The following is a 144,179-nucleotide window of genomic DNA, read 5'->3' as shown; positions in this document are numbered from 1 at the left end:
TTGAGCAGTGTATCTAATCCTATGCTGTGTGATACTATCTGCTGAGCCGTGTATCTAATCCTATGCTGTGTGATACTGTCTGCTGAGCCATGTATCTAATCCTCTCTTGTATGATACTATCTGCTGAGCTGTGTATCTAATCCTATCCTGTGTGATACTGTCTGCTGAGCCGTGTATCTAATCCTATTCTGTGTGATACTGTCTGCTGAGCCGTGTATCTAATCCTCCCCTGTGTGATACTGTCTGCTGAGCCGTGTATCTAATCCTATGCTGTGAGATACTGTCTGCTGAGCAGGGTATCTAATCCTATGCTGTGTGATACTATCAGCTGAGCCGAGTATCTAATCCTATCCTGTGTGATACTGTCTGCTGAGCCGTGTATCTAATCCTATGCTGTGTGATACTGTCTGCTGAGCAGGGTATCTAATCCTAAACTGTGTGATACTATATGCTGAGCCGTGTATCTAATCCTATGCTGTGTGATACTGTCTGCTGAGCAGGGTATCTAATCCTAAACTGTGTGATACTGTCTGCTGAGCTGTACATCTAATCCTATGCTGTGTCATACTGTCAGCTGAGCCGTGTATCTAATCCTATGCTGTGTGATACTGTCTGCTGAGCAGGGTATCTAATCTTATGCTGTGTGATACTATCTGCTGAGCCGTGTATCTAATCCTATCCTGTGTGATACCATCTGCTGAGCCGTGTATCTAATCCTAACCTGTGTGATACTGTCTGCTGAGCTGTGTATCTAATCCTATCCTGTGTGATACTGTCTGCTGAGCCATGTATCTAATCCTCTCTTGTGTGATACTATCTGCTGAGCTGTGTATCTAATCCTATCCTGTGTGATACTGTCTGCTGAGCCGTGTATCTAATCCTATCCTGTGTGATAACGTCTGCTGAGCCGTGTATCTAATCCTATCCTGTGTGATACTGTCTCCTGAGCCGTGTATCTAATCCTAACCTGTGTGATACTGTCTGCTGAGCCATGTATCTAATCCTCTCTTGTGTGATACTATCTGCTGAGCTGTGTATCTAATCCTATCCTGTGTGATACTGTCTGCTGAGCCGTGTATCTAATCCTATCCTGTGTGATAACGTCTGCTGAGCCGTGTATCTAATCCTATCCTGTGTGATACTGTCTCCTGAGCCGTGTATCTAATCCTATCCTGTGTGATACTGTCTGCTGAGCCGTGTATCTAATCCTATCCTGTGTGATAACGTCTGCTGAGCCGTGTATCTAATCCTATCCTGTGTGATACTGTCTGCTGAGCCGTGTATCTAATCCTATCCTGTGTGATAACGTCTGCTGAGCCGTGTATCTAATCCTATCCTGTGTGATACTGTCTCCTGAGCCGTGTATCTAATCCTCTCCTGTGTGATACCGTCTGGTGAGCCGTGTATCTAATCCTATTCTGTGTGATACTGTCTGCTGAGCTGTGTATCTAATCCTATCCTGTGTGATACCATCTGCTGAGCCGTGTATCTAATCCTCTCCTGTGTGATACTGTGTGCTGAGCCATGTATCTAACTCTCTCCTGTGTGATACCGTCTGCTGAGCCATGTATCTAATCCTCTCCTGTGTGATACTGTCTGCTGAGCTGTGTATCTAATCCTCTCCTGTGTGATACTGTCTGCTGAGCTGTGTATCTAATCCTTCCCTGTGTGATACAGTCTGCCGAGCCGTGTATCTAATCCTATCCTGTGTGATACAGTCTGCTGAGCCGGGTATCTAATCCTATCCTGTGTGATACTCTATGCTGAGCCGTGTATCTAATCCTATCATGTGTGATACTGTCTGCTGAGCTGTGTATCTAATCCTATCCTGTGTGATACTGTCTTCTGAGCTGTGTATCTAATCCTATCCTGTGTGATACTGTCTGCTGAGCCGTGTATCTAATCCTATCCTGTGTGATACTGTCTGCTGAGCCGTGTATCTAATCCTATCCTGTGTGATACTGTCTACTGAGCTGTGTATCTAATCCTATCCTGTGTGATACTGTCTGCTGAATCGTGTTTCTAATCCTATGCTGTGTGATACTATCTGCTGAGCCGTGTATCTAATCCTATGCAGTGTGATACTGTCTGCTGAGCAGTGTATCTAATCCTATGCTGTGTGATACTATCAGCTGAGCGATGTATCTAATCCTCTCGTGTGTCATACTGTCTGCTGAACCGTGTATCTAATCCTATTCTGTGTGATACTATCAGCTGAGCCGTGTACCTAATCCTATCCTGTGTGATACTATCTGCTGTCGATGTATCTAATCCTCTCCTGTGTCATACTGTCTGCTGAACCGTGTATCTAATCCTATGCTGTGTCATACTATCAGCTGAGCCGTGTATCTAATCCTATGCTGTGTGATACTGTCTGATGAGCCATGTATCTAATCCTATCCTGTGTGATACTATCTGCTGAGTCGTGTATCTAACCCTCTCCTGTGTGATACTGTCTGCTGAGCCGTGTATCTAATCCTATCCTGTGTGATACTGTCTGCTGAACCGTGTATCTAATTCTATGCTGTGTGATACTATCTGCTGAGCCGTGTATCTAATCCTATCCTGTGTGATACCATCTGCTGAGCCGTGTATCTAATCCTATCCTGTGTGACACTGTCTGCTGAGCCGTGTATCTAATCCTATCCTGTGTGATACTGTCTGCTGAACCGTGTATCTAATCCTATGCTGTGTGATACTATCTGCTGAGCTGTGTATCTAATCCTATCCTGTGTGATACTGTCTGCTGAGCCGTGTATCTAATCCTATGCTGTGTGATACTGTCTGCTGAGCCATGTATCTAATCCTATCCTGTGTGATACCATCTGCTGAGCTGTGTATCTAATCCTATTCTGTGTGATACTGTCTGCTGAGCTGTGTATCTAATCCTATCCTGTGTGACACTGTCTGCTGAGCCGTGTATCTAATCCTGTCCTGTGTGATACTGTCTGCTGAGCCGTGTATCTAATCCTATGCTGTGTGATACTGTCTGCTGAGCTGTGTATCTAATCCTATCCTGTGTGATACTGTCTGCTGAGCCGTGTATCTAATCCTATCCTGTGTGATACTGTCTGCTGAGCTGTGTATCTAATCCTATCCTGTGTGACACTGTCTGCTGAGCCGTGTATCTAATCCTATCCTGTGTGATACTGTCTGCTGAACCGTGTATCTAATCCTATGCTGTGTGATACTATCTGCTGAGCTGTGTATCTAATCCTATCCTGTGTGATACTGTCTGCTGAGCCGTGTATCTAATCCTATCCTGTGTGATACCGTCTGCTGAACCGTGTATCTAATCCTATCCTATGTGATACTGTCTGCTGAGCCGTGTATCTAATCCTATTCTGTGTGATACTGTCTGCTGAGCCGTGTATCTAATCCTATCCTATGTGATACTGTCTGCTGAGCCGTGTATCTAATCCTATTCTGTGTGATACTGTCTGCTGAGCCGTGTATCTAATCCTATCCTATGTGATACTGTCTGCTGAGCCGTGTATCTAATCCTATCCTATGTGATACTGTCTGCTGAGCCGTGTATCTAATCCTATTCTGTGTGATACTGTCTGCTGAACCGTGTATCTAATTCTATGCTGTGTGATACTATCTGCTGAGCCGTGTATCTAATCCTATCCTGTGTGATACCATCTGCTGAGCCGTGTATCTAATCCTATCCTGTGTGATACTGTCTGCTGAGCTGTGTATCTAATCCTATCCTGTGTGATACTGTCTGCTGAGCCGTGTATCTAATCCTATCCTGTGTGATACTGTCTGCTGAACCGTGTATCTAATCCTATGCTGTGTGATACTATCTGCTGAGCTGTGTATCTAATCCTATCCTGTGTGATACTGTCTGCTGAGCCGTGTATCTAATCCTATGCTGTGTGATACTGTCTGCTGAGCCATGTATATAATCCTATCCTGTGTGATACCATCTGCTGAGCCGTGTATCTAATCCTATTCTGTGTGATACTGTCTGCTGAGCCGTGTATCTAATCCTATCCTATGTGATACTGTCTGCTGAGCCGTGTATCTAATCCTCTCCTGTGTGATACTGTCTGCTGAGCCGTGTATCTAATCCTATCCTGTGTGATACTGTCTGCTGAACCGTGTATCTAATTCTATGCTGTGTGATACTGTCTGCTGAGCCGTGTATCTAATCCTATCCTGTGTGATACCATCTGCTGAGCCGTGTATCTAATCCTATCCTGTGTGATACTGTCTGCTGAGCTGTGTATCTAATCATATCCTGTGTGATACTGTCTGCTGAGCCGTGTATCTAATCCTATCCTGTGTGATACTATCAGCTGAGCCGTGTATCTAATCCTATCCTGTGTGATACTGTCTGCTGAGCTGTGTATCTAATCCTATCCTGTGTGATACTGTCTGCTGAGCCGTGTATCTAATCCTATCCTGTGTGATACTGTCTGCTGAACCGTGTATCTAATCCTATGCTGTGTGATACTATCTGCTGAGCTGTGTATCTAACCCTCTCCTGTGTGATACTGTCTGATGAGCCGTGTATCTAATCCTATCCTGTGTGATACTGTCTGCTGAGCTGTGTATCTAACCCTCTCCTGTGTGATACTGTCTGCTGAGCCGTGTATCTAATCCTGTCCTTTGTGATACCGTCTTCTGAGCCGTGTATCTAATCCTATCCTGTGTGATACTGTCTGCTGAGCCGTGTATCTAATCCTATCCTGTGTGATACTGTCTGCTGAGCCGTGTATCTAATCCTATCCTATGTGATACTGTGTGCTGAGCCGTGTATCTAATCCTATCCTGTGTGATACTGTCTGCTGAGCCGTGTATCTAATCCTTTCCTGTGTGATACTGTCTGCTGAGACGTGTATCTAATCCCATCCTGTGTGATACTGTCTTCTGAGCCGCGTATCTAATCCTCTCCTGTTTGATACTGTCTGCTGAGCTGTGTATCTAATCCTCTCCTGTGTGATACTGTATGCTGAGCCGTGTATCTAATAATATCCTGTGTGATACTATCTGCTGAGCCGTGTATCCAATCCTATCCTGTGTGATACTGTCTGCTGAGACGTGTATCTAATCCCATCCTGTGTGATACTGTCTGCTGAGCTGTATCTAATCCTATCCTGTGTGATACTATCTGCTGAGCCGTGCATCTAATCCTCTCCTGTGTGATACTGTCTGCTGTGCCGTGTATCTAATCCTGTCCTGTGTGATACTGTCTGCTGAGCCGTGTATCTAATCCTCTCCTGTGTGATACTATCTGCTGAGCCGTGTATCTAATCGCTTCCTGTGTGATACTGTCTGCTGAGCCGTGTATCTAATCGCTTCCTGTGTGATACTGTCTGCTGAGCCGTGTATCTAATCCCTTCCTGTGTGATACTGTCTGCTGATCCTTGTATCTAATCCCTTCCTGTGTGATACTGTCTTCTGAGCCTTGTATCTAATCGCTTCCTGTGTGATACTGTCTGCTGAGCCGTGTATCTAATCCCATCCTGTTTGATACTATATGCTGAGCCGTGTATCTAATCCCTTCCTGTGCGATACTGTCTGCTGAGCCGTGTATCTAATCCCTTCCTGTGTGATACTGTATGCTGAGCCGTGTATCTAATCGCTTCCTGTGTGATACTGTCTGCTAAGCCGTGTATCTAATCCCTTCCTGTGTGATACTGTCTGCTGAGCCGTGTATCTAATCCTATCCTGTGTGATACTGTCTGCTGAGCCATGTATCTAATCATATCCTGTGTGATACTGTCTGCTGAGCCGTGTATCTAATTCTATCCTGTGTGATACTGTCTGCTGAGCCGTGTATTTAATCCTATCCTGTGTGATACTGTGTGCTGAGCTGTGTATCTAATCCTCTCCTGTGTGATACTGTCTGCTGAGCTGTGTATCTAATCCTCTCCTGTGTGATACTGTCTGCTGAGCCGTGTATCTAATCCTAACCTGTGTGATACTGTCTGCTGAGCCATGTATCTAATCCTATGCTGTGTGATACTGTCTGCTGAGCCGTGTATCTAATCTTATCCTGTGTGATACTGTCTGCTGAGCTGTGTATCTAATCCTCTCCTGTGTGATACTGTCTGCTGAGCTGTGTATCTAATCCTCTCCTGTGTGATACTGTCTGCTGAGCCGTGTATCTAATCCTAACCTGTGTGATACTGTCTGCTGAGCTGTGTATCTAATCCTATCCTGTGTGAGACTGTCAGCTGAGCCATATATCTAATCCTGTCCTGTGTGATACTGTCTGCTGAGCTGTGTATCTAATCCTATCCTGTGTGATACTGTCTGCTGAGCCAAGTATCTAATCTTATCCTGTGTGATACTGTCTGCTGAGCTGTATCTAATCCTATCCTGTGTGATACTGTTTGCTGAGCCGTGTATCTAATCGTCTCCTGTGTGATACTGTCTGCTGAGCCGTGTATCTAATCCTTTCCTGTGTGATACTGTCTGCTGAGCCGTGTATCTAATCCTTTCCTGTGTGAAACTGTCTGCTGATCCTTGTATCTAATCCCTTCCTGTGTGATACTGTCTGCTGAGCCTTGTATCTAATCGCTTCCTGTGTGATACTGTCTGCTGAGCCGTGTATCTAATCCTATCCTGTGTGATACTGTCTGCTGAGCTGTGTATCTAATCCTCTTCTGTGTGATACTGTCTGCTGAGCCGTGTATCTAATCCTCTCCTGTGTTATACTGTCTGCTGAGCCGTGTATCTAATCCTATCCTGTGTGATACTGTCTGCTGAGCTGTGTATCTAATCCTTTCCTGTGTGATACTGTCTGCTGAGCTGTGTATCTAATCCTGTCCAGTGTGATACTGTCTGCTGAGCTGTGTATCTAATCCTATCCTGTGTGATACTGTCTGCTGAGCCATGTATCTAATCCTGTCCTGTGTGATACTGTCTGCTGAGCCATGTATCTAATCCTGTCCTGTGTGATACTGTCTGCTGAGCCAAGTATCTAATCCTATCCTGTGTGATACTGTCTGCTGAGCCGGGTATCTAGTCCTATCCTGTGTGATACTGTTTGCTGAGCCGTGTATCTAATCGTCTCCTGTGTGATACTGTCTGCTGAGCCGTGTATCTAATCCTCTCCTGTGTGATACTGTCTGCTGAGCCGTGTATCTGATCCTGCCCTGTGTCATACTGTCTGCTGAGCCGTGTATCTAATCTTATCCTGTGTGATACTGTCTGCTGAGCCGGGTATCTAATCCTATCCTGTGTGATACTGTTTGCTGAGCCGTGTATCTAATCGTCTCCTGTGTGATACTGTCTGCTGAGCCGTGTATCTAATCCTCTCCTGTGTGATACTGTCTGCTGAGCCGTGTATCTAATCCTCTCCTGTGTGATACTGTCTGCTGAGCCGTGTATCTGATCCTGCCCTGTGTCATACTGTCTGCTGAGCCGTGTATCTAATCCTTTCCTGTGTGAAACTGTCTGCTGAGCCGTGTATCTAATCCTATCCTGTGTGATACTGTCTGCTGAGCCGTGTATCTAATCCTATGCTGTGTGATATCATCTGCTGAGCTGTGTATCTAATCCTATGCTGTGCGATACTGTCTGCTGAGCTGTGTATCTAATCCTCTCCTGTGTGATACTATCTGCTGAGCTGTGTATCTAATCCTATGCTGTGTAATACCGTCTGCTGAGCTGTGTATCTAATCCTATTCTGTGTGATACTGTCTGCTGAGCCATGTATCTAATACTATCCTGTGCGATACTGTCTGCTGAGCCGTGTATCTAATCCTATGCTGTGTGATACTGTCTGCTGAGCCGTGTATCTAATCCTATCCTGTGTGATACTATCTGCTGGGCCGTGTACCTAATCCTATCCTGTGTGATACTCTCTGCTGAGCCGTGTATCTAATCCTATCCTGTGTGATACTGTCTGCTGAGCCATGTATCTAATCCTCTCCTGTGTGATACCGTCTCCTGAGCCGTGAATCTAATCCTATCCTGTGTGATACTGTCTGCTGAGCCGTGTATCTAATCCTATCCTGTGTGATACTGTCTGCTGAGACATGTATCTAATCCTGTCCTGTGTGATACTGTCTGCTGAGCTGTGTATCTAATCCTATCCTGTGTGATACTGTCTGCTGAGCCATGTATCTAAACCTGTCCTGTGTGATACTGTCTGCTGAGCTGTGTATCTAATCCTGTCCTGTGTGATACTGTCTGCTGAGCCGTGTATCTAATCTTATCCTGTGTGATACTGTCTGCTGAGCCGGGTATCTAATCCTATCCTGTGTGATACTGTCTGCTGAGCCATGTATCTAATCCTCTCCTGTGTGATATTGTCTGCTGAGCCGTGTATCTAATCCTATCCTGTGTGATACTGTCTGCTGAACTGTGTATCTAATCCTATCCTGTGTGATATTGTCTGCTGAGCTGTGTATCTAATCCTATCCTGTGTGATACTGTCTGCTGAGCCGTGTATCTAATCCTATCCTGTGTGATACTGTCTGCTGAGCTGTGTATCTAATCCTATCCTGTGTGATACTGTCTGCTGAGCCGTGTATCTAATCCTATCCTGTGTGATACTGTCTGCTGAGCCGTGTATCTAACCCTCTCCTGTGTGATACTGTCTGCTGAGCCGTGTATCTAACCCTCTCCTGTGTGATACTGTCTGCCGAGCCGTGTATCTAATCCTATCCTGTGTGATACCGTCTGCTGAACCGTGTATCTAATCCTATCCTGTGTGATACCATCTGCTGAGCCGTGTATCTAATCCTCTCCTGTGTGATACTGTCTGCTGAGCTGTGTATCTTATCCTATCCTGTGTGATACCATCTGCTGAGCCGTGTATCTAATCTTCTCCTGTGTGATACTGTTTGCTGAGCCATGTATCTAACTCTCTCCTGTGTGATACCGTCTGCTGAGCTGTGTATCTAATCTTATCCTGTGTGATACTGTCTGCTGAGCTGTGTATCTTATCCTATCCTGTGTGATACCATTTGCTGAGCCGTGTATCTAATCCTCTCCTGTGTGATACTGTCTGCTGAGCTGTGTATCTAATCATATTCTGTCTGATACTGTCTGCTGAGCTGTGTATCTAATCTTATCCTGTGTGATACTGTCTGCTGAGCTGTGTATCTTATCCTATCCTGTGTGATACCATCTGCTGAGCCGTGTATCTAATCCTCTCCTGTGTGATACTGTCTGCTGAGCTGTGTATCTAATCCTTCCCTGTGTGATACTGTCTACTGAGCCGTGTATCTAATCCTATCCTGTGTGATACAGTCTGCTGAGCCGTGTATCTAATCCTGTACTGTGTGATACTGTCTGCTGAGCTGTGTATCTAATCCTATCCTGTGTGATACTGTCTGCTGAATCGTGTATCTAATCCTATGCTGTGTGATACTATCTGCTGAGCCGTGTATCTAATCCTACGCTGTGTGATACTGTCTGTTGAGCAGTGTATCTAATCCTATGCTGTGTGATACTATCTGCTGAGCCGTGTATCTAATCCTATGCTGTGTGATACTGTCTGCTGAGCCATGTATCTAATCCTCTCTTGTATGATACTATCTGCTGAGCCGTGTATCTAATCCTATCCTGTGTGATACTGTCTGCTGAGCCGTGTATCTAATCCTATTCTGTGTGATACTGTCTGCTGAGCCGTGTATCTAATCCTCCCCTGTGTGATACTGTCTGCTGAGCCGTGTATCTAATCCTATGCTGTGAGATACTGTCTGCTGAGCAGGGTATCTAATCCTATGCTGTGTGATACTATCAGCTGAGCCGAGTATCTAATCCTATCCTGTGTGATACTGTCTGCTGAGCCGTGTATCTAATCCTCCCCTGTGTGATACTGTCTGCTGAGCCGTGTATCTAATCCTATGCTGTGTGATACTGTCTGCTGAGCAGGGTATCTAATCCTAAACTGTGTGATACTATATGCTGAGCCGTGTATCTAATCCTATGCTGTGTGATACTGTCTGCTGAGCAGGGTATCTAATCCTAAACTGTGTGATACTGTCTGCTGAGCTGTGTATCTAATCCTATGCTGTGTCATACTGTCAGCTGAGCCGTGTATCTAATCCTATGCTGTGTGATACTGTCTGCTGAGCAGGGTATCTAATCTTATGCTGTGTGATACTATCTGCTGAGCCGTGTATCTAATCCTATCCTGTGTGATACCATCTGCTGAGCCGTGTATCTAATCCTAACCTGTGTGATACTGTCTGCTGAGCTGTGTATCTAATCCTATCCTGTGTGATACTGTCTGCTGAGCCATGTATCTAATCCTCTCTTGTGTGATACTATCTGCTGAGCTGTGTATCTAATCCTATCCTGTGTGATACTGTCTGCTGAGCCGTGTATCTAATCCTATCCTGTGTGATAACGTCTGCTGAGCCGTGTATCTAATCCTATCCTGTGTGATACTGTCTCCTGAGCCGTGTATCTAATCCTAACCTGTGTGATACTGTCTGCTGAGCCATGTATCTAATCCTCTCTTGTGTGATACTATCTGCTGAGCTGTGTATCTAATCCTATCCTGTGTGATACTGTCTGCTGAGCCGTGTATCTAATCCTATCCTGTGTGATAACGTCTGCTGAGCCGTGTATCTAATCCTCTCCTGTGTGATACTGTCTGCTGAACCGTGTATCTAATCCTATGCTGTGTCATACTATCAGCTGAGCCGTGTATCTAATCCTATGCTGTGTGATACTGTCTGATGAGCCATGTATCTAATCCTATCCTGTGTGATACTATCTGCTGAGTCGTGTATCTAACCCTCTCCTGTGTGATACTGTCTGCTGAGCCGTGTATCTAATCCTATCCTGTGTGATACTGTCTGCTGAACCGTGTATCTAATTCTATGCTGTGTGATACTATCTAATCCTATCCTATGTGATACTGTCTGCTGAGCCGTGTATCTAATCCTATCCTATGTGATACTGTCTGCTGAGCCGTGTATCTAATCCTATTCTGTGTGATACTGTCTGCTGAACCGTGTATCTAATTCTATGCTGTGTGATACTATCTGCTGAGCCGTGTATCTAATCCTATCCTGTGTGATACCATCTGCTGAGCCGTGTATCTAATCCTATCCTGTGTGATACTGTCTGCTGAGCTGTGTATCTAATCCTATCCTGTGTGATACTGTCTGCTGAGCCGTGTATCTAATCCTATCCTGTGTGATACTGTCTGCTGAACCGTGTATCTAATCCTATGCTGTGTGATACTATCTGCTGAGCTGTGTATCTAATCCTATCCTGTGTGATACTGTCTGCTGAGCCGTGTATCTAATCCTATGCTGTGTGATACTGTCTGCTGAGCCATGTATATAATCCTATCCTGTGTGATACCATCTGCTGAGCCGTGTATCTAATCCTATTCTGTGTGATACTGTCTGCTGAGCCGTGTATCTAATCCTATCCTATGTGATACTGTCTGCTGAGCCGTGTATCTAATCCTCTCCTGTGTGATACTGTCTGCTGAGCCGTGTATCTAATCCTATCCTGTGTGATACTGTCTGCTGAACCGTGTATCTAATTCTATGCTGTGTGATACTGTCTGCTGAGCCGTGTATCTAATCCTATCCTGTGTGATACCATCTGCTGAGCCGTGTATCTAATCCTATCCTGTGTGATACTGTCTGCTGAGCTGTGTATCTAATCATATCCTGTGTGATACTGTCTGCTGAGCCGTGTATCTAATCCTATCCTGAGTGATACTATCAGCTGAGCCGTGTATCTAATCCTATCCTGTGTGATACTGTCTGCTGAGCTGTGTATCTAATCCTATCCTGTGTGATACTGTCTGCTGAGCCGTGTATCTAATCCTATCCTGTGTGATACTGTCTGCTGAACCGTGTATCTAATCCTATGCTGTGTGATACTATCTGCTGAGCTGTGTATCTAACCCTCTCCTGTGTGATACTGTCTGATGAGCCGTGTATCTAATCCTATCCTGTGTGATACTGTCTGCTGAGCTGTGTATCTAACCCTCTCCTGTGTGATACTGTCTGCTGAGCCGTGTATCTAATCCTGTCCTTTGTGATACCGTCTTCTGAGCCGTGTATCTAATCCTATCCTGTGTGATACTGTCTGCTGAGCCGTGTATCTAATCCTATCCTGTGTGATACTGTCTGCTGAGCCGTGTATCTAATCCTATCCTATGTGATACTGTGTGCTGAGCCGTGTATCTAATCCTATCCTGTGTGATACTGTCTGCTGAGCCGTGTATCTAATCCTTTCCTGTGTGATACTGTCTGCTGAGACGTGTATCTAATCCCATCCTGTGTGATACTGTCTTCTGAGCCGCGTATCTAATCCTCTCCTGTTTGATACTGTCTGCTGAGCTGTGTATCTAATCCTCTCCTGTGTGATACTGTATGCTGAGCCGTGTATCTAATAATATCCTGTGTGATACTATCTGCTGAGCCGTGTATCCAATCCTATCCTGTGTGATACTGTCTGCTGAGACGTGTATCTAATCCCATCCTGTGTGATACTGTCTGCTGAGCTGTATCTAATCCTATCCTGTGTGATACTATCTGCTGAGCCGTGCATCTAATCCTCTCCTGTGTGATACTGTCTGCTGTGCCGTGTATCTAATCCTGTCCTGTGTGATACTGTCTGCTGAGCCGTGTATCTAATCCTCTCCTGTGTGATACTATCTGCTGAGCCGTGTATCTAATCGCTTCCTGTGTGATACTGTCTGCTGAGCCGTGTATCTAATCGCTTCCTGTGTGATACTGTCTGCTGAGCCGTGTATCTAATCCCTTCCTGTGTGATACTGTCTGCTGATCCTTGTATCTAATCCCTTCCTGTGTGATACTGTCTTCTGAGCCGTGTATCTAATCCCTTCCTGTGTGATACTGTCTGCTGAGCCGTGTATCTAATCCCTTCCTGTGTGATACTGTCTGCTGATCCTTGTATCTAATCGCTTCCTGTGTGATACTGTCTGCTGAGCCGTGTATCTAATCCCATCCTGTTTGATACTATATGCTGAGCCGTGTATCTAATCCCTTCCTGTGCGATACTGTCTGCTGAGCCGTGTATCTAATCCCTTCCTGTGTGATACTGTATGCTGAGCCGTGTATCTAATCGCTTCCTGTGTGATACTGTCTGCTAAGCCGTGTATCTAATCCCTTCCTGTGTGATACTGTCTGCTGAGCCGTGTATCTAATCCTATCCTGTGTGATACTGTCTGCTGAGCCATGTATCTAATCATATCCTGTGTGATACTGTCTGCTGAGCCGTGTATCTAATTCTATCCTGTGTGATACTGTCTGCTGAGCCGTGTATCTAATCCTATCCTGTGTGATACTGTGTGCTGAGCTGTGTATCTAATCCTCTCCTGTGTGACACTGTCTGCTGAGCCATGTATCTAATCCTATGCTGTGTGATACTGTCTGCTGAGCCGTGTATCTAATCTTATCCTGTGTGATACTGTCTGCTGAGCTGTGTATCTAATCTTCTCCTGTGTGATACTGTCTGCTGAGCTGTGTATCTAATCCTCTCCTGTGTGATACTGTCTGCTGAGCCGTGTATCTAATCCTAACCTGTGTGATACTGTCTGCTGAGCTGTGTATCTAATCCTATCCTGTGTGATACTGTCTGCTGAGCCATGTATCTAATCCTGTCCTGTGTGAGACTGTCAGCTGAGCCATATATCTAATCCTGTCCTGTGTGATACTGTCTGCTGAGCTGTGTATCTAATCCTATCCTGTGTGATACTGTCTGCTGAGCCAAGTATCTAATCTTATCCTGTGTGATACTGTCTGCTGAGCTGTATCTAATCCTATCCTGTGTGATACTGTTTGCTGAGCCGTGTATCTAATCGTCTCCTGTGTGATACTGTCTGCTGAGCCGTGTATCTAATCCTTTCCTGTGTGATACTGTCTGCTGAGCCGTGTATCTAATCCTTTCCTGTGTGAAACTGTCTGCTGATCCTTGTATCTAATCCCTTCCTGTGTGATACTGTCTGCTGAGCCTTGTATCTAATCGCTTCCTGTGTGATACTGTCTGCTGAGCCGTGTATCTAATCCTATCCTGTGTGATACTGTCTGCTGAGCTGTGTATCTAATCCTCTTCTGTGTGATACTGTCTGTTGAGCCGTGTATCTAATCCTCTCCTGTGTTATACTGTCTGCTGAGCCGTGTATCTAATCCTATCCTGTGTGATACTGTCTGCTGAGCTGTGTATCTAATCCTTTCCTGTGTGATACTGTCTGCTGAGCTGTGTATCTAATCCTGTCCAGTGTGATACTGTCTGCTGAGCTGTGTATCTAATCCTATCCTGTGTGATACTGTCTGCTGAGCCATGTATCTAATCCTGTCCTGTGTGATACTGTCTGCTGAGCCATGTATCTAATCCTGTCCTGTGTGATACTGTCTGCTGAGCCAAGTATCTAATCCTATCCTGTGTGATACTGTCTGCTGAGCCGGGTATCTAGTCCTATCCTGTGTGATACTGTTTGCTGAGCCGTGTATCTAATCGTCTCCTGTGTGATACTGTCTGCTGAGCCGTGTATCTAATCCTCTCCTGTGTGATACTGTCTGCTGAGCCGTGTATCTGATCCTGCCCTGTGTCATACTGTCTGCTGAGCCGTGTATCTAATCTTATCCTGTGTGATACTGTCTGCTGAGCCGGGTATCTAATCCTATCCTGTGTGATACTGTTTGCTGAGCCGTGTATCTAATCGTCTCCTGTGTGATACTGTCTGCTGAGCCGTGTATCTAATCCTCTCCTGTGTGATACTGTCTGCTGAGCCGTGTATCTAATCCTCTCCTGTGTGATACTGTCTGCTGAGCCGTGTATCTGATCCTGCCCTGTGTCATACTGTCTGCTGAGCCGTGTATCTAATCCTTTCCTGTGTGAAACTGTCTGCTGAGCCGTGTATCTAATCCTATCCTGTGTGATACTGTCTGCTGAGCCGTGTATCTAATCCTATGCTGTGTGATATCATCTGCTGAGCTGTGTATCTAATCCTATGCTGTGCGATACTGTCTGCTGAGCTGTGTATCTAATCCTCTCCTGTGTGATACTATCTGCTGAGCTGTGTATCTAATCCTATGCTGTGTAATACCGTCTGCTGAGCTGTGTATCTAATCCTATTCTGTGTGATACTGTCTGCTGAGCCATGTATCTAATACTATCCTGTGCGATACTGTCTGCTGAGCCGTGTATCTAATCCTATGCTGTGTGATACTGTCTGCTGAGCCGTGTATCTAATCCTATCCTGTGTGATACTATCTGCTGGGCCGTGTACCTAATCCTATCCTGTGTGATACTCTCTGCTGAGCCGTGTATCTAATCCTATCCTGTGTGATACTGTCTGCTGAGCCATGTATCTAATCCTCTCCTGTGTGATACCGTCTCCTGAGCCGTGAATCTAATCCTATCCTGTGTGATACTCTCTGCTGAGCAGTGTATCTAATCCTATCCTGTGTCATACTATCTGCTGTGCCGTGTATCCATTCCTGTCCTGTGTGATACTGTCTGCTGAGCCATGTATCTAATCATCTCCTGTGTGATACTGTCTACTAAGCCGTGTATCTAATCGCTTCCTGTGTGATACTGTCTGCTGAGCCGTGTATCTAATCGCTTCCTGTGTGATACTGTCTGCTGAGCCGTGTATCTAAACCTAACCTGTGTGATACTGTCTGCTGAGCCGTGCATCTAATCCTCTCCTGTGTGATACTGTCTTCTGAGCCGTGTATCTATTCTTATCCTGTGTGATACTGTCTGCTGAGCCGGGTATCTAATACTATCCTGTGTGATACTGTTTGCTGAGCCGTGTATCTAATCGTCTCCTGTGTGATACTGTCTGCTGAGCCGTGTATCTAATCGTCTCCTGTGTGATACTGTCTGCTGAGCTGTGTATCTAATCCTATCCTGTGTGATACTGTCTGCTGAGCCGTGTATCTGATCGTCTCCTGTGTGATACTGTCTGCTGAGCCGTGTATCTAATCCTATCCTGTGTGATACTGTCTGCTGAGCTGTGTATCTAATCCTTTCCTGTGTGATACTGTCTGCTGAGCCGTGTATCTAATCCTGTCCTGTGTGATACTGTCTGCTGAGCCGTGTATCTAATCCTATCCTGTGTGATACTGTCTGCTGAGCTGTGTATCTAATCCTATCCTGTGTGATACTGTCTGCTGAGCCATGTATCTAATCCTGTCCTGTGTGATACTGTCTGCTGAGCTGTGTATCTAATCCTATCCTGTGTGATACTGTCTGCTGAGCCAAGTATCTAATCCTATCCTGTGTGATACTGTCTGCTGAGCCATGTATCTAAACCTGTCCTGTGTGATACTGTCTGCTGAGCTGTGTATCTAATCCTGTCCTGTGTGATACTGTCTGCTGAGCCGTGTATCTAATCTTATCCTGTGTGATACTGTCTGCTGAGCCGGGTATCTAATCCTATCCTGTGTGATACTGTCTGCTGAGCCATGTATCTAATCCTCTCCTGTGTGATACTGTCTGCTGAACTGTGTATCTAATCCTATCCTGTGTGATACTGTCTGCTGAGCTGTGTATCTAATCATATCCTGTGTGATACTGTCTGCTGAGCCGTGTATCTAATCCTATCCTGTGTGATACTGTCTGCTGAGCTGTGTATCTAATCCTATGCTGTGTGATACTGTCTGCTGAGCCGTGTATCTAACCCTCTCCTGTGTGATACTGTCTGCCGAGCCGTGTATCTAATCCTATCCTGTGTGATACCGTCTGCTGAACCGTGTATCTAATCCTATCCTGTGTGATACTGTCTGCTGAGCCGTGTATCTAATTCTATCCTGTGTGATACCGTCTGCTGAGCAGTGTATCTAATTATATTCTGTGTGATACTGTCTGCAGAGCTGTGTATCTAATCCTATCCTGTGTGATACTATCTGCTGGGCCGTGTATCTAATCCTATCCTGTGTGATACTCTCTGCTGAGCCGCGTATCTAATCCTCTCCTGTTTGAAACTGTCTGCTGAGCTGTGTATCTAATCCCATCCTGTGTGATACTATCTGCTGAGCCGTGTATCTAATCCTCTCCTGTGTGATACTGTCTGCTGTGCCGTGTATCCATTCCTGTCCTGTGTGATACTGTCTGCTGAGCCGTGTATCTAATCCTCTCCTGTGTGATACTGTCTGCTGTGCCGTGTATCCATTCCTGTCCTGTGTGATACTGTCTGCTGAGCCGTGTATCTAATCATCTCCTGTGTGATACTGTCTACTGAGCCGTGTATCTAATCGCTTCCTGTGTGATACTGTCTGCTGAGCCGTGTATCTAATCCTATCCTGTGTGATACTGTCTGCTGATCCTTGTATCTAATCGCTTCCTGTGTGATACTGTCTGCTGAGCCTTGTATCTAATCGCTTCCTGTGTGATACTGTCTGCTGAGCCGTGTATCTAATCCCTTCCTGTGTGATACTGTCTGCTGAGCCGTGTATCTAATCATCTCCTGTGTGATACTATCTACTGAGCCGTGTATCTAATCACTTCCTGTGTGATACTGTCTGCTGAGCCGTGTATCTAATCGCTTCCTGTGTGATACTGTCTGCTGAGCCGTGTATCTAATCCCTTCCTGTGTGATACTGTCTGCTGATCCTTGTATCTAATCCCTTCCTGTGTGATACTGTCTGCTGAGCCTTGTATCTAATCGCTTCCTGTGTGATACTGTCTGCTGAGCCGTGTATCTAATCCCATCCTGTTTGATACTGTATGCTGAGCCGTGTATCTAATCCTCTTCGGTGTGATACGGTCTGCTGAGCTGTGTATCTAATCCTCTTCTGTGTGATACGGTCTGCTGAGCTGTGTATCTAATCCTCTCCTGTGTTATACTGTCTGCTGAGCCGTGTATCTAATCCTATCCTGTGTGATACTGTCTGCTGAGCTGTGTATCTAATCCTTTCCTGTGTGATACTGTCTGCTGAGCTGTGTATCTAATCATGTCCAGTGTGATACTGTCTGCTGAGCCATGTATCTAATCCTGTCCTGTGTGATACTGTCTGCTGAGCCGTGTATCTAATCCTATCCTGTGTGATACTGTCTGCTGAGGTGTGTATCTAATCCTATCCTGTGTGATACTGTCTGCTGAGCCAAGTATCTAATCCTATCCTGTGTGATACTGTCTGCTGAGCCATGTATCTAATCCTGTCCTGTGTGATACTGTCTGCTGAGCTGTGTATCTAATCCTATCCTGTGTGATACTGTCTGCTGAGCCAAGTATCTAATCCTATCCTGTGTGATACTGTCTGCTGAGCCATGTATCTAAACCTGTCCTGTGTGATACTGTCTGCTGAGCTGTGTATCTAATCCTGTCCTGTGTGATACTGTCTGCTGAGCCGTGTATCTAATCTTATCCTGTGTGATACTGTCTGCTGAGCCGGGTATCTAATCCTATCCTGTGTGATACTGTCTGCTGAGCCGTGTATCTAATCGCTTAATGTGTGAAACTGTCTGCTGATCCTTGTATCTAATCGCTTCCTGTGTGATACTGTCTGCTGAGCCGTATATCTAATCCTCTTCTGTGTGATACTGTCTGCTGAGCCGTGTATCTAATCCTATCCTTTGTGATACCGTCTGCTGAGCCGTGTATCTAATCCTCTCCTGTTTGAAACTGTCTGTGGAGCTGTGTATCTAATCCCATCCTGTGTGATACTGTCTGCTGAGCCGTGTATCTAATCCTATCCTGTGTGATACTGTCTGTTGAGCCGTGTATCTAACCCTCTCCTGTGTGATACTGTCTGCTGAGCCGTGTATCTAATCCTATCCTGTGTGATACTGTCTGCTGAGCCGTGTATCTAATCCTATCCTGTGTGATACTGTATGCTGAGCTGTATCTAATCCTATCCTGTGTGATACTGTCTGCTGAGCCATGTATCTAATCCTATCCTGTGTGATACTGTCTGCTGAGCCGTGTATCTAACCCTCTCATGTGTGATACTGTCTGCTGAGCCGTGTATCTAATCCTATCCTGTGTGATACTGTCTGATGAGCCGTGTATCTAATCCTATCCTGTGTGATACTGTCTGCTGAGCCGTGTATCTAAACCTAACCTGTGTGATACTGTCTGCTGAGCCGTGCATCTAATCCTCTCCTGTGTGATACTGTCTGCTGAGCCGTGTATCTAATCCTATCCTGTGTGATACTGTTTGCTGAGCCGTGTATCTAATCGTCTCCTGTGTGATACTGTCTGCTGAGCCGTGTATCTAATCCTATCCTGTGTGATACTGTCTGCTGAGCCGTGTATCTGATCGTCTCCTGTGTGATACTGTCTGCTGAGCCGTGTATCTAATCCTCTCCTGTGTCATACTGTCTGCTGAGCCGTGTATCTAATCCTTTCCTGTGTGAAACTGTCTGCTGAGCCGTGTAACTGATCCTCTCCTGTGTGATACTGTCTGCTGAGCCGTGTATCTAATCCTATCCTGTGTGATACTGTCTGCTGAGCCGTGTATCTAATCGTCTCCTGTGTGATACTGTCTGCTGAGCCGTGTATCTAATCCTATCCTGTGTGATACTGTCTGCTGAGCCGTGTATCTGATCGTCTCCTGTGTGATACTGTCTGCTGAGCCATGTATCTAATCCTATCCTGTGTGATACCATCTGCTGAGCTGTGTATCTAATCCTATTCTGTGTGATACTGTCTGCTGAGCTGTGTATCTAATCCTATCCTGTGTGATACTGTCTGCTGAGCCGTGTATCTAATCCTATCCTGTGTGATACTGTCTGCTGAGCTGTGTATCTAATCCTATCCTGTGTGACACTGTCTGCTGAGCCGTGTATCTAATCCTATCCTGTGTGATACTGTCTGCTGAACCGTGTATCTAATCCTATGCTGTGTGATACTATCTGCTGAGCTGTGTATCTAATCCTATCCTGTGTGATACTGTCTGCTGAGCCGTGTATCTAATCCTATCCTGTGTGATACCGTCTGCTGAACCGTGTATCTAATCCTATCCTGTGCGATACTGTCTGCTGAGCCGTGTATCTAATCCTATCCTGTGCGATACTGTCTGCTGAGCCGTGTATCTAAGCCTATGCTGTGTGACACTGTCTGCTGAGCCGTGTATCTAATCCTATCCTGTGTGATACTCTCTGCTGAGCCGTGTATCTAATCCTATCCTGTGTGATACTTTCTGCTGAGCCATGTATCTAATCCTATCCTGTGTGATACTGTCTGCTGAGCCATGTATCTAATCCTATCCTGTGTGATACTGTATGCTGAGCTGTATCTAATCCTATCATGTGTGATACTGTCTGCTGAGCCGTGTATCTAAACCTATCCTGTGTGATACTGTCTGCTGAGCCGTGTATCTAACCCTCTCCTGTGTGATACTTTCTGCTGAGCCGTGTATCTAATCCTATCCTGTGTGATACTGTATGCTGAGCTGTATCTAATCCTATCCTGTGTGATACTGTCTGCTGAGCCGTGTATCTAAACCTATCCTGTGTGATACTGTCTGCTGAGCCGTGTATCTAACCCTCTCCTGTGTGATACTTTCTGCTGAGCCGTGTATCTAATCCTATCCTGTGTGATACTGTATGCTGAGCTGTATCTAATCCTATCCTGTGTGATACTGTCTGCTGAGCCGTGTATCTAAACCTATCCTGTGTGATACTGTCTGCTGAGCCGTGTATCTAATCCTATCCTGTGTGATACTTTCTGCTGAGCCGTGTATCTAATCCTATCCTGTGTGATACTGTATGCTGAGCTGTATCTAATCCTATCCTGTGTGATACTGTCTGCTGAGCCATGTATCTAATCCTATCCTGTGTGATACTGTCTGCTGAGCCGTGTATCTAAACCTATCCTGTTTGATACTGTCTGCTGAGCCTGTATCTAATCCTATCCTGTGTGATACTGTCTGCTGAGCCGTGTATCTAACCCTCTCCTGTGTGATACTGTCTGCTGAGCCGTGTATCTAATCCTTTCCTGTGTGATACTGTCTGATGAGCCGTGTATCTAATCCTATCCTGTGTGATACTGTCTGCTGAGCCGTGTATCTAACCCTCTCCTGTGTGATACTGTCTGCTGAGCCGTGTATCTAACCCTCTCCTGTTTGATACTGTCTGCTGAGCCGTGTATCTATTCCTATCCTGTGTGATACTGTCTGCTGAGCTGTGTATGTAATCCTATCCTGTGTGATACCGTCTGCTGAGCTGTGTATCTAATCCTCTCCTGTGTGATATTGTCTTCTGAGCCATGTATCTAATCCTATCCAGTGTGATACCGTCTGCTGAGCCGTGTATCTAATCCTATCCTGTGTGATACTGTCTACTGAGCCGTGTATCTAATTCTATCCTGTGTGATACTGTCTGCTGAGCCGTGTATCTAATCCTATCCTGTGTGATACTGTCTGTTGAGCCGTGTATCTAACCCTCTCCTGTGTGATACTGTCTGCTGAGCCGTGTATCTAATCCTATCCTGTGTGATACTGTCTGCTGAGCCGTGTATCTAATCCTATCCTGTGTGATACTGTATGCTGAGCTGTATCTAATCCTATCCTGTGTGATACTGTCTGCTGAGCCATGTATCTAATCCTATCCTGTGTGATACTGTCTGCTGAGCCGTGTATCTAACCCTCTCCTGTGTGATACTGTCTGCTGAGCCGTGTATCTAATCCTATCCTGTGTGATACTGTCTGCTGAGCCGTGTATCTAATCCTATCCTGTGTGATACTGTATGCTGAGCTGTATCTAATCCTATCCTGTGTGATACTGTCTGCTGAGCCATGTATCTAATCCTATCCTGTGTGATACTGTCTGCTGAGCCGTGTATCTAAACCTAACCTGTGTGATACTGTCTGCTGAGCCGTGCATCTAATCCTCTCCTGTGTGATACTGTCTGCTGAGCCGTGTATCTAACCCTCTACTGTATGATACTGTCTGCTGAGCCGTGCATCTAATCCTCTCCTGTGTGATACTGTCTGCTGAGCTGTGTATCTAACCCTCTCCTGTGTGATACTGTCTGCTGAGCCGTGTATCTAATCCTATCCTGTGTGATACTGTCTGCTGAGCCGTGTATCTAATCCTATCCTGTGTGATACTGTCTGCTGAGCCATGTATCTAATCCTGTCCTGTGTGATACGTCTGCTGAGCCGTGTATCTAATCCTATCCTGTGTGATACTGTCTGCTGAGCCGTGTATCTAATCCTCTCCTGTATGATACTGTCTGCTGAGCCGTGTATCTAATCCTATACTGTGTGATACTGTGTGCTGAGCCGAGCATCTAATCCTATACTGTGTGATACTGTGTGCTGAGCCGGGTATCTAATCCTATCCTGTGTGATACTGTCTGCTGAGCCGTGTATCTAATCCTATCCTGTGTGATACCGTCTGCTGAGCCGGGTATCTAATCCTACCCTGTGTGATACCGTCTGCTGAGCCGTGTATCTAATCCTATCCTGTGTGATACTGTCTGTTGAGCCGTGTATCTAATCCTATACTGTGTGATACTGTGTGCTGAACCGTGTATCTAATCCTATCCTGTGTGATACTGTGTGCTGAGCTGGGTATCTAATCCTATCCTGTGTGATACTATCTGCTGAGCTGTGTATCTAATCCTCTCCTGTGTGATACTGTCTGCTGAGCCGTGTTTCTATTCCTATCCTGTGTGATATTGTCTGCTGAGCCGTGTATCTAATCCTATCCTGTGTGATACCGTATGCTGAGCTGTGTATCTAATCCTATCCTGTGTGATACTGTCTGCTGATCAGTGTATCTAATCCTATCCTGTGTGATACTGTCTGCTGAGCCATGTATCTAATCCTATCCTGTGTGATACTGTCTGCTGAGCCATGTATCTAATCCTATTCTGTGTGATACTGTCTGCTGAGCCGTGTATCTAATCCTATCCTGTGTGATACTGTCTGCTGAGCCGTGTATCTAATCCTATGCTGTGTGATACTGTCTGCTGAGCCGTGTATCTAATCCTATCCTGTGTGATACTGTCTGCTGAGCCGTGTATCTAATCCTATCCTGTGTGATACTGTCTGCTAAGCCGTGTATCTAACCCTCTCCTGTGTGATACTGTCTGCTGAGCCGTGTATCTAACCCTCTCCTGTGTGATACTGTCTGCTGAGCCGTGTATCTAATCCTATCCAGTGTGATACCGTCTGCTGAGCCGTGTATCTAATCCTATCCTGAGTGATACTGTCTGCTGAGCCATGTATCTAATCATATCCTGTGTGATACCGTCTACTGAGCCGTGTATCTAATTCTATCCTGTGTGATACTGTCTGCTGAGCCATGTATCTAATCCTATCCTGTGTGATACTGTCTGTTGAGCAGTGTATCTAATTCTATCCTGTGTGATACTGTCTGCTGAGCCATGTATCTAAACCTCTCCTGTGTGATACTGTCTGCTGAGCCAAGTATCTAATCCTATCCTGTGTGATACTGTCTGCTGAGCCATGTATCTAATCCTGTCCTGTGTGATACTGTCTGCTGAGCTGTGTATCTAATCCTATCCTGTGTGATACTGTCTGCTGAGCCAAGTATCTAATCCTATCCTGTGTGATACTGTCTGCTGAACCATGTATCTAAACCTGTCCTGTGTGATACTGTCTGCTGAGCTGTGTATCTAATCCTGTCCTGTGTGATACTGTCTGCTGAGCCGTGTATCTAATCTTATCCTGTGTGATACTGTCTGCTGAGCCGGGTATCTAATCCTATCCTGTGTGATACTGTTTGCTGAGCCGTGTATCTAATCCTATCCTGTGTGATACTGTCTGCTGAGCCATGTATCTGATCCTGCCCTGTGTCATACTGTCTGCTGAGCCGTGTATCTAATCCTTTCCTGTGTGAAACTGTCTGCTGATCCTTGTATCTAATCGCTTCCTGTGTGATACTGTCTGCTGAGCCGTGTATCTAATCCCATCCTGTGTGATACTGTGTGCTGAGCTGTGTAACTAATCCTCTTCTGTGTGATACTGTCTGCTGAGCCGTGTATCTAATCCTCTCCTGTGTTATACTGTCTGCTGAGCCGTGTATCTAATCCTATCCTTTGTGATACCGTCTGCTGAGCCGTGTATCTAATCCTCTCCTGTTTGAAACTGTCTGCAGAGCTGTGTATCTAATCCCATCCTGTGTGATACTGTCTGCTGAGCCGTGTATCTAATCCTTTCCTGTGTGATACTGTCTGCTGAGCCGTGTATCTAATCCTATCCTGTGTGATACTGTCTGTTGGGCCGTGTATCTAACCCTCTCCTGTGTGATACTGTCTGCTGAGCCGTGTATCTAATCCTATCCTGTGTGATACTGTCTGCTGAGCCGTGTATCTAATCCTATCCTGTGTGATACTGTATGCTGAGCTGTATCTAATCCTATCCTGTGTGATACTGTCTGCTGAGCCATGTATCTAATCCTATCCTGTGTGATACTGTCTGCTGAGCCGTGTATCTAACCCTCTCATGTGTGATACTGTCTGCTGAGCCGTGTACCTAATCCTATCCTGTGTGATACTGTCTGCTGAGCCGTGTATCTAATCCTATCCTGTGTGATACTGTATGCTGAGGTGTATCTAATCATATCCTGTGTGATACTGTCTGCTGAGCCATGTATCTAATCCTATCCTGTGTGATACTGTCTGCTGAGCCGTGTATCTAAACCTAACCTGTGTGATACTGTCTGCTGAGCCGTGCATCTAATCCTCTCCTGTGTGATACTGTCTTCTGAGCCGTGTATCTATTCTTATCCTGTGTGATACTGTCTGCTGAGCCGGGTATCTAATCCTATCCTGTGTGATACTGTTTGCTGAGCCGTGTATCTAATCGTCTCCTGTGTGATACTGTCTGCTGAGCCGTGTATCTAATCCTATCCTGTGTGATACTGTCTGCTGAGCCGTGTATCTGATCGTCTCCTGTGTGATACTGTCTGCTGAGCCGTGTATCTAATCCTATCCTGTGTGATACTGTCTGCTGAGCTCTGTATCTAATCCTTTCCTGTGTGATACTGTCTGCTGAGCTGTGTATCTAATCCTGTCCAGTGTGATACTGTCTGCTGAGCCATGTATCTAATCCTGTCCTGTGTGATACTGTCTGCTGAGCCGTGTATCTAATCCTATCCTGTGTGATACTGTCTGCTGAGCCAAGTATCTAATATTATCCTGTGTGATACTGTCTGCTGAGCCATGTATCTAATCCTGTCCTGTGTGATACTGTCTGCTGAGCTGTGTATCTAATCCTATCCTGTGTGATACTGTCTGCTGAGCCAAGTATCTAATCCTATCCTGTGTGATACTGTCTGCTGAGCCATGTATCTAAACATGTCCTGTGTGATACTGTCTGCTGAGCTGTGTATCTAATCCTGTCCTGTGTGATACTGTCTGCTGAGCCGTGTATCTAATCTTATCCTGTGTGATACTGTCTGCTGAGCCGGGTATCTAATCCTATCCTGTGTGATACTGTTTGCTGAGCCGTGTATCTAATCCTATCCTGTGTGATACTGTCTGCTGAGCCATGTATCTGATCCTGCCCTGTGTCATACTGTCTGCTGAGCCGTGTATCTAATCCTTTCCTGTGTGAAACTGTCTGCTGATCCTTGTATCTAATCGCTTCCTGTGTGATACTGTCTGCTGAGCCGTGTATCTAATCCCATCCTGTTTGATACTGTATGCTGAGCCGTATATCTAATCCTCTTCTGTGTGATACTGTCTGCTGAGCCGTGTATCTAATCCTCTCCTGTGTTATACTGTCTGCTGAGCCGTGTATCTAATCCTATCCTTTGTGATACCGTCTGCTGAGCCGTGTATCTAATCCTCTCCTGTTTGAAACTGTCTGCAGAGCTGTGTATCTAATCCCATCCTGTGTGATACTGTCTGCTCAGCCGTGTATCTAATCCTTTCCTGTGTGATACTGTCTGCTGAGCCGTGTATCTAATCCTATCCTGTGTGATACTGTCTGTTGAGCCGTGTATCTAACCCTCTCCTGTGTGATACTGTCTGCTGAGCCGTGTATCTAATCCTATCCTGTGTGATACTGTCTGCTGAGCCGTGTATCTAATCCTATCCTGTGTGATACTGTATGCTGAGCTGTATCTAATCCTATCCTGTGTGATACTGTCTGCTGAGCCATGTATCTAATCCTATCCTGTGTGATACTGTCTGCTGAGCCGTGTATCTAACCCTCTCATGTGTGATACTGTCTGCTGAGCCGTGTACCTAATCCTATCCTGTGTGATACTGTCTGCTGAGCCGTGTATCTAATCCTATCCTGTGTGATACTGTATGCTGAGCTGTATCTAATCCTATCCTGTGTGATACTGTCTGCTGAGCCATGTATCTAATCCTATCCTGTGTGATACTGTCTGCTGAGCCGTGTATCTAAACCTAACCTGTGTGATACTGTCTGCTGAGCCGTGCATCTAATCCTCTCCTGTGTGATACTGTCTGCTGAGCCTTGTATCTAATCGCTTCCTGTGTGATACTGTCTGCTGAGCCTTGTATCTAATCGCTTCCTGTGTGATACTGTCTGCTGAGCCGTGTATCTAATCCCTTCCTGTGTGATACTGTCTGCTGAGCCGTGTATCTAATCATCTCCTGTGTGATACTATCTACTGAGCCGTGTATCTAATCACTTCCTGTGTGATACTGTCTGCTGAGCCGTGTATCTAATCGCTTCCTGTGTGATACTGTCTGCTGAGCCGTGTATCTAATCCCTTCCTGTGTGATACTGTCTGCTGATCCTTGTATCTAATCCCTTCCTGTGTGATACTGTCTGCTGAGCCTTGTATCTAATCGCTTCCTGTGTGATACTGTCTGCTGAGCCGTGTATCTAATCCCATCCTGTTTGATACTGTATGCTGAGCCGTGTATCTAATCCTCTTCGGTGTGATACGGTCTGCTGAGCTGTGTATCTAATCCTCTTCTGTGTGATACGGTCTGCTGAGCTGTGTATCTAATCCTCTCCTGTGTTATACTGTCTGCTGAGCCGTGTATCTAATCCTATCCTGTGTGATACTGTCTGCTGAGCTGTGTATCTAATCCTTTCCTGTGTGATACTGTCTGCTGAGCTGTGTATCTAATCATGTCCAGTGTGATACTGTCTGCTGAGCCATGTATCTAATCCTGTCCTGTGTGATACTGTCTGCTGAGCCGTGTATCTAATCCTATCCTGTGTGATACTGTCTGCTGAGCTGTGTATCTAATCCTATCCTGTGTGATACTGTCTGCTGAGCCAAGTATCTAATCCTATCCTGTGTGATACTGTCTGCTGAGCCATGTATCTAATCCTGTCCTGTGTGATACTGTCTGCTGAGCTGTGTATCTAATCCTATCCTGTGTGATACTGTCTGCTGAGCCAAGTATCTAATCCTATCCTGTGTGATACTGTCTGCTGAGCCATGTATCTAAACCTGTCCTGTGTGATACTGTCTGCTGAGCTGTGTATCTAATCCTGTCCTGTGTGATACTGTCTGCTGAGCCGTGTATCTAATCTTATCCTGTGTGATACTGTCTGCTGAGCCGGGTATCTAATCCTATCCTGTGTGATACTGTTTGCTGAGCCGTGTATCTAATCCTATCCTGTGTGATACTGTCTGCTGAGCCGTGTATCTAATCCTTTCCTGTGTGATACTGTCTGCTGAGCCGTGTATCTAATCCCATCCTGTTTGATACTGTATGCTGAGCCGTATATCTAATCCTCTTCGGTGTGATACTGTCTGCTGAGCTGTGTAACTAATCCTCTTCTGTGTGATACTGTCTGCTGAGCCGTGTATCTAATCCTCTCCTGTGTTATACTGTCTGCTGAGCCGTGTATCTAATCCTATCCTTTGTGATACCGTCTGCTGAGCCGTGTATCTAATCCTCTCCTGTTTGAAACTGTCTGCAGAGCTGTGTATCTAATCCCATCCTGTGTGATACTGTCTGCTGAGCCGTGTATCTAATCCTATCCTTTGTGATACCGTCTGCTGAGCCGTGTATCTAATCCTTTCCTGTGTGATACTGTCTGCTGAGCCGTGTATCTAATCCTATCCTGTGTGATACTGTCTGTTGAGCCGTGTATCTAACCCTCTCCTGTGTGATACTGTCTGCTGAGCCGTGTATCTAATCCTATCCTGTGTGATACTGTATGCTGAGCTGTATCTAATCCTATCCTGTGTGATACTGTCTGCTGAGCCGTGTATCTAACCCTCTCATGTGTGATACTGTCTGCTGAGCCGTGTACCTAATCCTATCCTGTGTGATACTGTCTGCTGAGCCGTGTATCTAATCCTATCCTGTGTGATACTGTATGCTGAGCTGTATCTAATCATATCCTGTGTGATACTGTCTGCTGAGCCATGTATCTAATCCTATCCTGTGTGATACTGTCTGCTGAGCCGTGTATCTAAACCTAACCTGTGTGATACTGTCTGCTGAGCCGTGCATCTAATCCTCTCCTGTGTGATACTGTCTTCTGAGCCGTGTATCTATTCTTATCCTGTGTGATACTGTCTGCTGAGCCGGGTATCTAATCCTATCCTGTGTGATACTGTTTGCTGAGTCGTGTATCTAATCGTCTCCTGTGTGATACTGTCTGCTGAGCCGTGTATCTAATCCTATCCTGTGTGATACTGTCTGCTGAGCCGTGTATCTGATCGTCTCCTGTGTGATACTGTCTGCTGAGCCGTGTATCTAATCCTATCCTGTGTGATACTGTCTGCTGAGCTGTGTATCTAATCCTTTCCTGTGTGATACTGTCTGCTGAGCTGTGTATCTAATCCTGTCCAGTGTGATACTGTCTGCTGAGCCATGTATCTAATCCTGTCCTGTGTGATACTGTCTGCTGAGCCGTGTATCTAATCCTATCCTGTGTGATACTGTCTGCTGAGCCAAGTATCTAATCCTATCCTGTGTGATACTGTCTGCTGAGCCATGTATCTAATCCTGTCCTGTGTGATACTGTCTGCTGAGCTGTGTATCTAATCCTATCCTGTGTGATACTGTCTGCTGAGCTGTGTATCTAAACCTGTCCTGTGTGATACTGTCTGCTGAGCTGTGTATCTAATCCTGTCCTGTGTGATACTGTCTGCTGAGCCGTGTATCTAATCTTATCCTGTGTGATACTGTCTGCTGAGCCGGGTATCTAATCCTATCCTGTGTGATACTGTTTGCTGAGCCGTGTATCTAATCCTATCCTGTGTGATACTGTCTGCTGAGCCATGTATCTGATCCTGCCCTGTGTCATACTGTCTGCTGAGCCGTGTATCTAATCCTTTCCTGTGTGAAACTGTCTGCTGATCCTTGTATCTAATCGCTTCCTGTGTGATACTGTCTGCTGAGCCGTGTATCTAATCCCATCCTGTTTGATACTGTCTGCTGAGCCGTGTATCTAATCCTCTCCTGTGTTATACTGTCTGCTGAGCCGTGTATCTAATCCTATCCTTTGTGATACCGTCTGCTGAGCCGTGTATCTAATCCTCTCCTGTTTGAAACTGTCTGCAGAGCTGTGTATCTAATCCCATCCTGTGTGATACTGTCTGCTGAGCCGTGTATCTAATCCTTTCCTGTGTGATACTGTCTGCTGAGCCGTGTATCTAATCCTATCCTGTGTGATACTGTCTGTTGAGCCGTGTATCTAACCCTCTCCTGTGTGATACTGTCTGCTGAGCCGTGTATCTAATCCTATCCTGTGTGATACTGTATGCTGAGCTGTATCTAATCCTATCCTGTGTGATACTGTCTGCTGAGCCATGTATCTAATCCTATCCTGTGTGATACTGTCTGCTGAGCCGTGTATCTAACCCTCTCATGTGTGATACTGTCTGCTGAGCCGTGTACCTAATCCTATCCTGTGTGATACTGTCTGCTGAGCCGTGTATCTAATCCTATCCTGTGTGATACTGTATGCTGAGCTGTATCTAATCCTATCCTGTGTGATACTGTCTGCTGAGCCATGTATCTAATCCTATCCTGTGTGATACTGTCTGCTGAGCCGTGTATCTAAACCTAACCTGTGTGATACTGTCTGCTGAGCCGTGCATCTAATCCTCTCCTGTGTGATACTGTCTTCTGAGCCGTGTATCTATTCTTATCCTGTGTGATACTGTCTGCTGAGCCGGGTATCTAATACTATCCTGTGTGATACTGTTTGCTGAGCCGTGTATCTAATCGTCTCCTGTGTGATACTGTCTGCTGAGCCGTGTATCTAATCGTCTCCTGTGTGATACTGTCTGCTGAGCTGTGTATCTAATCCTATCCTGTGTGATACTGTCTGCTGAGCCGTGTATCTGATCGTCTCCTGTGTGATACTGTCTGCTGAGCCGTGTATCTAATCCTATCCTGTGTGATACTGTCTGCTGAGCTGTGTATCTAATCCTTTCCTGTGTGATACTGTCTGCTGAGCTGTGTATCTAATCCTGTCCAGTGTGATACTGTCTGCTGAGCCATGTATCTAATCCTGTCCTGTGTGATACTGTCTGCTGAGCTGTGTATCTAATCCTATCCTGTGTGATACTGTCTGCTGAGCTGTGTATCTAATCCTATCCTGTGTGATACTGTCTGCTGAGCCATGTATCTAATCCTGTCCTGTGTGATACTGTCTGCTGAGCTGTGTATCTAATCCTATCCTGTGTGATACTGTCTGCTGAGCCAAGTATCTAATCCTATCCTGTGTGATACTGTCTGCTGAGCCATGTATCTAAACCTGTCCTGTGTGATACTGTCTGCTGAGCTGTGTATCTAATCCTGTCCTGTGTGATACTGTCTGCTGAGCCGTGTATCTAATCTTATCCTGTGTGATACTGTCTGCTGAGCCGGGTATCTAATCCTATCCTGTGTGATACTGTCTGCTGAGCCATGTATCTAATCCTCTCCTGTGTGATACTGTCTGCTGAACTGTGTATCTAATCCTATCCTGTGTGATACTGTCTGCTGAGCTGTGTATCTAATCATATCCTGTGTGATACTGTCTGCTGAGCCGTGTATCTAATCCTATCCTGTGTGATACTGTCTGCTGAGCTGTGTATCTAATCCTATGCTGTGTGATACTGTCTGCTGAGCCGTGTATCTAACCCTCTCCTGTGTGATACTGTCTGCCGAGCCGTGTATCTAATCCTATCCTGTGTGATACCGTCTGCTGAACCGTGTATCTAATCCTATCCTGTGTGATACTGTGTGCTGAGCCGTGTATCTAATCCTATCCTGTGTGATACCGTCTGCTGAGCAGTGTATCTAATTATATTCTGTGTGATACTGTCTGCAGAGCTGTGTATCTAATCCTATCCTGTGTGATACTATCTGCTGGGCCGTGTATCTAATCCTATCCTGTGTGATACTCTCTGCTGAGCCGCGTATCTAATCCTCTCCTGTTTGAAACTGTCTGCTGAGCCGTGTATCTAATCCTCTCCTGTGTGATACTGTCTGCTGTGCCGTGTATCCATTCCTGTCCTGTGTGATACTGTCTGCTGAGCCGTGTATCTAATTATATTCTGTGTGATACTGTCTGCAGAGCTGTGTATCTAATCCTATCCTGTGTGATACTATCTGCTGGGCCGTGTATCTAATCCTATCCTGTGTGATACTGTCTGCTGAGCCGTGTATCTAATCCCATCCTGTGTGATACTATCTGCTGAGCCGTGTATCTAATCCTCTCCTGTGTGATACTGTCTGCTGTGCCGTGTATCCATTCCTGTCCTGTGTGATACTGTCTGCTGAGCCGTGTATCTAATCCTCTCCTGTGTGATACTGTCTGCTGTGCCGTGTATCCATTCCTGTCCTGTGTGATACTGTCTGCTGAGCCGTGTATCTAATCATCTCCTGTGTGATACTGTCTACTGAGCCGTGTATCTAATCGCTTCCTGTGTGATACTGTCTGCTGAGCCGTGTATCTAATCGCTTCCTGTGTGATACTGTCTGCTGAGCCGTGTATATAATCCCTTCCTGTGTGATACTGTCTGCTGATCCTTGTATCTAATCGCTTCCTGTGTGATACTGTCTGCTGAGCCTTGTATCTAATCGCTTCCTGTGTGATACTGTCTGCTGAGCCGTGTATCTAATCCCTTCCTGTGTGATACTGTCTGCTGAGCCGTGTATCTAATCATCTCCTGTGTGATACTATCTACTGAGCCGTGTATCTAATCACTTCCTGTGTGATACTGTCTGCTGAGCCGTGTATCTAATCGCTTCCTGTGTGATACTGTCTGCTGAGCCGTGTATCTAATCCCTTCCTGTGTGATACTGTCTGCTGATCCTTGTATCTAATCCCTTCCTGTGTGATACTGTCTGCTGAGCCTTGTATCTAATCGCTTCCTGTGTGATACTGTCTGCTGAGCCGTGTATCTAATCCCATCCTGTTTGATACTGTATGCTGAGCCGTGTATCTAATCCTCTTCGGTGTGATACGGTCTGCTGAGCTGTGTATCTAATCCTCTTCTGTGTGATACGGTCTGCTGAGCTGTGTATCTAATCCTCTCCTGTGTTATACTGTCTGCTGAGCCGTGTATCTAATCCTATCCTGTGTGATACTGTCTGCTGAGCTGTGTATCTAATCCTTTCCTGTGTGATACTGTCTGCTGAGCTGTGTATCTAATCATGTCCAGTGTGATACTGTCTGCTGAGCCATGTATCTAATCCTGTCCTGTGTGATACTGTCTGCTGAGCCGTGTATCTAATCCTATCCTGTGTGATACTGTCTGCTGAGCTGTGTATCTAATCCTATCCTGTGTGATACTGTCTGCTGAGCCAAGTATCTAATCCTATCCTGTGTGATACTGTCTGCTGAGCCATGTATCTAATCCTGTCCTGTGTGATACTGTCTGCTGAGCTGTGTATCTAATCCTATCCTGTGTGATACTGTCTGCTGAGCCAAGTATCTAATCCTATCCTGTGTGATACTGTCTGCTGAGCCATGTATCTAAACCTGTCCTGTGTGATACTGTCTGCTGAGCCGTGTATCTAATCTTATCCTGTGTGATACTGTCTGCTGAGCCGGGTATCTAATCCTATCCTGTGTGATACTGTCTGCTGAGCCGTGTATCTAATCGCTTCCTGTGTGAAACTGTCTGCTGATCCTTGTATCTAATCGCTTCCTGTGTGATACTGTCTGCTGAGCCGTGTATCTAATCCCATCCTGTTTGATACTGTATGCTGAGCCGTATATCTAATCCTCTTCTGTGTGATACTGTCTGCTGAGCCGTGTATCTAATCCTATCCTTTGTGATACCGTCTGCTGAGCTCTGTATCTAATCCCATCCTGTGTGATACTGTCTGCTGAGCCGTGTATCTAATCCTATCCTGTGTGATACTGTCTGTTGAGCCGTGTATCTAACCCTCTCCTGTGTGATACTGTCTGCTTAGCCGTGTATCTAATCCTATCCTGTGTGATACTGTCTGCTGAGCCGTGTATCTAATCCTATCCTGTGTGATACTGTATGCTGAGCTGTATCTAATCCTATCCTGTGTGATACTGTCTGCTGAGCCATGTATCTAATCCTATCCTGTGTGATACTGTCTGCTGAGCCGTGTATCTAACCCTCTCATGTGTGATACTGTCTGCTGAGCCGTGTATCTAATCCTATCCTGTGTGATACTGTCTGATGAGCCGTGTATCTAATCCTATCCTGTGTGATACTGTATGCTGAGCTGTATCAAATCCTATCCTGTGTGATACTGTCTGCTGAGCCATGTATCTAATCCTATCCTGTGTGATACTGTCTGCTGAGCCGTGTATCTAAACCTAACCTGTGTGATACTGTCTGCTGAGCCGTGCATCTAATCCTCTCCTGTGTGATACTGTCTGCTGAGCCGTGTATCTAATCCTATCCTGTGTGATACTGTTTGCTGAGCCGTGTATCTAATCGTCTCCTGTGTGATACTGTCTGCTGAGCCGTGTATCTAATCCTATCCTGTGTGATACTGTCTGCTGAGCCGTGTATCTGATCGTCTCCTGTGTGATACTGTCTGCTGAGCCGTGTATCTAATCCTCTCCTGTGTCATACTGTCTGCTGAGCCGTGTATCTAATCCTTTCCTGTGTGAAACTGTCTGCTGAGCCGTGTAACTGATCCTCTCCTGTGTGATACTGTCTGCTGAGCCGTGTATCTAATCCTATCCTGTGTGATACTGTCTGCTGAGCCGTGTATCTAATCGTCTCCTGTGTGATACTGTCTGCTGAGCCGTGTATCTAATCCTATCCTGTGTGATACTGTCTGCTGAGCCGTGTATCTGATCGTCTCCTGTGTGATACTGTCTGCTGAGCCGTGTATCTAATCCTCTCCTGTGTGATACTGTCTGCTGAGCCGTGTATCTAATCCTCTCCTGTGTCATACTGTCTGCTGAGCCGTGTATCTAATCCTCTCCTGTGTGATACTATCTGCTGAGCTGTGTATCTAATCCTATGCTGTGTGATATCGTCTGCTGAGCTGTGTATCTAATCCTATGCTGTGCGATACTATCTGCTGAGCCGTGTATCTAATCATATCCTGTGCGATACTGTCTACTGAGCTGTGTATCTAATCCTATGCTGTGTGATACTGTCTGCTGAGCCGTGTATCTAATCCTCTCCTGTGTGATACTATCTGCTGAGCTGTGTATCTAATCCTATGCTGTGTGATACCGTCTGCTGAGCTGTGTATCTAATCCTATCCTGTGCGATACTGTCTGCTGAGCCGTGTATCTAATCCTATCCTGTGCGATACTGTCTGCTGAGCCGTGTATCTAAGCCTATGCTGTGTGACACTGTCTGCTGAGCCGTGTATCTAATCCTATCCTGTGTGATACTCTCTGCTGAGCCGTGTATCTAACCCTCTACTGTGTGATACTGTCTGCTGAGCCATGTATCTAATCCTATCCTGTGTGATACTGTCTGCTGAGCCATGTATCTAATCCTATCCTGTGTGATACTGTATGCTGAGCTGTATCTAATCCTATCATGTGTGATACTGTCTGCTGAGCCATGTATCTAATCCTATCCTGTGTGATACTGTCTGCTGAGCCGTGTATCTAAACCTATCCTGTGTGATACTGTCTGCTGAGCCGTGTATCTAACCCTCTCCTGTGTGATACTTTCTGCTGAGCCGTGTATCTAATCCTATCCTGTGTGATACTGTATGCTGAGCTGTATCTAATCCTATCCTGTGTGATACTGTCTGCTGAGCCGTGTATCTAAACCTATCCTGTGTGATACTGTCTGCTGAGCCGTGTATCTAATCCTATCCTGTGTGATACTTTCTGCTGAGCCGTGTATCTAATCCTATCCTGTGTGATACTGTATGCTGAGCTGTATCTAATCCTATCCTGTGTGATACTGTCTGCTGAGCCATGTATCTAATCCTATCCTGTGTGATACTGTCTGCTGAGCCGTGTATCTAAACCTATCCTGTTTGATACTGTCTGCTGAGCCTGTATCTAATCCTATCCTGTGTGATACTGTCTGCTGAGCTGTGTATCTAACCCTCTCCTGTGTGATACTGTCTGCTGAGCCGTGTATCTAATCCTTTCCTGTGTGATACTGTCTGATGAGCCGTGTATCTAATCCTATCCTGTGTGATACTGTCTGCTGAGCCGTGTATCTAACCCTCTCCTGTGTGATACTGTCTGCTGAGCCGTGTATCTAACCCTCTCCTGTGTGATACTGTCTGCTGAGCCGTGTATCTAATCCTTTCCTGTGTGATACTGTCTGCTGAGCCGTGTATCTAACCCTCTCCTGTGTGATACTGTCTGCTGAGCCGTGTATCTAACCCTCTCCTGTGTGATACTGTCTGCTGAGCTGTGTATGTAATCCTATCCTGTGTGATACCGTCTGCTGAGCTGTGTATCTAATCCTCTCCTGTGTGATATTGTCTTCTGAGCCATGTATCTAATCCTATCCAGTGTGATACCGTCTGCTGAGCCGTGTATCTAATCCTATCCTGTGTGATACTGTCTACTGAGCCGTGTATCTAATTCTATCCTGTGTGATACTGTCTGCTGAGCCGTGTATCTAATCCTATCCTGTGTGATACTGTCTGTTGAGCCGTGTATCTAACCCTCTCCTGTGTGATACTGTCTGCTGAGCCGTGTATCTAATCCTATCCTGTGTGATACTGTCTGCTGAGCCGTGTATCTAATCCTATCCTGTGTGATACTGTATGCTGAGCTGTATCTAATCCTATCCTGTGTGATACTGTCTGCTGAGCCATGTATCTAATCCTATCCTGTGTGATACTGTCTGCTGAGCCGTGTATCTAACCCTCTCCTGTGTGATACTGTCTGCTGAGCCGTGTATCTAATCCTATCCTGTGTGATACTGTCTGCTGAGCCGTGTATCTAATCCTATCCTGTGTGATACTGTATGCTGAGCTGTATCTAATCCTATCCTGTGTGATACTGTCTGCTGAGCCATGTATCTAATCCTATCCTGTGTGATACTGTCTGCTGAGCCGTGTATCTAAACCTAACCTGTGTGATACTGTCTGCTGAGCCGTGCATCTAATCCTCTCCTGTGTGATACTGTCTGCTGAGCCGTGTATCTAACCCTCTACTGTGTGATACTGTCTGCTGAGCCGTGCATCTAATCCTCTCCTGTGTGATACTGTCTGCTGAGCTGTGTATCTAACCCTCTCCTGTGTGATACTGTCTGCTGAGCCGTGTATCTAATCCTATCCTGTGTGATACTGTCTGCTGAGCCGTGTATCTAATCCTATCCTGTGTGATACTGTCTGCTGAGCCATGTATCTAATCCTGTCCTGTGTGATACGTCTGCTGAGCCGTGTATCTAATCCTATCCTGTGTGATACTGTCTGCTGAGCCGTGTATCTAATCCTCTCCTGTATGATACTGTCTGCTGAGCCGTGTATCTAATCCTATACTGTGTGATACTGTGTGCTGAGCCGAGCATCTAATCCTATACTGTGTGATACTGTGTGCTGAGCCGGGTATCTAATCCTATCCTGTGTGATACTGTCTGCTGAGCCGTGTATCTAATCCTATCCTGTGTGATACCGTCTGCTGAGCCGGGTATCTAATCCTACCCTGTGTGATACCGTCTGCTGAGCCGTGTATCTAATCCTATCCTGTGTGATACTGTCTGTTGAGCCGTGTATCTAATCCTATACTGTGTGATACTGTGTGCTGAACCGTGTATCTAATCCTATCCTGTGTGATACTGTGTGCTGAGCCGGGTATCTAATCCTATCCTGTGTGATACTATCTGCTGAGCTGTGTATCTAATCCTCTCCTGTGTGATACTGTCTGCTGAGCCGTGTTTCTATTCCTATCCTGTGTGATATTGTCTGCTGAGCCGTGTATCTAATCCTATCCTGTGTGATACCGTATGCTGAGCTGTGTATCTAATCCTATCCTGTGTGATACTGTCTGCTGATCAGTGTATCTAATCCTATCCTGTGTGATACCGTCTGCTGAGCCATGTATCTAATCCTATTCTGTGTGATACTGTCTGCTGAGCCGTGTATCTAATCCTATCCTGTGTGATACTGTCTGCTGAGCCGTGTATCTAATCCTATGCTGTGTGATACTGTCTGCTGAGCCGTGTATCTAATCCTATCCTGTGTGATACTGTCTGCTGAGCCGTGTATCTAATCCTATCCTGTGTGATACTGTCTGCTGAGCCGTGTATCTAACCCTCTCCTGTGTGATACTGTCTGCTGAGCCGTGTATCTAACCCTCTCCTGTGTGATACTGTCTGCTGAGCCGTGTATCTAATCCTATCCAGTGTGATACCGTCTGCTGAGCCGTGTATCTAATCCTATCCTGAGTGATACTGTCTGCTGAGCCATGTATCTAATCATATCCTGTGTGATACCGTCTACTGAGCCGTGTATCTAATTCTATCCTGTGTGATACTGTCTGCTGAGCCATGTATCTAATCCTATCCTGTGTGATACTGTCTGTTGAGCAGTGTATCTAATTCTATCCTGTGTGATACTGTCTGCTGAGCCATGTATCTAAACCTCTCCTGTGTGATACTGTCTGCTGAGCCATGTATCTAATTCTATCCTGTGTGATACTGTCTGCTGAGCCGTGTATCTAATCCTATCCTGTGTGATACTGTGTGCTGAGCCGTGTATCTAACCCTCTCCTGTGTGATACTGTCTGCTGAGCCGTGTATCTAACCCTCTCCTGTGTGATACTGTCTGCTGAGCCGTGTATCTAACCCTCTCCTGTGTGATACTGTCTGCTGAGCCGTGTATCTAATCCTATCCAGTGTGATACCGTCTGCTGAGCCGTGTATCTAATCCTATCCTGAGTGATACTGTCTGCTGAGCCATGTATCTAATCATATCCTGTGTGATACCGTCTACTGAGCCGTGTATCTAATTCTATCCTGTGCGATACTGTCTGCTGAGCCATGTATCTAATCCTATCCTGTGTGATACTGTCTGTTGAGCCGTGTATCTAATTCTATCCTGTGTGATACTGTCTGCTGAGCCGTGTATCTAACCCTCTCCTGTGTGATACTGTCTGCTGAGCCATGTATCTAATTCTATCCTGTGTGATACTGTCTGCTGAGCCGTGTATCTAATCCTATCCTGTGTGATACTGTCTGTTGAGCCGTGTATCTAATTCTATCCTGTGTGATACTGTCTGCTGAGCCATGTATCTAACCCTCTCCTGTGTGATACTGTCTGCTGAGCCATGTATCTAATTCTATCCTGTGTGATACTGTCTGCTGAGCCGTGTATCTAATCCTATCCTGTGTGATACTGTGTGCTGAGCTGTGTATCAAATCCTCTCCTGTGTGATACTGTCTGCTGAGCCATGTATCTAATCCTATGCTGTGTGATACTGTCTGCTGAGCCGTGTATCTAATCCTATCCTGTGTGATACTGTCTGCTGAGCCGTGTATCTAATCCTATACTGTGTGATACTGTCTGCTGAGCCGTGTATCTAATCCTTTCCTGTGTGATACTGTCTGCTGAGCCGTGTATCTAATCCCATCCTGTTTGATACTGTATGCTGAGCCGTATATCTAATCCTCTTCGGTGTGATACTGTCTGCTGAGCTGTGTAACTAATCCTCTTCTGTGTGATACTGTCTGCTGAGCCGTGTATCTAATCCTCTCCTGTGTTATACTGTCTGCTGAGCCGTGTATCTAATCCTATCCTTTGTGATACCGTCTGCTGAGCCGTGTATCTAATCCTCTCCTGTTTGAAACTGTCTGCAGAGCTGTGTATCTAATCCCATCCTGTGTGATACTGTCTGCTGAGCCGTGTATCTAATCCTATCCTTTGTGATACCGTCTGCTGAGCCGTGTATCTAATCCTTTCCTGTGTGATACTGTCTGCTGAGCCGTGTATCTAATCCTATCCTGTGTGATACTGTCTGTTGAGCCGTGTATCTAACCCTCTCCTGTGTGATACTGTCTGCTGAGCCGTGTATCTAATCCTATCCTGTGTGATACTGTATGCTGAGCTGTATCTAATCCTATCCTGTGTGATACTGTCTGCTGAGCCATGTATCTAATCCTATCCTGTGTGATACTGTCTGCTGAGCCGTGTATCTAACCCTCTCATGTGTGATACTGTCTGCTGAGCCGTGTACCTAATCCTATCCTGTGTGATACTGTCTGCTGAGCCGTGTATCTAATCCTATCCTGTGTGATACTGTATGCTGAGCTGTATCTAATCATATCCTGTGTGATACTGTCTGCTGAGCCATGTATCTAATCCTATCCTGTGTGATACTGTCTGCTGAGCCGTGTATCTAAACCTAACCTGTGTGATACTGTCTGCTGAGCCGTGCATCTAATCCTCTCCTGTGTGATACTGTCTTCTGAGCCGTGTATCTATTCTTATCCTGTGTGATACTGTCTGCTGAGCCGGGTATCTAATCCTATCCTGTGTGATACTGTTTGCTGAGTCGTGTATCTAATCGTCTCCTGTGTGATACTGTCTGCTGAGCCGTGTATCTAATCCTATCCTGTGTGATACTGTCTGCTGAGCCGTGTATCTGATCGTCTCCTGTGTGATACTGTCTGCTGAGCCGTGTATCTAATCCTATCCTGTGTGATACTGTCTGCTGAGCTGTGTATCTAATCCTTTCCTGTGTGATACTGTCTGCTGAGCTGTGTATCTAATCCTGTCCAGTGTGATACTGTCTGCTGAGCCATGTATCTAATCCTGTCCTGTGTGATACTGTCTGCTGAGCCGTGTATCTAATCCTATCCTGTGTGATACTGTCTGCTGAGCCAAGTATCTAATCCTATCCTGTGTGATACTGTCTGCTGAGCCATGTATCTAATCCTGTCCTGTGTGATACTGTCTGCTGAGCTGTGTATCTAATCCTATCCTGTGTGATACTGTCTGCTGAGCCAAGTATCTAATCCTATCCTGTGTGATACTGTCTGCTGAGCCATGTATCTAAACCTGTCCTGTGTGATACTGTCTGCTGAGCTGTGTATCTAATCCTGTCCTGTGTGATACTGTCTGCTGAGCCGTGTATCTAATCTTATCCTGTGTGATACTGTCTGCTGAGCCGGGTATCTAATCCTATCCTGTGTGATACTGTTTGCTGAGCCGTGTATCTGATCCTATCCTGTGTGATACTGTCTGCTGAGCCGTGTATCTAATCCTTTCCTGTGTGAAACTGTCTGCTGATCCTTGTATCTAATCGCTTCCTGTGTGATACTGTCTGCTGAGCCGTGTATCTAATCCCATCCTGTTTGATACTGTATGCTGAGCCGTATATCTAATCCTCTTCTGTGTGATACTGTCTGCTGAGCCGTGTATCTAATCCTCTCCTGTGTTATACTGTCTGCTGAGCCGTGTATCTAATCCTATCCTTTGTGATACCGTCTGCTGAGCCGTGTATCTAATCCTCTCCTGTTTGAAACTGTCTGCAGAGCTGTGTATCTAATCCCATCCTGTGTGATACTGTCTGCTGAGCCGTGTATCTAATCCTTTCCTGTGTGATACTGTCTGCTGAGCCGTGTATCTAATCCTATCCTGTGTGATACTGTCTGTTGAGCCGTGTATCTAACCCTCTCCTGTGTGATACTGTCTGCTGAGCCGTGTATCTAATCCTATCCTGTGTGATACTGTATGCTGAGCTGTATCTAATCCTATCCTGTGTGATACTGTCTGCTGAGCCATGTATCTAATCCTATCCTGTGTGATACTGTCTGCTGAGCCGTGTATCTAACCCTCTCATGTGTGATACTGTCTGCTGAGCCGTGTACCTAATCCTATCCTGTGTGATACTGTCTGCTGAGCCGTGTATCTAATCCTATCCTGTGTGATACTGTATGCTGAGCTGTATCTAATCCTATCCTGTGTGATACTGTCTGCTGAGCCATGTATCTAATCCTATCCTGTGTGATACTGTCTGCTGAGCCGTGTATCTAAACCTAACCTGTGTGATACTGTCTGCTGAGCCGTGCATCTAATCCTCTCCTGTGTGATACTGTCTTCTGAGCCGTGTATCTAATCCTCTCCTGTGTGATACTGTCTGCTGAGCTGTGTATCTAATCCTATCCTGTGTGATACTGTCTGCTGAGCCGTGTATCTGATCGTCTCCTGTGTGATACTGTCTGCTGAGCCGTGTATCTAATCCTATCCTGTGTGATACTGTCTGCTGAGCTGTGTATCTAATCCTTTCCTGTGTGATACTGTCTGCTGAGCTGTGTATCTAATCCTGTCCAGTGTGATACTGTCTGCTGAGCCATGTATCTAATCCTGTCCTGTGTGATACTGTCTGCTGAGCCGTGTATCTAATCCTATCCTGTGTGATACTGTCTGCTGAGCTGTGTATCTAATCCTATCCTGTGTGATACTGTCTGCTGAGCCATGTATCTAATCCTGTCCTGTGTGATACTGTCTGCTGAGCTGTGTATCTAATCCTATCCTGTGTGATACTGTCTGCTGAGCCAAGTATCTAATCCTATCCTGTGTGATACTGTCTGCTGAGCCATGTATCTAAACCTGTCCTGTGTGATACTGTCTGCTGAGCTGTGTATCTAATCCTGTCCTGTGTGATACTGTCTGCTGAGCCGTGTATCTAATCTTATCCTGTGTGATACTGTCTGCTGAGCCGGGTATCTAATCCTATCCTGTGTGATACTGTCTGCTGAGCCATGTATCTAATCCTCTCCTGTGTGATACTGTCTGCTGAACTGTGTATCTAATCCTATCCTGTGTGATACTGTCTGCTGAGCTGTGTATCTAATCATATCCTGTGTGATACTGTCTGCTGAGCCGTGTATCTAATCCTATCCTGTGTGATACTGTCTGCTGAGCTGTGTATCTAATCCTATGCTGTGTGATACTGTCTGCTGAGCCGTGTATCTAACCCTCTCCTGTGTGATACTGTCTGCCGAGCCGTGTATCTAATCCTATCCTGTGTGATACCGTCTGCTGAACCGTGTATCTAATCCTATCCTGTGTGATACTGTGTGCTGAGCCGTGTATCTAATTCTATCCTGTGTGATACCGTCTGCTGAGCAGTGTATCTAATTATATTCTGTGTGATACTGTCTGCAGAGCTGTGTATCTAATCCTATCCTGTGTGATACTATCTGCTGGGCCGTGTATCTAATCCTATCCTGTGTGATACTCTCTGCTGAGCCGCGTATCTAATCCTCTCCTGTTTGAAACTGTCTGCTGAGCCGTGTATCTAATCCTCTCCTGTGTGATACTGTCTGCTGTGCCGTGTATCCATTCCTGTCCTGTGTGATACTGTCTGCTGAGCCGTGTATCTAATTATATTCTGTGTGATACTGTCTGCAGAGCTGTGTATCTAATCCTATCCTGTGTGATACTATCTGCTGGGCCGTGTATCTAATCCTATCCTGTGTGATACTGTCTGCTGAGCCGTGTATCTAATCCCATCCTGTGTGATACTATCTGCTGAGCCGTGTATCTAATCCTCTCCTGTGTGATACTGTCTGCTGTGCCGTGTATCCATTCCTGTCCTGTGTGATACTGTCTGCTGAGCCGTGTATCTAATCCTCTCCTGTGTGATACTGTCTGCTGTGCCGTGTATCCATTCCTGTCCTGTGTGATACTGTCTGCTGAGCCGTGTATCTAATCATCTCCTGTGTGATACTGTCTACTGAGCCGTGTATCTAATCGCTTCCTGTGTGATACTGTCTGCTGAGCCGTGTATCTAATCGCTTCCTGTGTGATACTGTCTGCTGAGCCGTGTATATAATCCCTTCCTGTGTGATACTGTCTGCTGATCCTTGTATCTAATCGCTTCCTGTGTGATACTGTCTGCTGAGCCTTGTATCTAATCGCTTCCTGTGTGATACTGTCTGCTGAGCCGTGTATCTAATCCCTTCCTGTGTGATACTGTCTGCTGAGCCGTGTATCTAATCATCTCCTGTGTGATACTATCTACTGAGCCGTGTATCTAATCACTTCCTGTGTGATACTGTCTGCTGAGCCGTGTATCTAATCGCTTCCTGTGTGATACTGTCTGCTGAGCCGTGTATCTAATCCCTTCCTGTGTGATACTGTCTGCTGATCCTTGTATCTAATCCCTTCCTGTGTGATACTGTCTGCTGAGCCTTGTATCTAATCGCTTCCTGTGTGATACTGTCTGCTGAGCCGTGTATCTAATCCCATCCTGTTTGATACTGTATGCTGAGCCGTGTATCTAATCCTCTTCGGTGTGATACGGTCTGCTGAGCTGTGTATCTAATCCTCTTCTGTGTGATACGGTCTGCTGAGCTGTGTATCTAATCCTCTCCTGTGTTATACTGTCTGCTGAGCCGTGTATCTAATCCTATCCTGTGTGATACTGTCTGCTGAGCTGTGTATCTAATCCTTTCCTGTGTGATACTGTCTGCTGAGCTGTGTATCTAATCATGTCCAGTGTGATACTGTCTGCTGAGCCATGTATCTAATCCTGTCCTGTGTGATACTGTCTGCTGAGCCGTGTATCTAATCCTATCCTGTGTGATACTGTCTGCTGAGCTGTGTATCTAATCCTATCCTGTGTGATACTGTCTGCTGAGCCAAGTATCTAATCCTATCCTGTGTGATACTGTCTGCTGAGCCATGTATCTAATCCTGTCCTGTGTGATACTGTCTGCTGAGCTGTGTATCTAATCCTATCCTGTGTGATACTGTCTGCTGAGCCAAGTATCTAATCCTATCCTGTGTGATACTGTCTGCTGAGCCATGTATCTAAACCTGTCCTGTGTGATACTGTCTGCTGAGCCGTGTATCTAATCTTATCCTGTGTGATACTGTCTGCTGAGCCGGGTATCTAATCCTATCCTGTGTGATACTGTCTGCTGAGCCGTGTATCTAATCGCTTCCTGTGTGAAACTGTCTGCTGATCCTTGTATCTAATCGCTTCCTGTGTGATACTGTCTGCTGAGCCGTGTATCTAATCCCATCCTGTTTGATACTGTATGCTGAGCCGTATATCTAATCCTCTTCTGTGTGATACTGTCTGCTGAGCCGTGTATCTAATCCTATCCTTTGTGATACCGTCTGCTGAGCTCTGTATCTAATCCCATCCTGTGTGATACTGTCTGCTGAGCCGTGTATCTAATCCTATCCTGTGTGATACTGTCTGTTGAGCCGTGTATCTAACCCTCTCCTGTGTGATACTGTCTGCTTAGCCGTGTATCTAATCCTATCCTGTGTGATACTGTCTGCTGAGCCGTGTATCTAATCCTATCCTGTGTGATACTGTATGCTGAGCTGTATCTAATCCTATCCTGTGTGATACTGTCTGCTGAGCCATGTATCTAATCCTATCCTGTGTGATACTGTCTGCTGAGCCGTGTATCTAACCCTCTCATGTGTGATACTGTCTGCTGAGCCGTGTATCTAATCCTATCCTGTGTGATACTGTCTGATGAGCCGTGTATCTAATCCTATCCTGTGTGATACTGTATGCTGAGCTGTATCAAATCCTATCCTGTGTGATACTGTCTGCTGAGCCATGTATCTAATCCTATCCTGTGTGATACTGTCTGCTGAGCCGTGTATCTAAACCTAACCTGTGTGATACTGTCTGCTGAGCCGTGCATCTAATCCTCTCCTGTGTGATACTGTCTGCTGAGCCGTGTATCTAATCCTATCCTGTGTGATACTGTTTGCTGAGCCGTGTATCTAATCGTCTCCTGTGTGATACTGTCTGCTGAGCCGTGTATCTAATCCTATCCTGTGTGATACTGTCTGCTGAGCCGTGTATCTGATCGTCTCCTGTGTGATACTGTCTGCTGAGCCGTGTATCTAATCCTCTCCTGTGTCATACTGTCTGCTGAGCCGTGTATCTAATCCTTTCCTGTGTGAAACTGTCTGCTGAGCCGTGTAACTGATCCTCTCCTGTGTGATACTGTCTGCTGAGCCGTGTATCTAATCCTATCCTGTGTGATACTGTCTGCTGAGCCGTGTATCTGATCGTCTCCTGTGTGATACTGTCTGCTGAGCCGTGTATCTAATCCTCTCCTGTGTGATACTGTCTGCTGAGCCGTGTATCTAATCCTCTCCTGTGTCATACTGTCTGCTGAGCCGTGTATCTAATCCTCTCCTGTGTGATACTATCTGCTGAGCTGTGTATCTAATCCTATGCTGTGTGATATCGTCTGCTGAGCTGTGTATCTAATCCTATGCTGTGCGATACTATCTGCTGAGCCGTGTATCTAATCATATCCTGTGCGATACTGTCTACTGAGCTGTGTATCTAATCCTATGCTGTGTGATACTGTCTGCTGAGCCGTGTATCTAATCCTCTCCTGTGTGATACTATCTGCTGAGCTGTGTATCTAATCCTATGCTGTGTGATACCGTCTGCTGAGCTGTGTATCTAATCCTATCCTGTGCGATACTGTCTGCTGAGCCGTGTATCTAATCCTATCCTGTGCGATACTGTCTGCTGAGCCGTGTATCTAAGCCTATGCTGTGTGACACTGTCTGCTGAGCCGTGTATCTAATCCTATCCTGTGTGATACTCTCTGCTGAGCCGTGTATCTAACCCTCTACTGTGTGATACTGTCTGCTGAGCCATGTATCTAATCCTATCCTGTGTGATACTGTCTGCTGAGCCATGTATCTAATCCTATCCTGTGTGATACTGTATGCTGAGCTGTATCTAATCCTATCATGTGTGATACTGTCTGCTGAGCCATGTATCTAATCCTATCCTGTGTGATACTGTCTGCTGAGCCGTGTATCTAAACCTATCCTGTGTGATACTGTCTGCTGAGCCGTGTATCTAACCCTCTCCTGTGTGATACTTTCTGCTGAGCCGTGTATCTAATCCTATCCTGTGTGATACTGTATGCTGAGCTGTATCTAATCCTATCCTGTGTGATACTGTCTGCTGAGCCGTGTATCTAAACCTATCCTGTGTGATACTGTCTGCTGAGCCGTGTATCTAATCCTATCCTGTGTGATACTTTCTGCTGAGCCGTGTATCTAATCCTATCCTGTGTGATACTGTATGCTGAGCTGTATCTAATCCTATCCTGTGTGATACTGTCTGCTGAGCCATGTATCTAATCCTATCCTGTGTGATACTGTCTGCTGAGCCGTGTATCTAAACCTATCCTGTTTGATACTGTCTGCTGAGCCTGTATCTAATCCTATCCTGTGTGATACTGTCTGCTGAGCTGTGTATCTAACCCTCTCCTGTGTGATACTGTCTGCTGAGCCGTGTATCTAATCCTTTCCTGTGTGATACTGTCTGATGAGCCGTGTATCTAATCCTATCCTGTGTGATACTGTCTGCTGAGCCGTGTATCTAACCCTCTCCTGTGTGATACTGTCTGCTGAGCCGTGTATCTAACCCTCTCCTGTGTGATACTGTCTGCTGAGCCGTGTATCTAATCCTTTCCTGTGTGATACTGTCTGCTGAGCCGTGTATCTAACCCTCTCCTGTGTGATACTGTCTGCTGAGCCGTGTATCTAACCCTCTCCTGTGTGATACTGTCTGCTGAGCTGTGTATGTAATCCTATCCTGTGTGATACCGTCTGCTGAGCTGTGTATCTAATCCTCTCCTGTGTGATATTGTCTTCTGAGCCATGTATCTAATCCTATCCAGTGTGATACCGTCTGCTGAGCCGTGTATCTAATCCTATCCTGTGTGATACTGTCTACTGAGCCGTGTATCTAATTCTATCCTGTGTGATACTGTCTGCTGAGCCGTGTATCTAATCCTATCCTGTGTGATACTGTCTGTTGAGCCGTGTATCTAACCCTCTCCTGTGTGATACTGTCTGCTGAGCCGTGTATCTAATCCTATCCTGTGTGATACTGTCTGCTGAGCCGTGTATCTAATCCTATCCTGTGTGATACTGTATGCTGAGCTGTATCTAATCCTATCCTGTGTGATACTGTCTGCTGAGCCATGTATCTAATCCTATCCTGTGTGATACTGTCTGCTGAGCCGTGTATCTAACCCTCTCCTGTGTGATACTGTCTGCTGAGCCGTGTATCTAATCCTATCCTGTGTGATACTGTCTGCTGAGCCGTGTATCTAATCCTATCCTGTGTGATACTGTATGCTGAGCTGTATCTAATCCTATCCTGTGTGATACTGTCTGCTGAGCCATGTATCTAATCCTATCCTGTGTGATACTGTCTGCTGAGCCGTGTATCTAAACCTAACCTGTGTGATACTGTCTGCTGAGCCGTGCATCTAATCCTCTCCTGTGTGATACTGTCTGCTGAGCCGTGTATCTAACCCTCTACTGTGTGATACTGTCTGCTGAGCCGTGCATCTAATCCTCTCCTGTGTGATACTGTCTGCTGAGCTGTGTATCTAACCCTCTCCTGTGTGATACTGTCTGCTGAGCCGTGTATCTAATCCTATCCTGTGTGATACTGTCTGCTGAGCCGTGTATCTAATCCTATCCTGTGTGATACTGTCTGCTGAGCCATGTATCTAATCCTGTCCTGTGTGATACGTCTGCTGAGCCGTGTATCTAATCCTATCCTGTGTGATACTGTCTGCTGAGCCGTGTATCTAATCCTCTCCTGTATGATACTGTCTGCTGAGCCGTGTATCTAATCCTATACTGTGTGATACTGTGTGCTGAGCCGAGCATCTAATCCTATACTGTGTGATACTGTGTGCTGAGCCGGGTATCTAATCCTATCCTGTGTGATACTGTCTGCTGAGCCGTGTATCTAATCCTATCCTGTGTGATACCGTCTGCTGAGCCGGGTATCTAATCCTACCCTGTGTGATACCGTCTGCTGAGCCGTGTATCTAATCCTATCCTGTGTGATACTGTCTGTTGAGCCGTGTATCTAATCCTATACTGTGTGATACTGTGTGCTGAACCGTGTATCTAATCCTATCCTGTGTGATACTGTGTGCTGAGCCGGGTATCTAATCCTATCCTGTGTGATACTATCTGCTGAGCTGTGTATCTAATCCTCTCCTGTGTGATACTGTCTGCTGAGCCGTGTTTCTATTCCTATCCTGTGTGATATTGTCTGCTGAGCCGTGTATCTAATCCTATCCTGTGTGATACCGTATGCTGAGCTGTGTATCTAATCCTATCCTGTGTGATACTGTCTGCTGATCAGTGTATCTAATCCTATCCTGTGTGATACCGTCTGCTGAGCCATGTATCTAATCCTATTCTGTGTGATACTGTCTGCTGAGCCGTGTATCTAATCCTATCCTGTGTGATACTGTCTGCTGAGCCGTGTATCTAATCCTATGCTGTGTGATACTGTCTGCTGAGCCGTGTATCTAATCCTATCCTGTGTGATACTGTCTGCTGAGCCGTGTATCTAATCCTATCCTGTGTGATACTGTCTGCTGAGCCGTGTATCTAACCCTCTCCTGTGTGATACTGTCTGCTGAGCCGTGTATCTAACCCTCTCCTGTGTGATACTGTCTGCTGAGCCGTGTATCTAATCCTATCCAGTGTGATACCGTCTGCTGAGCCGTGTATCTAATCCTATCCTGAGTGATACTGTCTGCTGAGCCATGTATCTAATCATATCCTGTGTGATACCGTCTACTGAGCCGTGTATCTAATTCTATCCTGTGTGATACTGTCTGCTGAGCCATGTATCTAATCCTATCCTGTGTGATACTGTCTGTTGAGCAGTGTATCTAATTCTATCCTGTGTGATACTGTCTGCTGAGCCATGTATCTAAACCTCTCCTGTGTGATACTGTCTGCTGAGCCATGTATCTAATTCTATCCTGTGTGATACTGTCTGCTGAGCCGTGTATCTAATCCTATCCTGTGTGATACTGTGTGCTGAGCCGTGTATCTAACCCTCTCCTGTGTGATACTGTCTGCTGAGCCGTGTATCTAACCCTCTCCTGTGTGATACTGTCTGCTGAGCCGTGTATCTAACCCTCTCCTGTGTGATACTGTCTGCTGAGCCGTGTATCTAATCCTATCCAGTGTGATACCGTCTGCTGAGCCGTGTATCTAATCCTATCCTGAGTGATACTGTCTGCTGAGCCATGTATCTAATCATATCCTGTGTGATACCGTCTACTGAGCCGTGTATCTAATTCTATCCTGTGCGATACTGTCTGCTGAGCCATGTATCTAATCCTATCCTGTGTGATACTGTCTGTTGAGCCGTGTATCTAATTCTATCCTGTGTGATACTGTCTGCTGAGCCGTGTATCTAACCCTCTCCTGTGTGATACTGTCTGCTGAGCCATGTATCTAATTCTATCCTGTGTGATACTGTCTGCTGAGCCGTGTATCTAATCCTATCCTGTGTGATACTGTCTGTTGAGCCGTGTATCTAATTCTATCCTGTGTGATACTGTCTGCTGAGCCATGTATCTAACCCTCTCCTGTGTGATACTGTCTGCTGAGCCATGTATCTAATTCTATCCTGTGTGATACTGTCTGCTGAGCCGTGTATCTAATCCTATCCTGTGTGATACTGTGTGCTGAGCTGTGTATCAAATCCTCTCCTGTGTGATACTGTCTGCTGAGCCATGTATCTAATCCTATGCTGTGTGATACTGTCTGCTGAGCCGTGTATCTAATCCTATCCTGTGTGATACTGTCTGCTGAGCCGTGTATCTAATCCTATACTGTGTGATACTGTCTGCTGAGCCGTGTATCTAATCCTATCCTGTGTGATACTGTCTGCTGAGCCGTGTATCTAACCCTCTCCTGTGTGATACTGTCTGCTGAGCCGTGTATCTAATCCTATCCAGTGTGATACCGTCTGCTGAGCCGTGTATCTAATCCTATCCTGAGTGATACTGTCTGCTGAGCCATGTATCTAATCATATCCTGTGTGATACCGTCTACTGAGCCGTGTATCTAATTCTATCCTGTGTGAAACTGTCTGCTGAGCCGTGTATCTAATCCTATCCTGTGTGATACTGTGTGCTGAGCTGTGTATCAAATCCTCTCCTGTGTGATACTGTCTGCTGAGCCATGTATCTAATCCTATGCTGTGTGATACTGTCTGCTGAGCCGTGTATCTAATCATATGCTGTGTGATACTATCTGCTGAGCCGTGTATCTAATCCTATCCTGTGTGATACTGTCTGCTGAGCTGTGTATCTAATCCTCTCCTGTGTGATACTGTCTGCTGAGCCGTGTATCTAATCCTCTCCTGTGTGATACTGTCTGCTGAGCCATGTATCTAATTCTATCCTGTGTGATACTGTCTGCTGAGCCGTGTATCTAATCCTATCCTGTGTGATACTGTGTGCTGAGCCGTGTATCTAACCCTCTCCTGTGTGATACTGTCTGCTGAGCCGTGTATCTAACCCTCTCCTGTGTGATACTGTCTGCTGAGCCGTGTATCTAACCCTCTCCTGTGTGATACTGTCTGCTGAGCCGTGTATCTAATCCTATCCAGTGTGATACCGTCTGCTGAGCCGTGTATCTAATCCTATCCTGTGTGATACTTTCTGCTGAGCCGTGTATCTAATCCTCTCCTGTGTGATACTGTCTGCTGAGCCGTGTATCTAATCCTCTCCTGTGTGATACCGTCTGCTGAGCCGTGTATCTAATCCTCTCCTGTGTGATACTGTCTGCTGAGCCGTGTATCTAATCCTATCCTGTGTGATACCGTCTGCTGAGCCGTGTATCTAATCCTCTCCTGTGTGATACCGTCTGCTGAGCCGTGTATCTAATCCTCTCCTGTGTGATACTGTCTTCTGAGCCGTGTATCTAATAATATCCTGTGTGATACTGTCTACTGAGCCGTGTATCTAATCCTATCCTGTGTGATACTGTCTGCTGAGCTGAGTATCTAATCCTATCCTGTGTGATACTGTCTGCTGAGCTGTGTATCTAATCCTATGCTGTGTGATACCATCTGCTGAGCTGTATCTAATCCTCTCCTGTGTGATACTATCTGCTGAGCTGTATCTAATCCTATGCTGTGTGATACCATATGATAATTCCTGTTAATTATGAGTTGTCATTTATATATTATTCAGTGTTTTTTGTAGGAGGTGAGAAATCTTACAATCATCTTTATGATACAGAAATATTCTCCACAATTTCAATGTCTTTTTGTTATTTTATTGTGGTTATATATTCTTTTTACCCTCGATAATATTTTTACATTTTTTTATTAATTCTTTTTATATTTTTTATGTTTATTTTATTGTGGTGTTTTTGGGATTTTTTTTTTTTTTTTACAGAAATATAGAAACACATCTCGTCTGATAAAATGATCACAGGACCCCAGAGTTTTGCTCCTTAGATTTAATGACTGATGTCTCCGGCCGCATTATGTTGGATTCACTATGGTTTTCGTCCATCTGAAAGCGTTGAGGGGCTTGAGTAGTGGCGTGGATGCGGGGGGACATCGTCTTCACTCCTTGCGTCCTCTGACTTTACTCTGCATGCCGGCGACGTCTGCGTCCGTGACCTGAGAGGAGAATAAGGTGAGCACACGACTGTCCGCGCCTCTGCCTTATCGTGAGTACATACTATTACCTGTCCTGCAGCCGGCATGGTGTTTCAGGGGGCTCACTTTACATTGGATGCCGGCGACGTCTGCGTCTGTGACCTGAGAGGAGAATAAGGTGAGCACACGACTGTCCGCGCCTCTGCCTTATCGCGAATACATACTATTACCTGTCCTGAGGCCGGCATGAAGTTTCAGGGGGCTCACTTTACTCTGCATGCCGGCGACGTCTGAGTCTGTGACCTGAGAGGAGAATAAGGTGAGCACACGACTGTCCGCGCCTCTGCCTTATCGCGAATACATACTATTACCTGTCCTGAGGCCGGCATGATGTTTCAGGGGGCTCACCTTACACTGCATGCCGGCGACATCTGCGTCTGTGACCTGAGAGGAGAATAAGGTGAGCACACGACTGTCCGCACCTCTGCCTTATCGCGAATACATACTATTACCTGTCCTGCGGCCGGCATGGTGTTTCAGGGGGCTCACTTTACTCTGCATGCCGGCGACGTCTGCTTCTGTGACCTGAGAGGAGAATAAGGTGAGCACACGACTGTCCGCGCCTCTGCCTTATCGTGAATACATACTATTACCTGTCCTGAGGCCGGCATGGTGTTTCAGGGGGCTCACTTTACACTGCATGCCGGCGACGTCTGCATCTGTGACCTGAGAGGAGAATAAGGTGAGCACACGACTGTCCGCGCCTCTGCCTTACGTGAATACATACTATTACCTGTCCTGCCGCCGGCATGGTGTTTCAGGGGGCTCACTTTACTCTGCATGCCGGCGACGTCTGCGTCTGTGGCCTGAGAGGAGAATAAGGTGAGCACATGACTGTCCGCGCCTCTGTCTTATCGTGAATACATACTATTACCTGTCCTGCCGCCATGGTTTTTCAGGGGGCTCACTTTACACTGCATGATGGCGACGTCTGCGTCCATGACCTGAGAGGAGAATAAGGTGAGCAGACGACTGTCCGCGCCTCTGCCTTATCGTGAATACATACTATTACTTGTCCTGCGGCCGGCATGGTGTTTCAGGGGGCTCACTTTACACTGCATGACGGTGACGTCTGCGTCTGTGACCTGAGAGGAGAATAAGGTGAGCACACGACTGTTCTCGCCTCTGTCTTATCGTGAATACATAATATTACCTGTCCTGAGGCCGGCATGGTGTTTCAGGGGGCTCACTTTACTCTGCATGCCGGCGACGTCTGCGTCTGTGACCTGAGAGGAGAATAAGGTGAGCACATCAATGTCCGCGCCTCTGCCTTATCATGAATACATACTATTACCTGTCCTGAGGCCGGCATGGTGTTTCAGGGGGCTCACTTTACTCTGCATGCCGGCGACGTCTGCGTCTGTGACCTGAGAGGAGAATAAGGTGAGCACACGACTGTCCGTGCCTCAGCCTTATCGTGAATACATACTATTACCTGTCCTGCGGCCGGCATGCTGTTTCAGGGGGCTCACTTTATACTGCATGCCGGCGATGTCTGCGTCCGTGACCTGAGAGGAGAATAAGGCGAGCACATGACTGTCCGCGCCTCTGTCTTATCGCGAATACATACTATTACCTGTCCTGAGGCCGGCATGGTCTTTCAGGGGGCTCACTTTACTCTGCATGCCAGCGACGTCTGCGTCTGTGACCTGAGAGGAGAATAAGGTGAGCACACGACTGTCCGCGCCTCTGCCTTATCGTGAATACATACTATTACCTGTCCTGCGGCCGGCATGGTGTTTCAGGGGGCTCACTTTACACTGCATGCCGGCGACGTCTGCGTCCGTGACCTGAGAGGAGAATAAGGTGAGCAGACGACTGTCCGCGCCTCTGCCTTATCGCGAATACATACTATTACCTGTCCTGCCGCCGGCATGGTGTTTCAGGCGGCTCCTACTTGTTCTGCGTCGCCTCCTGCAGTACAGACCAAAAGTTTGGACACACCTTCTCATTTAAAGATTTTTCTGTAATAACATGACTATGAAAATTGTATATTCACACTGAAGGCATCAAAACTATGAATTACCACATGTGGAATTATATACTTAACAAAAAAGTGTGAAACAACTGAAAATATGTCTTATATTCTAGGTTCTTCAAAGTAGCCACCTTTTGCTTTGATGACTGCTTTGCACACTCTTGGCATTCTCTTGATGAGCTTCAAGAGGCAGTCACCGGAAATGGTCTTCACTTCACAGGTGTGCCCTGTCAAGTTTAATAAGTGGGATTTCTTGCCTTATAAATGGGTTTGGGACCATCAGTTGTGTTGTGCAAAAGTCAGGTGGATACACAGCTGATAGTCCTACTGAATAGACTGTTAGAATTTGTATTATGGCAAGAAAAAAGCAGCTAAGTAAAGAAAAATGAGTGGCCATCATTACTTTAAGAAATGAAGGTCAGTCAGTCCGAAAAATTGGGAAAATGTTGAAAGTGTCCCCAAGTGCAGTTGCAAAAACCATCAAGCGCTACAAAGAAACTGGCTCACATGAGGACCGCCCCAGGAAAGGAAGTCCAAGAGTCACCTCTGCTTCTGAGGATAAGTTTATCCGAGTCACCAGCCTCAGAAATTGCAGGTTAACAGCAGCTCAGATTAGAGACTGTTACGGGTCCGGGAAGTGGAACCTCTGAGCTGCAATACAAGGGGGAAGTCCTTGTAAGGAAGCGGGTGACTCCCAGGGAGGGCAAGCAGGTAGTCACAGCAAGTGACGGGGACAGTCTCTGTGTAGACAGGCAGGTGGTCACGGCAAGTGATGGGGGCAGTCTCTGGGTAGATAGGCAGGAGGTCACGGCAAGTGACCGGGGCAGTCTCTGGGTAGATAGGCAGGTGGTCACGGCAAGTGACCGGGGCAGTCTCTGGGTAGATAGGCAGGTGGTCACGGCAAGTGACCGGGGCAGTCTCTGGGTAGATAGGCAGGTGGTCACGGCAAGTGACCGGGGCAGTCTCGGGGTAGACAGGCGAGGCGGGTACCTGACAGGTAGCTGGCGGGCGCTCCCAGGTGAGCGGGCAGACTGAGACAGCAGGAAACAGTCAGGTAACTGGTGGACGCTCCCAGGTGAGCAGTCTGACAGACGAGGCAGGAGACAGGCAGGTGACTGGTGGGCGCTCCCAGGTGAGCAGTCAGCAGACAAGGCAGATAACAGGCAAGTAACTGGTGTACGCTCCCAGGTGAGTGGTCTGACAGACGAGGCAGGTAACAGGCAGGTAACTGAAGGACGCTCCCAGGTGAGCGGACTGGCAGACAAGGCAGGTAAGTAGAAGATGCTCCCAGGTGAGCGGTCTGACGGACTAGGCAAGTAACAGGCTGGCATGCAGGACGGGAAGTCAGGCTAGCAGCGGAACCTGAGGGCTGAAGCACAGGTGAGACACAGTGCAAACAACATAGCTCGGGCACCTCCATTTTGGAGGAGGTGCCTTATAAATGGGAGGTCCTCCGGCAATTGGCCGGGGACTCCTTAGGACGGCGCGCTCGGTCCCTTTAAGAGCGGGGGAGCGCGCGTGCGCGTGCCCTAAGCACACTGCCGGGGAAGGAGCGCGTGCCGGAAGCAGCGGGGAGAGAAGCGCTGGAGGACGCCGCGCCAGGAGTGGGGAGGTGAGAGGGACGGCGTCTCTGCCTAACACAGGGCAGAGACGCCGATGCTACAGAGACCAGGTCAATGCCACACAGAGTTCTAGCAGCAGACACATCTCTACAGTCATGGCCAAAAGTATTGAGAATGAGACAAATAGTAATTTTTCCAAAGTTTACTACTTCATTTTTTGTAATGGCAATTTGCATATACTCCGGAATGTCAAAGAGTGATCAGCTTAACAGCAATTACTGTACTTGCAAAGTCAATATTTGCCCAGAAAATGAACTTTAACCCCCAAAACACATTTCAACATCATTGCAGTCCTGCCTTAAAAGGAGCAGCTAACATCGTTTTAGTGATTGATCCATTAACACAGGTGTGGGTGTTGATGAGGACAGGACTGGCGATCAATCAGCCATGATTAAGTAAGAATGACATCACTGGACACTTTAAAAGGAGGCTGGTTCTTGGTATCATTGTTTCTCTTCAGTTAACCATGGTTATCTCTAAAGAAACACGTGCAGCCATCATTGCACTGCACAAAAATGGCCTAACAGGGAAGAGTATCGCAGCTACAAAGATTGCACCTCAGTCAACAATCTATCGCATCATCAAGAACTTCAAGGAGAGAGCTTCCATTGTTGTCAAAAAGGCTCCAGGGCACCCAAGAAAGACCAGCAAACGCCAGGACCGTATCTTAAAACTGTTTCAGCTGCGGGATGGGACTACCAGCAGTGCCGAGCTTGCTCAGGAATGGCAGCAAGCTGGTGTGAGTGCTTCTGCACGCACTGTGAGGCGGAGACTCTTTGAGCAAGGGCTGGTTTCAAGGAGGGCAGCAAAGAAGCCATTTCTCTCCAGAAAAAACATCAGGGACCGACTGATATTCTGCAAAAGGTACAGGGAGTGGACTGCTGAGGACTGGGGCAAAGTCATTTTCTCTGATGAATCCCCTTTTCGATTGTTTGGGACATCTGGAAAACAGCTTATTCGGAGAAGAAGAGGTGAGCGCTACCACCAGTCTTGTCTCATGCCAACTGTAAAGCATGCTGAAACCATTCATGTGTGGGGTTGCTTCTCAGCCAAGGGAATCGGCTCACTCACAGTCTTGCCTAAAAACACAACCATGAATAAAGAATGGTACCAGAATGTCCTCCAAGAGCAACTTCTCCCAACCGTCCAAGAGCAGTTTGGCGCCCAACAATGCCTTTTCCAGCATGATGGAGCACCTTGCCATAAAGCAAAGGTGATAACTAAATGGCTCATGGAACAAAACATAGAGATTTTGGGTCCATGGCCTGGAAACTGCCCAGATCTTAATCCCATTGAGAACTTGTGGTCAATCATCAAGAGACGGGTGGACAAACAAAAACCAACAAATTCTGGCAAAATGCAAGCATTGATTATGCAAGAATGGACTGCTATCAGTAAGGATTTGGTCCAAAAGTTGATTGAGAGCATGCCAGGGAGAATTACAGAGGTCTTGAAGAAGAAGGGGCAACACTGCAAATATTGACTTGCTGCATTAACTCATTCTAACTGTCAATATAACCTATTGGTCCTCTTAATATGATTGCAATTATATTTCTGTATGTGATATAAACATCAGACAAACACTAATAAAAACCAGAGGCCAGCAGATCATGTGAAAATATAATTTTGGTGTCATTCTCAAAACTTTTGGCCATGACTGTACAACAACTGCTAAGAGGAGACTTTGTGCAGCAGGCCTTCATGTTAAAATACCAAGCAATGTGAACTGAGGTCTAAGATGGTACACATGCAAGAAATAGGAGCATGTTCACACTAGCAAAAAAAAGCAAAACCTACAAAAGACAAAAAATATATCTCATACCCTACCATCATTATATATAAATGTAAAGCAAAGTTGCATATTAAATATAGGGTACTTAGTGAACTATTTTTGATCAAAAAAAGTATACAAGCCGTCCCACCAGCGGCAAGGTGACCCTAAATTGGGAAAATGTTGAAAGTGTCCCCAAGTGCAGTTGCAAAAACCATCAAGCGCTACAAAGAAACTGGCTCACATGAGGACCTCCCCAGGAAAGGAAGACCAAGAGTCACCTCTGCTTCTGAGGATAAGTTTATCCGAGTCACCAGCCTCAGAAATCGCAGGTTAACAGCAGCTCAGATTAGAGACCAGGTCAATGCCACACAGAGTTCTAGCAGCAGACACATCTCTACAACAACTGTTAAGAGGAGACTTTGTGCCGCAGGCCTTCATGGTAAAATAGCTGCTAGGAAACCACTGCTAAGGACAGGCAACAAGCAGAAGAGACTTGTTTGGGCTAAAGAACACAAGGAATGGACATTAGACCAGTGGAAATCTGTGCTTTGGTCTGATGAGTCCAAATTTGAGATCTTTGGTTCCAACCACCGTGTCTTTGTGCGACGCAGAAAAGGTGAACGGATGGACTCTACATGCCTGGTTCCCACCGTGAAGCATGGAGGAGGAGGTGTGATGGTGTGGGGGGCTTTGCTGGTGACACTGTTGGGGATTTATTCAAAATTGAAGGCATACTGAACCAGCATGGCTACCACAGCATCTTGCAGCGGCATGCTATTCCATCCGGTTTACGTTTAGTTGGACCATCATTTATTTTTCAACAGGACAATGACCCCAAATACACCTCCAGGCTGTGTAAGGGCTATTTGACCAATGAGGAGAGTGATGGGGGGCTACGCCAGATGACCTGGCCTCCACAGTCACCAGACCTGAACCCAATCGAGATGGTTTGGGGTGAGCTGGACTGCAGAGTGAAGGCAAAAGGGCCAACAAGTGCTAAGCATCTCTGGGAACTCCTTCAAGATTGTTGGAAGACCATTTCCGGTGACTACCTCTTGAAGCTCATCAAGAGAATGCCAAGAGTGTGCAAAGCAGTCATCAAAGCTAAAGGGGGCTACTGTGAAGAACCTAGAATATAAGACATATTTTCCGTTGTTTCACACTTTTTTGTTAAGTATATAATTCCACATGTGGTAATTCATAGTTTTGATGCCTTCAGTGTGAATGTACAATTTTCATAGTCAAGAAAATACAGAAAAATCTTTAAATGAGAAGGTGTGTCCAAACTTTTGGTCGGTACTGTACGTCCGCTGTGTTCCGTCTTTCATGATGGCAATACTTACATCTGGTCCAGGAGCAGGATAAGTGATGGCCCAGGGCTCCAGGGGGGATTTTTATAGCCCCTTACTGTTGTCATGCCATAATTCAATGACATAGCGAGTGGGTTTGGCCCCTTTGTTTAGTCAGAGGGTGTGGTCGGGTGTGGTCTAAGCGATTTGCATATTCCGCTCCGGATTTCGGAAAAGGAACATTGTGATATCAACATGGCGTCTAGAAGGAGATACAGACGCGCCCAGACGTCACCGCAGACTTATGCCATAAACAGAATGGTCTTGTTGCCCATAGCAACCAGCCACAATGCAGCATTCCGAGCCACTTTAGAAGTAAAAGCTGAGCTGTGATTGGTTGCTACGGGCAACAAGTTTATCTTAGTGAACCCACTTTGTCCTGTGTGGAGTCGCCTTTAAGAGACGGCTGAACAGAATGTGTAACATTTCAGGATATTTCTAGATTTTGAGTGGAAATGATCCAGAGGCAGAACCTGATCTCATGTTTATCTGTTCACAGACGCAGGCAGCGCCATTATTAAAGCCGACCGGTGAGAAGGGGACGTCTCCCGCTAGCGATGGCTCCGTACTAACGTCCAGACGTGCACGAGCGTCACCATAAAAAAATAAAACCGTTACAGATAACTAGAGCAGAATCCGGTGTCCTGTGATTACTTGATGACGTGGCGTTTGCTACCTTATATTCAGGCTGAATCCCCCTTATATAATCCTCAGTGACGGACGTGCACCCACCATACACAAGCAGCAATGGATGCCGGGATTAGGGCTCGTACCACGCTGGACATCGCGCCAGAGCTCATGATACCATCAGATCTAGCGCCTAATGCAAGAGTTAAATGTCGCTGTCAGAAATATTTTATGCCACTTGGGATTTCTTTTAGTTTTTCACTTCATTACGTGGTAAAATTAATGGCGTCACAGAAAAAAAATTACAATAAAAATTAAATGCTCGGTCCTTAAGGCGATGGTCACACGTTCAGTATTTTACATCACTTATTTGGAAGCCAAAACCAGGAGTGGGTGAAAAATACAGATGTAAAATACGGACCATGTGCACATGGCCTGAGGCTTCATTCACACAATGAATTTTCGATGCTGCGTTTTTTCCCCCAAAAAATTCAGGTAACCTGTTTTACTTATTGGGTGCAGAAAATCTGCAACATCAAAAAGCCACCAAAAAACTCATCATGGGAACTTAACCTAAGACGGTTAGGGTCTGTGCACACATTGCAGATTGGTCACAAAACCTGCAGGGTTTCCTGATGCCAGCAAAGTGAATGAGGATTCTGAAGTCTCATGCACACGTTGCATATTTCTGACCTCCAGATTTAAATCTGCAGCATGTCAATCGTTTCAGCACTTTTGATGCAAAAAATATGCACCAAAAACACATAAAAAAAGTATTGTACGCTGCGTTTTTCCTGCCAAGAGATGCAGAAATGGTGCAGAAATTTCTGCACCCAACACTTAACGTGTGCACATACCCTTAAGAAGATGACAATACACTATACAGTTGTGAATGCAGTATAATTAATGTACAAATGATCACATGCTCCAAGGGGAACAATTAAGCAGTTTAAAACTTTTTTAATTAAAAAATATATATAATTAATCCTCCCCCTGTATTGGACCAGACCTCCTCCTGTACTGTGCACCCCCCCTGTACTGGACCAGACCTCCTCCTGTACTGTGCACCCCCCCTGTACTGGACCAGACCTCCCCCTGTACTGTGCACCCCCTGTACTGGACCAGACCTCCTCCTGTACTGTGCACCCCCCCTGTACTGGACCAGACCTCCTCCTGTACTGTGCACCCCCCTGTACTGGACCAGACCTCCCACTGTACTGTGCACCCCCCTGTACTGGACCAGACCTCCTCCTGTACTGTGCACCCCCCTGTACTGGACCAGACCTCCTCCTGTACTGTGCACCCCCCCTGTACTGGACCAGACCTCCTCCTGTACTATGCACCCCCCTGTACTGGACCAGACCTCCTCCTGTACTGTGAAACCCCCTGTACTGGATCAGACCTCCTCCTGTACTGTGCACCCCCCCTGTACTGGACCAGACCTCCTCCTGTACTGTGCACCCCCCTGTACTGGACCAGACCTCCCCCTGTACTGTGCACCCCCCTGTACTATGCACCCCCTGTACTGGACCAGACCTCCCCCTGTACTGTGCACCCCCCTGTACTGGACCAGACCTCCCCCTGTACCGTGCACCCCCCTGTACTGGACAAGACCTTCTCCTGTACTGTGCACCCCCCTGTACTGGACCAGACCTCCTCCTGTACTATGCACCCCCCTGTACTGGACCAGACCTCCTCCTGTACTGTGCACCCCCTGTACTGGACCAGACCTCCTCCTGTACTGTGCACCCCCCCTGTACTGGACCAGACCTCCTCCTGTACTGTGAACCCCCCTGTACTGGACCAGACCTCCCCCTGTACTGGACAAGACCTCCCCCTGTACTGTGCACCCCCCTGTACTATGCACCCCCTGTACTGGACCAGACCTCCCCCTGTACTGTGCACCCCCCTGTACTATGCACCCCCTGTACTGGACCAGACCTCCCCCTGTACTGTGCACCCCCCCTGTACTGGACCAGACCTCCTCCTGTACTATGCACCCCCCTGTACTGGACCAGACCTCCTCCTGCACTGTGCACCCCCCTGTACTGGACCAGACCTCCTCCTGTACTATGCACCCCCCTGTACTGGACCAGACCTCCTCCTGTACTGTGCACCCCCCTGTACTGGACCAGACCTCCTCCTGTACTGTGCACCCCCCCTGTACTGGACCAGACCTCCTCCTGTACTGTGCACCCCCCTGTACTGGACCAGACCTCCCACTGTACTGTGCACCCCCCTGTACTGGACCAGACCTCCCCCTGTACTGTGCACCCCCCTGTACTATGCACCCCCTGTACTGGACCAGACCTCCCCCTGTACTGTGCACCCCCCTGTACTGGACCAGACCTCCCCCTGTACCGTGCACCCCCCTGTACTGGACAAGACCTTCTCCTGTACTGTGCACCCCCCTGTACTGGACCAGACCTCCTCCTGTACTATGCACCCCCCTGTACTGGACCAGACCTCCTCCTGTACTGTGCATCCCCTGTACTGGACCAGACCTCCTCCTGTACTGTGCACCCCCCCTGTACTGGACCAGACCTCCTCCTGTACTGTGAACCCCCCTGTACTGGACCAGACCTCCCCCTGTACTGGACAAGACCTCCCCCTGTACTGTGCACCCCCCTGTACTATGCACCCCCTGTACTGGACCAGACCTCCCCCTGTACTGTGCACCCCCCTGTACTGGACCAGACCTCCCCCTGTACTGTGCACCCCCCTGTACTGGACCAGACCTCCCCCTGTACTGTGCACCCCCCTGTACTGGACCAGACCTTCTCCTGTACTGTGCACCCCCCTGTACTGGACCAGACCTCCCCCTGTACTGTGCACCCCCCCTGTACTGGACCAGACCTCCCCCTGTACTGTGCACCCCCCTGTACTGGACCAGACCTACTCCTGTACTGTGCACCCCCCTGTAGTGGACCAGACCCCCCACTGTACTGTGCACCCCCTGTACTGGACCAGATCTCCCCCTGTACTGGACCAGACCTCCCCCTGTACTGTGCACCCCCTGTACTGGACCAGACCTCCCCCTGTTCTGTGCACCCCCTGTACTGGACCAGACCTCCCCCTGTACTGGACAAGACCTCCCCCTGTACTGTGCACCCCCCTGTACTATGCACCCCCTGTACTGGACCAGACCTCCCCCTGTACTGTGCACCCCCCTGTACTATGCACCCCCTGTACTGGACCAGACCTCCCCCTGTACTGTGCACCCCCCTGTACTGGACCAGACCTACTCCTGTACTGTGCACCCCCCTGTAGTGGACCAGACCCCCCACTGTACTGTGCACCCCCTGTACTGTGCACCCCCTGTACTGGACCAGATCTCCCCCTGTACTGGACCAGACCTCCCCCTGTACTGTGCACCCCCCCACCCTGTACTGGACCAGACCTACTCCTGTACTGTGCACCCCCCTGTAGTGGACCAGACCCCCCACTGTACTGTGCACCCCCTGTACTGTGCACCCCCTGTACTGGACCAGACCTCCCCCTGTACTGGACCAGACCTCCCCCTGTACTGTGCACCCCCCTGTACTGGACCAGATCTCCCCCTGTACTGTGCACCCCCTGTACTGGACCAGACCTCCCCCTGTTCTGTGCACCCCCCTAATCACTGGAATTCTAACACAAAGTAGAAGTCATTGTACTTTACATTGTCTCAGCTTTATTAGCTCCCTGGTTCATCCTTTTAACAGTCACTGCAGAGATTTAAAGGGGCAGCACATTGTAGATAAAGGAAAAGTTTCATCATTCACAAAAATCTGTAGACTGTGCGGTGTCACATGCACTGAGGTAATGGAAACATAGGGCACTGAAGGGAGCAGAGGAGTCTGGAGGAGGACAGAGGAGTCTGGATACGACCACGGCTGTATTCTGTGTGTAGAGGTCGTACTCGCTCATTACTGCTACACTAACAGACAATATTTAGGATGGTCTGAACTATTTTGGATAATGAGCTGCAGAAAGTAATCACAAAACAATTACTACTCGGGAAAAAGAGATTTACAGAAGAGAAATGTCATAAAAAAATGTATCAACAAACAAAACAAAAGATAAGAAGAAACAGATGAAAAACACATAAAAAGCAGAATGGAGGCAGCTGCACGGCCCGGAGGGTGAGGAGGTGCAGGGCAGAGACGGCTCTGGAGGGTGAGGAGGTACAGGGCAGAGACGGCTCTGGAGGGTGAGGAGGTGCAGGGCAGAGACGACTCCGGAGGGTGAGGAGGTGCAGGGCAGAGACGGCTTCGGAGGGTGAGGAGGTGCAGGGCAGAGACGGCTCCGGAGGGTGAGGAGGTGCAGGGCAGAGACGGCTCCAGAGCGTGAGGAGGTGCGGGGCAGAGACGGCTCTGGAGGGTGAGGAGGTGCAGGGCAGAGACGGCTCTGGAGGGTGAGGAGGTGCAGGGCAGAGACGACTCCGGAGGGTGAGGAGGTGCAGGACAGAGACGGCTCTGGAGGGTGAGGAGGTGCAGGGCAGAGACGGCTCTGGAGGGTGAGGAGGTGCAGGGCAGAGACGACTCCGGAGGGTGAGGAGGTGCAGGGCAGAGACGACTCCGGAGGGTGAGGAGGTGCAGGGCAGAGACGGCTCTGGACGGTGAGGAGGTGCAGGGCAGAGACGGCTTCGGAGGGTGAGGAGGTGCAGCGCAGAGACGGCTCCAGAGGGTGAGGAGGTGCGGGGCAGAGACAGCTCTGGAGGGTGAGGAGGTGCAGGGCAGAGACGGCTTCGGAGGGTGAGGAGGTGCAGGGCAGAGACGACTCCGGAGGGTGAGGAGGTGTAGGGCAGAGACGACTCCGGAGGGTGAGGAGGTGCACGGCAGAGACGACTCCGGAGGGTGAGGAGGTGCAGGGCAGAGACAACTCCGGAGGGTGAGGAGGTGCAGGGCAGAGACGACTCCGGAGGGTGAGGAGGTGCACGGCAGAGACGACTCCGGAGGGTGAGGAGGTGCAGGGCAGAGACGGCCCGGAGGGTGAGGAGGTGCAGGGCAGAGACGGCTTCGGAGGGTGACGAGGTGCAGGGCAGAGACGGCTCCAGAGGGTGAGGAGGTGCAGGGCAGAGACGGCTCTGGAGGGTGAGGAGGTGCAGGGCAGAGACGGCCCGGAGGGTGAGGAGGTGCAGGGCAGAGACGGCTTCGGAGGGTGAGGAGGTGCAGGGCAGAGATGGCTCCAGAGGGTGATTAGGTGCAGGGCAGAGACAGCTCCAGAGGGTGAGGAGGTGCAGGGCAGAGACGGCTTCGGAGGGTGACGAGGTGCAGGGCAGAGACGGCTCCAGAGGGTGAGGAGGTGCAGGGCAGAGACGACTCCGGAGGGTGAGGAGGTGCAGGGCAGAGACGGCTTCGGAGGGTGAGGAGGTGCAGGGCAGAGACGACTCCAGAGGGTGAGGAAGTGCAGGGCAGAGACGGCTTCAGAGGGTGAGGAGGTGCAGGGCAGAGAGGGCTTCAGAGGGTGAGGAGGTGCAGGGCAGTGACGGCTCCGGAGGGTGAGGAGGTGCAGGGCAGAGACGGCTTCGGAGGGTGAGGAGGTGCAGGGCAGAGACGGCTCCGGAGGGTGAGGAGGTGCAGGGCAGAAACGGCTCCAGAGGGTGAGGAGGTGCAGGGCAGAAACGGCTCCAGAGGGTGAGGAGGTGCAGGGCAGAGAAGGCTTCAGAGGGTGAGGAGGTGCAGGGCAGAGACGGCTTCAGAGGGTGAGGAGGTGCAGGGCAGAGACGGCTCCGGAGGGTGAGGAGGTGCAGGGCAGAGACGGCTCCGGAGGGTGAGGAGGTGCAGGGCAGAGACGGCTTCGGAGGGTGAGGAGGTGCAGGGCAGATACGGCTCCAGAGGGTGAGGAGGTGCAGGGCAGAGACGGCTTCAGAGGGTGAGGAGGTGCAGGGCAGAGACGGCTTCAGAGGGTGAGGAGGTGCAGGGCAGAGACGGCTCCGGAGGGTGAGGAGGTGCAGGGCAGAGACGGCTCCGGAGGGTGAGGAGGTGCAGGGCAGAGACGGCTCCGGAGGGTGAGGAGGTGCAGGGCAGAGACGGCTTCGGAGGGTGAGGAGGTGCAGGGCAGAGATGGCTCCAGAGGGTGATTAGGTGCAGGGCAGAGACGGCTCCAGAGGGTGAGGAGGTGCAGGGCAGAGACGGCTTCGGAGGGTGACGAGGTGCAGGGCAGAGACGGCTCCAGAGGGTGAGGAGGTGCAGGGCAGAGACGACTCCGGAGGGTGAGGAGGTGCAGGGCAGAGACGGCTTCGGAGGGTGAGGAGGTGCAGGGCAGAGACGACTCCAGAGGGTGAGGAAGTGCAGGGCAGAGACGGCTTCAGAGGGTGAGGAGGTGCAGGGCAGAGAGGGCTTCAGAGGGTGAGGAGGTGCAGGGCAGTGACGGCTCCGGAGGGTGAGGAGGTGCAGGGCAGAGACGGCTTCGGAGGGTGAGGAGGTGCAGGGCAGAGACGGCTCCGGAGGGTGAGGAGGTGCAGGGCAGAAACGGCTCCAGAGGGTGAGGAGGTGCAGGGCAGTGACGGCTCCGGAGGGTGAGGAGGTGCAGGGCAGAGACGGCTTCGGAGGGTGAGGAGGTGCAGGGCAGAGACGGCTCCGGAGGGTGAGGAGGTGCAGGGCAGAGACGGCTCCGGAGGGTGAGGAGGTGCAGGGCAGAGACGGCTCCGGAGGGTGAGGAGGTGCAGGGCAGAGACGGCTTCGGAGGGTGAGGAGGTGCAGGGCAGAGACGGCTCCAGAGGGTGAGGAGGTGCAGGGCAGAGACGGCTCCAGAGGGTGAGGAGGTGCAGGGCAGAGACGGCTTCGGAGGGTGACGAGGTGCAGGGCAGAGACGGCTCCAGAGGGTGAGGAGGTGCAGGGCAGAGACGACTCCGGAGGGTGAGGAGGTGCAGGGCAGAGACGGCTTCGGAGGGTGAGGAGGTGCAGGGCAGAGACGACTCCAGAGGGTGAGGAAGTGCAGGGCAGAGACGGCTTCAGAGGGTGAGGAGGTGCAGGGCAGAGAGGGCTTCAGAGGGTGAGGAGGTGCAGGGCAGTGACGGCTCCGGAGGGTGAGGAGGTGCAGGGCAGAGACGGCTTCGGAGGGTGAGGAGGTGCAGGGCAGAGACGGCTCCGGAGGGTGAGGAGGTGCAGGGCAGAAACGGCTCCAGAGGGTGAGGAGGTGCAGGGCAGAGACGGCTTCAGAGGGTGAGGAGGTGCAGGGCAGAGACGGCTTCAGAGGGTGAGGAGGTGCAGGGCAGAGACGGCTCCGGAGGGTGAGGAGGTGCAGGGCAGAGACGGCTCCGGAGGCTGAGGAGGTGCAGGGCAGAGACGGCTCCGGAGGGTGAGGAGGTGCAGGGCAGAAACGGCTCCAGAGGGTGAGGAGGTGCAGGGCAGAAACGGCTCCAGAGGGTGAGGAGGTGCAGGGCAGAGAAGGCTTCAGAGGGTGAGGAGGTGCAGGGCAGAGACGGCTTCAGAGGGTGAGGAGGTGCAGGGCAGAGACGGCTCCGGAGGGTGAGGAGGTGCAGGGCAGAGACGGCTCCGGAGGGTGAGGAGGTGCAGGGCAGAGACGGCTTCGGAGGGTGAGGAGGTGCAGGGCAGATACGGCTCCAGAGGGTGAGGAGGTGCAGGGCAGAGACGGCTTCAGAGGGTGAGGAGGTGCAGGGCAGAGACGGCTTCAGAGGGTGAGGAGGTGCAGGGCAGAGACGGCTCCGGAGGGTGAGGAGGTGCAGGGCAGAGACGGCTCCGGAGGGTGAGGAGGTGCAGGGCAGAGACGGCTCCGGAGGGTGAGGAGGTGCAGGGCAGAGACGGCTTCGGAGGGTGAGGAGGTGCAGGGCAGAGATGGCTCCAGAGGGTGATTAGGTGCAGGGCAGAGACGGCTCCAGAGGGTGAGGAGGTGCAGGGCAGAGACGGCTTCGGAGGGTGACGAGGTGCAGGGCAGAGACGGCTCCAGAGGGTGAGGAGGTGCAGGGCAGAGACGACTCCGGAGGGTGAGGAGGTGCAGGGCAGAGACGGCTTCGGAGGGTGAGGAGGTGCAGGGCAGAGACGACTCCAGAGGGTGAGGAAGTGCAGGGCAGAGACGGCTTCAGAGGGTGAGGAGGTGCAGGGCAGAGAGGGCTTCAGAGGGTGAGGAGGTGCAGGGCAGTGACGGCTCCGGAGGGTGAGGAGGTGCAGGGCAGAGACGGCTTCGGAGGGTGAGGAGGTGCAGGGCAGAGACGGCTCCGGAGGGTGAGGAGGTGCAGGGCAGAAACGGCTCCAGAGGGTGAGGAGGTGCAGGGCAGTGACGGCTCCGGAGGGTGAGGAGGTGCAGGGCAGAGACGGCTTCGGAGGGTGAGGAGGTGCAGGGCAGAGACGGCTCCGGAGGGTGAGGAGGTGCAGGGCAGAGACGGCTCCGGAGGGTGAGGAGGTGCAGGGCAGAGACGGCTCCGGAGGGTGAGGAGGTGCAGGGCAGAGACGGCTTCGGAGGGTGAGGAGGTGCAGGGCAGAGACGGCTCCAGAGGGTGAGGAGGTGCAGGGCAGAGACGGCTCCAGAGGGTGAGGAGGTGCAGGGCAGAGACGGCTTCGGAGGGTGACGAGGTGCAGGGCAGAGACGGCTCCAGAGGGTGAGGAGGTGCAGGGCAGAGACGACTCCGGAGGGTGAGGAGGTGCAGGGCAGAGACGGCTTCGGAGGGTGAGGAGGTGCAGGGCAGAGACGACTCCAGAGGGTGAGGAAGTGCAGGGCAGAGACGGCTTCAGAGGGTGAGGAGGTGCAGGGCAGAGAGGGCTTCAGAGGGTGAGGAGGTGCAGGGCAGTGACGGCTCCGGAGGGTGAGGAGGTGCAGGGCAGAGACGGCTTCGGAGGGTGAGGAGGTGCAGGGCAGAGACGGCTCCGGAGGGTGAGGAGGTGCAGGGCAGAAACGGCTCCAGAGGGTGAGGAGGTGCAGGGCAGAGACGGCTTCAGAGGGTGAGGAGGTGCAGGGCAGAGACGGCTTCAGAGGGTGAGGAGGTGCAGGGCAGAGACGGCTCCGGAGGGTGAGGAGGTGCAGGGCAGAGACGGCTCCGGAGGCTGAGGAGGTGCAGGGCAGAGACGGCTCCGGAGGGTGAGGAGGTGCAGGGCAGAGACGGCTCCGGAGGGTGAGGAGGTGCAGGGCAGAGACGGCTCCGGAGGGTGAGGAGGTGCAGGGCAGAGACGGCTCCGGAGGGTGAGGAGGTGCAGGGCAGAGACGGCTCCGGAGGGTGAGGAGGTGCAGGGCAGAGACGGCTCCAGAGGGTGATACTGTGATACTGTCTGCTGAGCCGTGTATCTAACCCTCTCCTGTGTGATACTGTCTGCTGAGCTGTGTATCTAATCCTCTCCTGTGTGATACTGTCTGCTGAGCTGTGTATCTAATCCTCTCCTGTGTGATACTGTCTGCTGGGCTGTGTATCTAATCCTATGCTGTGTGATACTGTCTGCTGAGCTGTGTATCTAATCCTCTAACACTCTGTATGATGTATCTAAGCCCCTGCTGTGATACTCTGCAGCCCCCTCTATGTGGTATATACACAGCTGTTGGCTCCTCACCTTCTTCCCTACAGTTCCAATCTGTACAAAGTACACGATGAATTAGATGTTCAGCAGTGTCTCATCATCAGCAGCTGGCGGCCATGTTTCCGGAGACCATGGGACATTGGATATTATGTACAGACGCAGCAAACATGGCGCCCGCAGTGAGCGGCAGACAGCGAGGAGCAGCGGCGCCTCTGGTGGTGAGACCATTACGATGTCACGTGGCTCAGCGCCGTCTGTATATAGGATGCAGCTGCTGTCACATTGGGGACAGGAGTGTACTCACATCGCCATCTGGTGGTCGCAGCCGGGACAGCAATCATTTCCATTATAGATAGCGCTGTCATATTCTGCAGCCTTCTACACAAGATGCTTCAGGGCTTTTTATCATTTATGCTGCAATTTGCCAATTTCTAGTTGTAAATATTGGAAATTTTACCAGCACATGTGACCACACCCCATTGGCTAAACACAGCATATATTTTTTTTAACTGCTGTGAACAGTGGGAAAAACCATAAATGATCCCATAGTCTCCGTGTGCGAGAAGCCGCGGCCGGGGTGAGGTTAATGTCTCCCTAGCTTTCTCACAGCGTTCTCGCCTTTCTTATAATTGTGACATTGTTTTACGATTGTTTTTTGTGCTCAGAAAAATTTAATGGCGGCGACACAATAAAAGCTCAAAAAAATCCCCGAAAATGACCCAATTCATGACGGACGCGGCGTCCCCGGATCTGGATTTAGCATTTTTCGTGTCATTTTAATCACTTTTTTGTTTGGCCGTTGTGGAGGGAGTTTGGGGTTTCCAGACGGCTGCGCCTGATTCCCCCTGTGTGAACGCGCTCCGACTCGCCCTCCGGGATGATTTTATGAACAAGGGAAAAAAAAAAAAAAATTATTGATTTTCCAAAACCTGTAATTTCCTGCAAGAAAAAAAGAGGCAAAAATAAAGATATTCTTAATTATTCACAAGAATTCACAAACCTCAGGACGACATTGGGGGAAATTTGGTTCCAAAAACGTCAAATGCAGCAAAAAAATAAGTGAATAAAAAATAAATCGCTGAATCTGGACGGTGGGTCCCCGCCGCCTCCTTTATACAGAAGATTATTTTTATTTCACCATCAAAATATTTATATTATTTTTTGCTCCTGTAGTTCTGACAGAAACTGTTCATTTTACCCATATAACGTCCTGAAAAATAACAAGAAAAATACATTATATGCTGAGCCGTGTATCTAATCCTATCCTGTGTGATACCGTCTGCTGAGCCGTGTATCTAATCCTATCCTGTGTGATACCGTCTGCTGAGCTGTGTATCTAATCCTATGCTGTGTGATACTGTCTGCTGAGCCGTGTATCTAATCCTATGCTGTGTGATACCGTCTGCTGAGCCGTGTATCTAATCCTATGCTGTGTGATACCGTCTGCTGAGCCGTGTATCTAATCCTATCCTGTGTAATACTGTCTGCTGAGCCGTGTATCTAATCCTATCCTGTGTGATACTGTCTGCTGAGCCGTGTATCTAATCCTATGCTGTGTGATACTGTCTGCTGAGCAGTGTATCTAATCCTATCCTGTGTGATACCGTCTGCTGAGCCGTGTATCTAATCCTATCCTGTGTGATACTGTCTGCTGAGCCGTGTATCTAATCCTCTCCTGTGTGATACTGTCTGCTGAGCCGTGTATCTAATCCTATCCTGTGTGATACCGTCTGCTGAGCCGTGTATCTAATCCTATCCTGTGTGATACCGTCTGCTGAGCCGTGTATCTAATCCTATCCTGTGTAATACTGTATGCTGAGCTGTATCTAATCCTATGCTGTGTGATACTGTCTGCTGAGCCGTGTATCTAATCCTATCCTGTGTGATACCGTCTGCTGAGCCGTGTATCTAATCCTATCCTGTGTGATACTGTCTGCTGAGCTGTGTATCTAATCCTATCCGTGTGATACTGTCTGCTGAGCCGTGTATCTAATCCTATCCGTGTGATACCGTCTGCTGAGCCGTGTATCTAAACCTATCCTGTGTGATACTGTCTGCTGAGCCGTGTATCTAAACCTATCCTGTGTGATACTGTCTGCTGAGCCGTGTATCTAATCCTATGCTGTGTGATACTGTCTGCTGAGCTGTGTATCTAAACCTATCCTGTGTGATACTCTCTGCTGAGCCGTGTATCTAATCCTCTCCTGTGTGATACTGTCTGCTGAGCCGTGTATCTAATCCTATCCTGTGTGATACTGTCTGCTGAGCCGTGTATCTAATCCTATCTTGTGTGATACTGTCTGCTGAGCCGTGTATCTAATCCTATCCTGTGTGATACCGTCTGTTGAGCTGTGTATCTAATCCTCTCCTGTGTGATACTGTCTGCTGAGCCGTGTATCTAATCCTATCCTGTGTGATACTGTGTGCTGAGCCGTGTATCTAATCCTATTCTGTGTGATAATGTCTGCTGAGCCGTGTATCTAATCCTATCCTGTGTGATACTGTCTGCTCAGCTGTGTATCTAATCCTATCCTGTGTGATACCGTATGTTGAGCTGTGTATCTAATCCTATCCTGTGTGATACTGTCTGATAAGCCGTGTATCTAATCCTCTCCTGTGTGATACTGTCTGCTGAGCCGTGTATCTAATCCTATTCTGTGTGATACTGTCTGCTGAGCCATGTATCTAATCCTGTCCTGTGTGATACTGTCTGCTGAGCCGTGTATCTAATCCTATTCTGTGTGATACTGTCTGCTGAGCTGTGTATCTAATCCTATCCTGTGTGATACTGTATGCTGAGCCGGGTATCTAATCCTATCCTGTGTGATACCGTCTGCTGAGCCGGGTATCTAATCCTATCCTGTGTGATACCGTCTGCTGAGCCGTGTATCTAATCCCATCCTGTGTGATACTGTCTGCTGAGCGTGTATCTAATCCATCCTGTGTGATACTGTCTGCTGAGCCGTGTATCTAATCCTATCCTGTGTGATACCGTCTGCTGAGCCGTGTATCTAATCCTATGCTGTGTGATACTGTCTGCTGAGCCGTGTATCTAATCCTCTCACATGTGATACTGTCTGCTGAGCCGTGTATCTAATCCTCTCCTGTGTGATACTGTCTGCTGAGCCGTGTATCTAATCCTCTCACATGTGATACTGTCTGCTGAGCCGTGTATCTAATCCTCTACTGTGTGATAGTGTCTGCTGATCCATGTATCTAATCCTCTCCTGTGTGATACTGTCTGCTGAGCCGTGTATCTAATCCTATCCTGTGTGATCCTGTCTACTGAGCCGTGTATCTAATCCTTTCACGTGTGATACTGTCTGCTGAGCCGTGTATCTAATCCTCTCCTGTGTGATACTGTCTGCTGAGCCGTGTATCTAATCCTCTCCTGTGTGATACTGTCTGCTGAGCCGTGTATCTAATCCTATCCTGTGTGATACTGTCTGCTGAGCTGTGTAGCTAATCCTATCCTGTGTGATACTGTCTGCTGAGCCGTGTATCTAATCCTATGCTGTGTGATACTGTCTGCTGAGCGGTATCTAATCCTATCCTGTGTGATACTGTCTGCTGAGCTGTGTAGCTAATCCTATCCTGTGTGATACTGTCTGCTGAGCCGTGTATCTAATCCTATGCTGTGTGATACTGTCTGCTGAGCGGTATCTAATCCTATCCTGTGTGATACTGTCTGCTGAGCCGTGTATCTAATCCTATCCTGTGTGATACTGTCTGCTGAGCTGTATAGCTAATCCTATCCTGTGTGATACTGTCTGCTGAGCCGTGTATCTAATCCTATGCTGTGTGATACTGTCTGCTGAGCGGTATCTAATCCTATCCTGTGTGATACTGTCTGCTGAGCTGTGTATCTAATCCTATCCTGTGTGATACTGTCTGCTGAGCTGTATCTAATCCTATCCTGTGTAATACTGTCTGCTGAGCCGTGTATCTAATCCTATCCTGTGTGATACTGTCTGCTGAGCCGTGTATCTAATCCTATTCTGTGTGATACTGTCTGCTGAGCCATGTATCTAATCCTGTCCTGTGTGATACTGTCTGCTGAGCCGTGTATCTAATCCTATTCTGTGTGATACTGTCTGCTGAGCTGTGTATCTAATCCTATCCTGTGTGATACTGTATGCTGAGCCGGGTATCTAATCCTATCCTGTGTGATACCGTCTGCTGAGCCGGGTATCTAATCCTATCCTGTGTGATACCGTCTGCTGAGCCGTGTATCTAATCCCATCCTGTGTGATACTGTCTGCTGAGCGTGTATCTAATCCATCCTGTGTGATACTGTCTGCTGAGCCGTGTATCTAATCCTATCCTGTGTGATACCGTCTGCTGAGCCGTGTATCTAATCCTATCCTGTGGGATACTGTGTGCTGAGCCGTGTATCTAATCCTATGCTGTGTGATACTGTCTGCTGAGCCGTGTATCTAATCCTCTCACATGTGATACTGTCTGCTGAGCCGTGTATCTAATCCTCTCCTGTGTGATACTGTCTGCTGAGCCGTGTATCTAATCCTCTCACATGTGATACTGTCTGCTGAGCCGTGTATCTAATCCTCTACTGTGTGATAGTGTCTGCTGAGCCGTGTATCTAATCCTATCCTGTGTGATCCTGTCTACTGAGCCGTGTATCTAACCCTCTCCTGTGTGATACTGTCTGCTGAGCCGTGTATCTAATCCTATCCTGTGTGACACTGTCTGCTGAGCCGTGTATCTAATCCTATCCTGTGTGATACTGTCTGCTGAGCCGTGTATCTAACCCTCTCCTGTGTGATACTGTCTGCTGAGCTGTGTATCTAACCCTCTCCTGTGTGATACTGTCTGCTGAGCCGTGTATCTAATCCTCTCCTGTGTGATGCTGTCTGCTGAGCCGTGTATCTAATCCTATCCTGTGTGATACTGTCTGCTGAACCGTGTATCTAAACCTATCCTGTGTGATACTGTCTGCTGAGCCGTGTATCTAACCCTCTCCTGTGTGATACTGTCTGCTGAGCCGGGTATCTAACACTCTCCTGTGTGATACTGTCTGCTGAGCTGTGTATCTAATCCTATCCTGTGTGATACCGTCTGCTGAGCTGTGTATCTAATCCTATCCTGTGTGATACTGTCTGCTGAGCCGTGTATCTAATCCTATTCTGTGTGATGCCGTCTGCTGAGCTGTGTATCTAATCCTATCCTGTGTGATACTGTCTGCTGAGCCGTGTATCTAATCCTATTCTGTGTGATGCCGTCTGCTGAGCTGTATATCTAATCCCATCCTGTGTGATACTGTCTGCTGAGCCGTGTATCTAATCCATCCTGTGTGATACTGTCTGCTGAGCCGTGTATCTAATCCTATCCTGTGGGATACTGTGTGCTGAGCCGTGTATCTAATCCTATGCTGTGTGATACTGTCTGCTGAGCCGTGTATCTAATCCATCCTGTGTGATACTGTCTGCTGAGCCGTGTATCTAATCCTATCCTGTGGGATACTGTGTGCTGAGCCGTGTATCTAATCCTATCCTGTGTGATACTGTCTGCTGAGCTGTGTATCTAATCCTATCCTGTGTGATACTGTCTGCTGAACCGTGTATCTAATCCTCTCACATGTGATACTGTCTGCTGAGCCGGGTATCTAATCCTCTCCTGTGTGATACTGTCTGCTGAGCCGTGTATCTAATCCTATGCTGTGTGATACTGTCTGCTGAGCCGGGTATCTAATCCTCTCCTGTGTGATACTGTCTGCTGAGCCGTGTATCTAATCCTATCCTGTGTGATACTGTCTGCTGAACCGTGTATCTAATCCTATCCTGTGTGATAATGTCTGCTGAGCTGTATCTAATCCTATCCTGTGTGATCCTGTCTGCTGAGCCGTGTATCTAATCCTCTCCTGTGTGATACTGTCTGCTGAGACGTGTATCTAATCCTCTCCTGTGTGATACTGTCTGCTGAGCTGTGTATCTAATCCTATCCTGTGTGATACTGTCTGCTGAGCCATGTATCTAATCCTATGCTGTGTGATACTGTCTGATGAGCAGTGTATCTAATCCTATCCTGCGTGATACTGTCTTCTGAGCCATGTATCTAATCCTATGCTGTGTGATACTGTCTGCTGAGCCGCGTATCTAATCCTATCCTGTGTGATACTGTCTGATGAGCCGTGTATCTAATCCTCTCCTGTGTGATACTGTCTGATGAGCAGTGTATCTAATCCTCTCCTGTGTGATACTGTCTGCTGAGCCGTGTATCTAATCATATCCTGTGTGATAATGTCTGCTGAGCCGTGTATCTAATCCTCTCCTGTGTGATACTGTCTGCTGAGCCGTGTATCTAAAACTATCCTGTGTGATACTGTGTGCTGAGCCGTGTATCTAATCCTATCCTGTGTGGTACTGTCTGCTGAGCAATGTATCTAATCCTATCCTGTGTGATAACGTCTGCTGAGCCGTGTATCTAATCCTATCCTGTGTGATACTGTCTGCTGAGCCGTGTATCTAATCCTATTCTGTGTGATACTGTCTGCTGAGCTGTGTATCTAATCCTATCCTGTGTGATACTGTCTGCTGAGCCGTGTATCTAATCCTATCCTGTGTGATACTGTCTGCTGTGCCGTGTATCTAATCCTATCCTGTGTGATACTGTCTGCTGAGCCGTGTATCTAATCCTATTCTGTGTGATACCGTCTGCTGAGCCGTGTATCTAAAACTATCCTGTGTGATACCGTCTGCTGAGCCGTGTATCTAATCCTATCCTGTGTGATACTGTCTGATGAGCCGTGTATCTAATCCTATCCTGTGTGATATTTTCTGTTGAGCCATGTATCTAACTCTCTCCTGTGTGATACCGTCTGCTGAGCCATGTATCTAATCCTCTCCTGTGTGATACTGTCTGCTGAGCTGTGTATCTAATCCTCTCCTGTGTGATACTGTCTGCTGAGCTGTGTATCTAATCCTTCCCTGTGTGATACTGTCTACTGAGCTGTGTATCTAATCCTATCCTGTGTGATACAGTCTGCTGAGCCGGGTATCTAATCCTATCCTGTGTGATACTCTCTGCTGAGCCGTGTATCTAATCCTATCCTGTGTGATACTGTCTGCTGAGCCGGGTATCTAATCCTATCCTGTGTGATACTCTCTGCTGAGCCGTGTATCTAATCCTATCCTGTGTGATACTGTCTGCTGAGCTGTGTATCTAATCCTCTCCTGTGTGATACTGTCTACTGAGCTGTGTATCTAATCCTATCCTGTGTGATACTGTCTGCTGAGCCGTGTATCTAATCCTCTCCTGTGTGATACTGTCTGCTGAATCGTGTATCTAATCCTATGCTGTGTGATACTATCTGCTGAGCCGTGTATCTAATCCTATGCTGTGTGATGCTGTCTGCTGAGCAGTGTATCTAATCCTATGCTGTGTGATACTATCTGCTGAGCCGTGTATCTAATCCTATGCTGTGTGATACTGTCTGCTGAGCTGTGTATCTAACCTCTCCTGTGTGATACTGTCTGCTGAGCCGTGTATCTAATCCTCTCTTGTGTGATACTATCTGCTGAGCTGTGTATCTAATCCTCTCCTGTGTGATACTGTCTGCTGAGCCGTGTATCTAATCCTATGCTGTGTGATACTATCTGCTGAGCCGTGTATCTAATCCTATGCTGTGTGATGCTGTCTGCTGAGCAGTGTATCTAATCCTATGCTGTGTGATACTATCTGCTGAGCCGTGTATCTAATCCTATGCTGTGTGATACTGTCTGCTGAGCTGTGTATCTAACCTCTCCTGTGTGATACTGTCTGCTGAGCCGTGTATCTAATCCTCTCTTGTGTGATACTATCTGCTGAGCTGTGTATCTAATCCTCTCCTGTGTGATACTGTCTGCTGAGCCGTGTATCTAATCCTATCCTGTGTGATACTGTCTGCTGAGCCGTGTATCTAATGCTATTCTGTGTGATACAGTCTGCTGAGCCATGTATCTAATCCTCTCCTGTGTGATACTGTCTGCTGAGCTGTGTATCTAATCCTCTCCTGTGTGATACTGTCTACTTAACTGTGTATCTAATCCTATCCTGTGTGATACTGTATGCTGAGCCATGTATCTAATCCTCTCCTGTGTGATACTGTCTGCTGAATCGTGTATCTAATCCTATGCTGTGTGATACTATCTGTTGAGCCGTGTATCTAATCAAATGCTGTGTGATACTGTCTGCTGAGCAGTGTATCTAATCCTATGCTGTGTGATACTATCTGCTGAGCCGTGTATCTAATCCTATGCTGTGTGATACTATCTGCTGAGCCATGTATCTAATCCTATCCTGTGTGATACTGTCTGCTGAGCCGTGTATCTAATCCTCTCCTGTGTGATACTGTCTGATGAACCGTGTATCTAATCCTCTCCTGTGTCATACTATCAGCTGAGCCGTGTATCTAATCCTCTCCTGTGTGATACCGTCTGCTGAACCGTGTATCTAATCCTATGCTGTGTCATACTATCAGCTGAGCCATGTATCTAATCCTATGCTGTGTGATACTGTCTGCTGAGCCGTGTATCTAATCCTATGCTGTGTGATACCATCTGCTGAGCGATGTATCTAATCCTCTCCTGTGTCATACTGTCTGCTGAACCGTGTATCTAATCCTATGCTGTGTGATACTATCTGCTGAGCGATGTATCTAATCCTCTCCTGTGTCATACTATCAGCTGAGCCATGTATCTAATCCTATGCTGTGTGATACTGTCTGCTGAGCCGTGTATCTAATCCTCTCCTGTGTGATACTGTCTGCTGAGCCGTGTATCTAATCCTATGCTATGTGATACCGTCTGCTGAGCCTTGTATCTAATCCTATCCTGTGTGATACTATCTGTTGAGCCGTGTATCGAATCCTATCCTGTGTGATACCATCTGCTGAGCCGTGTATCTAATCCTATCCTGTGTGATACTGTCTGCTGAGCTGTGTATCTAATCCTATCCTGTGTGATACTGTCTGCTGAACCGTGTATCTAATCCTATGCTGTGTGATACTATCTGCTGAGCCGTGTATCTAATCCTATCCTGTGTGATACTGTCTGCTGAGCCGTGTATCTAATCCTATGCTGTGTCATACTATCAGCTGAGCCGTGTATCTAATCCTATGCTGTGTGATACTGTCTGCTGAGCAGGGTATCTAATCCTATGCTGTGTGATACTATCTGCTGAGCCGTGTATCTAATCCTATCCTGTGTGATACCATCTGCTGAGCCGTGTATCTAATCCTATCCTGTGTGATACTGTCTGCTGAGCTGTGTATCTAATCCTATCCTGTGTGATACTGTCTGCTGAGCCGTGTATCTAATCCTATCCTGTGTGATACTGTCTGCTGAGCCGTGTATCTAATCCTCTCCTGTGTGATACCATCTGCTGAGCCGTGTATCTAATCCTATCCTGTGTGATACTGTCTGCTGAGACGTGTATCTAATCCTATCCTGTGTGATACTGTCTGCTGAGCCGTGTATCTAATCCTGTCCTGTGTGATACTGTCTGCTGAGCCATGTATCTAATCCTATCCTGTGTGATACTGTCTGCTGAGCCGTGTATCTAATCCTCTCCTGTGTGATACCATCTGCTGAGCCGTGTATCTAATCCTATCCTGTGTGATACTATCTGCTGAGCTGTGTATCTAATCCTCTACTGTGTGATACCATCTGCTGAGCCGTGTATCTAATCCTAGCCTGTGTGATACTATCTGCTGAGCTGTGTATCTAATCCTATCCTGTGTGATACTGTCTGCGGAGCCGTATATCTAATCCTATCCTGTGTGATACCGTCTGCTGAGCCGTGTATCTAATCCTATCCTGTGTGATACTGTCTGCTGAGCCGTGAATCTAATCCTCTCCTGTGTGATACTGTCTGCTGAGCCGTGTATCTAATCCTATTCTGTCTGATACTGTCTGCTGAGCCGTGTATCTAATCCTCTCCTGTGTGATACTGTCTGCTGAGCTGTGTATCTTATCCTATCCTGTGTGATACCATCTGCTGAGCCGTGTATCTAATCTTCTCCTGTGTGATACTGTTTGCTGAGCCATGTATCTAACTCTCTCCTGTGTGATACCGTCTGCTGAGCCATGTATCTAATCCTCTCCTGTGTGATACTGTCTGCTGAGCTGTGTATCTAATCATATTCTGTCTGATACTGTCTGCTGAGCTGTGTATCTAATCTTATCCTGTGTGATACTGTCTGCTGAGCTGTGTATCTTATCCTATCCTGTGTGATACCATCTGCTGAGCCGTGTATCTAATCCTCTCCTGTGTGATACTGTCTGCTGAGCTGTGTATCTAATCCTTCCCTGTGTGATACTGTCTACTGAGCCGTGTATCTAATCCTATCCTGTGTGATACAGTCTGCTGAGCCGTGTATCTAATCCTGTACTGTGTGATACTGTCTGCTGAGCTGTGTATCTAATCCTATCCTGTGTGATACTGTCTGCTGAATCGTGTATCTAATCCTATGCTGTGTGATACTATCTGCTGAGCTGTGTATCTAATCCTACGCTGTGTGATACTGTCTGTTGAGCAGTGTATCTAATCCTATGCTGTGTGATACTATCTGCTGAGCCGTGTATCTAATCCTATGCTGTGTGATACTGTCTGCTGAGCCATGTATCTAATCCTCTCTTGTATGATACTATCTGCTGAGCTGTGTATCTAATCCTATCCTGTGTGATACTGTCTGCTGAGCCGTGTATCTAATCCTATTCTGTGTGATACTGTCTGCTGAGCCGTGTATCTAATCCTCCCCTGTGTGATACTGTCTGCTGAGCCGTGTATCTAATCCTATGCTGTGAGATACTGTCTGCTGAGCAGGGTATCTAATCCTATGCTGTGTGATACTATCAGCTGAGCCGAGTATCTAATCCTATCCTGTGTGATACTGTCTGCTGAGCCGTGTATCTAATCCTCCCCTGTGTGATACTGTCTGCTGAGCCGTGTATCTAATCCTATGCTGTGTGATACTGTCTGCTGAGCAGGGTATCTAATCCTAAACTGTGTGATACTATATGCTGAGCCGTGTATCTAATCCTATGCTGTGTGATACTGTCTGCTGAGCAGGGTATCTAATCCTAAACTGTGTGATACTGTCTGCTGATCTGTGTATCTAATCCTATGCTGTGTCATACTGTCAGCTGAGCCGTGTATCTAATCCTATGCTGTGTGATACTGTCTGCTGAGCAGGGTATCTAATCTTATGCTGTGTGATACTATCTGCTGAGCCGTGTATCTAATCCTATCCTGTGTGATACCATCTGCTGAGCCGTGTATCTAATCCTAACCTGTGTGATTCTGTCTGCTGAGCTGTGTATCTAATCCTATCCTGTGTGATACTGTCTGCTGAGCCATGTATCTAATCCTCTCTTGTGTGATACTATCTGCTGAGCTGTGTATCTAATCCTATCCTGTGTGATACTGTCTGCTGAGCCGTGTATCTAATCCTATCCTGTGTGATAACGTCTGCTGAGCCGTGTATCTAATCCTATCCTGTGTGATACTGTCTCCTGAGCCGTGTATCTAATCCTATCCTGTGTGATACTGTCTGCTGAGCCGTGTATCTATTCCTATTCTGTGTGATACTGTCTGCTGAGCTGTGTATCTAATCCTCTCCTGTGTGATACCGTCTGGTGAGCCGTGTATCTAATCCTATTCTGTGTGATACTGTCTGCTGAGCTGTGTATCTAATCCTATCCTGTGTGATACCATCTGCTGAGCCGTGTATCTAATCCTCTCCTGTGTGATACTGTGTGCTGAGCCATGTATCTAACTCTCTCCTGTGTGATACCGTCTGCTAAGCCGTGTATCTAATCCTCTCCTGTGTGATACTGTCTGCTGAGCTGTGTATCTAATCCTCTCCTGTGTGATACTGTCTGCTGAGCTGTGTATCTAATCCTTCCCTGTGTGATACAGTCTGCCGAGCCGTGTATCTAATCCTATCCTGTGTGATACAGTCTGCTGAGCCGGGTATCTAATCCTATCCTGTGTGATACTCTATGCTGAGCCGTGTATCTAATCCTATCATGTGTGATACTGTCTGCTGAGCTGTGTATCTAATCCTATCCTGTGTGATACTGTCTACTGAGCTGTGTATCTAATCCTATCCTGTGTGATACTGTCTGCTGAGCCGTGTATCTAATCCTATCCTGTGTGATACTGTCTGCTGAGCCGTGTATCTAATCCTATCCTGTGTGATACTGTCTACTGAGCTGTGTATCTAATCCTATCCTGTGTGATACTGTCTGCTGAATCGTGTATCTAATCCTATGCTGTGTGATACTATCTGCTGAGCCGTGTATCTAATCCTATGCAGTGTGATACTGTCTGCTGAGCAGTGTATCTAATCCTATGCTGTGTGATACTATCAGCTGAGCGATGTATCTAATCCTCTCGTGTGTCATACTGTCTGCTGAACCGTGTATCTAATCCTATTCTGTGTGATACTATCAGCTGAGCTGTGTACCTAATCCTATCCTGTGTGATACTGTCTGCTGAGCTGTGTACCTAATCCTATCCTGTGTGATACTGTCTGCTGAGCCGTGTATCTAATCCTATCCTGTGTGATACTGTCTACTGAGCTGTGTATCTAATCCTATCCTGTGTGATACTGTCTGCTGAATCGTGTATCTAATCCTATGCTGTGTGATACTATCTGCTGAGCCGTGTATCTAATCCTATGCAGTGTGATACTGTCTGCTGAGCAGTGTATCTAATCCTATGCTGTGTGATACTATCAGCTGAGCGATGTATCTAATCCTCTCGTGTGTCATACTGTCTGCTGAACCGTGTATCTAATCCTATCCTGTGTGATACCATCTGCTGAGCCGTGTATCTAATCCTCTCCTGTGTGATACTGTGTGCTGAGCCATGTATCTAACTCTCTCCTGTGTGATACCGTCTGCTAAGCCGTGTATCTAATCCTCTCCTGTGTGATACTGTCTGCTGAGCTGTGTATCTAATCCTCTCCTGTGTGATACTGTCTGCTGAGCTGTGTATCTAATCCTTCCCTGTGTGATACAGTCTGCCGAGCCGTGTATCTAATCCTATCCTGTGTGATACAGTCTGCTGAGCCGGGTATCTAATCCTATCCTGTGTGATACTCTATGCTGAGCCGTGTATCTAATCCTATCATGTGTGATACTGTCTGCTGAGCTGTGTATCTAATCCTATCCTGTGTGATACTGTCTACTGAGCTGTGTATCTAATCCTATCCTGTGTGATACTGTCTGCTGAGCCGTGTATCTAATCCTATCCTGTGTGATACTGTCTGCTGAGCCGTGTATCTAATCCTATCCTGTGTGATACTGTCTACTGAGCTGTGTACCTAATCCTATCCTGTGTGATACTATCTGCTGGCGATGTATCTAATCCTCTCCTGTGTCATACTGTCTGCTGAACCGTGTATCTAATCCTATGCTGTGTGATACTGTCTGATGAGCCATGTATCTAATCCTATCCTGTGTGATACTATCTGCTGAGTCGTGTATCTAACCCTCTCCTGTGTGATACTGTCTGCTGAGCCGTGTATCTAATCCTATCCTGTGTGATAATGTCTGCTGAACCGTGTATCTAATTCTATGCTGTGTGATACTATCTGCTGAGCCGTGTATCTAATCCTATCCTGTGTGATACCATCTGCTGAGCCGTGTATCTAATCCTATCCTGTGTGACACTGTCTGCTGAGCCGTGTATCTAATCCTATCCTGTGTGATACTGTCTGCTGAACCGTGTATCTAATCCTATGCTGTGTGATACTATCTGCTGAGCTGTGTATCTAATCCTATCCTGTGTGATACTGTCTGCTGAGCCGTGTATCTAATCCTATGCTGTGTGATACTGTCTGCTGAGCCATGTATCTAATCCTATCCTGTGTGATACCATCTGCTGAGCTGTGTATCTAATCCTATTCTGTGTGATACTGTCTGCTGAGCTGTGTATCTAATCCTATCCTGTGTGATACTGTCTGCTGAGCCGTGTATCTAATCCTATCCTGTGTGATACTGTCTGCTGAGCTGTGTATCTAATCCTATCCTGTGTGACACTGTCTGCTGAGCCGTGTATCTAATCCTATCCTGTGTGATACTGTCTGCTGAACCGTGTATCTAATCCTATGCTGTGTGATACTATCTGCTGAGCTATGTATCTAATCCTATCCTGTGTGATACTGTCTGCTGAGCCGTGTATCTAATCCTATCCTGTGTGATACCGTCTGCTGAACCGTGTATCTAATCCTATCCTATGTGATACTGTCTGCTGAGCCGTGTATCTAATCCTATTCTGTGTGATACTGTCTGCTGAGCCGTGTATCTAATCCTATCCTATGTGATACTGTCTGCTGAGCCGTGTATCTAATCCTATTCTGTGTGATACTGTCTGCTGAGCCATGTATCTAATCCTATCCTATGTGATACTGTCTGCTGAGCCGTGTATCTAATCCTATTCTGTGTGATACTGTCTGCTGAGCCGTGTATCTAATCCTATCCTATGTGATACTGTCTGCTGAGCCGTGTATCTAATCCTATCCTATGTGATACTGTCTGCTGAGCCGTGTATCTAATCCTATTCTGTGTGATACTGTCTGCTGAACCGTGTATCTAATTCTATGCTGTGTGATACTATCTGCTGAGCCGTGTATCTAATCCTATCCTGTGTGATACCATCTGCTGAGCCGTGTATCTAATCCTATCCTGTGTGATACTGTCTGCTGAGCTGTGTATCTAATCCTATCCTGTGTGATACTGTCTGCTGAGCCGTGTATCTAATCCTATCCTGTGTGATACTGTCTGCTGAACCGTGTATCTAATCCTATGCTGTGTGATACTATCTGCTGAGCTGTGTATCTAATCCTATCCTGTGTGATACTGTCTGCTGAGCCATGTATCTAATCCTATCCTGTGTGATACTGTCTGCTGAACCGTGTATCTAATCCTATCCTGTGTGATACTGTCTGCTGAGCCATGTATCTAATCCTATCCTGTGTGATACTGTCTGCTGAGCCGTGTATCTAATCCTATCCTATGTGATACTGTCTGCTGAGCCGTGTATCTAATCCTCTCCTGTGTGATACTGTCTGCTGAGCCGTGTATCTAATCCTATCCTGTGTGATACTGTCTGCTGAACCGTGTATCTAATTCTATGCTGTGTGATACTGTCTGCTGAGCCGTGTATCTAATCCTATCCTGTGTGATACCATCTGCTGAGCCGTGTATCTAATCCTATCCTGTGTGATACTGTCTGCTGAGCTGTGTATCTAATCATATCCTGTGTGATACTGTCTGCTGAGCCGTGTATCTAATCCTATCCTGTGTGATACTATCAGCTGAGCCGTGTATCTAATCCTATCCTGTGTGATACTGTCTGCTGAGCTGTGTATCTAATCCTATCCTGTGTGATACTGTCTGCTGAGCCGTGTATCTAATCCTATCCTGTGTGATACTGTCTGCTGAACCGTGTATCTAATCCTATGCTGTGTGATACTATCTGCTGAGCTGTGTATCTAACCCTCTCCTGTGTGATACTGTCTGATGAGCCCTGTATCTAATCCTATCCTGTGTGATACTGTCTGCTGAGCTGTGTATCTAACCCTCTCCTGTGTGATACTGTCTGCTGAGCCGTGTATCTAATCCTGTCCTTTGTGATACCGTCTTCTGAGCCGTGTATCTAATCCTATCCTGTGTGATACTGTCTGCTGAGCCGTGTATCTAATCCTATCCTGTGTGATACTGTCTGCTGAGCCGTGTATCTAATCCTATCCTATGTGATACTGTGTGCTGAGCCGTGTATCTAATCCTATCCTGTGTGATACTGTCTGCTGAGCCGTGTATCTAATCCTTTCCTGTGTGATACTGTCTGCTGAGACGTGTATCTAATCCCATCCTGTGTGATACTGTCTTCTGAGCCGCGTATCTAATCCTCTCCTGTTTGATACTGTCTGCTGAGCTGTGTATCTAATCCTCTCCTGTGTGATACTGTATGCTGAGCCGTGTATCTAATAATATCCTGTGTGATACTGTATGCTGAGCCGTGTATCCAATCCTATCCTGTGTGATACTGTCTGCTGAGACGTGTATCTAATCCCATCCTGTGTGATACTGTCTGCTGAGCTGTATCTAATCCTATCCTGTGTGATACTATCTGCTGAGCCGTGCATCTAATCCTCTCCTGTGTGATACTGTCTGCTGTGCCGTGTATCTAATCCTGTCGTGTGTGATACTGTCTGCTGAGCCGTGTATCTAATCCTCTCCTGTGTGATACTATCTGCTGAGCCGTGTATCTAATCGCTTCCTGTGTGATACTGTCTGCTGAGCCGTGTATCTAATCGCTTCCTGTGTGATACTGTCTGCTGAGCCGTGTATCTAATCCCTTCCTGTGTGATACTGTCTGCTGATCCTTGTATCTAATCCCTTCCTGTGTGATACTGTCTTCTGAGCCTTGTATCTAATCGCTTCCTGTGTGATACTGTCTGCTGAGCCGTGTATCTAATCCCATCCTGTTTGATACTATATGCTGAGCCGTGTATCTAATCCCTTCCTGTGCGATACTGTCTGCTGAGCCGTGTATCTAATCCCTTCCTGTGTGATACTGTATGCTGAGCCGTGTATCTAATCGCTTCCTGTGTGATACTGTCTGCTAAGCCGTGTATCTAATCCCTTCCTGTGTGATACTGTCTGCTGAGCCGTGTATCTAATCCTATCCTGTGTGATACTGTCTGCTGAGCCATGTATCTAATCATATCCTGTGTGATACTGTCTGCTGAGCCGTGTATCTAATTCTATCCTGTGTGATACTGTCTGCTGAGCCGTGTATCTAATCCTATCCTGTGTGATACTGTGTGCTGAGCTGTGTATCTAATCCTCTCCTGTGTGACACTGTCTGCTGAGCCATGTATCTAATCCTATGCTGTGTGATACTGTCTGCTGAGCCGTGTATCTAATCTTATCCTGTGTGATACTGTCTGCTGAGCTGTGTATCTAATCCTCTCCTGTGTGATACTGTCTGCTGAGCTGTGTATCTAATCCTCTCCTGTGTGATACTGTCTGCTGAGCCGTGTATCTAATCCTAACCTGTGTGATACTGTCTGCTGAGCTGTGTATCTAATCCTATCCTGTGTGATACTGTCTGCTGAGCCATGTATCTAATCCTGTCCTGTGTGAGACTGTCAGCTGAGCCATATATCTAATCCTGTCCTGTGTGATACTGTCTGCTGAGCTGTGTATCTAATCCTATCCTGTGTGATACTGTCTGCTGAGCCAAGTATCTAATCTTATCCTGTGTGATACTGTCTGCTGAGCTGTATCTAATCCTATCCTGTGTGATACTGTTTGCTGAGCCGTGTATCTAATCGTCTCCTGTGTGATACTGTCTGCTGAGCCGTGTATCTAATCCTTTCCTGTGTGATACTGTCTGCTGAGCCGTGTATCTAATCCTTTCCTGTGTGAAACTGTCTGCTGATCCTTGTATCTAATCCCTTCCTGTGTGATACTGTCTGCTGAGCCTTGTATCTAATCGCTTCCTGTGTGATACTGTCTGCTGAGCCGTGTATCTAATCCTATCCTGTGTGATACTGTCTGCTGAGCTGTGTATCTAATCCTCTTCTGTGTGATACTGTCTGCTGAGCCGTGTATCTAATCCTCTCCTGTGTTATACTGTCTGCTGAGCCGTGTATCTAATCCTATCCTGTGTGATACTGTCTGCTGAGCTGTGTATCTAATCCTTTCCTGTGTGATACTGTCTGCTGAGCTGTGTATCTAATCCTGTCCAGTGTGATACTGTCTGCTGAGCTGTGTATCTAATCCTATCCTGTGTGATACTGTCTGCTGAGCCATGTATCTAATCCTGTCCTGTGTGATACTGTCTGCTGAGCCATGTATCTAATCCTGTCCTGTGTGATACTGTCTGCTGAGCCAAGTATCTAATCCTATCCTGTGTGATACTGTCTGCTGAGCCGGGTATCTAGTCCTATCCTGTGTGATACTGTTTGCTGAGCCGTGTATCTAATCGTCTCCTGTGTGATACTGTCTGCTGAGCCGTGTATCTAATCCTCTCCTGTGTGATACTGTCTGCTGAGCCGTGTATCTGATCCTGCCCTGTGTCATACTGTCTGCTGAGCCGTGTATCTAATCTTATCCTGTGTGATACTGTCTGCTGAGCCGGGTATCTAATCCTATCCTGTGTGATACTGTTTGCTGAGCCGTGTATCTAATCGTCTCCTGTGTGATACTGTCTGCTGAGCCGTGTATCTAATCCTCTCCTGTGTGATACTGTCTGCTGAGCCGTGTATCTAATCCTCTCCTGTGTGATACTGTCTGCTGAGCCGTGTATCTGATCCTGCCCTGTGTCATACTGTCTGCTGAGCCGTGTATCTAATCCTTTCCTGTGTGAAACTGTCTGCTGAGCCGTGTATCTAATCCTATCCTGTGTGATACTGTCTGCTGAGCCGTGTATCTAATCCTATGCTGTGTGATATCATCTGCTGAGCTGTGTATCTAATCCTATGCTGTGCGATACTGTCTGCTGAGCTGTGTATCTAATCCTCTCCTGTGTGATACTATCTGCTGAGCTGTGTATCTAATCCTATGCTGTGTAATACCGTCTGCTGAGCTGTGTATCTAATCCTATTCTGTGTGATACTGTCTGCTGAGCCATGTATCTAATACTATCCTGTGCGATACTGTCTGCTGAGCCGTGTATCTAATCCTATGCTGTGTGATACTGTCTGCTGAGCCGTGTATCTAATCCTATCCTGTGTGATACTATCTGCTGGGCCGTGTACCTAATCCTATCCTGTGTGATACTCTCTGCTGAGCCGTGTATCTAATCCTATCCTGTGTGATACTGTCTGCTGAGCCATGTATCTAATCCTCTCCTGTGTGATACCGTCTCCTGAGCCGTGAATCTAATCCTATCCTGTGTGATACTGTCTGCTGAGCCGTGTATCTAATCCTATCCTGTGTGATACTGTCTGCTGAGACATGTATCTAATCCTGTCCTGTGTGATACTGTCTGCTGAGCTGTGTATCTAATCCTATCCTGTGTGATACTGTCTGCTGAGCCATGTATCTAAACCTGTCCTGTGTGATACTGTCTGCTGAGCTGTGTATCTAATCCTGTCCTGTGTGATACTGTCTGCTGAGCCGTGTATCTAATCTTATCCTGTGTGATACTGTCTGCTGAGCCGGGTATCTAATCCTATCCTGTGTGATACTGTCTGCTGAGCTGTGTATCTAATCCTGTCCTGTGTGATACTGTCTGCTGAGCCGTGTATCTAATCTTATCCTGTGTGATACTGTCTGCTGAGCCGGGTATCTAATCCTATCCTGTGTGATACTGTCTGCTGAGCTGTGTATCTAATCCTCTCCTGTGTGATATTGTCTGCTGAGCCGTGTATCTAATCCTATCCTGTGTGATACTGTCTGCTGAACTGTGTATCTAATCCTATCCTGTGTGATATTGTCTGCTGAGCTGTGTATCTAATCCTATCCTGTGTGATACTGTCTGCTGAGCCGTGTATCTAATCCTATCCTGTGTGATACTGTCTGCTGAGCTGTGTATCTAATCCTATCCTGTGTGATACTGTCTGCTGAGCCGTGTATCTAATCCTATCCTGTGTGATACTGTCTGCTGAGCCGTGTATCTAACCCTCTCCTGTGTGATACTGTCTGCTGAGCCGTGTGTCTAACCCTCTCCTGTGTGATACTGTCTGCCGAGCCGTGTATCTAATCCTATCCTGTGTGATACCGTCTGCTGAACCGTGTATCTAATCCTATCCTGTGTGATACCATCTGCTGAGCCGTGTATCTAATCCTCTCCTGTGTGATACTGTCTGCTGAGCTGTGTATCTTATCCTATCCTGTGTGATACCATCTGCTGAGCCGTGTATCTAATCCTCTCCTGTGTGATACTGTCTGCTGAGCTGTGTATCTTATCCTATCCTGTGTGATACCATCTGCTGAGCCGTGTATCTAATCTTCTCCTGTGTGATACTGTTTGCTGAGCCATGTATCTAACTCTCTCCTGTGTGATACCGTCTGCTGAGCCGTGTATCTAATCATATTCTGTCTGATACTGTCTGCTGAGCTGTGTATCTAATCTTATCCTGTGTGATACTGTCTGCTGAGCTGTGTATCTTATCCTATCCTGTGTGATACCATCTGCTGAGCCGTGTATCTAATCCTCTCCTGTGTGATACTGTCTGCTGAGCTGTGTATCTAATCATATTCTGTCTGATACTGTCTGCTGAGCTGTGTATCTAATCTTATCCTGTGTGATACTGTCTGCTGAGCTGTGTATCTTATCCTATCCTGTGTGATACCATCTGCTGAGCCGTGTATCTAATCCTCTCCTGTGTGATACTGTCTGCTGAGCTGTGTATCTAATCCTTCCCTGTGTGATACTGTCTACTGAGCCGTGTATCTAATCCTATCCTGTGTGATACAGTCTGCTGAGCCGTGTATCTAATCCTGTACTGTGTGATACTGTCTGCTGAGCTGTGTATCTAATCCTATCCTGTGTGATACTGTCTGCTGAATCGTGTATCTAATCCTATGCTGTGTGATACTATCTGCTGAGCCGTGTATCTAATCCTACGCTGTGTGATACTGTCTGTTGAGCAGTGTATCTAATCCTATGCTGTGTGATACTATCTGCTGAGCCGTGTATCTAATCCTATGCTGTGTGATACTGTCTGCTGAGCCATGTATCTAATCCTCTCTTGTATGATACTATCTGCTGAGCTGTGTATCTAATCCTATCCTGTGTGATACTGTCTGCTGAGCCGTGTATCTAATCCTATTCTGTGTGATACTGTCTGCTGAGCCGTGTATCTAATCCTCCCCTGTGTGATACTGTCTGCTGAGCCGTGTATCTAATCCTATGCTGTGAGATACTGTCTGCTGAGCAGGGTATCTAATCCTATGCTGTGTGATACTATCAGCTGAGCCGAGTATCTAATCCTATCCTGTGTGATACTGTCTGCTGAGCCGTGTATCTAATCCTCCCCTGTGTGATACTGTCTGCTGAGCCGTGTATCTAATCCTATGCTGTGTGATACTGTCTGCTGAGCAGGGTATCTAATCCTAAACTGTGTGATACTATATGCTGAGCCGTGTATCTAATCCTATGCTGTGTGATACTGTCTGCTGAGCAGGGTATCTAATCCTAAACTGTGTGATACTGTCTGCTGAGCTGTGTATCTAATCCTATGCTGTGTCATACTGTCAGCTGAGCCGTGTATCTAATCCTATGCTGTGTGATACTGTCTGCTGAGCAGGGTATCTAATCTTATGCTGTGTGATACTATCTGCTGAGCCGTGTATCTAATCCTATCCTGTGTGATACCATCTGCTGAGCCGTGTATCTAATCCTAACCTGTGTGATACTGTCTGCTGAGCTGTGTATCTAATCCTATCCTGTGTGATACTGTCTGCTGAGCCATGTATCTAATCCTCTCTTGTGTGATACTATCTGCTGAGCTGTGTATCTAATCCTATCCTGTGTGATACTGTCTGCTGAGCCGTGTATCTAATCCTATCCTGTGTGATAACGTCTGCTGAGCCGTGTATCTAATCATATCCTGTGTGATACTGTCTCCTGAGCCGTGTATCTAATCCTAACCTGTGTGATACTGTCTGCTGAGCCATGTATCTAATCCTCTCTTGTGTGATACTATCTGCTGAGCTGTGTATCTAATCCTATCCTGTGTGATAACGTCTGCTGAGCCGTGTATCTAATCCTATCCTGTGTGATACTGTCTCCTGAGCCGTGTATCTAATCCTATCCTGTGTGATACTGTCTGCTGAGCCGTGTATCTATTCCTATTCTGTGTGATACTGTCTGCTGAGCTGTGTATCTAATCCTCTCCTGTGTGATACCGTCTGGTGAGCCGTGTATCTAATCCTATTCTGTGTGATACTGTCTGCTGAGCTGTGTATCTAATCCTATCCTGTGTGATACCATCTGCTGAGCCGTGTATCTAATCCTCTCCTGTGTGATACTGTGTGCTGAGCCATGTATCTAACTCTCTCCTGTGTGATACCGTCTGCTGAGCCATGTATCTAATCCTCTCCTGTGTGATACTGTCTGCTGAGCTGTGTATCTAATCCTCTCCTGTGTGATACTGTCTGCTGAGCTGTGTATCTAATCCTTCCCTGTGTGATACAGTCTGCCGAGCCGTGTATCTAATCCTATCCTGTGTGATACAGTCTGCTGAGCCGGGTATCTAATCCTATCCTGTGTGATACTCTATGCTGAGCCGTGTATCTAATCCTATCATGTGTGATACTGTCTGCTGAGCTGTGTATCTAATCCTATCCTGTGTGATACTGTCTACTGAGCTGTGTATCTAATCCTATCCTGTGTGATACTGTCTGCTGAGCCGTGTATCTAATCCTATCCTGTGTGATACTGTCTGCTGAGCCGTGTATCTAATCCTATCCTGTGTGATACTGTCTACTGAGCTGTGTATCTAATCCTATCCTGTGTGATACTGTCTGCTGAATCGTGTATCTAATCCTATGCTGTGTGATACTATCTGCTGAGCCGTGTATCTAATCCTATGCAGTGTGATACTGTCTGCTGAGCAGTGTATCTAATCCTATGCTGTGTGATACTATCAGCTGAGCGATGTATCTAATCCTCTCGTGTGTCATACTGTCTGCTGAACCGTGTATCTAATCCTATTCTGTGTGATACTATCAGCTGAGCCGTGTATCTAATCCTATGCTGTGTGATACTGTCTGATGAGCCATGTATCTAATCCTATCCTGTGTGATACTATCTGCTGAGTCGTGTAGCTAACCCTCTCCTGTGTGATACTGTCTGCTGAGCCGTGTATCTAACCCTATCCTGTGTGATACTGTCTGCTGAACCGTGTATCTAATTCTATGCTGTGTGATACTATCTAATCCTATCCTATGTGATACTGTCTGCTGAGCCGTGTATCTAATCCTATCCTATGTGATACTGTCTGCTGAGCCGTGTATCTAATCCTATTCTGTGTGATACTGTCTGCTGAACCGTGTATCTAATTCTATGCTGTGTGATACTATCTGCTGAGCCGTGTATCTAATCCTATCCTGTGTGATACCATCTGCTGAGCCGTGTATCTAATCCTATCCTGTGTGATACTGTCTGCTGAGCTGTGTATCTAATCCTATCCTGTGTGATACTGTCTGCTGAGCCGTGTATCTAATCCTATCCTGTGTGATACTGTCTGCTGAACCGTGTATCTAATCCTGTGCTGTGTGATACTATCTGCTGAGCTGTGTATCTAATCCTATCCTGTGTGATACTGTCTGCTGAGCCGTGTATCTAATCCTATGCTGTGTGATACTGTCTGCTGAGCCGTGTATCTAATCCTATGCTGTGTGATACTGTCTGCTGAGCCATGTATATAATCCTATCCTGTGTGATACCATCTGCTGAGCCGTGTATCTAATCCTATTCTGTGTGATACTGTCTGCTGAGCCGTGTATCTAATCCTATCCTATGTGATACTGTCTGCTGAGCCGTGTATCTAATCCTCTCCTGTGTGATACTGTCTGCTGAGCCGTGTATCTAATCCTATCCTGTGTGATACTGTCTGCTGAACCGTGTATCTAATTCTATGCTGTGTGATACCGTCTGCTGAGCCGTGTATCTAATCCTATCCTGTGTGATACCATCTGCTGAGCCGTGTATCTAATCCTATCCTGTGTGATACTGTCTGCTGAGCTGTGTATCTAATCATATCCTGTGTGATACTGTCTGCTGAGCCGTGTATCTAATCCTATCCTGTGTGATACTATCAGCTGAGCCGTGTATCTAATCCTATCCTGTGTGATACTGTCTGCTGAGCTGTGTATCTAATCCTATCCTGTGTGATACTGTCTGCTGAGCCGTGTATCTAATCCTATCCTGTGTGATACTGTCTGCTGAACCGTGTATCTAATCCTATGCTGTGTGATACTATCTGCTGAGCTGTGTATCTAACCCTCTCCTGTGTGATACTGTCTGATGAGCCGTGTATCTAATCCTATCCTGTGTGATACTGTCTGCTGAGCTGTGTATCTAACCCTGTCCTGTGTGATACTGTCTGCTGAGCCGTGTATCTAATCCTGTCCTTTGTGATACCGTCTTCTGAGCCGTGTATCTAATCCTATCCTGTGTGATACTGTCTGCTGAGCCGTGTATCTAATCCTATCCTGTGTGATACTGTCTGCTGAGCCGTGTATCTAATCCTATCCTATGTGATACTGTGTGCTGAGCCGTGTATCTAATCCTATCCTGTGTGATACTGTCTGCTGAGCCGTGTATCTAATCCTTTCCTGTGTGATACTGTCTGCTGAGACGTGTATCTAATCCCATCCTGTGTGATACTGTCTTCTGAGCCGCGTATCTAATCCTCTCCTGTTTGATACTGTCTGCTGAGCTGTGTATCTAATCCTCTCCTGTGTGATACTGTATGCTGAGCCGTGTATCTAATAATATCCTGTGTGATACTATCTGCTGAGCCGTGTATCCAATCCTATCCTGTGTGATACTGTCTGCTGAGACGTGTATCTAATCCCATCCTGTGTGATACTGTCTGCTGAGCTGTATCTAATCCTATCCTGTGTGATACTATCTGCTGAGCCGTGCATCTAATCCTCTCCTGTGTGATACTGTCTGCTGTGCCGTGTATCTAATCCTGTCCTGTGTGATACTGTCTGCTGAGCCGTGTATCTAATCCTCTCCTGTGTGATACTATCTGCTGAGCCGTGTATCTAATCGCTTCCTGTGTGATACTGTCTGCTGAGCCGTGTATCTAATCCCTTCCTGTGTGATACTGTCTGCTGATCCTTGTATCTAATCCCTTCCTGTGTGATACTGTCTTCTGAGCCTTGTATCTAATCGCTTCCTGTGTGATACTGTCTGCTGAGCCGTGTATCTAATCCCATCCTGTTTGATACTATATGCTGAGCCGTGTATCTAATCCCTTCCTGTGCGATACTGTCTGCTGAGCCGTGTATCTAATCCCTTCCTGTGTGATACTGTATGCTGAGCCGTGTATCTAATCGCTTCCTGTGTGATACTGTCTGCTAAGCCGTGTATCTAATCCCTTCCTGTGTGATACTGTCTGCTGAGCCGTGTATCTAATCCTATCCTGTGTGATACTGTCTGCTGAGCCATGTATCTAATTCTATCCTGTGTGATACTGTCTGCTGAGCCGTGTATCTAATCCTATCCTGTGTGATACTGTCTGCTGAGCTGTGTATCTAATCATATCCTGTGTGATACTGTCTGCTGAGCCGTGTATCTAATCCTATCCTGTGTGATACTATCAGCTGAGCCGTGTATCTAATCCTATCCTGTGTGATACTGTCTGCTGAGCTGTGTATCTAATCCTATCCTGTGTGATACTGTCTGCTGAGCCGTGTATCTAATCCTATCCTGTGTGATACTGTCTGCTGAACCGTGTATCTAATCCTATCCTGTGTGATACCATCTGCTGAGCCGTGTATCTAATCCTATCCTGTGTGATACTGTCTGCTGAGCTGTGTATCTAATCATATCCTGTGTGATACTGTCTGCTGAGCCGTGTATCTAATCCTATCCTGTGTGATACTATCAGCTGAGCCGTGTATCTAATCCTATCCTGTGTGATACTGTCTGCTGAGCTGTGTATCTAATCCTATCCTGTGTGATACTGTCTGCTGAGCCGTGTATCTAATCCTATCCTGTGTGATACTGTCTGCTGAACCGTGTATCTAATCCTATCCTGTGTGATACCATCTGCTGAGCCGTGTATCTAATCCTATCCTGTGTGATACTGTCTGCTGAGCTGTGTATCTAATCATATCCTGTGTGATACTGTCTGCTGAGCCGTGTATCTAATCCTATCCTGTGTGATACTATCAGCTGAGCCGTGTATCTAATCCTATCCTGTGTGATACTGTCTGCTGAGCTGTGTATCTAATCCTATCCTGTGTGATACTGTCTGCTGAGCCGTGTATCTAATCCTATCCTGTGTGATACTGTCTGCTGAACCGTGTATCTAATCCTATGCTGTGTGATACTATCTGCTGAGCTGTGTATCTAACCCTCTCCTGTGTGATACTGTCTGATGAGCCGTGTATCTAATCCTATCCTGTGTGATACTGTCTGCTGAGCTGTGTATCTAACCCTGTCCTGTGTGATACTGTCTGCTGAGCCGTGTATCTAATCCTGTCCTTTGTGATACCGTCTTCTGAGCCGTGTATCTAATCCTATCCTGTGTGATACTGTCTGCTGAGCCGTGTATCTAATCCTATCCTGTGTGATACTGTCTGCTGAGCCGTGTATCTAATCCTATCCTATGTGATACTGTGTGCTGAGCCGTGTATCTAATCCTATCCTGTGTGATACTGTCTGCTGAGCCGTGTATCTAATCCTTTCCTGTGTGATACTGTCTGCTGAGACGTGTATCTAATCCCATCCTGTGTGATACTGTCTTCTGAGCCGCGTATCTAATCCTCTCCTGTTTGATACTGTCTGCTGAGCTGTGTATCTAATCCTCTCCTGTGTGATACTGTATGCTGAGCCGTGTATCTAATAATATCCTGTGTGATACTATCTGCTGAGCCGTGTATCCAATCCTATCCTGTGTGATACTGTCTGCTGAGACGTGTATCTAATCCCATCCTGTGTGATACTGTCTGCTGAGCTGTATCTAATCCTATCCTGTGTGATACTATCTGCTGAGCCGTGCATCTAATCCTCTCCTGTGTGATACTGTCTGCTGTGCCGTGTATCTAATCCTGTCCTGTGTGATACTGTCTGCTGAGCCGTGTATCTAATCCTCTCCTGTGTGATACTATCTGCTGAGCCGTGTATCTAATCGCTTCCTGTGTGATACTGTCTGCTGAGCCGTGTATCTAATCCCTTCCTGTGTGATACTGTCTGCTGATCCTTGTATCTAATCCCTTCCTGTGTGATACTGTCTTCTGAGCCTTGTATCTAATCGCTTCCTGTGTGATACTGTCTGCTGAGCCGTGTATCTAATCCCATCCTGTTTGATACTATATGCTGAGCCGTGTATCTAATCCCTTCCTGTGCGATACTGTCTGCTGAGCCGTGTATCTAATCCCTTCCTGTGTGATACTGTATGCTGAGCCGTGTATCTAATCGCTTCCTGTGTGATACTGTCTGCTAAGCCGTGTATCTAATCCCTTCCTGTGTGATACTGTCTGCTGAGCCGTGTATCTAATCCTATCCTGTGTGATACTGTCTGCTGAGCCATGTATCTAATTCTATCCTGTGTGATACTGTCTGCTGAGCCGTGTATCTAATCCTATCCTGTGTGATACTGTGTGCTGAGCTGTGTATCTAATCCTCTCCTGTGTGATACTGTCTGCTGAGCTGTGTATCTAATCCTATGCTGTGTGATACTGTCTGCTGAGCCGTGTATCTAATCTTATCCTGTGTGATACTGTCTGCTGAGCTGTGTATCTAATCCTCTCCTGTGTGATACTGTCTGCTGAGCTGTGTATCTAATCCTCTCCTGTGTGATACTGTCTGCTGAGCCGTGTATCTAATCCTAACCTGTGTGATACTGTCTGCTGAGCTGTGTATCTAATCCTATCCTGTGTGATACTGTCTGCTGAGCCATGTATCTAATCCTGTCCTGTGTGAGACTGTCAGCTGAGCCATATATCTAATCCTGTCCTGTGTGATACTGTTTGCTGAGCTGTGTATCTAATCCTATCCTGTGTGATACTGTCTGCTGAGCCAAGTATCTAATCTTATCCTGTGTGATACTGTCTGCTGAGCTGTATCTAATCCTATCCTGTGTGATACTGTTTGCTGAGCCGTGTATCTAATCGTCTCCTGTGTGATACTGTCTGCTGAGCCGTGTATCTAATCCTTTCCTGTGTGATACTGTCTGCTGAGCCGTGTATCTAATCCTTTCCTGTGTGAAACTGTCTGCTGATCCTTGTATCTAATCCCTTCCTGTGTGATACTGTCTGCTGAGCCTTGTATCTAATCGCTTCCTGTGTGATACTGTCTGCTGAGCCGTGTATCTAATCCTATCCTGTGTGATACTGTCTGCTGAGCTGTGTATCTAATCCTCTTCTGTGTGATACTGTCTGCTGAGCCGTGTATCTAATCCTCTCCTGTGTTATACTGTCTGCTGAGCCGTGTATCTAATCCTATCCTGTGTGATACTGTCTGCTGAGCTGTGTATCTAATCCTTTCCTGTGTGATACTGTCTGCTGAGCTGTGTATCTAATCCTGTCCAGTGTGATACTGTCTGCTGAGCTGTGTATCTAATCCTATCCTGTGTGATACTGTCTGCTGAGCCATGTATCTAATCCTGTCCTGTGTGATACTGTCTGCTGAGCCATGTATCTAATCCTGTCCTGTGTGATACTGTCTGCTGAGCCAAGTATCTAATCCTATCCTGTGTGATACTGTCTGCTGAGCCGGGTATCTAGTCCTATCCTGTGTGATACTGTTTGCTGAGCCGTGTATCTAATCGTCTCCTGTGTGATACTGTCTGCTGAGCCGTGTATCTAATCCTCTCCTGTGTGATACTGTCTGCTGAGCCGTGTATCTGATCCTGCCCTGTGTCATACTGTCTGCTGAGCCGTGTATCTAATCTTATCCTGTGTGATACTGTCTGCTGAGCCGAGTATCTAATCCTATCCTGTGTGATACTGTTTGCTGAGCCGTGTATCTAATCGTCTCCTGTGTGATACTGTCTGCTGAGCCGTGTATCTAATCCTCTCCTGTGTGATACTGTCTGCTGAGCCGTGTATCTAATCCTCTCCTGTGTGATACTGTCTGCTGAGCCGTGTATCTGATCCTGCCCTGTGTCATACTGTCTGCTGAGCCGTGTATCTAATCCTTTCCTGTGTGAAACTGTCTGCTGAGCCGTGTATCTAATCCTATCCTGTGTGATACTGTCTGCTGAGCCGTGTATCTAATCCTATGCTGTGTGATATCATCTGCTGAGCTGTGTATCTAATCCTATGCTGTGCGATACTGTCTGCTGAGCTGTGTATCTAATCCTCTCCTGTGTGATACTATCTGCTGAGCTGTGTATCTAATCCTATTCTGTGTAATACCGTCTGCTGAGCTGTGTATCTAATCCTATTCTGTGTGATACTGTCTGCTGAGCCATGTATCTAATACTATCCTGTGCGATACTGTCTGCTGAGCCGTGTATCTAATCCTATGCTGTGTGATACTGTCTGCTGAGCCGTGTATCTAATCCTATCCTGTGTGATACTATCTGCTGGGCCGTGTACCTAATCCTATCCTGTGTGATACTCTCTGCTGAGCCGTGTATCTAATCCTATCCTGTGTGATACTGTCTGCTGAGCCATGTATCTAATCCTCTCCTGTGTGATACCGTCTCCTGAGCCGTGAATCTAATCCTATCCTGTGTGATACTGTCTGCTGAGCCGTGTATCTAATCCTATCCTGTGTGATACTGTCTGCTGAGACATGTATCTAATCCTGTCCTGTGTGATACTGTCTGCTGAGCTGTGTATCTAATCCTATCCTGTGTGATACTGTCTGCTGAGCCATGTATCTAAACCTGTCCTGTGTGATACTGTCTGCTGAGCTGTGTATCTAATCCTGTCCTGTGTGATACTGTCTGCTGAGCCGTGTATCTAATCTTATCCTGTGTGATACTGTCTGCTGAGCCGGGTATCTAATCCTATCCTGTGTGATACTGTCTGCTGAGCCATGTATCTAATCCTCTCCTGTGTGATATTGTCTGCTGAGCCGTGTATCTAATCCTATCCTGTGTGATACTGTCTGCTGAGCCGTGTATCTAATCCTATCCTGTGTGATACTGTCTGCTGAGCTGTGTATCTAATCCTATCCTGTGTGATATTGTCTGCTGAGCTGTGTATCTAATCCTATCCTGTGTGATACTGTCTGCTGAGCGGTGTATCTAATCCTATCCTGTGTGATACTGTCTGCTGAGCTGTGTATCTAATCCTATCCTGTGTGATACTGTCTGCTGAGCCGTGTATCTAACCCTCTCCTGTGTGATACTGTCTGCCGAGCCGTGTATCTAATCCTATCCTGTGTGATACCGTCTGCTGAACCGTGTATCTAATCCTATCCTGTGTGATACTGTCTGCTGAGCTGTGTATCTAATCCTATCCTGTGTGATATTGTCTGCTGAGCTGTGTATCTAATCCTATCCTGTGTGATACTGTCTGCTGAGCCGTGTATCTAATCCTATCCTGTGTGATACTGTCTGCTGAGCTGTGTATCTAATCCTATCCTGTGTGATACTGTCTGCTGAGCCGTGTATCTAATCCTATCCTGTGTGATACTGTCTGCTGAGCCGTGTATCTAACCCTCTCCTGTGTGATACTGTCTGCTGAGCCGTGTATCTAACCCTCTCCTGTGTGATACTGTCTGCCGAGCCGTGTATCTAATCCTATCCTGTGTGATACCGTCTGCTGAACCGTGTATCTAATCCTATCCTGTGTGATACTGTGTGCTGAGCCGTGTATCTAATTCTATCTTGTGTGATACCGTCTGCTGAGCAGTGTATCTAATCCTATCCTGTGTCATACTATCTGCTGGGCCGTGTATCTAATCCTATCCTGTGTGATACTCTCTGCTGAGCCGCGTATCTAATCCTCTCCTGTTTGAAACTGTCTGCTGAGCCATGTATCTAATCCTATCCTGTGTGATACTATCTGCTGAGCCGTGTATCTAATCCTCTCCTGTGTGATACTGTCTGCTGTGCCGTGTATCCATTCCTGTCCTGTGTGATACTGTCTGCTGAGCCATGTATCTAATCATCTCCTGTGTGATACTGTCTACTGAGCCGTGTATCTAATCGCTTCCTGTGTGATACTGTCTGCTGAGCCGTGTATCTAATCGCTTCCTGTGTGATACTGTCTGCTGAGCCGTGTATCTAAACCTAACCTGTGTGATACTGTCTGCTGAGCTGTGTATCTATTCTTATCCTGTGTGATACTGTCTGCTGAGCCGGGTATCTAATACTATCCTGTGTGATACTGTTTGCTGAGCCGTGTATCTAATCGTCTCCTGTGTGATACTGTCTGCTGAGCCGTGTATCTAATCGTCTCCTGTGTGATACTGTCTGCTGAGCTGTGTATCTAATCCTATCCTGTGTGATACTGTCTGCTGAGCCGTGTATCTGATCGTCTCCTGTGTGATACTGTCTGCTGAGCCGTGTATCTAATCCTATCCTGTGTGATACTGTCTGCTGAGCTGTGTATCTAATCCTATCCTGTGTGATACTGTCTGCTGAGCTGTGTATCTAATCCTATCCTGTGTGATACTGTCTGCTGAGCCGTGTATCTAATCCTATCCTGTGTGATACTGTCTGCTGAGCCGTGTATCTAACCCTCTCCTGTGTGATACTGTCTGCTGAGCCGTGTATCTAACCCTCTCCTGTGTGATACTGTCTGCCGAGCCGTGTATCTAATCCTATCCTGTGTGATACCGTCTGCTGAACCGTGTATCTAATCCTATCCTGTGTGATACTGTGTGCTGAGCCGTGTATCTAATTCTATCCTGTGTGATACCGTCTGCTGAGCAGTGTATCTAATCCTATCCTGTGTCATACTATCTGCTGGGCCGTGTATCTAATCCTATCCTGTGTGATACTCTCTGCTGAGCCGCGTATCTAATCCTCTCCTGTTTGAAACTGTCTGCTGAGCCATGTATCTAATCCTATCCTGTGTGATACTATCTGCTGAGCCGTGTATCTAATCCTCTCCTGTGTGATACTGTCTGCTGTGCCGTGTATCCATTCCTGTCCTGTGTGATACTGTCTGCTGAGCCATGTATCTAATCATCTCCTGTGTGATACTGTCTACTGAGCCGTGTATCTAATCGCTTCCTGTGTGATACTGTCTGCTGAGCCGTGTATCTAATCGCTTCCTGTGTGATACTGTCTGCTGAGCCGTGTATCTAAACCTAACCTGTGTGATACTGTCTGCTGAGCCGTGCATCTAATCCTCTCCTGTGTGATACTGTCTTCTGAGCTGTGTATCTATTCTTATCCTGTGTGATACTGTCTGCTGAGCCGGGTATCTAATACTATCCTGTGTGATACTGTTTGCTGAGCCGTGTATCTAATCGTCTCCTGTGTGATACTGTCTGCTGAGCCGTGTATCTAATCGTCTCCTGTGTGATACTGTCTGCTGAGCTGTGTATCTAATCCTATCCTGTGTGATACTGTCTGCTGAGCCGTGTATCTGATCGTCTCCTGTGTGATACTGTCTGCTGAGCCGTGTATCTAATCCTATCCTGTGTGATACTGTCTGCTGAGCTGTGTATCTAATCCTTTCCTGTGTGATACTGTCTGCTGAGCTGTGTATCTAATCCTGTCCAGTGTGATACTGTCTGCTGAGCCATGTATCTAATCCTGTCCTGTGTGATACTGTCTGCTGAGCCGTGTATCTAATCCTATCCTGTGTGATACTGTCTGCTGAGCTGTGTATCTAATCCTATCCTGTGTGATACTGTCTGCTGAGCCATGTATCTAATCCTGTCCTGTGTGATACTGTCTGCTGAGCTGTGTATCTAATCCTATCCTGTGTGATACTGTCTGCTGAGCCAAGTATCTAATCCTATCCTGTGTGATACTGTCTGCTGAGCCATGTATCTAAACCTATCCTGTGTGATACTGTCTGCTGAGCTGTGTATCTAATCCTGTCCTGTGTGATACTGTCTGCTGAGCCGTGTATCTAATCTTATCCTGTGTGATACTGTCTGCTGAGCCGGGTATCTAATCCTATCCTGTGTGATACTGTCTGCTGAGCCATGTATCTAATCCTCTCCTGTGTGATACTGTCTGCTGAACTGTGTATCTAATCCTATCCTGTGTGATACTGTCTGCTGAGCTGTGTATCTAATCATATCCTGTGTGATACTGTCTGCTGAGCCGTGTATCTAATCCTATCCTGTGTGATACTGTCTGCTGAGCTGTGTATCTAATCCTATGCTGTGTGATACTGTCTGCTGAGCCGTGTATCTAACCCTCTCCTGTGTGATACTGTCTGCCGAGCCGTGTATCTAATCCTATCCTGTGTGATACCGTCTGCTGAACCGTGTATCTAATCCTATCCTGTGTGATACTGTGTGCTGAGCCGTGTATCTAATCCTATCCTGTGTGATACTCTCTGCTGAGCCGTGTATCTAATTATATTCTGTGTGATACTGTCTGCAGAGCTGTGTATCTAATCCTATCCTGTGTGATACTATCTGCTGGGCCGTGTATCTAATCCTATCCTGTGTGATACTCTCTGCTGAGCCGCGTATCTAATCCTCTCCTGTTTGAAACTGTCTGCTGAGCTGTGTATCTAATCCCATCCTGTGTGATACTATCTGCTGAGCCGTGTATCTAATCCTCTCCTGTGTGATACTGTCTGCTGTGCCGTGTATCCATTCCTGTCCTGTGTGATACTGTCTGCTGAGCCGTGTATCTAATCCTCTCCTGTGTGATACTGTCTGCTGTGCCGTGTATCCATTCCTGTCCTGTGTGATACTGTCTGCTGAGCCGTGTATCTAATCATCTCCTGTGTGATACTGTCTACTGAGCCGTGTATCTAATCGCTTCCTGTGTGATACTGTCTGCTGAGCCTTGTATCTAATCGCTTCCTGTGTGATACTGTCTGCTGAGCCGTGTATCTAATCCCTTCCTGTGTGATACTGTCTGCTGAGCCGTGTATCTAATCATCTCCTGTGTGATACTATCTACTGAGCCGTGTATCTAATCACTTCCTGTGTGATACTGTCTGCTGAGCCGTGTATCTAATCGCTTCCTGTGTGATACTGTCTGCTGAGCCGTGTATCTAATCCCTTCCTGTGTGATACTGTCTGCTGATCCTTGTATCTAATCCCTTCCTGTGTGATACTGTCTGCTGAGCCTTGTATCTAATCGCTTCCTGTGTGATACTGTCTGCTGAGCCGTGTATCTAATCCCATCCTGTTTGATACTGTATGCTGAGCCGTGTATCTAATCCTCTTCGGTGTGATACGGTCTGCTGAGCTGTGTATCTAATCCTCTTCTGTGTGATACGGTCTGCTGAGCTGTGTATCTAATCCTCTCCTGTGTTATACTGTCTGCTGAGCCGTGTATCTAATCCTATCCTGTGTGATACTGTCTGCTGAGCTGTGTATCTAATCCTTTCCTGTGTGATACTGTCTGCTGAGCTGTGTATCTAATCATGTCCAGTGTGATACTGTCTGCTGAGCCATGTATCTAATCCTGTCCTGTGTGATACTGTCTGCTGAGCCGTGTATCTAATCCTATCCTGTGTGATACTGTCTGCTGAGCTGTGTATCTAATCCTATCCTGTGTGATACTGTCTGCTGAGCCATGTATCTAATCCTGTCCTGTGTGATACTGTCTGCTGAGCTGTGTATCTAATCCTATCCTGTGTGATACTGTCTGCTGAGCCAAGTATCTAATCCTATCCTGTGTGATACTGTCTGCTGAGCCATGTATCTAAACCTGTCCTGTGTGATACTGTCTGCTGAGCTGTGTATCTAATCCTGTCCTGTGTGATACTGTCTGCTGAGCCGTGTATCTAATCTTATCCTGTGTGATACTGTCTGCTGAGCCGGGTATCTAATCCTATCCTGTGTGATACTGTCTGCTGAGCCGTGTATCTAATCGCTTCCTGTGTGAAACTGTCTGCTGATCCTTGTATCTAATCGCTTCCTGTGTGATACTGTCTGCTGAGCCGTGTATCTAATCCCATCCTGTTTGATACTGTATGCTGAGCCGTATATCTAATCCTCTTCTGTGTGATACTGTCTGCTGAGCCGTGTATCTAATCCTATCCTTTGTGATACCGTCTGCTGAGCCGTGTATCTAATCCTCTCCTGTTTGAAACTGTCTGCAGAGCTGTGTATCTAATCCCATCCTGTGTGATACTGTCTGCTGAGCCGTGTATCTAATCCTATCCTGTGTGATACTGTCTGTTGAGCCGTGTATCTAACCCTCTCCTGTGTGATACTGTCTGCTGAGCCGTGTATCTAATCCTATCCTGTGTGATACTGTCTGCTGAGCCGTGTATCTAATCCTATCCTGTGTGATACTGTATGCTGAGCTGTATCTAATCCTATCCTGTGTGATACTGTCTGCTGAGCCATGTATCTAATCCTATCCTGTGTGATACTGTCTGCTGAGCCGTGTATCTAACCCTCTCATGTGTGATACTGTCTGCTGAGCCGTGTATCTAATCCTATCCTGTGTGATACTGTCTGATGAGCCGTGTATCTAATCCTATCCTGTGTGATACTGTATGCTGAGCTGTATCAAATCCTATCCTGTGTGATACTGTCTGCTGAGCCATGTATCTAATCCTATCCTGTGTGATACTGTCTGCTGAGCCGTGTATCTAAACCTAACCTGTGTGATACTGTCTGCTGAGCCGTGCATCTAATCCTCTCCTGTGTGATACTGTCTGCTGAGCCGTGTATCTAATCCTATCCTGTGTGATACTGTTTGCTGAGCCGTGTATCTAATCGTCTCCTGTGTGATACTGTCTGCTGAGCCGTGTATCTAATCCTATCCTGTGTGATACTGTCTGCTGAGCCGTGTATCTGATCGTCTCCTGTGTGATACTGTCTGCTGAGCCGTGTATCTAATCCTCTCCTGTGTCATACTGTCTGCTGAGCCGTGTATCTAATCCTTTCCTGTGTGAAACTGTCTGCTGAGCCGTGTAACTGATCCTCTCCTGTGTGATACTGTCTGCTGAGCCGTGTATCTAATCCTATCCTGTGTGATACTGTCTGCTGAGCCGTGTATCTAATCGTCTCCTGTGTGATACTGTCTGCTGAGCCGTGTATCTAATCCTATCCTGTGTGATACTGTCTGCTGAGCCGTGTATCTAATCCTATCCTGTGTGATACCATCTGCTGAGCTGTGTATCTAATCCTATTCTGTGTGATACTGTCTGCTGAGCTGTGTATCTAATCCTATCCTGTGTGATACTGTCTGCTGAGCCGTGTATCTAATCCTATCCTGTGTGATACTGTCTGCTGAGCTGTGTATCTAATCCTATCCTGTGTGACACTGTCTGCTGAGCCGTGTATCTAATCCTATCCTGTGTGATACTGTCTGCTGAACTGTGTATCTAATCCTATGCTGTGTGATACTATCTGCTGAGCTGTGTATCTAATCCTATCCTGTGTGATACTGTCTGCTGAGCCGTGTATCTAATCCTATCCTGTGTGATACCGTCTGCTGAACCGTGTATCTAATCCTATCCTGTGCGATACTGTCTGCTGAGCCGTGTATCTAATCCTATCCTGTGCGATACTGTCTGCTGAGCCGTGTATCTAAGCCTATGCTGTGTGACACTGTCTGCTGAGCCGTGTATCTAATCCTATCCTGTGTGATACTCTCTGCTGAGCCGTGTATCTAACCCTCTACTGTGTGATACTGTCTGCTGAGCCATGTATCTAATCCTATCCTGTGTGATACTGTCTGCTGAGCCATGTATCTAATCCTATCCTGTGTGATACTGTATGCTGAGCTGTATCTAATCCTATCATGTGTGATACTGTCTGCTGAGCCATGTATCTAATCCTATCCTGTGTGATACTGTCTGCTGAGCCGTGTATCTAAACCTATCCTGTGTGATACTGTCTGCTGAGCCGTGTATCTAACCCTCTCCTGTGTGATACTTTCTGCTGAGCCGTGTATCTAATCCTATCCTGTGTGATACTGTATGCTGAGCTGTATCTAATCCTATCCTGTGTGATACTGTCTGCTGAGCCGTGTATCTAAACCTATCCTGTGTGATACTGTCTGCTGAGCCGTGTATCTAATCCTATCCTGTGTGATACTTTCTGCTGAGCCGTGTATCTAATCCTATCCTGTGTGATACTGTATGCTGAGCTGTATCTAATCCTATCCTGTGTGATACTGTCTGCTGAGCCATGTATCTAATCCTATCCTGTGTGATACTGTCTGCTGAGCCGTGTATCTAAACCTATCCTGTTTGATACTGTCTGCTGAGCCTGTATCTAATCCTATCCTGTGTGATACTGTCTGCTGAGCCGTGTATCTAACCCTCTCCTGTGTGATACTGTCTGCTGAGCCGTGTATCTAATCCTTTCCTGTGTGATACTGTCTGATGAGCCGTGTATCTAATCCTATCCTGTGTGATACTGTCTGCTGAGCCGTGTATCTAACCCTCTCTTGTGTGATACTGTCTGCTGAGCCGTGTATCTAACCCTCTCCTGTTTGATACTGTCTGCTGAGCCGTGTATCTAATCCTCTCCTGTGTGATATTGTCTTCTGAGCCATGTATCTAATCCTATCCAGTGTGATACCGTCTGCTGAGCCGTGTATCTAATCCTATCCTGTGTGATACTGTCTACTGAGCCGTGTATCTAATTCTATCCTGTGTGATACTGTCTGCTGAGCCGTGTATCTAATCCTATCCTGTGTGATACTGTCTGTTGAGCCGTGTATCTAACCCTCTCCTGTGTGATACTGTCTGCTGAGCCGTGTATCTAATCCTATCCTGTGTGATACTGTCTGCTGAGCCGTGTATCTAATCCTATCCTGTGTGATACTGTATGCTGAGCTGTATCTAATCCTATCCTGTGTGATACTGTCTGCTGAGCCATGTATCTAATCCTATCCTGTGTGATACTGTCTGCTGAGCCGTGTATCTAACCCTCTCCTGTGTGATACTGTCTGCTGAGCCGTGTATCTAATCCTATCCTGTGTGATACTGTCTGCTGAGCCGTGTATCTAATCCTATCCTGTGTGATACTGTATGCTGAGCTGTATCTAATCCTATCCTGTGTGATACTGTCTGCTGAGCCATGTATCTAATCCTATCCTGTGTGATACTGTCTGCTGAGCCGTGTATCTAAACCTAACCTGTGTGATACTGTCTGCTGAGCCGTGCATCTAATCCTCTCCCGTGTGATACTGTCTGCTGAGCCGTGTATCTAACCCTCTACTGTGTGATACTGTCTGCTGAGCCGTGCATCTAATCCTCTCCTGTGTGATACTGTCTGCTGAGCTGTGTATCTAACCCTCTCCTGTGTGATACTGTCTGCTGAGCCGTGTATCTAATCCTATCCTGTGTGATACTGTCTGCTGAGCCGTGTATCTAATCCTATCCTGTGTGATACTGTCTGCTGAGCCATGTATCTAATCCTGTCCTGTGTGATACGTCTGCTGAGCCGTGTATCTAATCCTATCCTGTGTGATACTGTCTGCTGAGCCGTGTATCTAATCCTCTCCTGTATGATACTGTCTGCTGAGCCGTGTATCTAATCCTATACTGTGTGATACTGTGTGCTGAGCCGAGCATCTAATCCTATACTGTGTGATACTGTGTGCTGAGCCGGGTATCTAATCCTATCCTGTGTGATACTGTCTGCTGAGCCGTGTATCTAATCCTATCCTGTGTGATACCGTCTGCTGAGCCGGGTATCTAATCCTACCCTGTGTGATACCGTCTGCTGAGCCGTGTATCTAATCCTATCCTGTGTGATACTGTCTGTTGAGCCGTGTATCTAATCCTATACTGTGTGATACTGTGTGCTGAACCGTGTATCTAATCCTATCCTGTGTGATACTGTGTGCTGAGCCGGGTATCTAATCCTATCCTGTGTGATACTATCTGCTGAGCTGTGTATCTAATCCTCTCCTGTGTGATACTGTCTGCTGAGCCGTGTTTCTATTCCTATCCTGTGTGATATTGTCTGCTGAGCCGTGTATCTAATCCTATCCTGTGTGATACCGTATGCTGAGCTGTGTATCTAATCCTATCCTGTGTGATACTGTCTGCTGATCAGTGTATCTAATCCTATCCTGTGTGATACCGTCTGCTGAGCCATGTATCTAATCCTATTCTGTGTGATACTGTCTGCTGAGCCGTGTATCTAATCCTATCCTGTGTGATACTGTCTGCTGAGCCGTGTATCTAATCCTATGCTGTGTGATACTGTCTGCTGAGCCGTGTATCTAATCCTATCCTGTGTGATACTGTCTGCTGAGCCGTGTATCTAATCCTATCCTGTGTGATACTGTCTGCTGAGCCGTGTATCTAACCCTCTCCTGTGTGATACTGTCTGCTGAGCCGTGTATCTAACCCTCTCCTGTGTGATACTGTCTGCTGAGCCGTGTATCTAATCCTATCCAGTGTGATACCGTCTGCTGAGCCGTGTATCTAATCCTATCCTGAGTGATACTGTCTGCTGAGCCATGTATCTAATCATATCCTGTGTGATACCGTCTACTGAGCCGTGTATCTAATTCTATCCTGTGTGATACTGTCTGCTGAGCCATGTATCTAATCCTATCCTGTGTGATACTGTCTGTTGAGCAGTGTATCTAATTCTATCCTGTGTGATACTGTCTGCTGAGCCATGTATCTAAACCTCTCCTGTGTGATACTGTCTGCTGAGCCAAGTATCTAATCCTATCCTGTGTGATACTGTCTGCTGAGCCATGTATCTAATCCTGTCCTGTGTGATACTGTCTGCTGAGCTGTGTATCTAATCCTATCCTGTGTGATACTGTCTGCTGAGCCAAGTATCTAATCCTATCCTGTGTGATACTGTCTGCTGAGCCATGTATCTAAACCTGTCCTGTGTGATACTGTCTGCTGAGCTGTGTATCTAATCCTGTCCTGTGTGATACTGTCTGCTGAGCCGTGTATCTAATCTTATCCTGTGTGATACTGTCTGCTGAGCCGGGTATCTAATCCTATCCTGTGTGATACTGTTTGCTGAGCCGTGTATCTAATCCTATCCTGTGTGATACTGTCTGCTGAGCCGTGTATCTAATCCTTTCCTGTGTGAAACTGTCTGCTGATCCTTGTATCTAATCGCTTCCTGTGTGATACTGTCTGCTGAGCCGTGTATCTAATCCCATCCTGTGTGATACTGTGTGCTGAGCTGTGTAACTAATCCTCTTCTGTGTGATACTGTCTGCTGAGCCGTGTATCTAATCCTCTCCTGTGTTATACTGTCTGCTGAGCCGTGTATCTAATCCTATCCTTTGTGATACCGTCTGCTGAGCCGTGTATCTAATCCTCTCCTGTTTGAAACTGTCTGCAGAGCTGTGTATCTAATCCCATCCTGTGTGATACTGTCTGCTGAGCCGTGTATCTAATCCTTTCCTGTGTGATACTGTCTGCTGAGCCGTGTATCTAATCCTATCCTGTGTGATACTGTCTGTTGGGCCGTGTATCTAACCCTCTCCTGTGTGATACTGTCTGCTGAGCCGTGTATCTAATCCTATCCTGTGTGATACTGTCTGCTGAGCCGTGTATCTAATCCTATCCTGTGTGATACTGTATGCTGAGCTGTATCTAATCCTATCCTGTGTGATACTGTCTGCTGAGCCATGTATCTAATCCTATCCTGTGTGATACTGTCTGCTGAGCCGTGTATCTAACCCTCTCATGTGTGATACTGTCTGCTGAGCCGTGTACCTAATCCTATCCTGTGTGATACTGTCTGCTGAGCCGTGTATCTAATCCTATCCTGTGTGATACTGTATGCTGAGGTGTATCTAATCATATCCTGTGTGATACTGTCTGCTGAGCCATGTATCTAATCCTATCCTGTGTGATACTGTCTGCTGAGCCGTGTATCTAAACCTAACCTGTGTGATACTGTCTGCTGAGCCGTGCATCTAATCCTCTCCTGTGTGATACTGTCTTCTGAGCCGTGTATCTATTCTTATCCTGTGTGATACTGTCTGCTGAGCCGGGTATCTAATCCTATCCTGTGTGATACTGTTTGCTGAGCCGTGTATCTAATCGTCTCCTGTGTGATACTGTCTGCTGAGCCGTGTATCTAATCCTATCCTGTGTGATACTGTCTGCTGAGCCGTGTATCTGATCGTCTCCTGTGTGATACTGTCTGCTGAGCCGTGTATCTAATCCTATCCTGTGTGATACTGTCTGCTGAGCTGTGTATCTAATCCTTTCCTGTGTGATACTGTCTGCTGAGCTGTGTATCTAATCCTGTCCAGTGTGATACTGTCTGCTGAGCCATGTATCTAATCCTGTCCTGTGTGATACTGTCTGCTGAGCCGTGTATCTAATCCTATCCTGTGTGATACTGTCTGCTGAGCCAAGTATCTAATCCTATCCTGTGTGATACTGTCTGCTGAGCCATGTATCTAATCCTGTCCTGTGTGATACTGTCTGCTGAGCTGTGTATCTAATCCTATCCTGTGTGATACTGTCTGCTGAGCCAAGTATCTAATCCTATCCTGTGTGATACTGTCTGCTGAGCCATGTATCTAAACCTGTCCTGTGTGATACTGTCTGCTGAGCTGTGTATCTAATCCTGTCCTGTGTGATACTGTCTGCTGAGCCGTGTATCTAATCTTATCCTGTGTGATACTGTCTGCTGAGCCGGGTATCTAATCCTATCCTGTGTGATACTGTTTGCTGAGCCGTGTATCTAATCCTATCCTGTGTGATACTGTCTGCTGAGCCATGTATCTGATCCTGCCCTGTGTCATACTGTCTGCTGAGCCGTGTATCTAATCCTTTCCTGTGTGAAACTGTCTGCTGATCCTTGTATCTAATCGCTTCCTGTGTGATACTGTCTGCTGAGCCGTGTATCTAATCCCATCCTGTTTGATACTGTATGCTGAGCCGTATATCTAATCCTCTTCTGTGTGATACTGTCTGCTGAGCCGTGTATCTAATCCTCTCCTGTGTTATACTGTCTGCTGAGCCGTGTATCTAATCCTATCCTTTGTGATACCGTCTGCTGAGCCGTGTATCTAATCCTCTCCTGTTTGAAACTGTCTGCAGAGCTGTGTATCTAATCCCATCCTGTGTGATACTGTCTGCTCAGCCGTGTATCTAATCCTTTCCTGTGTGATACTGTCTGCTGAGCCGTGTATCTAATCCTATCCTGTGTGATACTGTCTGTTGAGCCGTGTATCTAACCCTCTCCTGTGTGATACTGTCTGCTGAGCCGTGTATCTAATCCTATCCTGTGTGATACTGTCTGCTGAGCCGTGTATCTAATCCTATCCTGTGTGATACTGTATGCTGAGCTGTATCTAATCCTATCCTGTGTGATACTGTCTGCTGAGCCATGTATCTAATCCTATCCTGTGTGATACTGTCTGCTGAGCCGTGTATCTAACCCTCTCATGTGTGATACTGTCTGCTGAGCCGTGTACCTAATCCTATCCTGTGTGATACTGTCTGCTGAGCCGTGTATCTAATCCTATCCTGTGTGATACTGTATGCTGAGCTGTATCTAATCCTATCCTGTGTGATACTGTCTGCTGAGCCATGTATCTAATCCTATCCTGTGTGATACTGTCTGCTGAGCCGTGTATCTAAACCTAACCTGTGTGATACTGTCTGCTGAGCCGTGCATCTAATCCTCTCCTGTGTGATACTGTCTTCTGAGCCGTGTATCTATTCTTATCCTGTGTGATACTGTCTGCTGAGCCGTGTATCTAATCCTATCCTGTGTGATACTGTCTGCTGAGCTGTGTATCTAATCCTTTCCTGTGTGATACTGTCTGCTGAGCTGTGTATCTAATCCTGTCCAGTGTGATACTGTCTGCTGAGCCATGTATCTAATCCTGTCCTGTGTGATACTGTCTGCTGAGCCGTGTATCTAATCCTATCCTGTGTGATACTATCTGCTGAGCTGTGTATCTAATCCTATCCTGTGTGATACTGTCTGCTGAGCCATGTATCTAATCCTGTCCTGTGTGATACTGTCTGCTGAGCTGTGTATCTAATCCTATCCTGTGTGATACTGTCTGCTGAGCCAAGTATCTAATCCTATCCTGTGTGATACTGTCTGCTGAGCCATGTATCTAAACCTGTCCTGTGTGATACTGTCTGCTGAGCCGTGTATCTAATCTTATCCTGTGTGATACTGTCTGCTGAGCCGGGTATCTAATCCTATCCTGTGTGATACTGTCTGCTGAGCCATGTATCTAATCCTCTCCTGTGTGATACTGTCTGCTGAACTGTGTATCTAATCCTATCCTGTGTGATACTGTCTGCTGAGCTGTGTATCTAATCATATCCTGTGTGATACTGTCTGCTGAGCCGTGTATCTAATCCTATCCTGTGTGATACTGTCTGCTGAGCTGTGTATCTAATCCTATGCTGTGTGATACTGTCTGCTGAGCCGTGTATCTAACCCTCTCCTGTGTGATACTGTCTGCCGAGCCGTGTATCTAATCCTATCCTGTGTGATACCGTCTGCTGAACCGTGTATCTAATCCTATCCTGTGTGATACTGTGTGCTGAGCCGTGTATCTAATTCTATCCTGTGTGATACCGTCTGCTGAGCAGTGTATCTAATTATATTCTGTGTGATACTGTCTGCAGAGCTGTGTATCTAATCCTATCCTGTGTGATACTATCTGCTGGGCCGTGTATCTAATCCTACCCTGTGTGATACTCTCTGCTGAGCCGCGTATCTAATCCTCTCCTGTTTGAAACTGTCTGCTGAGCTGTGTATCTAATCCCATCCTGTGTGATACTATCTGCTGAGCCGTGTATCTAATCCTCTCCTGTGTGATACTGTCTGCTGTGCCGTGTATCCATTCCTGTCCTGTGTGATACTGTCTGCTGAGCCGTGTATCTAATCATCTCCTGTGTGATACTGTCTACTGAGCCGTGTATCTAATCGCTTCCTGTGTGATACTGTCTGCTGAGCCGTGTATCTAATCGCTTCCTGTGTGATACTGTCTGCTGAGCCGTGTATATAATCCCTTCCTGTGTGATACTGTCTGCTGATCCTTGTATCTAATCGCTTCCTGTGTGATACTGTCTGCTGAGCCTTGTATCTAATCGCTTCCTGTGTGATACTGTCTGCTGAGCCGTGTATCTAATCCCTTCCTGTGTGATACTGTCTGCTGAGCCGTGTATCTAATCATCTCCTGTGTGATACTATCTACTGAGCCGTGTATCTAATCACTTCCTGTGTGATACTGTCTGCTGAGCCGTGTATCTAATCGCTTCCTGTGTGATACTGTCTGCTGAGCCGTGTATCTAATCCCTTCCTGTGTGATACTGTCTGCTGATCCTTGTATCTAATCCCTTCCTGTGTGATACTGTCTGTTGGGCCGTGTATCTAACCCTCTCCTGTGTGATACTGTCTGCTGAGCCGTGTATCTAATCCTCTCCTGTTTGAAACTGTCTGCAGAGCTGTGTATCTAATCCCATCCTGTGTGATACTGTCTGCTGAGCCGTGTATCTAATCCTTTCCTGTGTGATACTGTCTGCTGAGCCGTGTATCTAATCCTATCCTGTGTGATACTGTCTGTTGGGCCGTGTATCTAACCCTCTCCTGTGTGATACTGTCTGCTGAGCCGTGTATCTAATCCTATCCTGTGTGATACTGTCTGCTGAGCCGTGTATCTAATCCTATCCTGTGTGATACTGTATGCTGAGCTGTATCTAATCCTATCCTGTGTGATACTGTCTGCTGAGCCATGTATCTAATCCTATCCTGTGTGATACTGTCTGCTGAGCCGTGTATCTAACCCTCTCATGTGTGATACTGTCTGCTGAGCCGTGTACCTAATCCTATCCTGTGTGATACTGTCTGCTGAGCCGTGTATCTAATCCTATCCTGTGTGATACTGTATGCTGAGGTGTATCTAATCATATCCTGTGTGATACTGTCTGCTGAGCCATGTATCTAATCCTATCCTGTGTGATACTGTCTGCTGAGCCGTGTATCTAAACCTAACCTGTGTGATACTGTCTGCTGAGCCGTGCATCTAATCCTCTCCTGTGTGATACTGTCTTCTGAGCCGTGTATCTATTCTTATCCTGTGTGATACTGTCTGCTGAGCCGGGTATCTAATCCTATCCTGTGTGATACTGTTTGCTGAGCCGTGTATCTAATCGTCTCCTGTGTGATACTGTCTGCTGAGCCGTGTATCTAATCCTATCCTGTGTGATACTGTCTGCTGAGCCGTGTATCTGATCGTCTCCTGTGTGATACTGTCTGCTGAGCCGTGTATCTAATCCTATCCTGTGTGATACTGTCTGCTGAGCTGTGTATCTAATCCTTTCCTGTGTGATACTGTCTGCTGAGCTGTGTATCTAATCCTGTCCAGTGTGATACTGTCTGCTGAGCCATGTATCTAATCCTGTCCTGTGTGATACTGTCTGCTGAGCCGTGTATCTAATCCTATCCTGTGTGATACTGTCTGCTGAGCCAAGTATCTAATCCTATCCTGTGTGATACTGTCTGCTGAGCCATGTATCTAATCCTGTCCTGTGTGATACTGTCTGCTGAGCTGTGTATCTAATCCTATCCTGTGTGATACTGTCTGCTGAGCCAAGTATCTAATCCTATCCTGTGTGATACTGTCTGCTGAGCCATGTATCTAAACCTGTCCTGTGTGATACTGTCTGCTGAGCTGTGTATCTAATCCTGTCCTGTGTGATACTGTCTGCTGAGCCGTGTATCTAATCTTATCCTGTGTGATACTGTCTGCTGAGCCGGGTATCTAATCCTATCCTGTGTGATACTGTTTGCTGAGCCGTGTATCTAATCCTATCCTGTGTGATACTGTCTGCTGAGCCATGTATCTGATCCTGCCCTGTGTCATACTGTCTGCTGAGCCGTGTATCTAATCCTTTCCTGTGTGAAACTGTCTGCTGATCCTTGTATCTAATCGCTTCCTGTGTGATACTGTCTGCTGAGCCGTGTATCTAATCCCATCCTGTTTGATACTGTATGCTGAGCCGTATATCTAATCCTCTTCTGTGTGATACTGTCTGCTGAGCCGTGTATCTAATCCTCTCCTGTGTTATACTGTCTGCTGAGCCGTGTATCTAATCCTATCCTTTGTGATACCGTCTGCTGAGCCGTGTATCTAATCCTCTCCTGTTTGAAACTGTCTGCAGAGCTGTGTATCTAATCCCATCCTGTGTGATACTGTCTGCTCAGCCGTGTATCTAATCCTTTCCTGTGTGATACTGTCTGCTGAGCCGTGTATCTAATCCTATCCTGTGTGATACTGTCTGTTGAGCCGTGTATCTAACCCTCTCCTGTGTGATACTGTCTGCTGAGCCGTGTATCTAATCCTATCCTGTGTGATACTGTCTGCTGAGCCGTGTATCTAATCCTATCCTGTGTGATACTGTATGCTGAGCTGTATCTAATCCTATCCTGTGTGATACTGTCTGCTGAGCCATGTATCTAATCCTATCCTGTGTGATACTGTCTGCTGAGCCGTGTATCTAACCCTCTCATGTGTGATACTGTCTGCTGAGCCGTGTACCTAATCCTATCCTGTGTGATACTGTCTGCTGAGCCGTGTATCTAATCCTATCCTGTGTGATACTGTATGCTGAGCTGTATCTAATCCTATCTTGTGTGATACTGTCTGCTGAGCCATGTATCTAATCCTATCCTGTGTGATACTGTCTGCTGAGCCGTGTATCTAAACCTAACCTGTGTGATACTGTCTGCTGAGCCGTGCATCTAATCCTCTCCTGTGTGATACTGTCTTCTGAGCCGTGTATCTATTCTTATCCTGTGTGATACTGTCTGCTGAGCCGGGTATCTAATCCTATCCTGTGTGATACTGTTTGCTGAGCCGTGTATCTAATCGTCTCCTGTGTGATACTGTCTGCTGAGCCGTGTATCTAATCGTCTCCTGTGTGATACTGTCTGCTGAGCTGTGTATCTAATCCTATCCTGTGTGATACTGTCTGCTGAGCCGTGTATCTGATCGTCTCCTGTGTGATACTGTCTGCTGAGCCGTGTATCTAATCCTATCCTGTGTGATACTGTCTGCTGAGCTGTGTATCTAATCCTTTCCTGTGTGATACTGTCTGCTGAGCTGTGTATCTAATCCTGTCCAGTGTGATACTGTCTGCTGAGCCATGTATCTAATCCTGTCCTGTGTGATACTGTCTGCTGAGCCGTGTATCTAATCCTATCCTGTGTGATACTATCTGCTGAGCTGTGTATCTAATCCTATCCTGTGTGATACTGTCTGCTGAGCCATGTATCTAATCCTGTCCTGTGTGATACTGTCTGCTGAGCTGTGTATCTAATCCTATCCTGTGTGATACTGTCTGCTGAGCCAAGTATCTAATCCTATCCTGTGTGATACTGTCTGCTGAGCCATGTATCTAAACCTGTCCTGTGTGATACTGTCTGCTGAGCTGTGTATCTAATCCTGTCCTGTGTGATACTGTCTGCTGAGCCGTGTATCTAATCTTATCCTGTGTGATACTGTCTGCTGAGCCGGGTATCTAATCCTATCCTGTGTGATACTGTCTGCTGAGCCATGTATCTAATCCTCTCCTGTGTGATACTGTCTGCTGAACTGTGTATCTAATCCTATCCTGTGTGATACTGTCTGCTGAGCTGTGTATCTAATCATATCCTGTGTGATACTGTCTGCTGAGCCGTGTATCTAATCCTATCCTGTGTGATACTGTCTGCTGAGCTGTGTATCTAATCCTATGCTGTGTGATACTGTCTGCTGAGCCGTGTATCTAACCCTCTCCTGTGTGATACTGTCTGCCGAGCCGTGTATCTAATCCTATCCTGTGTGATACCGTCTGCTGAACCGTGTATCTAATCCTATCCTGTGTGATACTGTGTGCTGAGCCGTGTATCTAATTCTATCCTGTGTGATACCGTCTGCTGAGCAGTGTATCTAATTATATTCTGTGTGATACTGTCTGCAGAGCTGTGTATCTAATCCTATCCTGTGTGATACTATCTGCTGGGCCGTGTATCTAATCCTATCCTGTGTGATACTCTCTGCTGAGCCGCGTATCTAATCCTCTCCTGTTTGAAACTGTCTGCTGAGCTGTGTATCTAATCCCATCCTGTGTGATACTATCTGCTGAGCCGTGTATCTAATCCTCTCCTGTGTGATACTGTCTGCTGTGCCGTGTATCCATTCCTGTCCTGTGTGATACTGTCTGCTGAGCCGTGTATCTAATCATCTCCTGTGTGATACTGTCTACTGAGCCGTGTATCTAATCGCTTCCTGTGTGATACTGTCTGCTGAGCCGTGTATCTAATCGCTTCCTGTGTGATCCTGTCTGCTGAGCCGTGTATATAATCCCTTCCTGTGTGATACTGTCTGCTGATCCTTGTATCTAATCGCTTCCTGTGTGATACTGTCTGCTGAGCCTTGTATCTAATCGCTTCCTGTGTGATACTGTCTGCTGAGCCGTGTATCTAATCCCTTCCTGTGTGATACTGTCTGCTGAGCCGTGTATCTAATCATCTCCTGTGTGATACTATCTACTGAGCCGTGTATCTAATGACTTCCTGTGTGATACTGTCTGCTGAGCCGTGTATCTAATCGCTTCCTGTGTGATACTGTCTGCTGAGCCGTGTATCTAATCCCTTCCTGTGTGATACTGTCTGCTGATCCTTGTATCTAATCCCTTCCTGTGTGATACTGTCTGCTGAGCCTTGTATCTAATCGCTTCCTGTGTGATACTGTCTGCTGAGCCGTGTATCTAATCCCATCCTGTTTGATACTGTATGCTGAGCCGTGTATCTAATCCTCTTCGGTGTGATACGGTCTGCTGAGCTGTGTATCTAATCCTCTTCTGTGTGATACGGTCTGCTGAGCTGTGTATCTAATCCTCTCCTGTGTTATACTGTCTGCTGAGCCGTGTATCTAATCCTATCCTGTGTGATACTGTCTGCTGAGCTGTGTATCTAATCCTTTCCTGTGTGATACTGTCTGCTGAGCTGTGTATCTAATCATGTCCAGTGTGATACTGTCTGCTGAGCCATGTATCTAATCCTGTCCTGTGTGATACTGTCTGCTGAGCCGTGTATCTAATCCTATCCTGTGTGATACTGTCTGCTGAGCTGTGTATCTAATCCTATCCTGTGTGATACTGTCTGCTGAGCCAAGTATCTAATCCTATCCTGTGTGATACTGTCTGCTGAGCCATGTATCTAATCCTGTCCTGTGTGATACTGTCTGCTGAGCTGTGTATCTAATCCTATCCTGTGTGATACTGTCTGCTGAGCCAAGTATCTAATCCTATCCTGTGTGATACTGTCTGCTGAGCCATGTATCTAAACCTGTCCTGTGTGATACTGTCTGCTGAGCTGTGTATCTAATCCTGTCCTGTGTGATACTGTCTGCTGAGCCGTGTATCTAATCTTATCCTGTGTGATACTGTCTGCTGAGCCGGGTATCTAATCCTATCCTGTGTGATACTGTTTGCTGAGCCGTGTATCTAATCCTATCCTGTGTGATACTGTCTGCTGAGCCATGTATCTGATCCTGCCCTGTGTCATACTGTCTGCGGAGCCGTGTATCTAATCCTTTCCTGTGTGAAACTGTCTGCTGATCCTTGTATCTAATCGCTTCCTGTGTGATACTGTCTGCTGAGCCGTGTATCTAATCCCATCCTGTTTGATACTGTATGCTGAGCCGTATATCTAATCCTCTTCGGTGTGATACTGTCTGCTGAGCTGTGTAACTAATCCTCTTCTGTGTGATACTGTCTGCTGAGCCGTGTATCTAATCCTCTCCTGTGTTATACTGTCTGCTGAGCCGTGTATCTAATCCTATCCTTTGTGATACCGTCTGCTGAGCCGTGTATCTAATCCTCTCCTGTTTGAAACTGTCTGCAGAGCTGTGTATCTAATCCCATCCTGTGTGATACTGTCTGCTGAGCCGTGTATCTAATCCTTTCCTGTGTGATACTGTCTGCTGAGCCGTGTATCTAATCCTATCCTGTGTGATACTGTCTGTTGAGCCGTGTATCTAACCCTCTCCTGTGTGATACTGTCTGCTGAGCCGTGTATCTAATCCTATCCTGTGTGATACTGTCTGCTGAGCCGTGTATCTAATCCTATCCTGTGTGATACTGTATGCTGAGCTGTATCTAATCCTATCCTGTGTGATACTGTCTGCTGAGCCATGTATCTAATCCTATCCTGTGTGATACTGTCTGCTGAGCCGTGTATCTAACCCTCTCATGTGTGATACTGTCTGCTGAGCCGTGTACCTAATCCTATCCTGTGTGATACTGTCTGCTGAGCCGTGTATCTAATCCTATCCTGTGTGATACTGTATGCTGAGCTGTATCTAATCATATCCTGTGTGATACTGTCTGCTGAGCCATGTATCTAATCCTATCCTGTGTGATACTGTCTGCTGAGCCGTGTATCTAAACCTAACCTGTGTGATACTGTCTGCTGAGCCGTGCATCTAATCCTCTCCTGTGTGATACTGTCTTCTGAGCCGTGTATCTATTCTTATCCTGTGTGATACTGTCTGCTGAGCCGGGTATCTAATCCTATCCTGTGTGATACTGTTTGCTGAGTCGTGTATCTAATCGTCTCCTGTGTGATACTGTCTGCTGAGCCGTGTATCTAATCCTATCCTGTGTGATACTGTCTGCTGAGCCGTGTATCTGATCGTCTCCTGTGTGATACTGTCTGCTGAGCCGTGTATCTAATCCTATCCTGTGTGATACTGTCTGCTGAGCTGTGTATCTAATCCTTTCCTGTGTGATACTGTCTGCTGAGCTGTGTATCTAATCCTGTCCAGTGTGATACTGTCTGCTGAGCCATGTATCTAATCCTGTCCTGTGTGATACTGTCTGCTGAGCCGTGTATCTAATCCTATCCTGTGTGATACTGTCTGCTGAGCCAAGTATCTAATCCTATCCTGTGTGATACTGTCTGCTGAGCCATGTATCTAATCCTGTCCTGTGTGATACTGTCTGCTGAGCTGTGTATCTAATCCTATCCTGTGTGATACTGTCTGCTGAGCCAAGTATCTAATCCTATCCTGTGTGATACTGTCTGCTGAGCCATGTATCTAAACCTGTCCTGTGTGATACTGTCTGCTGAGCTGTGTATCTAATCCTGTCCTGTGTGATACTGTCTGCTGAGCCGTGTATCTAATCTTATCCTGTGTGATACTGTCTGCTGAGCCGGGTATCTAATCCTATCCTGTGTGATACTGTTTGCTGAGCCGTGTATCTAATCCTATCCTGTGTGATACTGTCTGCTGAGCCATGTATCTGATCCTGCCCTGTGTCATACTGTCTGCTGAGCCGTGTATCTAATCCTTTCCTGTGTGAAACTGTCTGCTGATCCTTGTATCTAATCGCTTCCTGTGTGATACTGTCTGCTGAGCCGTGTATCTAATCCCATCCTGTTTGATACTGTATGCTGAGCCGTATATCTAATCCTCTTCTGTGTGATACTGTCTGCTGAGCCGTGTATCTAATCCTCTCCTGTGTTATACTGTCTGCTGAGCCGTGTATCTAATCCTATCCTTTGTGATACCGTCTGCTGAGCCGTGTATCTAATCCTCTCCTGTTTGAAACTGTCTGCAGAGCTGTGTATCTAATCCCATCCTGTGTGATACTGTCTGCTGAGCCGTGTATCTAATCCTTTCCTGTGTGATACTGTCTGCTGAGCCGTGTATCTAATCCTATCCTGTGTGATACTGTCTGTTGAGCCGTGTATCTAACCCTCTCCTGTGTGATACTGTCTGCTGAGCCGTGTATCTAATCCTATCCTGTGTGATACTGTATGCTGAGCTGTATCTAATCCTATCCTGTGTGATACTGTCTGCTGAGCCATGTATCTAATCCTATCCTGTGTGATACTGTCTGCTGAGCCGTGTATCTAACCCTCTCATGTGTGATACTGTCTGCTGAGCCGTGTACCTAATCCTATCCTGTGTGATACTGTCTGCTGAGCCGTGTATCTAATCCTATCCTGTGTGATACTGTATGCTGAGCTGTATCTAATCCTATCCTGTGTGATACTGTCTGCTGAGCCATGTATCTAATCCTATCCTGTGTGATACTGTCTGCTGAGCCGTGTATCTAAACCTAACCTGTGTGATACTGTCTGCTGAGCCGTGCATCTAATCCTCTCCTGTGTGATACTGTCTTCTGAGCCGTGTATCTATTCTTATCCTGTGTGATACTGTCTGCTGAGCCGGGTATCTAATACTATCCTGTGTGATACTGTTTGCTGAGCCGTGTATCTAATCGTCTCCTGTGTGATACTGTCTGCTGAGCCGTGTATCTAATCGTCTCCTGTGTGATACTGTCTGCTGAGCTGTGTATCTAATCCTATCCTGTGTGATACTGTCTGCTGAGCCGTGTATCTGATCGTCTCCTGTGTGATACTGTCTGCTGAGCCGTGTATCTAATCCTATCCTGTGTGATACTGTCTGCTGAGCTGTGTATCTAATCCTTTCCTGTGTGATACTGTCTGCTGAGCTGTGTATCTAATCCTGTCCAGTGTGATACTGTCTGCTGAGCCATGTATCTAATCCTGTCCTGTGTGATACTGTCTGCTGAGCCGTGTATCTAATCCTATCCTGTGTGATACTGTCTGCTGAGCTGTGTATCTAATCCTATCCTGTGTGATACTGTCTGCTGAGCCATGTATCTAATCCTGTCCTGTGTGATACTGTCTGCTGAGCTGTGTATCTAATCCTATCCTGTGTGATACTGTCTGCTGAGCCAAGTATCTAATCCTATCCTGTGTGATACTGTCTGCTGAGCCGTGTATCTAATCCTGTCCTGTGTGATACTGTCTGCTGAGCTGTGTATCTAATCCTGTCCTGTGTGATACTGTCTGCTGAGCCGTGTATCTAATCTTATCCTGTGTGATACTGTCTGCTGAGCCGGGTATCTAATCCTATCCTGTGTGATACTGTCTGCTGAGCCATGTATCTAATCCTCTCCTGTGTGATACTGTCTGCTGAACTGTGTATCTAATCCTATCCTGTGTGATACTGTCTGCTGAGCTGTGTATCTAATCATATCCTGTGTGATACTGTCTGCTGAGCCGTGTATCTAATCCTATCCTGTGTGATACTGTCTGCTGAGCTGTGTATCTAATCCTATGCTGTGTGATACTGTCTGCTGAGCCGTGTATCTAACCCTCTCCTGTGTGATACTGTCTGCCGAGCCGTGTATCTAATCCTATCCTGTGTGATACCGTCTGCTGAACCGTGTATCTAATCCTATCCTGTGTGATACTGTGTGCTGAGCCGTGTATCTAATTCTATCCTGTGTGATACCGTCTGCTGAGCCGCGTATCTAATTATATTCTGTGTGATACTGTCTGCAGAGCTGTGTATCTAATCCTATCCTGTGTGATACTATCTGCTGGGCCGTGTATCTAATCCTATCCTGTGTGATACTCTCTGCTGAGCCGCGTATCTAATCCTCTCCTGTTTGAAACTGTCTGCTGAGCTGTGTATCTAATCCCATCCTGTGTGATACTATCTGCTGAGCCGTGTATCTAATCCTCTCCTGTGTGATACTGTCTGCTGTGCCGTGTATCCATTCCTGTCCTGTGTGATACTGTCTGCTGAGCCGTGTATCTAATCCTCTCCTGTGTGATACTGTCTGCTGTGCCGTGTATCCATTCCTGTCCTGTGTGATACTGTCTGCTGAGCCGTGTATCTAATCATCTCCTGTGTGATACTGTCTACTGAGCCGTGTATCTAATCGCTTCCTGTGTGATACTGTCTGCTGAGCCGTGTATCTAATCGCTTCCTGTGTGATACTGTCTGCTGAGCCGTGTATATAATCCCTTCCTGTGTGATACTGTCTGCTGAGCCGTGTATCTAATCATCTCCTGTGTGATACTATCTACTGAGCCGTGTATCTAATCACTTCCTGTGTGATACTGTCTGCTGAGCCGTGTATCTAATCGCTTCCTGTGTGATACTGTCTGCTGAGCCTTGTATCTAATCGCTTCCTGTGTGATACTGTCTGCTGAGCCGTGTATCTAATCCCTTCCTGTGTGATACTGTCTGCTGAGCCGTGTATCTAATCATCTCCTGTGTGATACTATCTACTGAGCCGTGTATCTAATCACTTCCTGTGTGATACTGTCTGCTGAGCCGTGTATCTAATCGCTTCCTGTGTGATACTGTCTGCTGAGCCGTGTATCTAATCCCTTCCTGTGTGATACTGTCTGCTGATCCTTGTATCTAATCCCTTCCTGTGTGATACTGTCTGCTGAGCCTTGTATCTAATCGCTTCCTGTGTGATACTGTCTGCTGAGCCGTGTATCTAATCCCATCCTGTTTGATACTGTATGCTGAGCCGTGTATCTAATCCTCTTCGGTGTGATACGGTCTGCTGAGCTGTGTATCTAATCCTCTTCTGTGTGATACGGTCTGCTGAGCTGTGTATCTAATCCTCTCCTGTGTTATACTGTCTGCTGAGCCGTGTATCTAATCCTATCCTGTGTGATACTGTCTGCTGAGCTGTGTATCTAATCCTTTCCTGTGTGATACTGTCTGCTGAGCTGTGTATCTAATCATGTCCAGTGTGATACTGTCTGCTGAGCCATGTATCTAATCCTGTCCTGTGTGATACTGTCTGCTGAGCCGTGTATCTAATCCTATCCTGTGTGATACTGTCTGCTGAGCTGTGTATCTAATCCTATCCTGTGTGATACTGTCTGCTGAGCCAAGTATCTAATCCTATCCTGTGTGATACTGTCTGCTGAGCCATGTATCTAATCCTGTCCTGTGTGATACTGTCTGCTGAGCTGTGTATCTAATCCTATCCTGTGTGATACTGTCTGCTGAGCCAAGTATCTAATCCTATCCTGTGTGATACTGTCTGCTGAGCCATGTATCTAAACCTGTCCTGTGTGATACTGTCTGCTGAGCTGTGTATCTAATCCTATCCTGAGTGATACTGTCTGCTGAGCCATGTATCTAATCCTATCCTGTGTGATACCGTCTACTGAGCCGTGTATCTAATTCTATCCTGTGTGATACTGTCTGCTGAGCCATGTATCTAATCCTATCCTGTGTGATACTGTCTGTTGAGCCGTGTATCTAATTCTATCCTGTGTGATACTGTCTGCTGAGCCATGTATCTAACCCTCTCCTGTGTGATACTGTCTGCTGAGCCATGTATCTAATTCTATCCTGTGTGATACTGTCTGCTGAGCCGTGTATCTAATCCTATCCTGTGTGATACTGTCTGCTGAGCCGTGTATCTAACCCTCTCCTGTGTGATACTGTCTGCTGAGCCGTGTATCTAATCCTATCCTGTGTGATACTGTGTGCTGAGCTGTGTATCAAATCCTCTCCTGTGTGATACTGTCTGCTGAGCCATGTATCTAATCCTATGCTGTGTGATACTGTCTGCTGAGCCGTGTATCTAATCCTATCCTGTGTGATACTGTCTGCTGAGCCGTGTATCTAATCCTATACTGTGTGATACTGTCTGCTGAGCCGTGTATCTAATCCTATCCTGTGTGATACTGTCTGCTGAGCCGTGTATCTAACCCTCTCCTGTGTGATACTGTCTGCTGAGCCGTGTATCTAACCCTCTCCTGTGTGATACTGTCTGCTGAGCCGTGTATCTAACCCTCTCCTGTGTGATACTGTCTGCTGAGCCGTGTATCTAATCCTATCCAGTGTGATACCGTCTGCTTAGCCGTGTATCTAATCCTATCCTGAGTGATACTGTCTGCTGAGCCATGTATCTAATCATATCCTGTGTGATACCGTCTACTGAGCCGTGTATCTAATTCTATCCTGTGTGATACTGTCTGCTGAGCCATGTATCTAATCCTATCCTGTGTGATACTGTCTGTTGAGCCGTGTATCTAATTCTATCCTGTGTGATACTGTCTGCTGAGCCATGTATCTAACCCTCTCCTGTGTGATACTGTCTGCTGAGCCATGTATCTAATTCTATCCTGTGTGATACTGTCTGCTGAGCCGTGTATCTAATCCTATCCTGTGTGATACTGTGTGCTGAGCTGTGTATCAAATCCTCTCCTGTGTGATACTGTCTGCTGAGCCATGTATCTAATCCTATGCTGTGTGATACTGTCTGCTGAGCCGTGTATCTAATCCTATCCTGTGTGATACTGTCTGCTGAGCCGTGTATCTAATCCTATACTGTGTGATACTGTCTGCTGAGCCGTGTATCTAATCCTATCCTGTGTGATACTGTCTGCTGAGCCGTGTATCTAACCCTCTCCTGTGTGATACTGTCTGCTGAGCCGTGTATCTAATCCTATCCAGTGTGATACCGTCTGCTGAGCCGTGTATCTAACCCTCTCCTGTGTGATACTGTCTGCTGAGCCATGTATCTAATCATATCCTGTGTGATACCGTCTACTGAGCCGTGTATCTAATTCTATCCTGTGTGAAACTGTCTGCTGAGCCGTGTATCTAATCCTATCCTGTGTGATACTGTGTGCTGAGCTGTGTATCAAATCCTCTCCTGTGTGATACTGTCTGCTGAGCCATGTATCTAATCCTATGCTGTGTGATACTGTCTGCTGAGCCGTGTATCTAATCATATGCTGTGTGATACTATCTGCTGAGCCGTGTATCTAATCCTATCCTGTGTGATACTGTCTGCTGAGCTGTGTATCTAATCCTCTCCTGTGTGATACTGTCTGCTGAGCCGTGTATCTAATCCTCTCCTGTGTGATACTGTCTGCTGAGCCGTGTATCTAATCCTATCCTGTGTGATACTGTCTGCTGAGCCGTGTATCTAACCCTCTCCTGTGTGATACTGTCTGCTGAGCCGTGTATCTAATCCTATCCAGTGTGATACCGTCTGCTGAGCCGTGTATCTAATCCTATCCTGAGTGATACTGTCTGCTGAGCCATGTATCTAATCCTATCCTGCGTGATACTGTCTGCTGAGCAGTGTATCTAATCCTATCCTGTGTGATACTGTCTGCTGAGCAGTGTATCTAATCCTATCCTGTGTGATACCGTCTGCTGAGCTGTGTATCTAATCCTCTCCTGTGTGATAATGTCTGCTGAGCCATGTATCTAATCCTATCCTGTGTGATACTGTCTGCTGAGCTGTGTATCTAATCCTATCCTGTGTGATACTGTCTGCTGAGCCGTGTATCTAATCCTATCCTGTGTGATAATGTCTGCTGAGCCATGTATCTAATCCTATCCTGTGCGATACCGTCTGCTGAGCCGTGTATCTAATCCTATCCTGTGTGATACTGTCTGCTGAGCCGTGTATCTAATCCTATCCTGTGTGATACTGTCTGCTGAGCCGTGTATCTAGTCCTATCCTGTGTGATACCATCTGCTGAGCCGTGTATCTAATCCTATCCTGTGTGATACCATCTGGTGAGCCGTGTATCTAATCCTATCCTGTGTGATACTCTCTGCTGAGCTGTGTATCTAATCCTATCCTGTGTGATACTGTCTGCTGAGCGGTATCTAATCCTATCCTGTGTGATACTGTCTGCTGAGCCATGTATCTAATCCTATCCTGTGTGATACTGTCTGCTGAGCCGTGTATCTAATCCTATCCTGTGTGATACTGTCTGCTGAGCCGTGTATCTAACCCTCTCCTGTGTGATACTGTCTGCTGAGCCGTGTATCTAACCCTCTCCTGTGTGATACTGTCTGCTGAGCCGTGTATCTAATCTTATCCTGTGTGATACTGTCTGCTGAGCCGTGTATCTAATCCTGTCCTGTGTGATACTGTCTGCTGAGCCGTGTATCTATTCCTATCCTGTGTGATACTGTCTACTGAGCCGTGTATCTAACCCTCTCCTGTGTGATACTGTCTGCTGAGCCGTGTATCTAATCTTATCCTTTGTGATACTGTCTGCTGAGCCGTGTATCTAATCCTATCCTGTGTGATACTGTCTGCTGAGCAGTGTATCTAATCCTATCCTGTGTGATACCGTCTGCTGAGCCCTGTATCTAATCTTATCCTGTGTGATACTGTCTGCTGAGCCCTGTATCTAATCTTATCCTGTGTGATACTGTCTGCTGAGCAGTGTATCTAATCCTATCCTGTGTGATACCGTCTGCTGAGCCCTGTATCTAATCCTATCCTGTGTGATACTGTCTGCTGAGCAGTGTATCTAATCCTATCCTGTGTGATACCGTCTGCTGAGCTGTGTATCTAATCCTATCCTGTGTGATACTGTCTGCTGAGCCGTGTATCTAATCCTATCCTGTGTGATACCGTCTGCTGAGCTGTGTATCTAATCCTATCCTGTGTGATAATGTCTGCTGAGCCATGTATCTAATCCTATCCTGTGTGATACCGTCTGCTGAGCCGTGTATCTAATCCTATCCTGTGTGATACTGTCTCCTGAGCCGTGTATCTAATCCTATCCTGTGTGATACCGTCTGCTGAGCTGTGTATCTAATCCTCTCCTGTGTGATAATGTCTGCTGAGCCATGTATCTAATCCTATCCTGTGTGATACTGTCTGCTGAGCTGTGTATCTAATCCTATCCTGTGTGATACTGTCTGCTGAGCCATGTATCTAATCCTATCCTGTGCGATACCGTCTGCTGAGCCGTGTATCTAATCATATCCTGTGTGATACTGTCTGCTGAGCCGTGTATCTAATCCTATCCTGTGTGATACTGTCTGCTGAGCCATGTATCTAGTCCTATCCTGTGTGATACCGTCTGCTGAGCCGTGTATCTAATCCTATCCTGTGTGATACTGTGTGCTGAGCCGTGTATCTAATCCTATCCTGTGTGATACCATCTGGTGAGCCGTGTATCTAATCCTATCCTGTGTGATACTCTCTGCTGAGCTGTGTATCTAATCCTATCCTGTGTGATACTGTCTGCTGAGCGGTATCTAATCCTATCCTGTGTGATACTGTCTGCTGAGCCATGTATCTAATCCTATCCTGTGTGATACTGTCTGCTGAGCCGTGTATCTAATCCTATCCTGTGTGATACTGTCTGCTGAGCCGTGTATCTAACCCTCTCCTGTGTGATACTGTCTGCTGAGCCGTGTATCTAACCCTCTCCTGTGTGATACTGTCTGCTGAGCCGTGTATCTAATCTTATCCTGTGTGATACTGTCTGCTGAGCCGTGTATCTAATCCTGTCCTGTGTGATACTGTCTGCTGAGCCGTGTATCTAATCCTATCCTGTGTGATACTGTCTACTGAGCCGTGTATCTAATCCTCTCCTGTGTGATACTGTCTGCTGAGCCGTGTGTCTAATCCTATCCTGTGTGATACTGTCTGCTGAGCCGTGTATCTAATCCTATCCTGTGTGATACTGTCTGCTGAGCAGTGTATCTAATCCTATCCTGTGTGATACCGTCTGCTGAGCCCTGTATCTAATCATATCCTGTGTGATACTGTCTGCTGAGCCGTGTATCTAATCCTCTCCTGTATGATACTGTCTGCTGAGCCGTGTATCTAATCCTATACTGTGTGATACTGTGTGCTGAGCCGTGTATCTAATCCTATACTTTGTGATACTGTGTGCTGAGCAGTGTATCTAATCCTATCCTGTATGATACCGTCTGCTGAGCCGTGTATCTAATCCTATCCTGTGTGATACTGTCTGCTGAGCCGTGTATCTAATCCTATACTGTGTGATACTGTGTGCTGAGCCGTGTATCTAATCCTATACTGTGTGATACTGTCTGCTGAGCCGTGTTTCTAATCCTATCCTGTGTGATACTGTGTGCTGAGCCGGGTATCTAATCCTATCCTGTGTGATACTGTCTGCTGAGCCGTGTATCTAATTCAATCCTGTGTGATACTGTCTGCTGAGCCATGTATCTAATCCTATGCTGTGTGATACTGTCTGCTGAGCCGTGTATCTAATCATATGCTGTGTGATACTATCTGCTGAGCCGTGTATCTAATCCTATCCTGTGTGATACTGTCTGCTGAGCCGTGTATCTAATCCTATCCTGTGTGATACTGTCTGCTGAGCTGTGTATCTAATCCTCTCCTGTGTGATACTGTCTGCTGAGCCGTGTATCTAATCCTCTCCTGTGTGATACTGTCTGCTGAGCTGTGTATCTTATCCTCTCCTGTGTGATACTGTCTGCTGAGCTGTGTATCTAATCCTCTCCTGTGTGATACTGTCTGCTGAGCCGTGTATCTAATCCTCTCCTGTGTGATACTGTCTGCTGAGCCATGTATCTAATCCTATCCTGCGTGATACTGTCTGCTGAGCAGTGTATCTAATCCTATCCTGTGTGATACTGTCTGCTGAGCCGTGTATCTAATCCTATCCTGTGTGATACCGTCTGCTGAGCTGTGTATCTAATCCTATCCTGTGTGATACTGTCTGCTGAGCCGTGTATCTATCCCTCTCCTGTGTGATACTGTCTACTGAGCCGTGTATCTAATCCTATCCTGTGTGATACTGTCTGCTGAGCCGTGTATCTAATCCTATCCTGTGTGATTCCATCTGCTGAGCTGTGTATCTAATCCTATCCTGTGTGATAATGTCTGCTGAGCCATGTATCTAATCCTATCCTGTGTGATACCGTCTGCTGAGCCGTGTATCTAATCCTATCCTGTGTGATACCGTATGCTGAGCTGTGTATCTAATCCTATCCTGTGTGATACTGTCTCCTGAGCCGTGTATCTAATCCTATCCTGTGTGATACCGTCTGCTGAGCTGTGTATCTAATCCTCTCCTGTGTGATAATGTCTGCTGAGCCATGTATCTAATCCTATCCTGTGTGATACTGTCTGCTGAGCTGTGTATCTAATCCTATCCTGTGTGATAATGTCTGCTGAGCCATGTATCTAATCCTATCCTGTGCGATACCGTCTGCTGAGCCGTGTATCTAATCCTATCCTGTGTGATACTGTCTGCTGAGCCGTGTATCTAATCCTATCCTGTGTGATACTGTCTGCTGAGCCGTGTATCTAGTCCTATCCTGTGTGATACCGTCTGCTGAGCCGTGTATCTAATCCTATCCTGTGTGATACCGTCTGGTGAGCCGTGTATCTAATCCTATCCTGTGTGATACTCTCTGCTGAGCTGTGTATCTAATCCTATCCTGTGTGATACTGTCTGCTGAGCGGTATCTAATCCTATCCTGTGTGATACTGTCTGCTGAGCCATGTATCTAATCCTATCCTGTGTGATACTGTCTGCTGAGCCATGTATCTAATCCTATCCTGTGTGATACTGTCTGCTGAGCCGTGTATCTAACCCTCTCCTGTGTGATACTGTCTGCTGAGCCGTGTATCTAACCCTCTCCTGTGTGATACTGTCTGCTGAGCCGTGTATCTAATCTTATCCTGTGTGATACTGTCTGCTGAGCCGTGTATCTAATCCTGTCCTGTGTGATACTGTCTGCTGAGCCGTGTATCTAATCCTCTCCTGTGTGATACTGTCTGCTGAGCCATGTATCTAATCCTATCCTGCGTGATACTGTCTGCTGAGCAGTGTATCTAATCCTATCCTGTGTGATACTGTCTGCTGAGCCGTGTATCTAATCCTATCCTGTGTGATACCGTCTGCTGAGCTGTGTATCTAATCCTATCCTGTGTGATACTGTCTGCTGAGCCGTGTATCTAACCCTCTCCTGTGTGATACTGTCTACTGAGCCGTGTATCTAATCCTATCCTGTGTGATACTGTCTGCTGAGCAGTGTATCTAATCCTATCCTGTGTGATACCGTCTGCTGAGCCCTGTATCTAATCCTATCCTGTGTGATACTGTCTGCTGAGCCGTGTATCTAATCCTATCCTGTGTGATACTGTCTGCTGAGCCGTGTATCTAACCCTCTCCTGTGTGATACTGTCTGCTGAGCCGTGTATCTAATCCTATCCTGTGTGATACTGTCTGCTGAGCCGTGTATCTAACCCTCTCCTGTGTGATACTGTCTGCTGAGCCGTGTATCTAATCCTATCCTGTGTGATACTGTCTGCTGAGCAGTGTATCTAATCCTATCCTGTGTGATACCGTCTGCTGAGCCCTGTATCTAATCCTATCCTGTGTGATACTGTCTGCTGAGCCGTGTATCTAATCCTCTCCTGTATGATACTGTCTGCTGAGCCGTGTATCTAATCCTATACTTTGTGATACTGTGTGCTGAGCCGTGTATCTAATCCTATACTTTGTGATACTGTGTGCTGAGCAGTGTATCTAATCCTATCCTGTATGATACCGTCTGCTGAGCCGTGTATCTAATCCTATCCTGTGTGATACTGTCTGCTGAGCCGTGTATCTTATCCTATACTGTGTGATACTGTGTGCTGAGCCGTGTATCTAATCCTATACTGTGTGATACTGTCTGCTGAGCCGTGTTTCTAATCCTATCCTGTGTGATACTGTGTGCTGAGCCGGGTATCTAATCCTATCCTGTGTGATACTGTCTGCTGAGCGGTGTATCTAATCCTATCCTGTGTGATACTGTCTGCTGAGCCGTGTATCTAATCCTATCCTGTGTGATACTGTCTGCTGAGCCGTGTATCTAATCCTATTCTGTGTGATACTGTCTGCTGAGCCGTGTATCTAATCCTATCCTGTGTGATACTGTCTGCTGAGCCGTGTATCTAATCGTATCCTGTGTGATACCGTCTGTTGAGCCGTGTATCTAATCCTATTCTGTGTGATACTGTCTGCTGAGCCGTGTATCTAATCCTATGCTGTGTGATACTGTCTGCTGATCCGTGTATCTAATCCTATCCTGTGTGATACTGTCTGCTGAGCCGTGTATCTAATCCTATGCTGTGTGATACTGTCTGCTGAGGCGTGTATCTAATCCTATCCTGTGTGATACTGTCTGCCGAGCTGTGTATCTAATCCTATCCTGTGTGATACCGTCTGCTGAACCGTGTATCTAATCCTAACCTGTGTGATACCGTCTGCTGAGCCATGTATCTAATCCTATCCTGTGTGATACTGTCTGCAGAGCCGTGTATCTAATCATATCCTGTGCGATAACGTCTGCTGAGCCATGTATCTAATCCTCTCCTGTGTGATACCGTCTGCTGAGCCGTGTATCTAATCCTATCCTGTGTGATACTGTCTGCTAAGCCGTGTATCTAATCCTATCCTGTGTGATACTGTCTGCTGAGCTGTGAATCTAATCCTATCCTATGTGATACTGTCTGCTGAGCCGTGTATCTAATCCTCTCCTGTGTGATACTGTCTGCTGAGCTGTGTATCTAATCCTATCCTGTGTGATACTGTCTGCTGAGCTGTGTATCTAATCCTATCCTGTGTGATACTGTCTGCTGAGCTGTGCATCTAATCCTATCCTGTGTGATACTGTCTGCTGAGCCGTGTATCTAATCCTATCCTGTGTGATACTGTCTGCTGAGCTGTGTATCTAATCCTATCCTGTGTGATACTGTCTGCTGAGCTGTGTATCTAATCCTATCCTGTGTGATACTGTCTGCTGAGCTGTGCATCTAATCCTATCCTGTGTGATACTGTCTGCTGAGCTGTGTATCTAATCCTATCCTGTGTGATACTGTCTGCTGAGCTGTGTATCTAATCCTATCCTGTGTGATACTGTCTGCTGAGCTGTGCATCTAATCCTCTCCTGTGTGATACCGTCTGCTGACCGCTGTATCTAATCCTGTCCTGTGTGATACTGTCTGCTGAGCTGTGTATCTAATCGTATCCTGTGTGATACTGTCTGCTGAGCCGTGTATCTAATCCTATCCTGTGTGATACTGTCTGCTGAGCCGTGTATCTAATCCTATCCTGTGTGATACCGTCTGCTGAGCCGTGTATCTAATCCTATCCTGTGTGATACTGTGTGCTGAGCCGTGTATCTAATCCTCTCCTGTGTGATACTGTCTGCTGAGCTGTGTATCTAATCCTATCCTGTGTGATACTGTCTGCTGAGCTGTGTATCTAATCCTATCCTGTGTGATACTGTCTGCTGAGCTGTGCATCTAATCCTATCCTGTGTGATACTGTCTGCTGAGCCGTGTATCTAATCCTATCCTGTGTGATACCATCTGCTGACCGCTGTATCTAATCCTGTCCTGTGTGATACTGTCTGCTGAGCTGTGTATCTAATCGTATCCTGTGTGATACTGTATGCTGAGCTGTGTATCTAATCCCATCCTGTGTGATACTGTCTGCTGAGCCGTGTATCTAATCCTATCCTGTGTGATACTGTCTGCTGAGCCGTGTATCTAATCCTATCCTGTGTGATACCGTCTGCTGAGCCGTGTATCTAATCCTATCCTGTGTGATACTGTATGCTGAGCTGTGTATCTAATCCCATCCTGTGTGATACTGTCTGCTGAGCCGTGTATCTAATCCTATCCTGTGTGATACTGTCTGCTGAGCCGTGTATCTAATCCTATCCTGTGTGATACCGTCTGCTGAGCCGTGTATCTAATCCTATCCTGTGTGATACTGTCTGCTGAGCCGTGTATCTAATCCTCTCACGTGTGATACTGTCTTCTGAGCTATGTATCTAATCCTATCCTGTGTGATACTGTGTGCTGAGCCGTGTATCTAATCCTATGCTGTGTGATACTGTCTGCTGAGCTGTGTATCTAATCCTATCCTGTGTGATACTGTCTGCTGAACCGTGTATCTAATCCTATCCTGTGTGATACTGTCTGCTGAGCTGTATCTAATCCTATCCTGTGTGATACTGTCTGCTGAGCCATGTATCTAATCCTATCCTGTGTGATACTGTCTGCTGAGCTGTATCTAATCCTATCCTGTGTGATACTGTCTGCTGAGCCATGTATCTAATCCTATCCTGTGTGATACTGTCTGCTGAACCGTGTATCTAATCCTATCCTGTGGGATACTGTCTGCTGAGCCGTGTATCTAACCCTCTCCTGTGTGATACTATCTGCTGAGCCGTGTATCTAATCCTATCCTGTGTGATAATGTCTGCTGAGCTGTATCTAATCCTATCCTGTGTGATACTGTCTGCTGAGCCGTGTATCTAACCCTCTCCTGTGTGATACTGTCTGCTGTGCCATGTATCTAATCCTATCCTGTGTGATACTGTCTGCTGAGCCGTGTATCTAATACTATCCTGTGTGATACTGTCTGCTGAGCCGTGTATCTAATCCTATCCTGTGTGATACTGTCTGCTGAGCCGTGTATCTAATCCTATCCTGTGTGATACTGTCTGCTGAGCCGTATATCTAATCCTATCCTGTGTGATACCATCTGCTGAGCCGTGTATCTAATCCTCTCCTGTGTGATACTGTCTGCTGAGCCGTGTATCTAATCCTCTCCTGTGTGATACTGTCTGCTGAGCCATGTATCTAACCCTCTCCTGAGTGATACTGTCTGCTGAGCTGTGAATCTAATCCTATCCTGTGTGATACTGTCTGCTGAGCCATGTATCTAATCCTATCCTGTGTGATACCGTCTGCTGACCGCTGTATCTAATCCTGTCCTGTGTGATAATGTCTGCTGAGCTGTGTATCTAATCCTATCCTGTGTGATGCCATCTGCTGAGCTGTGTATCTAATCCTATCCTGTGTGATACTGTCTGCTGACCCGTGTATCTAATCCTATCCTGTGTGATACCGTCTGCTGACCGCTGTATCTAATCCTGTCCTGTGTGATACTGTCTGCTGAGCTGTGTATCTAATCGTATCCTGTGTGATACTGTCTGCTGAGCTGTGTATCTAATCCCATCCTGTGTGATACTGTATGCTGAGCCATGTATCTAATCCTATCCTGTGTGATACTATCTGCTGAGCCGTGTATCTAATCCTGCCCTGTGTGATACTGTATGCTGAGCCGTGTATCTAATCCTGTCCTGTGTGATATTGTATGTTGAGGCGTGTATCTAATCTTATTCTGTGTGATACCATCTGCTGAGCTGTGTATCTAACCCTTTCATGTGTGATACTGTCTGCTGAGCCGTGTATCTAATCCTATCCTGTGTGATACTGTCTGCTGAGCCGTGTATCTAACCCTCTCCTGTGTGATACTGTCTGCTGAGCCGTGTATCTAATCCTATCCTGTGTGATACTGTCTGCTGAGCCATGTATCTAATCCTATGCTGTGTGATACTGTCTGCTGAGCCGTGTATCTAATCCTCTCCTGTGTGATACTAACTGCTGAGCCGTGTATCTAATCCTCTCCTATGTGATACTCTCTGCTGAGCCATGTATCTAATCCTATCCTGTGTGATACTGTCTCCTGAGCTGTGTATCTAATCCTTTGATGTGTGATACTGTCTGCTCAGCCGTGTATCTAACCCTCTCCTGTGTGATACTGTCTGCTGAGCCGTGTATCTAATCCTGTCCTGTCTGATACTGTCTGCTGAGCCGGGTATCTAATCCTCTCCTGTGTGATACTGTATGCTGAGCTGTGTATCTAACCCTCTCCTGTCTGATACTGTCTGCTGAGCCGTGTATCTAATCCTATCCTGTGTGATACTGTCTCCTGAGCCGTGTATCTAATCCTATGATGTGTGATACTGTCTGCTCAGCCGTGTATCTAACCCTCTCCTGTGTGATACTGTCTGCTGAGCTGTGTATCTAATCCTGTCCTGTCTGATACTGTCTGCTGAGCCGTGTATCTAATCCTCTCCTGTGTGATACTGTATGCTGAGCTGTGTATCTAATCCTCTCCTGTCTGATACTGTCTGCTGAGCCGTGTATCCAATCCTCTCCTGTGTGATACTAACTGCTGAGCCGTGTATCTAATCCTCTCCTGTGTGATACCGTTTGCTGAGCCGTGTATCTAATCCTATGCTGTGTGATACTGTCTGCTGAGCCTTGTATCTAATCCTATCCTGTCTGATACTGTCTGCTGAGCCGTGTATCTAATCCTATGCTGTGTGATACCATCTGCTGAGCCGTGTATCTAATCCTCTCCTGTGTGATACAGTCTGCTGAGCCGTGTATCTAATCCTCTCCTGTGTGATACTAACTGCTGAGCCGTGTATCTAATCCTCTCCTATGTGATACTGTCTGCTGAGCCATGTATCTAATCCTATCCTGTGTGATACTGTATGCTGAGCCATGTATCTAATCCTATCCTGTGTGATACTAACTGCTTAGCCGTGTATCTAATCCCTTCCTGTGTGATACTGTCTGCTGAGCCTTGTATCTAATCCCTTCCTGTGTGACACTGTCTGCTGAGCCGTGTATCTAATGCTCTTCGGTGTGATACGGTCTGCTGAGCCGTGTATCTAATCCTATCCTGTGTGATACCGTATGCTGAGCTGTGTATCTAATCCTATCCTGTGTGATACTGTCTCCTGAGCCGTGTATCTAATCCTATCCTGTGTGATACCGTCTGCTGAGCTGTGTATCTAATCCTCTCCTGTGTGATAATGTCTGCTGAGCCGTGTATCTATTCCTATCCTGTGTGATACTGTCTGCTGAGCTGTGTATCTAATCCTATCCTGTGTGATAATGTCTGCTGAGCCAGGTATCTAATCCTATCATGTGCGATACCGTCTGCTGAGCCGTGTATCTAATCCTATCCTGTGTGATACCGTATGCTGAGCTGTGTATCTAATCCTATCCTGTGTGATACTGTCTCCTGAGCCGTGTATCTAATCCTATCCTGTGTGATACCGTCTGCTGAGCTGTGTATCTAATCCTCTCCTGTGTGATAATGTCTGCTGAGCCATGTATCTAATCCTATCCTGTGTGATACTGTCTGCTGAGCTGTGTATCTAATCCTATCCTGTGTGATAATGTCTGCTGAGCCATGTATCTAATCCTATCCTGTGCGATACCGTCTGCTGAGCCGTGTATCTAATCCTATCCTGTGTGATACTGTCTGCTGAGCCGTGTATCTAATCCTATCCTGTGTGATACTGTCTGCTGAGCCGTGTATCTAATCCTATCCTGTGTGATACCATCTGGTGAGCCGTGTATCTAATCCTATCCTGTGTGATACTCTCTGCTGAGCTGTGTATCTAATCCTATCCTGTGTGATACTGTCTGCTGAGCGGTATCTAATCCTATCCTGTGTGATACTGTCTGCTGAGCCATGTATCTAATCCTATCCTGTGTGATACTGTCTGCTGAGCCGTGTATCTAATCCTATCCTGTGTGATACAGACTGCTGAGCCGTGTATCTAACCCTCTCCTGTGTGATACTGTCTGCTGAGCCGTGTATCTAACCCTCTCCTGTGTGATACTGTCTGCTGAGCCGTGTATCTAATCTTATCCTGTGTGATACTGTCTGCTGAGCCGTGTATCTAATCCTGTCCTGTGTGATACTGTCTGCTGAGCCGTGTATCTAATCCTCTCCTGTGTGATACTGTCTGCTGAGCCATGTATCTAATCCTATCCTGCGTGATACTGTCTGCTGAGCAGTGTATCTAATCCTATCCTGTGTGATACTGTCTGCTGAGCCGTGTATCTAATCCTATCCTGTGTGATACCGTCTGCTGAGCTGTGTATCTAATCCTATCCTGTGTGATACTGTCTGCTGAGCCGTGTATCTAACCCTCTCCTGTGTGATACTGTCTACTGAGCCGTGTATCTAATCCTATCCTGTGTGATACTGTCTGCTGAGCAGTGTATCTAATCCTATCCTGTGTGATACCGTCTGCTGAGCCCTGTATCTAATCCTATCCTGTGTGATACTGTCTGCTGAGCCGTGTATCTAATCCTATCCTGTGTGATACTGTCTGCTGAGCCGTGTATCTAACCCTCTCCTGTGTGATACTGTCTGCTGAGCCGTGTATCTAATCCTATCCTGTGTGATACTGTCTGCTGAGCCGTGTATCTAACCCTCTCCTGTGTGATACTGTCTGCTGAGCCGTGTATCTAATCCTATCCTGTGTGATACTGTCTGCTGAGCAGTGTATCTAATCCTATCCTGTGTGATACCGTCTGCTGAGCCCTGTATCTAATCCTATCCTGTGTGATACTGTCTGCTGAGCCGTGTATCTAATCCTCTCCTGTATGATACTGTCTGCTGAGCCGTGTATCTAATCCTATACTTTGTGATACTGTGTGCTGAGCCGTGTATCTAATCCTATACTTTGTGATACTGTGTGCTGAGCAGTGTATCTAATCCTATCCTGTATGATACCGTCTGCTGAGCCGTGTATCTAATCCTATCCTGTGTGATACTGTCTGCTGAGCCGTGTATCTTATCCTATACTGTGTGATACTGTGTGCTGAGCCGTGTATCTAATCCTATACTGTGTGATACTGTCTGCTGAGCCGTGTTTCTAATCCTATCCTGTGTGATACTGTGTGCTGAGCCGGGTATCTAATCCTATCCTGTGTGATACTGTCTGCTGACCCGTGTATCTAATCCTATTCTGTGTGATACTGTGTGCTGAGCTGTGTATCTAATTCTATTCTGTGTGATACTGTCTGCCGAGCTGTGTATCTAATCCTATCCTGTGTGATACTGTCTGCTGAGCCGTGTATCTAATCGTATCCTGTGTGATACTGTCTGCTGAGCCGTGTATCTAATCGTATCCTGTGTGATACCGTCTGCTGAGCCGTGTATCTAATCCTATTCTGTGTGATACTGTCTGCTGAGCCGTGTATCTAATCCTATCCTGTGTGATACTGTCTGCTGAGCCGTGTATCTAATCGTATCCTGTGTGATACCGTCTGTTGAGCCGTGTATCTAATCCTATTCTGTGTGATACTGTCTGCTGAGCCGTGTATCTAATCCTATGCTGTGTGATACTGTCTGCTGATCCGTGTATCTAATCATATCCTGTGTGATACTGTCTGCTGAGCCGTGTATCTAATCCTATGCTGTGTGATACTGTCTGCTGAGGCGTGTATCTAATCCTATCCTGTGTGATACTGTCTGCCGAGCTGTGTATCTAATCCTATCCTGTGTGATACCGTCTGCTGAACCGTGTATCTAATCCTAACCTGTGTGATACCGTCTGCTGAGCCATGTATCTAATCCTATCCTGTGTGATACTGTCTGCAGAGCCGTGTATCTAATCATATCCTGTGCGATAACGTCTGCTGAGCCATGTATCTAATCCTCTCCTGTGTGATACCGTCTGCTGAGCCGTGTATCTAATCCTATCCTGTGTGATACTGTCTGCTAAGCCGTGTATCTAATCCTGTCCTGTGTGATACTGTCTGCTGAGCCGTGTATCTAATCCTATCCTGTGTGATACTGTCTGCTGAGCTGTGTATCTAATCCTATCCTGTGTGATACTGTCTGCTGAGCTGTGTATCTAATCCTATCCTGTGTGATACTGTCTGCTGAGCTGTGCATCTAATCCTATCCTGTGTGATACTGTCTGCTGAGCCGTGTATCTAATCCTATCCTGTGTGATACCGTCTGCTGACCGCTGTATCTAATCCTGTCCTGTGTGATACTGTCTGCTGAGCTGTGTATCTAATCGTATCCTGTGTGATACTGTCTGCTGAGCCGTGTATCTAATCCTATCCTGTGTGATACTGTCTGCTGAGCCGTGTATCTAATCCTATCCTGTGTGATACCGTCTGCTGAGCCGTGTATCTAATCCTATCCTGTGTGATACTGTGTGCTGAGCCGTGTATCTAATCCTCTCCTGTGTGATACTGTCTGCTGAGCTGTGTATCTAATCCTATCCTGTGTGATACTGTCTGCTGAGCTGTGTATCTAATCCTATCCTGTGTGATACTGTCTGCTGAGCTGTGCATCTAATCCTATCCTGTGTGATACTGTCTGCTGAGCCGTGTATCTAATCCTATCCTGTGTGATACCATCTGCTGACCGCTGTATCTAATCCTGTCCTGTGTGATACTGTCTGCTGAGCTGTGTATCTAATCGTATCCTGTGTGATACTGTATGCTGAGCTGTGTATCTAATCCCATCCTGTGTGATACTGTCTGCTGAGCCGTGTATCTAATCCTATCCTGTGTGATACTGTCTGCTGAGCCGTGTATCTAATCCTATCCTGTGTGATACCGTCTGCTGAGCCGTGTATCTAATCCTATCCTGTGTGATACTGTATGCTGAGCTGTGTATCTAATCCCATCCTGTGTGATACTGTCTGCTGAGCCGTGTATCTAATCCTATCCTGTGTGATACTGTCTGCTGAGCCGTGTATCTAATCCTATCCTGTGTGATACCGTCTGCTGAGCCGTGTATCTAATCCTATCCTGTGTGATACTGTCTGCTGAGCCGTGTATCTAATCCTCTCACGTGTGATACTGTCTTCTGAGCTATGTATCTAATCCTATCCTGTGTGATACTGTGTGCTGAGCCGTGTATCTAATCCTATGCTGTGTGATACTGTCTGCTGAGCTGTGTATCTAATCCTATCCTGTGTGATACTGTCTGCTGAGCTGTATCTAATCCTATCCTGTGTGATACTGTCTGCTGAGCCATGTATCTAATCCTATCCTGTGTGATACTGTCTGCTGAGCTGTATCTAATCCTATCCTGTGTGATACTGTCTGCTGAGCCGTGTATCTAATCCTATCCTGTGTGATACTGTCTGCTGAGCCGTGTATCTAATCCTATCCTGTGTGATACTGTCTGCTGAGCTGTATCTAATCCTATCCTGTGTGATACTGTCTGCTGAGCCATGTATCTAATCCTATGCTGTGTGATACCATCTGCTGAGCCGTGTATCTAATCCTATCCTGTGTGATACTGTCTGCTGAACCGTGTATCTAATCCTATCCTGTGGGATACTGTCTGCTGAGCCGTGTATCTAACCCTCTCCTGTGTGATACTGTCTGCTGAGCCGTGTATCTAATCCTATCCTGTGTGATAATGTCTGCTGAGCTGTATCTAATCCTATCCTGTGTGATACTGTCTGCTGAGCCGTGTATCTAACCCTCTCCTGTGTGATACTGTCTGCTGTGCCATGTATCTAATCCTATCCTGTGTGATACTGTCTGCTGAGCCGTGTATCTAATACTATCCTGTGTGATACTGTCTGCTGAGCCGTGTATCTAATCCTATCCTGTGTGATACTGTCTGCTGAGCCGTGTATCTAATCCTATCCTGTGTGATACTGTCTGCTGAGCCGTATATCTAATCCTATCCTGTGTGATACCATCTGCTGAGCCGTGTATCTAACCCTCTCCTGAGTGATACTGTCTGCTGAGCCGTGTATCTAATCCTATTCTGTGTGATACTGTCTGCTGAGCTGTGAATCTAATCCTATCCTGTGTGATACTGTCTGCTGAGCCATGTATCTAATCCTATCCTGTGTGATACCGTCTGCTGACCGCTGTATCTAATCCTGTCCTGTGTGATACTGTCTGCTGAGCTGTGTATCTAATCCTATCCTGTGTGATGCCATCTGCTGAGCTGTGTATCTAATCCTATCCTGTGTGATACTGTCTGCTGACCCGTGTATCTAATCCTATCCTGTGTGATACCGTCTGCTGACCGCTGTATCTAATCCTGTCCTGTGTGATACTGTCTGCTGAGCTGTGTATCTAATCGTATCCTGTGTGATACTGTCTGCTGAGCTGTGTATCTAATCCCATCCTGTGTGATACTGTATGCTGAGCCATGTATCTAATCCTATCCTGTGTGATACTATCTGCTGAGCCGTGTATCTAATCCTGCCCTGTGTGATACTGTATGCTGAGCCGTGTATCTAATCCTGTCCTGTGTGATATTGTATGTTGAGGCGTGTATCTAATCTTATTCTGTGTGATACCATCTGCTGAGCTGTGTATCTAACCCTTTCATGTGTGATACTGTCTGCTGAGCCGTGTATCTAATCCTATCCTGTGTGATACTGTCTGCTGAGCCGTGTATCTAACCCTCTCCTGTGTGATACTGTCTGCTGAGCCGTGTATCTAATCCTATCCTGTGTGATACTGTATGCTGAGCCATGTATCTAATCCTATCCTGTGTGATACTGTCTGCTGAGCCGTGTATCTAATCCTATCCTGTGTGATACTGTGTGCTGAGCCATGTATCTAATCCTATGCTGTGTGATACTGTCTGCTGAGCCGTGTATCTAATCCTCTCCTGTGTGATACTAACTGCTGAGCCGTGTATCTAATCCTCTCCTATGTGATACTCTCTGCTGAGCCATGTATCTAATCCTATCCTGTGTGATACTGTCTCCTGAGCTGTGTATCTAATCCTTTGATGTGTGATACTGTCTGCTCAGCCGTGTATCTAACCCTCTCCTGTGTGATACTGTCTGCTGAGCCGTGTATCTAATCCTGTCCTGTCTGATACTGTCTGCTGAGCCGGGTATCTAATCCTCTCCTGTGTGATACTGTATGCTGAGCTGTGTATCTAACCCTCTCCTGTCTGATACTGTCTGCTGAGCCGTGTATCTAATCCTATCCTGTGTGATACTGTCTCCTGAGCCGTGTATCTAATCCTATGATGTGTGATACTGTCTGCTCAGCCGTGTATCTAACCCTCTCCTGTGTGATACTGTCTGCTGAGCTGTGTATCTAATCCTGTCCTGTCTGATACTGTATGCTGAGCTGTGTATCTAATCCTCTCCTGTGTGATACTGTCTGCTGAGCCGTGTATCTAATCCTCTCCTGTGTGATACTGTATGCTGAGCTGTGTATCTAATCCTCTCCTGTCTGATACTGTCTGCTGAGCCGTGTATCCAATCCTCTCCTGTGTGATACTAACTGCTGAGCCGTGTATCTAATCCTCTCCTGTGTGATACCGTTTGCTGAGCCGTGTATCTAATCCTATGCTGTGTGATACTGTCTGCTGAGCCTTGTATCTAATCCTATCCTGTCTGATACTGTCTGCTGAGCCGTGTATCTAATCCTATGCTGTGTGATACCATCTGCTGAGCCGTGTATCTAATCCTCTTCTGTGTGATACAGTCTGCTGAGCCGTGTATCTAATCCTCTCCTGTGTGATACTAACTGCTGAGCCGTGTATCTAATCCTCTCCTATGTGATACTGTCTGCTGAGCCATGTATCTAATCCTATCCTGTGTGATACTGTATGCTGAGCCATGTATCTAATCCTATCCTGTGTGATACTAACTGCTTAGCCGTGTATCTAATCCCTTCCTGTGTGATACTGTCTGCTGAGCCTTGTATCTAATCCCTTCCTGTGTGACACTGTCTGCTGAGCCGTGTATCTAATGCTCTTCGGTGTGATACGGTCTGCTGAGCTGTGTATCTAATCCTCTTCTGTGTGATACTGTCTGCTAAGCCATGTATCTAATCCTGTCCTGTGTGATACTGTCTGCTGAGCCGTGTATCTAATCCTTTCCTGTGTGATACTGTCTGCTGAGCCGTGTATCTAATCCTCTCCTGTGTGATACTGTCTGCTGAGCCGTGTATATAATCCTGTCTTGTGTGATACTGTCTGCTGAGCCGTGTATCTAATCCTCTCCTGTGTGATACTATCTACTGAGCTGTGTATCTAATCCTATGCTGTGTGATACCGTCTGCTGAGCCGTGTATCTAATCCTATGCTGTGCGATACTGTCTGCTGAGCCGTGTATCTAATCCCATGCTGTGTGATACTGTCTGTTGAGCCGTGTATCTAATCCTATTCTGTGTGATACTATCTGCTGAGCCATGTATCTAATCCTATGCTTTGTGATACCGTCTGCTGAGCTGTGTATCTAATCCTATGCTGTGTGATACTGTCTGCTGAGCTGTGTATCTAATCCTCTCCTGTGTGATCCTGTCTGCTGAGCCATGTATCTAATCCTGTCCTGTGTGATACTGTATGCTGAGCCGTGTATCTAATCCTATTCTGTGTGATACTATCTGCTGAGCCATGTATCTAATCCTCTCCTGTGTGATACCGTCTGCTGAGCTGTGTATCTAATCCTATGCTGTGTGATACTGTCGGCTGAGACGTGTATCTAACCCTCTCCTGTGTGATACTGTCTGCTGAGCAATGTATCTAATCCCATACTGTGTGATACTGTCTGCTGAGCCGTGTATCTAATTCTATTCTGTGTGACTCTATCTGCTGAGCCGTGTATCTAATCCTATACTGTGTGATACCGTCTGCTGAGCTGTGTATCTAATCCTATGCTGTGTGATACTGTCTGCTGAGCTGTGTATCTAATCCTCTCCTGTACGATCCTGTCTGCTGAGCTGTGTATCTAATCCTGTCCTTTGTGATACTGTCTGCTGAGCCGTGTATCTAATCCTATCCTGTGTGATACTGTATGCTGAGCCATGTATCTAATCCTCTTCTGTGTGATATTGTCTGCTTAGCTGTGTATCTAATCCTATTCTGTGTGATACTGTCTGCTGAGCCGTGTATCTAACCCTCTCCTGTGTGATACTGTCTGCTGAGCCGTGTATCTAATCCTATCCTGTGTGATACTGTCTGCTGAGCTGTGTATCTAATCCTATCCTGTGTGATAATGTCTGCTGAGCCATGTATCTAATCCTATCCTGTGCGATACCGTCTGCTGAGCCGTGTATCTAATCATATCCTGTGTGATACTGTCTGCTGAGCCGTGTATCTAATCCTATCCTGTGTGATACTGTCTGCTGAGCCGTGTATCTAGTCCTATCCTGTGTGATACCGTCTGCTGAGCCGTGTATCTAATCCTATCCTGTGTGATACTGTGTGCTGAGCCGTGTATCTAATCCTATCCTGTGTGATACCATCTGGTGAGCCGTGTATCTAATCCTATCCTGTGTGATACTCTCTGCTGAGCTGTGTATCTAATCCTATCCTGTGTGATACTGTCTGCTGAGCGGTATCTAATCCTATCCTGTGTGATACTGTCTGCTGAGCCATGTATCTAATCCTATCCTGTGTGATACTGTCTGCTGAGCCGTGTATCTAATCCTATCCTGTGTGATACTGTCTGCTGAGCCGTGTATCTAACCCTCTCCTGTGTGATACTGTCTGCTGAGCCGTGTATCTAACCCTCTCCTGTGTGATACTGTCTGCTGAGCCGTGTATCTAATCTTATCCTGTGTGATACTGTCTGCTGAGCCGTGTATCTAATCCTGTCCTGTGTGATACTGTCTGCTGAGCCGTGTATCTAATCCTATCCTGTGTGATACTGTCTACTGAGCCGTGTATCTAATCCTCTCCTGTGTGATACTGTCTGCTGAGCCGTGTGTCTAATCCTATCCTGTGTGATACTGTGTGCTGAGCCGTGTATCTAATCCTATCCTGTGTGATACTGTCTGCTGAG

The sequence above is a fragment of the Phyllobates terribilis genome, unplaced genomic scaffold, assembly GCF_046119375.1.
Source record: "Phyllobates terribilis strain yellow unplaced genomic scaffold, ASM4611937v1 Scaffold_2__4_contigs__length_985480577, whole genome shotgun sequence".
Lineage (NCBI taxonomy): Eukaryota > Metazoa > Chordata > Amphibia > Anura > Dendrobatidae > Phyllobates > Phyllobates terribilis.
This window is presented reverse-complemented; position numbering follows the sequence as displayed.